This window comes from Clarias gariepinus, chromosome 10 (genome assembly GCF_024256425.1).
Source record: "Clarias gariepinus isolate MV-2021 ecotype Netherlands chromosome 10, CGAR_prim_01v2, whole genome shotgun sequence".
Lineage (NCBI taxonomy): Eukaryota > Metazoa > Chordata > Actinopteri > Siluriformes > Clariidae > Clarias > Clarias gariepinus.
The window spans coordinates 26,829,216-26,939,136 of NC_071109.1; the positions used below are offsets into that span (position 1 = coordinate 26,829,216).

The 109,921-nt window shown below is 39.5% G+C and overlaps 4 protein-coding genes across 9 annotated transcripts; all 4 read left to right on the forward strand.

Moving 5' to 3' along the window:
• Positions 1 to 398: 398 nt before the first annotated feature.
• cplx3a (complexin 3a) lies at positions 399 to 3,465 on the forward strand. Of its 2 annotated transcripts, none has more exons than XM_053506291.1 (3): positions 399 to 773; positions 2,472 to 2,559; positions 2,691 to 3,465. In XM_053506291.1, the coding sequence occupies exons 1-3, from the start codon at positions 616 to 618 to the stop codon at positions 2,913 to 2,915; spliced, it is 471 nt and encodes a 156-aa protein (XP_053362266.1). In that variant the 5' UTR covers positions 399 to 615; the 3' UTR covers positions 2,916 to 3,465. The 2 variants fall into 2 exon arrangements, with proteins under 2 accessions (XP_053362266.1, XP_053362267.1); XM_053506292.1 differs by lacking the exon at positions 399 to 773 and adding an exon at positions 2,112 to 2,315.
• Positions 3,466 to 4,896: 1,431 nt separating this feature from the next.
• Positions 4,897 to 10,827, forward strand: adal (adenosine deaminase-like). Its single transcript, XM_053505012.1, has 10 exons — positions 4,897 to 5,066; positions 6,648 to 6,778; positions 8,542 to 8,602; positions 8,680 to 8,767; positions 8,850 to 8,931; positions 9,011 to 9,137; positions 9,487 to 9,567; positions 9,655 to 9,793; positions 9,891 to 9,991; positions 10,258 to 10,827. Exons 1-10 carry the CDS (start codon positions 5,022 to 5,024, stop codon positions 10,450 to 10,452), a joined length of 1,050 nt encoding a protein of 349 aa, XP_053360987.1. The 5' UTR covers positions 4,897 to 5,021; the 3' UTR covers positions 10,453 to 10,827.
• A 3,624-nt stretch (positions 10,828 to 14,451) lies between these two features.
• Positions 14,452 to 81,297, forward strand: si:ch211-269c21.2 (carbohydrate sulfotransferase 8). 3 transcript variants are annotated; one of them, XM_053505227.1, is made up of 5 exons: positions 14,452 to 14,524; positions 45,683 to 45,873; positions 76,702 to 76,733; positions 77,762 to 78,223; positions 78,330 to 81,297. In XM_053505227.1, exons 2-5 carry the CDS (start codon positions 45,714 to 45,716, stop codon positions 78,924 to 78,926), a joined length of 1,251 nt encoding a protein of 416 aa, XP_053361202.1. In that variant the 5' UTR covers positions 14,452 to 14,524; positions 45,683 to 45,713; the 3' UTR covers positions 78,927 to 81,297. The 3 variants fall into 3 exon arrangements, with proteins under 3 accessions (XP_053361202.1, XP_053361205.1, XP_053361204.1); XM_053505230.1 differs by lacking the exon at positions 14,452 to 14,524 and adding an exon at positions 24,418 to 24,458; XM_053505229.1 differs by lacking the exon at positions 14,452 to 14,524 and adding an exon at positions 27,160 to 27,245.
• A 7,101-nt stretch (positions 81,298 to 88,398) lies between these two features.
• Positions 88,399 to 107,329, forward strand: kctd15a (potassium channel tetramerization domain containing 15a). 3 transcript variants are annotated; one of them, XM_053506230.1, is made up of 5 exons: positions 88,399 to 88,447; positions 91,363 to 91,538; positions 93,812 to 93,956; positions 100,336 to 100,641; positions 106,665 to 107,329. In XM_053506230.1, the coding sequence occupies exons 2-5, from the start codon at positions 91,375 to 91,377 to the stop codon at positions 106,821 to 106,823; spliced, it is 774 nt and encodes a 257-aa protein (XP_053362205.1). In that variant the 5' UTR covers positions 88,399 to 88,447; positions 91,363 to 91,374; the 3' UTR covers positions 106,824 to 107,329. The 3 variants fall into 3 exon arrangements, with proteins under 3 accessions (XP_053362205.1, XP_053362203.1, XP_053362204.1); XM_053506228.1 differs by lacking the exon at positions 88,399 to 88,447 and adding an exon at positions 88,572 to 88,907; XM_053506229.1 differs by lacking the exon at positions 88,399 to 88,447 and adding an exon at positions 89,353 to 89,402.
• Positions 107,330 to 109,921: the final 2,592 nt, after the last annotated feature.

The window sequence follows — 109,921 nt, forward strand, 5'->3', positions numbered from 1 at the left end:
TTTGACAGATTTGTGAAAAGCAATCTGTTCATTTTGAAATATCAGTCGCTCCACTCACTGAATGTTCAGCGGGCTTTTACACCTTCATTTACAAGAAATTCCATCACAAGTCCAGGTTTGACATGAACGTCCCTCATATGTCCTGAACCTGTATGTGACTCTCTTCAAGGTTTGGTATAGTTACTCTATATCGTCATATCATCAGTTTGTAAAAAAAAAATGTTAACTGATATCTTTCCACTTGCCTCAGATAAGTAATCATAAGGAAATTTTATGCTCTTATGTTCTGTTGTGTATAGCATATAAATAGAAGAACAGAAACAGTAGAGTTTTATATAGAAAGAGAGAGAGAGAGAGCAGGAAACAGACAGGACAGGATAGATTTATATAAAGAGAGAGAGAGGGAAAGGCAGAGACAGAGAGTCCACGGTCACGTGTGCTGAGACGGAGCTGTCCATGAGAAGCTGCCTTTCAGGAGCAGGAACCTTTCTGAAAGCTCCACACAGATGGACACTTGATTTTCAGTTGGATTTAGAAATACTGATTGTTCTTTCAATTCTGTTTTCATTTGTGTGAAGAGTTTGTGAAGGTTTTGTGTTGAGAAGACGGGGAGCGATGGCCTTCATGGTGAAACACATGATCGGGGGACAGCTGAAGGATCTGACCGGGGGTCTGGCAGAAGAGAAGGCTGAAGGGGAGAAGTCCGAGGCGGCGGCTAAGGGCATGACACAGGAGGAGTTCGAGGAGTATCAGCAGCAGCTGGCTGAGGAAAAGTAAGTTTTAAGTAAAGTTTTAATGCTAAAGTTATTGATGATCAAAGTGGCCGCGGGATAAAAATATCGAATAAAAGTTGCGCAACACATTAAAACAACCTCTGTACAAATATTTGAGTTTATATTTGAGTGCGGTATTTAGTTTTCCGGCCATATAAAAATAGCCTCCTCACCTCTTCCTCATGTAATTACAGACGGTATTAGGTTTTAAGTTTCAGACCAGTGTACTGTACCTTCGATCAATAACACCACAGTGACCTAGAACATATTTGTCCTGGGCAGAATCTCGAACAGTTTTCTCTTCGACAGGCTGAATACCACAAACATTTAAATAGTTTTTATTATTTCTCCACATCCGAATATTTTTTCTGTCGTGTGATTTTCTGGATGGAATTGTGCTACACTTAGAGCATGAAGAGCTGATGAATTTGTACAGCGATCAATGACATTCATTCGTTTATCTCCAGCCAACACACCGTCCTGGTCAAGGTCGCGGGGAATCCGGAGGTTATCTCAGGAACTGTGGCGGACTCCACAGATGGGACACCAGTCTATTGCATATTCACAATTGTGGCACGGGATGGATGGATGGTGGAATGATGGAAGGAAGGATGAAAGGAAGCAACAAAAGTATGAACAAAAGAAGGAAGAGAGGATGAAAAGAATAAAGAAAGGAAAGGAGGAAGAAAGAAAGGAAAGCAGGGAGGAACAAATGAACAGATGAATGAAAAAGGAAGAAACAAGAAAATGACCAAAGGAAGAAGGGAAGGAAGAAAAGATGCAAAGGAAGGAACAAATAAAGAAATCAACAAAGGAATGATGGAAGTGCAACATTAAGCAACAAAATATTAAGAAAGGAACAAATAAATGAATGAAAGAAAGAAGATAGGAAGAAAGAAAGGAACAAAGGAAGGAAGAAAATATGAAAAAAGAAGGAACAAATAAGGGAATAAAAGAAAGAAGGAAAGAAAAAAGACAGAAGAAGCAAACAAATAATCAAAGAAAGGAGGGAAAGAAGGAAGGAAAAAAGAAAAGATGGAAAGGAAGGAAGGAACAAATAAAGAAATCAACAAAAGGAAGGATGAAAAAAAGGAATAAATGGAAACAAAGGAAAGAAGTGAGGATGGAAAAAGGACAACAGGAAAGAAAGAAAAAAGAAAGGAGAATAGGAAGGAACAAATAAACAGATGAATGAAAAAAGAAAGGAAGAAAGAAAAGAAGGAAGGAAGGAACAAACAAGGCAACAAAAGACGGAAGGAGGATTAGAAGGATAAAGGGAGGAATGAACAAATGAACGAAGGAAGGAACGATGGAAAAAATGATTTATTTACAAATAAATAAAGGAAAAAAGACCAGAAAAGAAGAAAGGAATGAAATAAAGAAAAGCAGAACAAAAGTATGCATGGAAAAGAAAATGCACAAAAAAAAGGAAGGAAAGAAAAATAAGGAGGCTCTAATTGAAGAGAGAGAATGTGAAAGTGAGGAAAAAGAGAAATGGCGGAGAGGTGGAGCGAGCCCTAGAGTGTGTTCTTGTGTTGCTGTGTGAGTTTTAACTTTAAGACATTAGGCTAAAGATGTCGGATTTGCAGTCAATGAGACTTTTAGAGTTCGTTAATATTTTTTTTTTACTGTACCACCCTGAGACACGTCAGCTCATTACAATACTACACACCCATCCTGTGTCTCATGTTCCCTCAGGATCGAGCGAGAAGCCGGCTTTGCCCAGAAGAAAGCGGAGAGAGCTACAGTCCGGACACACTTCAGGGAAAAATACAGGCTTCCCAAGGTAAGCAGAACATATCTCAGATATCCTACAACACCCTTAGCGTGTCTCTCGTCACACAGTATCTGTATTGTACATGATGGGGATCAGAGTTTCCTGGGCCTACATGCATGCTTGTTTTTATCTCACCCTAGAGTGAGCTGGATGAAACACAGATCGAGGCAGCAGGCAAGAATGTGGAGCTGCCCTCGGAGCTGGCCAAGATGATCGCAGAGGACAACCAAGAGGAAGAGCACAAACAGTCTGTCCTGGGTCAGCTCAGCAGCTTACAGGACGTTGATATCGACCAGCTGAAGGACAGAGCGCAGGCCACATTCGGGGACCTGAAAGAGTCAGCAGAAAAATGTGAAGTCATGTGATCGAGCTCGTATACGCAGTAAACCTCAGGATGAGAGCTCGTCTGAGATATTTATATTAGCTCTTATAATAACAATAATAATAATCACTTATTTAAGCACATTCCCTAGACTTAGTCTATGCAAATATCCCATACAATATTAATAAATGTTATTTACCAAGGGACATTTGGGTATAATTGGTAAAGTATTCGTTCACGTAGGGTAAATATTGGTAAAGTAGGACGCTTAGAATCTTTGAGTAGTTGAACATTACTGATCAGAAGGTTTTTTCAGATCATCTGTGACATGTAAAAGGATAAACGTTTAAAGCTGTTTATGTATGAGGTCATCTATGTGGGCGTGACCCAGCCAACTTCAAAAGCAGCACTACAGGAAACAATGGTACAGTAAGTGAAATGATGCAACACTTTGAAGTAAATAATGTTACGAGTATATAAAGTTAAAGTTTGATTTATACATATGAACGGATGTTTGTGATTTGTATCTGAAAGTAAATAAAAAAAGGAATTTTATTATTTTTTATTAAAATAATTTTTGTTAAAGATACATTTTCTTCAATGCCACTTTACCAGTTGCATTGGGACAAGGTGTTATTGTTAAAGTGGGACAGCAAATAAAAGAGTCCTGCACGCTTCAAAACTTGATTTGATTTTGTCTTTTGTCCATATATTGTGTCAATAGGTCATTTTGATATTTCTTGAATAAAGTATACTTAGATAAAGAATTGTTAATATATTTTTGTTGCCTACATCACCAGGACAAAAAACCTTTAATACTCACCTTAACCAGCCTACTGGATATGAGACACAGTATTAATCAAATATGTTCAGATCATATTCAGGGTGAAGTATTTTACCTTTGCTTTAAGTCAAACAAGGTCCTGACATCTCTTCAAACACTTCCACATGTTTGGGCCATTAAAGGAGTTCCTGAGAGGCCAGTGCTTCGGAAGTGAAGCAGCCAGTTTGATCCTGGCTCTGACGTACTGAAAGCACTATTGAAACACTGGAAGTGCATTAGTGTGGCAGAGGGTTATATAGATAAATAAAAGAAGGTTTTATTCTCATAACTGTTCTTTTATTCTGCATAATAAAACTTGGACACTTTATATTTTTGGGGTATAAATAAAATTTCATCCAGTTAAGTGTGTAAGTAAAAGTTTATTTCAGGGATCAAGACAAAACATTGACAAAACAAAACAAAACAATTAAGTTAATTCATTCATTCATTCATTTATTCATAAAACAATTGACCAAAATGAATACTTTCTAAGTATCCTCTAAAAAGATTTAACATTTGGTCAATAGAGGTTTTAAGAGAGATCATTTTATCTGTGTTCGTTATTGTAGCATTGTAGTTTTAAAATCACATAAGACTTCCCAAGCTTTCTGAAATCATATGATATTATACGTGCCATTATGATTATAGTAAAAAGTGAGAGACTTTGTGGTTAGCACTGTCTCACCTTTCACCTTTGTGGTTAGCACTGTCTCACCCTTATCAGGGTTTGATACCCCCTGTGCATGAAGTTGACATGTTCTTCCCATGCTTGGTGGGCTCCCTCCAGGTTATCTGGTTTTCTCCCAGTCTAAAGACATGCAGACTAGGCTAATTTGTTTAGTGTGTGTGTGTGTGTCTATGCGGCATGTGTGTTTGTGCGTGCCCTGCCTCATGTCCTAGATCTCCTGGGATAGCTTCCAGGCCTATCCCCCTGCAATACATCATAAAGTGGTATAGAAAATGAATAAATGAATGAATAAAAAGGGACAGAGACCACAAGATGTACCAGTAACTCTACCACTTTACCAACGTTCACCCTTTTTTAAACAGCCAGGATGTAGGTGCATTACCGCCCCCTGCTGGAGGTTGTTGACATCAAAGTGTTTTATTGTATCAGCAGAGCGCATATAAAGGCCGGAACTAACTGGGCAAGGCTGTGTGTATTTGGGAACAATAATAGTGTCGCACTTTTTTGTGCAACTAGAAAAACGGCTCGTGTAAATTGTTTACAAAAAGTATTTAGCGTACAGAGTTCTGCCTCGGATATTAAAAATAAATAAATAAATATATCATTAATATAGATATTTATATAAAACTATTATATTAATGGATAACGAAGCTGATTTGTTTTATCGACAGATACCTAAAGTGGTAAGTAGACTAATGAAAAGATGGGGTTCGTAATTAAAAACTAGTAATCCGCAAAATATTTGCTGAGCGGCCACTTCATTAGGTACACCTTGTTAGTCCGGTTATCCCACCAGAACTCCTTCATTATTCTTGGCATGTTTTATTAAGGTGCTTTAAACATTGCTTAGAGATTTTGGTCCACATTGACACACTTGCTGCAAATTAGTCCATGATGCTAAGCTCCCGTTGGGTTGACCGAGCTGGGCGGTGGACTGGACCTGTTCGGTGGATTGGACTGGTGCTGCTAAACACTGGGTCGCGTGAAAAAGCTTTCAATTGGGGTGGCGATTTATACCTGCAGTATACCTTTTAGACACACGGGGGAGCTAGTTACTTTTCTGCCATTGTCTCGGTTTCTGTAATAATTCCGCATTCTGCTGTTACAGTGCAAGAAAATAATATAATCAGATAGTCTGTGTCCGCTTATAAATTTCAATACTTTCGGATGCAGGAGACTGGCCTTGCCTTTTTTTTTTATGCAGCAGATTTTATTCAGATGTTCCTGTTTCCATTAAAATCCTACTCAAGTTGCAGCGTGTCGCCACTAGATGGCGACATTTACTCATTTTCAATTAAATCCTATTCAATAAAATTTTATTTACATAGTGGTTTTAATAAAGCTTTACAGAATCAAAAGTAAAATAGTGAAATTAGTATGAAACGTGAAAAAATATCTATAAATCAGACTCGTCAGATTGTCCGTGATGAGTAAGCGAGGGCAACGATGGCAATAAAAAACATCCCTGCGATGGCATTAGGAAGAGACCTTGAGAGGAACCAGACACAACAGGCGGCTAGACGGTATAACGGGAGAGGTGTTTAAGTTAAAATTATATACTTAGAGATTAGTAGATAATTTCAGGAGCAGTTTGTTAAAATATGGTGAAGAGTCCGTTTCTTTATCCTCATCAATGTAAAAAAATATTGAGATCACCAAAACGTAATATTATTCCTATATTTTACACATGAATATACAAACCATTAATACAAGGCAGGATATAACCATGCTTACTTTAAATTCTGACCCTACGATTTCCCTGAATTTCTCAGCAGAAATCAAGATTCATCAGACCAGGCGAAGTTTTTTCTGATCTTCTCTTGTCCAATTTTGGTGAGCCTATGTGAATTGTAGCTTCAGTTTCCTGTTCTTACAGTAGCTGACAGGAGTGGCACCCGGTGTGGTCTTCAGCTGCTTGAGTCCAGCTGCCTCGAGGTTCGACGTGTTGTGCGCTCAGAGATGCTCTTCAGAGATGTTTAAAGATGACTTTCTATCAGCTGGAACCGCTCTGGCATTTTCCCAACAAGGAAATATCTGCTCATTGGATATTTCCTCTTCTTCAGACAATTCTCTGTAAAAACAAATGTAGACAAAAAGTAGACCAGCAATAAATCAGCCGTTTCGGAAATACTCAGACCAGCATGTATATAAATGTCTGATATATATATTTATTAATTTTTTATAACCCTTATCATTTTTATAGCAGAAGCTTCATCAGCGTTTCAGATGGATATTATTAGAATTACTCATATTTTTGTGTACAGGAGCTCCATGCACATCTTAACGGCTCTGTCAGCTTTGCGACGATGGAGAAACTCATCGCCAGGAAGCCACATCTGAACATCGAGTCCAGCAGGACGGCCATCCACAATGGACAGCGCCGCACGCTGGCTGAGTGTGTCTTTACTGAGTAGTGTCATTAAACAGTCTGCATGTAGTGAACTTATCGCATAGCTTAGTAATCCTGTTCATGCGCTTATAAAAATTGAAAATTGTGAATAATTCCTTTTCCTTATGAATCATAGAACAAGGCAGATTTGCTTACAGAAGCTGCAACATACACACCCATATGTTTACACACCCATGTTTTCTAGATGAAAATATAAAGCATCTGTAAGAAATGACTCCAATGAATAGAAAATGAATTGTTTGTCTAAGACAACAATCATCGACGAGCAACACAATAAACAAGAAAAATTGAAAAAGAAAAAAAGAGAACCAAAAAGAAGAAGTCAAACTTTTCTCACGATTCTCTCAGTATTGTGAAAAGGTTATGTATAGTGAGAAAAAATACAAGGGATGCTCAAGTCAAATGGGACTTTTGATTACGCAGAATAATAAAAGAACAGTTTATTTCTCGGTATAATCTCCTGTTACACCAGCGTTTTACTAGTGATTGGATACCATAAAGGTAGAAACTTTTTTCAGTACACCAGAGTCATGCTTCATATCTGAAACGCTGGCCTCCCAGGAACTCCTTTATTGCCCCAAACATGTGGAAATGGCTTGGAGTGAGGTCAGGACTGCACGGGGGATGTGGCAATAACTCCCAGCTTTACAGAGTTCCTGTAATGTTTAAGTGGTGCTGGTGAATGATTGTGTGTAGAGTTCCCACAGACTGATGCACCTTTTCCGGGAGCTTTCCGGAAGCGTCACGTTTCGATTCTTAAAGATCAGGCGTTCCACTCACGGGGACAACTGCAGTGGACATATGGTCTTTCATAGATAGATAGATGGATAGATAGATAGATGTACTTTATTCATCCTCTGAAATGACTGCATTACAACAGCAGCTTACACAAACCGTAGCAGAGGGGAAAAAATTATGTAATTATGTAATTGTAACATATAAATTAATACAATATTGCAGATGATGCTACATAGAAAAGCAGTATGTATGTATGTGTGTGCATAAAGTGACAGTAAATAATAGGATATGTGTATACTGTAAGTTATTATTATCATCATTTGTTACATAGAGGTGAGTCATCATACAGCGTGATGTGATGACGGACGGTAGGAATGGTTTCCCGAACCGCACTTTGTGACAGCGAAGTTGAATCAGTCTGTTGGAGAATGAACTCCGCTGCCTCCGTATGGGATCGTGTAGTGGGTGGGATGAATTCTCCATAATTGACAGGAGTTTGTTCAGTGACCTGTTGTCCTTCACTGTCTCCAACCTGTCCAGTTTGTGTCCAATGATGTATTCAGCCTTGCGGATGATTTTATTGATCTTGCCTGCATGGCTGGCACTGATGCTGCTCCCCCAGCAGACCACAGCACTGCAAAGGGCACTCGCCACAACAGTTTGTTACAACGTTCAATTGCAGCTAGGAATCTCATCTCCATAGTGTCATTAGTCACAAGAAATTGATCAGAAGTCCTGGTTTGACTTGAACGCCTCTTGTAATTTGTCTACATGCTTTTAAAAGTGCGTATTTATACTTCTTTGTATGAGGTGTAGGAACAGAGATGGATGTGGTGCAGGTCTATATATATCTTGTCTTATCTTTCCTCTCGTTAGTCTATTGCGTTATGTCCTGATTAGTTGTGGTTCCATGAACTTTCTGTATGTCTGTAGAATCTGCAAAAATCTGTTGATGTTTACGATCACTGATTTGACTTGCGTTGTTCCTTTAAAAAAAAACAAACAAACAGATGCTTCCAGGTTTTTAAACTGATTCATCAACTTGTTGATTCCGATGAAGACATTTTGATGGTAAGTTGATGTCGATTTTGACCTTCAGTGTCAAACCCATGATGCCATGTTTAAAAGAATGGATTATTGTTGAACAGGTTGCCAAAGCTGTCATTGAAGAGTTTGCTGCAGATGGGGTGAAGTACTTGGAACTGCGCAGCACTCCACGTGAAGAACCCAAAACAGGTGCTTGTTTGCATCGCCACCATTTGGATGGATGTCCCCTATTGTTAAATATTTCATGACGAATTTTGCATTTTTGATCAAGGTCTGTGTAAAAGAAGATACATCGAGACAGTCCTTGAAGCCATCCGTCAGTGTAAGCAAGAAGAAGTGGACATAGATGTCAGGTCTGTATGTCCCACCTAAACAATTTTTGTGAGGAGGATCCCCTCTGAGTTTCTGCCCACTGACGTTTCTGTTGAACAGGTTTCTCGTGGCCGTGGACCGCAGGAATGGCCCAGAGGTTGCTATGGAGACGGTGAAACTAGCCGAGGACTTCATGTTGTCCAGTGATGGTGTGGTGGTGGGACTGGACTTGAGCGGTGACCCCACAGTTAGTACAGCTGCCTGATTGGTTGGATTTAAATCCAGATCGGATCAGGCGTTTGCTGAACGTAGAAACTAAAGCACACAGAATGATTAAATACATCAAAAGTGGTCTGCCTTTATGCTTTTCACGGGTCACATTTTCTTAAATTTCTTGCCTGCTCTGAGTGACGCTGTAGTGTTACAACTATTAGCTTCACTAATGGCTTTGAATTGCATTACCATTATTATGTAAAAGGGTCTTAAGGCTTAAATCTAATTTGCCTTAACCTGCAGATTAAATATTTATGTGCATTTTTTACTGAGTTCTATGAGCTATCTGTGTGTGTGTGTGTGTGTGTGTTGGTAAACAAAAGGTAGGGCATGGGAAAGACCTTCTTCCTGCTCTTCAGAGGGCGAGGAACTGTGGGCTCAAGCTGGCACTGCATATGTCAGAGGTTTGTTCATATAACCACTAAGCCTTTATGTATTATATATTATGGACCCCAGCCATATAACAGTAATATTTATCCATGTTGTTTTAGATTCCTTCTCAGAAGGAAGAATCGGAGCTGCTGTTGCATTTGCCTCCAGACAGAATTGGCCATGGAACATTTTTACACCCTGATGCAGGAGGTTCAGATAGCCTTGTGGATAAAGTTTGTAAGCTTAACATCCCTTTAGGTGAGTAATATTGATTTAGGATCTCAGCTTATTGTCCTTACTTTGCATTTAAACACAGTATGATCCAACTTCCACTTTTTTTTTTTTTCTTTTCCAGAGTTGTGCCTAACCTCGAATGTCAAAGGTCAGACAGTGCCTTCATATGACAAGCATCATTTCCAGTACTGGTATGAGCGCCAGCACCCATGTGTGCTCTGTGTAAGTGTTGTTTCTCATATCATACATTATATCTGGAATAATTTCTGGAATTTCCTTCGGGATCAATAAAGTATTTATTTATCTATATCATACCATATATCATATTGTATCATACAGTATATCATATCATATATAATATCATATATAATACCAAATCATATATCATATGTCATATAGCATTTATAATATCGTATCATGGTGACTCGTGTTGTATGATTTATAAAACCACAACTTAATCATCCTCGTTTTGCTGTTTCTCCATGCAGACGGATGATAAGGGGGTGTTTTGCACCGATCTCTCTCAGGAGTACCAATTAACCGCGTCTACCTTCGGCCTCAGTCAGGAGGCTGTGTGGTGTCTTTCCCAGCAGGCAATTCAGTGCAGTTTTGCCCAAGAGGCTCTAAAGCAGAGGCTAGAGAAAAGGTGGGCTGAGCTAAGACCTAGCATCCTTCTCCCATGAGGGTGATTCTTAGTATCAGTCTGTTGTCTCATTTTAGTTTTTTTTTTTTTAGTTTTTTTTTTAAGCTTGTTTTTAATTCATGATGCTCGAGACATCAGCAGTTCAATCCAAGATGACATTTATTGCTTCAGTGATGAGGTTCCTGCCCAAATACCCAGGATGTTCTAATTAATTTATATCAACTCTGATTTTCAGTGTTATCCCAATGAAAATGTTCACTTTGTACTGTACCACTGAATAATAGACCGTATTGTTTTAAGCCCTTTGCTGACTCTCTCTTTCTTGCTCTCACCCACACAAACACCTGCTATCTCTGTTATCATAGCAATGTAATTACCTGCAAAATACAGAAGACTTTTTGTATTAAATTACTTAAATATGCAAGTGTGTGTGTGTGTATGTGTGTGTGTGTGTATATATATATATATTGTATATATTGTATATATTGCACCTGTCACATATATATGGTGCAAATGTTGTGAAGAAGGGAATGTTGGTGAATAACAATCCTGGCTGAGCTGGGTCAGAGCCTCTGCACTTGTTCCTGTAAACATTCAGCAAGTCGAATGCCTGATCCTTGAAAAATGAAAACTGATGCATAACTTGTCACCAACTTGCAGAAGAGATGCATCTGTTTTTTTGCACTGTACACACAATTATTCATAACTCAGCTCAGAGATATTACCATTAAAGGAGTTCCTGGAAGGCCAGCAAGACTTAATACAAGAGCTAGACTTTTTCTTTAAGATTTCTTTAAGTCTAAGACTAAACTAATGTCTAGATCTTTGGAAGCTAAATATGAGTATATGTGGGGTGATGCACAGTACTGTATGAGAAAAATAATTAAACAATAGTGGTGGTTGTGTTTTTCTGAAGTTACCAGCAGGGGGGCAGAAGCGCGACTAAAATTATATATATATTTTCAGAACAAACAAAATCCTCACCTGAATTGGTTCGCAACCCCCGACCAAATGCTATTGTGTTGCATTATTGTTATAATTTTTTTTAAACATCCTTTTTGCTTATACCTTTTTAATCAGCTAATTAAAACCATCTCCTATAATCAATGTGGTTGTAAACACAAAGAAAAAATATTTTGATGTTATGTTTATGGCCTTTATCAGATGCCCTTATCCAGAGCGACTTACATTTTTATCTCATTATACATGTGAGCAGTTGAACGTTAAGGGCCTTAAGGGCTCGACAGGGACATCCTGGTGGTTGTGGCAATGTTGGATGTTGACATGTCTGGGCGTAGTTACTGCATGACCTGGGTTGTTAAAAGAAATGGAACCAGCTATTTTGTTATTCATTAACTGAAGATCAATAAGGTCTTTGATAATCATTACTGAGATGGATTCAGATCCCTGGAATAAAGAACAGTTATAGGTATGAACTGATGCTCTTAACTAAACTCCTTATGTGACCCTTTTAAAATGGCCAAGATGTCTCATTAACCTGTTCTGTAAATTTAAGACAGGATTTAGGCTCTGCAGGTCTATACGGTTTACGAACAGTGATATTTAAAGCTGTTGAGGTGTGTGTGTGCGTATGGTTGTGTATGTGTGTTTTTACTTTCATGTTTCATGTGGCATTTCACCTGTTTGCATCTAAACCTGTATTGATTTTTCTCCCTGTCAGTCTCTTTTTAGCTGGAGGCAAAACAGCTCAAAATCCGCAGCTGCCTTTAGTCATTGGAGCCTGCTATGCCCTCTTTTATCACTCCAGTGTCCAGGGCTTCAAAGAGCTGGCTGTGTTATCACACCGTTAAAGAGCATTCCCATGACTCATGATGGGTAAAGATATGTTTACTCGCTGTTAAAAATACTTAGCATCAAATATCATGTAAGTTCCCACTGTTTACTGGAACATGCTGCTAACTCAATGTGTGTTTGCAGTCATCTGATACACCGCAGATATTTGTGTCAAAGCTACTAGTACACCCTCTGACGCAGGGGCAAGCTGGTTTACTAGGTTTATTGCATTTTTGTAAAGATCTTACATCTACATCATCTAAGCATTTGGCAGACGCCCTTATCCAGAGTGACTTTCATTTTTTTTATCTCATTATACATCTGAGCAGTTGAGGGTTGAGAGCCTTGTTAAAGGGCACAACAGTGGCAACTTGGTGGTTGTGGGGTTTAAACCTGGGATCTTCCGAACCGTAGTCCAATGCCTTAACCACTGAGCTAGAGTCCACTGAGCTGAGTCCAGTGCCTTAACCACTGAGCTAGATCTTCAGTTATAATCAACTACATGGCAAACACTAACAACTTTCGGCATGTTACAAATTTACATATTACAAATCCGTTTACAGTTATGTTATAGGACGTTCCTGTCACAAGTTGGTTCCTGTTTTCACTTTATGTACAGCAGCCACAAACAGGTTTTCCAGTGTTTTTGCTATATATAGTACTTTCTCATGGTTCACCAAGACCCACCCATTTTCAGAGCGCACCAAGAAGACTAACAAAAGTTCTTTTTTCCTATCGGAAAACTAACACACACACACACACACACACACACAAGGACAAAGAATTATTCTGCAATCTTCATGTTCCTGAAGCCTATGATCTGAAAAGTGCACAAATGTTGTCATTCATCATGACCTAAAACGATGCTCAAAAAGCAAAAATAAAAGCTTAATGAGAATGGTAATAAGATTATTTTTATACTCGCACTGTTTGAACCCTTCCAGCTGTTTGTTTTAATTTGATCTTTAAAGATTTCATGAAATTGTAATGCATGCACACATTTAACTTTATCTTGCAAAAAAAAAGAAAAAAAAAATCAACTTTATTGGTAAAAGTAAAAATCTAACACACCTTTTCAAAATGTGTCTCTGTAACACATTCTTGAAACAAAATACTGTTAGTTTGAGCCTCTATCCAGAACAAAGGCTACTGTACTCGCTGTAACCTGAGCAGCCGTCTGTACACAAAAGGTCAGGGGTCGGCAACCTTAAACACACAAACAGCCATTTGGACCCGTTTCCCACAGAAATGAAAAACCCTTTTGGCATCTAAAATGATAAAAGATAACACTGTATATATCATACATATACATATTTTTTTTACCTTTATGCTATATACTATATAAACTATAGTGTGTTGCATTAATGAAATCAATAAACTGCTACAGAGAAAATGAAATTTTATTTCTGTATGCAACAAAAACATTTTGAACTCCGAGTTGAAGGTTACTTTCTAATAAAATAACTCAATGTCTATGTGAGTCCTCCTCGTATTTATGGGATAAAAACAGAATTTAAGTTATCCACCTGCAGCAAACCAAAAATGAATAAAACCGGGACTCGAAAAGCTCAAGGAATCACCTGCCGGCAAGTGTCACACATCAGCATAGTTGTGATGCATATTTCAAAACAACAAAAATTTAAACACGTTAGATTTTAATGTTACAAGATCACTATAAGCTTTAAATTTGTAATTACATTAAAAAATACATTTACATTTAATACTTATTATTTATTTTCCAGAGCTGCGGCAGAGGGATGAAAGAGCCACACGAGGCCCCGGAGCCGCGGGTTGCCGACTGTCTGATTTAGGGTGACTGGTGGTGTTTCTGAATGAAAGTTAAGAAATCACAGGAAAAGAACAGTTCACATGACACGCATGAGCTGCAAGACGAGATAAATACACCCACGTCACACGCACGGTACAGTGAGTCATAAATCAGTTCTCAGACAGTCAGGTCCTTAAGGTTTGACAGATAGAAAATCTGATCAGTCGGAAGACTCTCAGTTACTTGCTGAACTGTTGGTGAGAACTTGATCTGGTGTATGGGTATGTAGATGTACTGCAAATGTCACATGCCTGTAATTTTAGTGCAAATAAGTAGCAATTGCAGTACAGTTCACATACCCTCGCTTTATGCTGGAAACTCCGGTACGGCCTGAACTTTAACATATAATGTGCAACTGGCACCCAGTCAAACCTGCTTAGCCAGCCAGAGACAGCGCTGTTTGCTCAATTCAAAGGAGACGAGTAAACACATGGCCTGAGACGCTGAAGTGGTGTTCTTATCTCTGGAAGAAAAGACAGTCATCATCCAGGTACGTGTCGATTTTTCAACACGCTTCTTCAAATGCTGAAATCTACAGTACAGTGGTGTAGGTGGTGAATTTTCCTATATATATATATATATATATATATATATATATATATATATATATATATAAGAAAAATGGGTTGTAAAGATTAACAAACTTTCTGATTAAAATTCTGTAGATTTTGAATCCAGATTTAAAAAAAAAAAAACTAAACAAGCAAACTCAGAAACATACTCAAAACAAATTTGTGATGCCTGTAAATTCTACATGTTATTAATTTATTCTGTAAATAGTTAATATCAAGCTTGATTCTTCACTTTAGCATCCAAGGTATGCCACATTAAAACTTGCCACACCAACCAACATTCCCTTTCAATTACCGAAATTAAAGAGAGAGAAAATAGATTTGGGAGTGAAGGCTGCCTCGTGAATTCTGTGGTACAATAGAAGAGCTACCAAAGTTCAAACCGCTGAAAAAAGTTAATGCAGGTTCTGATAGAAAGGTGTCACACAATGCAGCAGTTTCTTGCATAAGGGGCTATGCAGCTGTAAACTGGTCAATGCTGATCCATGTCCTACGTACAATAAACTCTAAGCAATAGAAGAAGGTGGCCTGGGCCCGTATTCACAAAGCTTCTTAGAATTCTCTCAGAGAATTCCTATCTTAGCTTAAAAAGTCCTAGCTGGGAGTCCTAAGCTAAAAGTGATTTAGGAGTAAGGAAAGTACAAAAACCTTTATCTTACTGAGGAGGTGAGGTTGACCCCGTCGCTAGGGATGATGCAGAAATTTAAGGACTGTGATTAGTTGATAAAAAAAATAACCTCTGACCTCTGTGAAGGACTTCAAATTTTTTTAAATAGAATACATGATAATAGGACAGACAGTGAAATTATAATGTTTGTATATAAAGAAATTGTACATTCATGGCTACAGACTACTTTATGCAAAGTTTATGTTATGGACTTAATATTTTAAAGAGAATTTAACAGCCAAACGTTAAAAATGTGTCAACTTTTTAAGCAACCAATTTTGATGCAGTAGTTACTATATTTAAGTTTTTACATTTATTGTTCATACTGATTTTATTACTTGTAATCCATTTTAGATTGATGGAGCAAAATGGCTCAGCTTTTACCAATTTACATGATTACAAGACAGTCTATTTAAGTTGCACTTTTGGATGGTCTGTAGTCAACAATCCAAGAGAGATAAAAGGAAGTAAAACAACAACAAAAAAACCCAAATTAAATTCATTTTTATCTTTTCTAAGATTTAGTCCTAAATTTAAAGGGAAATTCTAAGAAAATGTCATAATCCTAAGAAGTTTCTTAGAATTCCAACACTAGGAGCAACTTGTAGGCTTAAGAAGCTTTGTAAACATGGGCCCAGGTATAATTAATCACATTCGTTACATCATGTAAATGACCAGGTGTGTGTGTTGTTTACTTGGAGAGGAGATGGCACCCGGATGCACAATAAGAAAAAGGAGAGTCAGCGGAGACAGTGTGATGCTCTAGGCAATGTTCCGCTGAGAAACCTCCGGTCTCGGCCTTCAGTTGGTTGTTGTTTTGTTACCTACAGTACCACCTACCTAAACATTGTTCCTGACGAAGTACCCCAAAGATCCAATCGCTTGCATGCAGATCCACCTTTAACTATTATAATAATTGTTTCCTGTATAACTTTAATCAATATACAGTGTGTATACAGAGTGTTTTTAGTGGAACCTTTGTATGGAGGAAGAGTTACTTTACCCAAAGGTACAATGTCAATGCAGACTTTAACACATAATTTAAACCTAATTACGTTTGGCAGAACTCTTGTATAATTAAAACTCAACTAACATACTCACATAGTATTGATAATAAAGTGCATGTCGCCATTTATATCAATGAAACAAACTAAAAGGCTTCCTTTTCACTATGGTTATGATTTGAAATGTTGCCATAAAGGACTTTATAACATTCATAACATGTGCAGTAATGACATCCTGGTGTGAGGGTGGCTCTAGTGTGAGAGTATCGGGTACAGAAAAGCGTCTCAGAGCTTTTTATGTAACACACCTGCTTTGCAACTCAACTTTGTATGGATGCAAATAAACTCTACAGGTCATTTACCACGGTGCACAGTGTGCTCATCGACTTCTAAGCCTTCATGGGTGTCTGCTTCTGACCTCAGAGCTGCTGTTTCTCAACTCAGCAGTGACACTGAGATCTTAACACGTTTAGTTTTTACATATTTTTTTAAGTTGAACAGATAGGTACTGTAAGTGTGTGTCAGGTGCAATGCTGGTCGGAGTCTCACACATTTGCTTTTATATAACAAGGTTAAGGTGTTGGAGGACTCCGGGTGGTAATTGCAGAGAGAAAACAGCTGATGCAATCGTGTGCTGTGGATAGGCCACTCTAACACTGCATTCGTGGTGTGAGCATGTGCATGTCATTTCTTTTAGTACCCATTAATCTAACTGGTGATGTGCAGCTGGTGATGTCCTGACTGTGTGTGGGAGGCGATGGACATGTTTTCTCTTTCATGCAAAATGATCACATTTAAATTTAAATGTCTACATGACATTTCTGAGATGTGATTAAATTATATCATTAGCGTTTTTCTTTTGTATTTTTCTACTTCATTAGCTATCACTTTGTTTTTCTTAATTCTAACAAGATTGTAAGATTAACAGTGGCCTGTTTGACGAAATCTTCTGTGTGAGTGATCCATTCCACACATTCATAAAATACAGACAGACTGGCATAAGTTGGTCTTATTAGCGTGCATTTTCAGCTCACAACCAGTGTTCCCACTATACAATGGATAAATCTAACAATTTTGTAAACTAAGTTGCGAAAATTGACTTTGTTTCATCACACTTTTGACTTGTTTTGACTTTGTTTCATCACACTTTTGACTTGTTTTGACTTGTTTCATCACACTTTCTTTTTTGGCAAGCTTCTAATTTCATAACTGTGATGCATAAATCAACTGCTGATCCTTTTCTCTCCGGGCATTGCACTATTCAAGGAGCTAAAATATTCATCACTAGTGTGTATGATGCCTTAAAAAGATGTTACCTTGTGCAGTGCGTGCTGTACATTTCCAAAACAGAAGAGACTTTAATCCTAATAGGACCAGCTTATGTGAGCAGCTTTGATTTATTCTCTTGGTAGTCGAATACATCCGTTGTGACGGACCTTGAGGTTACACTCTAAGCTAGAATAATTATAAGCTGATGGAGAAATTGACAAACTGTCAAGAAGCTGAAGGCTTGCGTTCCCTGACAGGACTGTTGCACGCGAGGGCAGTGACGCTCATGGCAACATTGAGTTATTTACTCTGAGGGTGATCGAGGGAATGGACAGCAAACAGCTATTAGCTAAGTTACCCTTCCACACGATTCAAATCATGTTATAAAATGTCACTTTCGACATTTTTTATTTTAAACAGGTTTAAAATGAAACAATCAAGATGTGGTTGGAATTTCGACTTTCAGCTTTGTAGGGATAGTTCTGGTTTTTCAAGTCTTTGAAAATTTCGATGCATGTAAGTACATTACCATCATTCTTGGTCGTTATGAATACCTGCTCTGCAAATAAGCTTTAAAGTTTGTCACCTGGAATGCAAATACACATAACAAACAACTGGCTTGTTTGATGAAAAGTAATTTTAAACTTACAGGGTGAAATTGTTTTTTAATTAATACTAATAAATACACTGTAACTTTGGATTTGATGGACAGTTCTGGTCTTTTTCATCATTATTTCTGGAAAAAATTCAAAGTCTGACAGTGTGTCTAAGAGAAAGAGGCCAAAAAAAAAAAAAATCCTATTAGACTAAGGACTGGCAAAGTTTCATTCAATTCTGTTCAGCCAGTTTTGCATGATGCTGTGACAAAATCAGCTGGACAGACATACAGACTTTTCTGAGACTGGTTTCTGATTCTTCAGTGTATGTAAGATATCATTGAAAGAGTGAGTTCTGGCCAATGTACAGACAAAACCTTTATTTTATTCATGTAGCTGCACCGCCAAGCTCAGCAACATCAGAATGTGAGGAGCGCTATACAAGACAACTAAAGTTGTCTTTATCGAGGATTAGGTGTATCAGAAGTCTACAATCATTCAAATTAAAAAATGTTAACGTGGCTTAACTAAAGATGTAAAGATCTAATCTAATCATTTTGATTCATACACATTCAAATTTCATACAAACGTCCATAATTTCTTTCGATTGTTTAAAGCTGATTTCTGCGACAATGACAATTGTTAAAAGCGCTATACAAATAAAATTGAATTGAATTGAATTAAACCACTGGTAACACCCAATTCCGGTCATTCCACTCCAACCATGCAAAACATTAATCACCTCCCATTATATTTAAGACATGCATGATTAGTGAAAGGGCTGTGCTCTTAGCAAGCACTGTGTCAGTTCAGATCTCCACAATGCATATGGCATTAGAAGTGTCAGCACCTTCCATGATGGAGACAGATGCCACCTGCCAGCTGGAGATATGCAGCGGGTGGTGTCTGCGCTCCCTCTGGGTTCGACTGAGTGACAGCTGTCAGCTGTAGTGTGTGTATCTGCACTCCAGTGACGGTCTCTGCTTGGCACCAGGACTTACTGATGCAGCACATGCAGTCATTATTTTGAAGAACAAAACATTTCCATACAGAATGTTACTTTGGAGATTGCAGGAGAAATGGCTAGAATAGGGAATTTCTGACTTTCTTCTATTAGCAACTTACCCAGGGATGAGCCACATAATCTAAGAGTGATAATAAACTGATTTTTAAAATTGCACTTTTATTTAATAAAGAAAAAACAGCAGTACAATCATTTATATGAAGAAGCTTTCTGTAAAAAGATGCTCCAGTGTCAGAGAAGACACTTTTAGTTTTACAAGAAAAAAGCTAACTAATATAAGTTAAAAGTATAAAATCTTAATTGAAAAACAAAATTTAATTTCAGGGAAATTATTGTTTAAAAAGAAAAAACACCCCCAGGACCTGCTGTTCTACAGCAATAATTAGGATGGGAACAAAAGCTCAAGCCTTTTTTTTTTGTTTTAGTTTTAATGATTATAGCATACAGCTCAAGGAAATCAAATCCAGTATTTCAAAATAATTTAATATTTTCCAAGATCATAAAAAAAGTCTGACAAAGAAATTCTGACAAATTATGTTAATTTATGAACATACAATAATCAATCAGGAGTCCAGCATGACATGAAGTAGATCAGCCAAAGGCATGCAGTATCTGTGCATGGTGGCTCTTGATACGCGGACTCAAGCCTCACTCTGTTCCTAATGAAGCACTCCTTAAATTGGCTTTTCTTGACTATCTTCTTAAGGTCATTCTTGTTGATTATGCACCTTTTCCTTCCACAACGTTTCCCTCTGTGACCAGCTTTCATCCTTGTGGAGAGTGTCGATGATTGTCTTCTGGACAACTGTCAAATCAGCAGTTTTCCCCGTGCATGCACTGAACTAGATGCACAGTGTTTATACCGTATGAAATTAAATACTGTAATATTTTGAGATACTGTATATTTACTGTAAGCCGTAACTTTAACAAAAAAAGGCTTGATATGTTTCACTCTATTTTTTAGGAAATCTAAAAAAAATATATGAATTTCACTATTTAAATGATATTCTAAAATATTAAATACTTTAATACTTGAGATATGCAATGTGTTTGGGAGAATGGCTTGGAGAACTTGCATCATGATTCTTTCATATGGCTGATCTAATACAATGCAATTTCTCTAAAGGAAAAACATGTAAATTTTTATTTGAGGAAACATTGGAAACTATAATCTATGATTGGCTCATATTTTAATGTATGATGGAGTTCTCCATGACTCCAGATGAGAACAGGTTGTGAAAAGTTGCTCATCTGCTCCATGTTGTGGGACTGCAGGAGGGGGTGTGCTTTGTGAGCAGCATGGGAGATCAGGTCTCTAGTGAGGAATGTAACCTGTGTCTGAGTCGGAGTCACCTTGAGAACTGAAACTAGGGAATAAATCCTAACAGATGGTCCTTTTGAGACCTTTACATGAGCATACACTCAAATCTAGTAACCAATAAAAGAAGTTGATGTCTGTGTGACGTAAAAACCTTCATCTCTACTGAATACTATGTAATCATGGCGCCCCAAAGGAGAAGGTGTGTCCAATAACATTATGTAGTTATAATGATTTTCTGAGTATTACTCTGAGGACTTAAGTGTCGAGAGAGAGAGAGAGAGAGAGAGAGAGAGAGTCTTAGCAAACAATGTGCTGTTTAAACTGAACACATAAACACTTCTTCAGTGACAGTGTGTTCATGTGTTCAAGCATTGTTAAGCACCAGGAGGTTGTGATCTATGACATGGGCTACTGCAAACACCTCACTGAGATGCTTTTGATTGTGTGCCGCAGCATGCGGTTCAGACCACCAGCAGAGCGCGATGTTGTTTGCTGCACACTAGGAGGATCTTGTGATATGCCATTCTTAACATGTCCCTCTCTCTTTCTTTCTCTCTCTCTCTGTCTCTCTGAAAAGAAGCCTCCCAGCAGCAGATCTATGCTCACAACCCTGCTCAGTGAGAGCATGCTTTCTTTTCATTATTTTGGTTCATTCAAGGTTTGCTTTTAGCTCTTATAATGGTGGAGATAGATTACAAAAAGATGAGATTAAAGACGATTCAATTTACAGTTTTACTCTTACCTTAATTATAATTATTTACTCATGATGTGTTTAGTGGTTGGTGTTTACTCATGCTGCCTATTAAATATAATAGTGCCTTCAACCACATTTAGATTTGATTACTGCACACAATGTGGTGGCCAGTTCATGTGTGAAAATGCTCCCTTGTGCTCCCAGAGCCAATCTTTCACCATTTGAGTCCTGGGATATGTCTGTGCCTGCTATTAGGGGAGAAAGAAAGTCCATAGATGTGATAATCTGGTCATTCAGTACATTTAGGTCGTCAGCAGACTTCAGTTTATTGCCACATAACGGTGCTGAGTTTAGACTTGACCAACTGAAGCAACCCCAGATCATAACACTCCTCCCAGAGATATAATAATAGATAGATAACCATTGCTAAGCCTGGACCTGACCAACTGATGCGCCCATTACTCTGGATTAGGGTCTCGACTCATTGGACCAAAGTCTAACCTTTATGCTAACCTTTAAACTATAAAATAACAGGTGGATCTAAATGTTTTTAGCTTCTGTTTTAAGCTTTGCTTCTATCTAAAAACTAATTTTAATAAAACAGGATTCTTTCAATATTTTTTAGAATCAATTGTTTGCTTTGTTGTAATGGTACTGTTGAAAATACTAGATGCATTTTGATGGTATTTGAGATGTTTTCAGGTTTTGCAGTAGGAAAATCTACAGTTCACTGCTGATTGAAGTGAGTGTGTGATGGAAGAAAAAAAGACACAGGGGATCCAGAACTGAGCTCACGCTTCTCATGGAGTGTCTAGAATCTTTGAATTGGTTTTATATCCTATAAACTGTGCTTTTGATGCATGTAGTTCTTTTGTTCAATGCCTACAGTTTTAATATATGAAATTGTACTAAACTACCAGATAATAATAATAATAATAATAATGCTTTATAAGGTTCATAAACAAAGAAAAGCCAATAAATCCAGGTTCACTGACTCCCCTTTTTTGTGTCAGAGGAAAACTGATGTGAGCACTCGAGGGACAGTGCAAGAGCATGAATCACAAAATCAGTCAATACTTGTTCATTTTGTTCCTGCCTCGACTTTAAACAAGTGTTTTTTCTTCTTTCACAATAAATACTGTGAAACAAAAGAGTAAATTCTTAATTCTGATTAGCCAGAATATTTTTAAAGTCAATGCCAATCTCAGGGATTTATTAATCCTCTTCTTCTTATGGGTATTAACTTTGATATATATATATATATATATATATATATATATATATATATATATATATATATATATATAGCAATGAGAGTTTTTTTCTATTTCATTTTTTAAGTGCTTTGTCTTGCTCAGTGTCAGAGTGAATCCAAGACTTATCACAGAGACACTGAGTTCAAGGAAAGAGAACTCATCCTGGATAGGATGTCAGGACACTGGATCATTTACACCTAGGGGCAATTTCCCACAGCCAGTCCACCTTCTGGAATGTTTTTAGCCAGTGGGAAGAAACATTTGGCCAGAATGCTGAGAAAACCTACAAAACATATGTGGTGTGGTAAATCTATACTTGGATATTCCTATATCTGTTTTTTTAGAAGTAGTCCAGAAACTATTTGTGAATTCTTAGAATAAAGAACAATTGCAGTTTAGAATTTTGCCGTAACATGTCAATCATGGCAGATGGACAATTTGTAAAACATACAGTAAGTGGCAATGACCCTCCAGGTTCTGGGTCCGATTCCTGGGTCAGGTCTATGTGCATGGAGATTGCATGTTCTCCTTGTGCTTGGTGGGTTTACTTTGGGTACTCCGGTTTCCTTCCACAGTCCAAAGACATGCAGACTAGGTTAAATGGCGTTCCCAATTAGCGTTCCCAAACACACACAATGAGGCTAGATTTGAACCCTCAACAGGGTGAGGCAACAGAGCTAGCCACTAAGTCACCGTACCGCAAGTTTGGGGTCTTATGTATTGCTGGTAAAATACTTTAATAACTTTAAAGCTTTGATAACTTTCTTTTTTTTTTAAGAAAAAGTGGATTTATGCTAAAATAGAAATCTCATAAGCCGTGCATTTTCTATTCTTTGTCTCTGCAGAGATCCATGTCTCTAAAGATCCTGACTGATCTACAGAGTGACTGGAGCGAGGGCTTAATCTGTATTCTTGGATAAATCCTTGTTAACCTTGTGGAATTACATAGGCATGCTTACCAGATTCTGCCAAGGGCATTAGAGTGCACTTTGTCTTAGTAATTTTATATCCACTTCTGCATCTGAACTTGTTAAATATTTTAAGCCACTGAGAGATGGAGAATGATATCTTTCATAAGTGCAACAAGAAGGAGGAAATTGGAAGATGGGAGGAGTGATTTGAGGAGGTGAGTTTGTCGTATTGTGTTGTTCGAGCTAATGGCTTTAGGGAAAGTACAAAAACAAGAGGCGACAGTGGTCACCCCTGTGTTGCGTCTCTTTACTGAGCTCAAATGCATGGGATTGACATTATGATTATTGTTACCACAGAGCAGAGAGATTAGTTCCACTTTCAGTATGAGGATAAAATATGACCTGAACTCAAATCTATAATATGGCTATTTATTGGAGTTGTATAGATTTTTATTGTAAAACAAAACACATTAGGGCACAATAAGATGAAATCATTTATAAGCCTACTTGGTTAGGAGTTTTATGTGAGCTTTTAAACAGGCTTATAAGTTTAAGAACACAATAATAAATATAATACTTTTAAAAAAATGTGCCACTCCCAAACACCACCACCAAAGTATGTAACATTTTAACAAAAAAATCTTTTTCACAAATTTGTGACATTAAGAAGGGTATGAATATTGTATGAATCAGAAATGTAACAAGGGTATATAATGTGGCACCAGTGCACCAGAGTAATCTGCAAAGGTCAGTAAATTTTTTCTTATACTTGCACACAATTGATTAATTTATTCTTCCTAAATATAAGCATATAGTACATGAGGGGCATTCAAGTCAAACTGGAACAGAGATACTGTATGAGACTAAAAACCTTCTTTATCTCATTTTTCTATCTCAGTCGTTCCCAACAAGTTTTCCCTGCCTGATCACACCCATTTCAAATCAGGAAAGAAACCTAATTAGCTGATTAGTTAGGTCAGGTGTGCAGGGAGCTGAGAATGCACTTAAATGTGCAGGGACAGAGCCGGGAACTACTGCTGTATATAATTCCTTATGCACTAATCAAATGCACTCATCCCAGCATTTCACTAGTGTTTGCGAACCATAAAGGTAGAAAGGTTACTCAGTACGCCTGAGCCATGCTCAGATTGCCCACTCTATGTCTGAAAAACTGGCCTCCCAGGAACTCCTTTATGAACAGCACAAATACATGGAAATGGCTAAGATTGAGGTCAGGACTGTATGGTGTGTATGTGGCAATTATTCCTCAAGTTGTCTTACTTGTTTTACTGGCTAAATGTTCACGGAAATGACTGCATGGGCTCCGAACTACCTCAGGTGGGATCATCATTCACAGACATACAGCTTTTTTTTAAACGTTTGCCCCATTCAGATGTTTTGCTGCGGCTATGAGTCTTCATCTTCATTTACAAACACCTCAAGAAAGAATCCTAACGGTAAAAAAAATTCTGATTATTTCAGTTCAAAAGGTAAAACCTCAACTCCCACTGGTAGAATCAAAGTTTTATTCCTTAACCATAGTTCCTGCTGATTTTTGGTGGCCTTAATCAGCATGCTGTTTGGCTCCCCTGCATTTCCATCGGCTGCCCTGGTGACTCTGAGGCGCTAAGCGAATATTTCTACTGCTTATAGCTAGAAATGGCCTGCTCATAACCACATAACGTTTCTCTCGCTAGTGAATTTGAATAATGTGCTTAGACGAATAACTGAATAATTTGTTAGCACTTAAGGGATTTTAAATATGCTGTTCACTTTTTCGGTTGCGGTGTGAAGCTCACCACCCGAGTACCTCATTATAATTTAATCTCCGAGCCAGAAATCTGCTGGGGTGCTCCTCATTAATGTGTTAGTTTCATTTGGAGGATGACGGTCTACTTGACAGTCAAATTATTTTGTATGCACATGTTAAGCTTTTTTGATATACTCTGTTTTTTGGTAAGTACTAACTGCAATCTGCTGTTTTAGTGTATGCTTCAAAATTGTGATTGAAAGTCTTGTTTTTATACAATGTAGGATGCAATTTTATATAATTTGCTTTCAATCATTTGCTATCTCTGTATTCATGACTAGGTTTGCATGGATACTTAGGGGTTTTCTTGATTCACTTTTACTGACTGAGTAAACGGTTTATACTGTAGGTATTTCTGCATGGAGAGAGACTAAAACGGGCAGCATGGTGCAACAGTGTGTAGCAGCTCCAGAGTTCCAAGTTCGATCCTCAGCTTGCGTTACTCTTCATGGTGTGAATGGGTGTTTAAATATTGCCCTTTGATGGACTGATGCCCCTTCCTGGGAGTCTTCCTGCCTTATATACACAGCTCCTAGACTCCAAATACATCATGACTGTGACCAGGGGTAGTGCTTACTGAACGTGAGTGACAGATGAGGATAAAATGTCCAATGTGTAAATATTGTGCTGGAAATTGCTTAATGGTTTTAAAAGATTAGGCACCTTCAGTCCAATCTATATCTGGAGTTTAAGTGTGCCTTCCCCTTTTCTTCCTTTATTTTTTTCTTCTTTCTTTAATTAATTTCTCCATCTATTAATCCATCCATCCAATCCGTCCATCCATTCATTCATCCACTCACTCGCCAGTCCATCCATTTATTTATCCAAAGATACATACTTTTATCAATAATTTAACCAATCTATCATACATTTATCCATCCATCATCCATCCATTCATTTATTTATTTATTCATCATCCCTGCATTATTTATTTATTCATCCATCCATCTATTTATTATTTCTCTATTCCTTCATTCTTCCACCTTCCATTCATCCATCCATCCATTCTAGATTTGATCCCACCCATCCATCAATCCATTCTAGATTGTATTCTTCCATCCATTCATTTATTTTAGATTTTATTCTTTCATCCATCCATTTATTTTAGATTTTATTCTCCCATACATCCATTCTAGATTTTATACTCCCATCCATCCATTCATTCATACATCCATGCTTACCTTAATTTCTTTCTTTTGCTCTACCCCTTTCCTTTTACGTTCATGTAGGACTGACAAGCTCTTGCATAAGTATTCACCCCCTTCGATGTCAAATACATTTGTAACTGATATAAAATATATCCTATGAATTTACACAAAATAGCCATAATATCGAAGTGGTGGTAATTTACAAAGAACAACCTTTACAATATTGAATAAGTATTCACCCCTGTGAAACCTAGCTGTGACAATAGATAATGTGGAGAGGTTTATGGTGTATGAATAATGATAGTTCTTTATATAGTCAGAGATTAATTCTGATGAATTGTCTTTAGTTTGTCCCAGTAGTGAAAAGTGAGGGTCCCTAAACAGCTTGTGCACTAAAGCCGGATGTGTTCAGCTGGAACCCAGAGGAATCCCCAGCTGATGTATGCAGCTTGTTTAACGCTCGGGTTGAGTTCAGTTTCCTGAAAATTTCTTTTGGGTTTGATGAAACAGTAATAAGAGTTTCTGTTTTTTTTATTTTTTTAGTTTTTTTTTTAACAGTTGTAATTAAAACCGAGGCACAGCGGCGTTAACTAGCAGCGCACACTTGGCGCAGGTTCTCGGTGTGTCGGTGCTTTCTTTGGGAGCAGGAGCTGTTGCTTGGCAGTGCGCGCGCAGCGTCTCGAGGGAGCGCAGGAATAGAAGCGGGCATGCGCCGACGCGCGCGCTGCGCTTCATCTGTACACGAGCGCAGCGTCACGCAGATACCGAGCTCCTCGCGCACACCTGGCACGCGACTCAAGTTGAAAAGACAAAACGGGTTCCGTGTTCGCGCGCGCTCCAGTTCTTCTTCTTTTTTTTTTTCGTCCCTTCGAGCTTGAGTTCTGATGTGGCGGAGTTACAGAGCAGGAGGACTTTCTGAGCACAATGAAGACAGTTAAGGTCAGTGTTGGATTTTTGCTTTTTTTATACTCTGTTAACTCAATCTAAACATGATGCAAATTAAGAAGGAACATCACGTTGTTAGGATATGTGAGCAAATCTCACACCAGCCTGTGTGTGTGTGTTGTTTTTTTAATACTAATTAGTAAAGCAGTGACTTTTTGCATCCTGTCCCAGATCATTCCCATCACTCATGCACTGATTCCCAGACAGGCAAAGCACATTACATAATATCATCTCCCAGTTCTCTCCGGAGACAGACTAAAGATTTCCTCAGCTATTCCTCCTGCTGTCAGAGATCTGCGAGATCGTCTCTCGGATAGCTTTGAATTATTTCTCACCAGGCTATAAATAGTACAAGTCTGCTTGTCCTCCCACCCAGCCAATCGGAAATGCATGCAAGACTAAAGAACAGAGCTTAGTGGAGCAGGGCTCTTTCCCCAAAAAAAAAAAGAATCAAAGCAGCACTTCATTACTTCATTGATCTCATTAACACTGCCTTGACTGTCTGGCTTTGGCTTCCTGTGGCACTGATGATGCCAGTGCAATGACTGTACTTGCTTCTGCATTCAGGAATGACAAATTAACAGGTACCAGATTCAGTTTCCCAGATGTTCAGTTTCCAGTGTCCACTGCAAGTGACACTAATCGTAACCACATCCAGAAAGATCCTTTTAATTGACCAGATCAAGATTTTTCCTAAGCAGCTGAATGATTAATAATAAGGCTCCATTCAAAAAGTTTTTTTTTTTTTTTTTTTTTGCAATGACATGCATGCTCAATGAAAATTATAACTGACTTGTTATTAGAAGTTACTGACAGCATGGCATTTAGAAAAAGCCACAGTAGCCTTCAGAGACCGGTGTCTGGCCAATCAGACAATGGAAAGGCTATCCGTCTCCCTCTTTTAATGGGGGAAAGGGCACCTTTTAATTATTCATCTGTGATGTCAAACTATTCCTCAAAGGCTGTTATTCAGAGTGCAGCCGGTGAATTATGAATGACAGAGGAACAGCTTCTTCGCTGCACATGAAGGTTCAGTTTCTCTGGTTGGTTAGTGCTCCACTAGCTGTTATGTAAAAGCTCTTCCAATGTCTGAAAGTGATTTTGACTTCTGCTGCTGCAGCATTCATAATGCCTTCCTTTAATTCTAAGGGAACTAGACCTGTGGGAGTTCTCGTACAGTTTTAGCACCATGCTAATGGTTGTTTGCTGTGTGCAGAGCTGGTTTGCTTTAAAACAAGCGATTAACAATGCCCGATGGTGTAGGACACAATCAAGGTTTAATTTTTTTTGTTTGTTTTTTTTTATGCAAAAGTATTCATACCATGACTTTGTCACGGGTGGCTTTGGATTTGAACGCTTATCCTGTTGCCTTACTGAGGAAAGAATTTGAATGTGCAAACTTCCACACCCTTAATATTTTTTAACTGCCAGAAACATAATACTGCTGTGACCAGTAGTCATGTGATTTTTTTTTTTTTTTTTTTTTCCTATTTAACATGAACAAAAGGAATGAGCTAGGAGTGGTTAAAAGAAGTATGTTAACTTTAGATAAGTAAATTCATAAGTAGACTGTACATTTCTGGGTTTGCCTTTCGTTTACAATAAACGCTATTGTATTTTTAAATTTTTATTACTTCTGTTGAAACTTTAATAGCTATGTAGAGCTTCTAAGGCACACTAAGGAAATTTCAACACAAAACAGTTTACAATAATGCACTAATCACCGTGAATATTGTTTGCATGGCATCTTACTGGCTTCTTTGGCAGATTAGCAAAGCTTTTTGTGTGCTCACCAAAGGCAGCGGTAATCTACGCTCCTTCCTTGCAATCTTCATTTTTCTTTATTAGGATAACATGAAAACATGATTATTCAGTAGGTTTTTAAAAACAAACTTCTTGCAGTTTAGGAACTGGGGGAAAAAAATGGTTGCACCACACACACACACCATATGAATAAAATGTCAAACCTAATTTGCAAATGGTTTAGAATATCACTTTGTTGAAATCTCTTTTTTGTAAGTGTACATACAGCCATACATGGCATGGTGGATAAAGGTGATGCAAAGTATAATAATCAACCATAACATTAACACCCCAGCCGGTAAACTGAACGACATTGGTCACCAACTAGAACCTCAGCACGCAGGTGACAGAATCATGTGAACCTAAGCCTCATGCATGTTAGCAGGGACCTAAGGCTAGCCTGTCCAATCTGATCCCACAGAAAAGCCAGTGCAGCACAGATCAGCAAAAACATCAATGCTGGTGACAACAGAAAGGCACCAGAATTCTCAGGACACTGTAGACTCCCACACACAGCTGCCAGCGGGCAAAGGTCCTTAATAACTTTTGGTCAAGTGTTTGATCATGTTTTATAATCATTTATGATAAGTCTTACCGCCTTACACACTTACAGCTTCAAGCAAGCGCGCGCACACACACAAACTCCTTTAGAGTATCTGGCACACACTGTGACAAGCCCACACAATATTTCTGACTGCATTTGTCAGACTTCCTGTGTGCATGAACGTCAAGGACGGTGGTAGGCAGCCAGCAGAGAAAGCAACAGGATGAATACTCACGCTGTATGATTAATAAGGCCCTACGAGAACGAAAGGTTTGACATTCAGTAAGCTGCTCAGTGCTTTGCACCGTAGGATGCCAGACTGGAGTAGAGAGCAGAGCCATGGGGGGGGCAGGGGTCACTGGGACAGTTAGAGCCGCTCCGAGCTCTCGTTTAATGATCATCAGGCTGAACAGCTGCTTCGGAAGGAGCCCTGGCCAGCGTTAGTGTGTGATTGATTTCCCTCAGGAGACTGCACACCTCACGTGTAAGGGGAGGTCAACATATGGCACTAAGCCAGTGTCTAATAGTGTGCGTGTGTATGAGAGAGAGAGAAAACGCATGAGCTTCTGCGGACGGTGTCACGAGGGAATGGAATTCTGAATGCATGCAAACGTACATATTGACCCGACGAGGTGAAGGTCAGGCTGTTCGAGTTGCATGTGTGTGTTTTCTGCTTCGGCAGAATGCCCAGGCTTTTCTGCAAGGCTGAATATTTCATAACATGACGATCTGAAGAGGTGCGTTGATTAGTCTGGTTAATTTGAAATCTAGTGACAAGTTTGACAAGTTTCACTGCAGCTTGCATGCAATCCAGACTCGGCTCAGCTGTATAAAACGAACCAAACATGGCATGAGAGCATTTTTTTTCCTTTTGTCTTTAAATATAAGCTGATCCACAAGCCGCAACCTGAACTGAACTTAAGGGCAGAGCTAAAGCAACGGAGGAAATATCGCCTGTTCTAGAAAACTCAAGTGATGAACGTAAAGAGAAAATAAAAACTTTGATGTGACGGACAAAATGTTGCCTTTTATAATTATTTCATGAGTACCGGCTCTGTGCTCCCGATACAAGCGAGATTGTTTAACTGCGCTGGGGGAAAAAAGATGTCTTAGCAAGTAAACTATTGGCTAATATTTCCTCATATCAATAATAATGTTTTAGATCAATATTTTTTTATAACACTGTTTGAAGAAACTGGCTAATTTCAAGCTTATTTTATTGACTAGGTTGAGATTTTCTCAGCAAGGCTCTTTGGTTGTTGGTGATTATAGTGCAGATGATCTGGGTATTATGGGGAAAAGGGTGGGGTTGTGCTGGCGGGATAACACAGGTGTTTTGCATACTAATTTACATACTAAAACTATTCAAGGGCACCTTGTATAGTTAAAGGTTAAGAATTCTTAGTTTTCTCAATAGGATTAAGGCAAACGGTGGTTTGGTTCTCATAAAAGGTCAACCAAATAATCCTTAGAGATGTAGAATTTAACATAAAAAAATTGAATACATACAGGTTTTTTTTTTTTTAAGAGAATATAGAAATTGGTATTTTTTTACATCTTACTTTGTAAGCATTTATTCATCCTCAGATAAGTGATTTATTCCAGATCGGGTTCATGATGGAACACTGGGCATGAAGTCGTCAATCCGGCTACCAGTATTGTTAGGTGGGACGAAACCAACGGGGAGGACATGCAAAACTGCAGGCAGGTGATGTGCGTAACCTGATCTCAGGATCAAATCACGAGGCCATCTATGTGGTAGATAAGATATAAAACACGTTCTAAAGATGAGTGCATGATGATGGGATGATTGAGACACATGCACACCATTTAATCTTTTTTTTTTTTAATATCAACTGCATTAAAAAATCTTTTTTGGTCATGCATAATTTAAATCTTTTGCATTTTTAATCACGCATATTCGCAGTAATCTGAGTCATTCGTCTATGCAATTAGTTTAATGGAAAATGATGTTGATTTTTAAATCCTTTATCCTCACAGTAAATGTCATACTTATACAGGCTTAAAAAAATCAAAGCACAGGTCTGACGTGTACAAGCATCAATATTAAAGCTAAGACACAGAGGGAGAGCTATGGGTCATGTCAGGGCCACTTTCTTCACTTCCAAGCAATGTCTTATTCAAGGTGAAGAAATCAATATGAAACACAATCAAATTAGCATTAGGGCTGTGTACTGCTGGAGAGCATTGCCAGTTTTGATCTGGTCATTTAGATGCAGGAGCATTGCTCTGGATAAATCTACCGCTTTGATAAAAAAAAAAAAAAAAAAAAAAAACATTAGCGTAAACTGTTTCACTATCTAACCTTTTTTTATTTATTATAAAAAAAAAAAAAAAAATAATAAAAAAAAAATAAATATATATATATATATATATATATATATATATATATATATATATATATATATATATATTTTAAATAAGGTAAATACATCATGATAGTAAAATGTATTTTTCCAGTACATCATCTTAAATACTGCGACTACACTAATAGACCAGTAACATTCATTCACATGCATTTATACAATCAGCCAATCAGGTGGCAGCAAAGTGATTTGCTAAAATTATGCAGGGACGGGTCAAGAGCTTTAGGTAAATCTCAAAGTGACTTTGACCGCGACACGGTTGTTAGTGCCAGATCGGCTGGTTAGAGTTTTTTTTACAAGCTGCTGACCTGCAGACAGTTTAAACACAGAAAACAGGTGCAGAAAAAAAGCAAAAAAGAGAAAAGAGTAGTTCTACTTCTCTCATCGAAACTGAATTTCCACCTGCAGAACTGCCACTCATTCGAATCCTTCATGTCCTCTTTTTGTCCATGTGGGTTTTCTTTCGGTTATCTCAGCTCTTCCATCTCCGATAAACCTGCTGGTCCTGTAGGTGGATTAACAGCTCTAATGACTCCTACATGTGAGTGAGTGTGTGAGTAAGAGTGAGCATGGTCCCCTACGATGGAGTAGTCATCCATTCAGGTTGTATTGAATATATTAAATACAACATTGATTGACAAATATTATATCCACTGTAACTCTGAACAGGATGAGGAAGTTACTAAAGATAAATAACTGAATAAACGAATGAGTAAACGAACCGTCAAACACACCAGGACATTTTAGTTAATACAGTCGGCAAATAACCATTTCTGAAATAAATTCAGCGACTTTGCATAATGTGCATCCTGTAATACAAATTCTATGTGGTACCCACTTGGAAATTTTTTCTCCCCGAATTCATTGTAATTTGATAGACTTTTTACATTCCTGTTAATTTTTATAGAGACGTTAAGCTGAGTTTGAAGGGAAGAGAAGAAAAAAAAATTTAAGGGTAGAGAATAAAAATGATTCATCATCAGCATGAGATAATATACTACTAATATAAAAGTACTACTTTAACATGCAATAGTATTTTTGAATATTTTATTGACAGCCTACTGTACGTTAACTGTTTGCCATGTTCACATTACAAGACTTATCACGGAATGCTGATTTTAGTTTTTTTTTTAGTTACTGTGGATTGGATTTGCATGTCATGACTGTTTGCATTCATAATTACAAGTGACTTTTACAGTATGTGGACGCACCTGACCTCTGAAACATTACATATGACCCATATGGGTTCAAACATCATATTTGTGCAACCACTCATTCTTTGATTTAAAATCATCAATGGATGCGATTTTGGCAAAAAATTAAAATGTGCTTGGGATTTTGCTCTGGAGGACAGCAAGCAGATAGTCATCTGTATTTGTTGAGTTCCAGAAGAAGGAAGAAAGCCAGGTGGCTTGTTTTAGCTGTTTTGGCAGCTGTGGCTAGAACTGCAATGAAATTCCTGCGCTTCCAGTGCTGAGGAACAGCAGTGAGTGCTTTATGTGTGCACAGAGACAAAAAAAGTTTTGTGAATTCCTATCTGAATGTTCTTATTCAAGTTGCATGACAGATATATACACAGCTATCTGATCTATTATATATGTGAAAGTTACTCGGATCCTTTCTGAAAAACATCAGGTTTTTCACAGCCCTAAAAAAATCTGATCTACATTAGGGTAAAAAAAACAAACAGATTTAAGTCACTTTCAAGCTTGTTTTGTGAACATCGCCATAATGTTGAATTTGTTATATAACCTTATTTTTAAAAGTTTGCATGGTTTAAACAAAGAACAAGTAGTGGCTGCATTGTTAAGCAAAATCTGACTTTTAATCGCATCACTTTTTTCTGTCACGTGATCAGTAAAGCAAAAGTGAATTAAATATGTTTAATGGATTTTTGGAGAAGTTGAAGCCAAAAAGATGCATTTATCTTTGTTTTTGCCATTGCAGTCATGCCACTGGTTAATGACGCAAAACATTTTATGAAACGGGACATGATTATGAAACACAATTTGGATTTTACATACTAACATCATTGTGCCAAATTGATCTAAATATATTAACTTTATTATATAACACCATATAATTAGCATAGCTAAGTCAGATATTGTTAGCACTGTGGTGAAGTTTATAATGCGACCTCCTATTTAACATTTCAATCAATGCATCTTTTACTCGTATTTCTCATGCTCCAATTACTTTCACGGGTTTTGCTGCATATGGGAGCCATGATGCACTTATGGTAATATTTAAATAGAAAATCAAGCAGAGAAATTCGTTAGAACCCGCCATGAGCGATTTGGGTACAAGAGACATCAGATGTGCTCTGTGTGTGTGTGGGAAGCTTTGTCTGGTTCTGTCCACTATTACTGTAATGTTATGACGAGCTGGGATAGACTCCAGGCCCCCTGTGACCATGAATACAGGATAAAGTGGTATAGACGATGAGTAAGTGAGTGATTTATAAGTCTTTTAGTTTTCATCTTATTCAAATTTAAAAAACGTCCCGACTTTTCTGAAATTCCGGTTGTCCTTGATCTAACTGCCGTGACTTGCTGACAAAGCATGTGTTTGCTATTTTTTTTTTTTTTTGACAAAACTCAGGGAGATGGAGTTATAGAAAATCATGCAAAATTCACACTGATATACTCAAAATACAAAATATGACAAAATATTTTGGGATTAATGGTTCTGACTCAAACAAAACACAGGCAAAAAAAAAAGAATTCCTATCAGTTGGCAATGCATCTTGCTTTATTTGGAGAAAAAAAAACTTTTCCCAAAAGTACAGAAATGGAGTTTTCATTTTGCGGTCAAACTGTTTGCTTTAACTTGTATTCACTCTACACACTTCCCTGTGGTTTGGCATGAGTGTGAGAATTAGCTTTCACCGTTAGCTTTTCACACTATAACCTGAACCACAGACACCTTTTTTTTTTTATTAATTAGTTTTTTTGAATTCTGCACAGAATATTGTCTTGGATTAGTTTAAAAGATGCTGATTCGTGCCTTCATATCCTGTTTCATGCCAAACATTCAGCGCACATTATACTGTATTCCTACATCCTGTATCATCACTTGCAAAGCACCACATCTCCTGGCTTGCCTTTTCTCTCTGACCTTCTACAGTCGTATCCGTGCTCTGACCTTCAGGTCCACCAACACTGTTGCACTGGTGGTGCCAAAAACCAGACTGACATCACTGTGACTTCTATAAACCCTCTAAAGCCGCACACAACGACCTTTGTGACTGCTCTTCTTTCATGCTTTTTAAAGGTCGGCTTAGGTCACGGCTTACCGTACAACAGACGAGCATACACACTATACGAACAGAGTGCAAATTTGAATCCCACAGATGACACATCTGTCCATGGCTGGGAGTCACAAGAGAAAATTGGGTCTGCTCTCTGGCTGGAATGGATTACTCGCACTCATTTGTAAATCATGGCCACGCTACCCTATCATCGGCTCAGTGAGCTTATGCATGAGGAAGAGGGCAGAGTGGCTGATGCTGCCCTATGATGTAGCATGAACAGCAGTTTACAAACATGCTGGCTTCAAATCTATCGGAGGAAGCATGACTGATGGTTGTAGTTGTTATTCGTGATTTTAGTGCATTCGGATTATACGGTATAAACTTACATTTAGCAGACACCCTTATCCAGAGCGACTTACATTTTTATCTCATTATACATTTGAGCAGTTTTAGGGTTAAGGGCCTTCCTCAAGGGCCCAACAGGGTGCTCGTGGGATTTGAACCTGGGATCTTCCGAAACATGGTTCAATGCTTTAACCACTGAGCTACCCCTCTAAGCTTTACAGAGAGACTGAACAGTTGGAGTTGTACATGCATCAGCAAGCTAATCAAAGATAATGTGATAGGAATCTGTAGAAGCTATATTTCGACAGAACAGCAATAGCAATAATTTCTTTTGCAAGGACAGTTCATGTCAAATCGAGGATTGTGATGAAATGTCTCATGAATGAAAGCATAAAATTGATTGACATTTACAGAAGACATCAAGCGCAGCATGATGATGAGACTGGTACCCACAGTAAAACTTTTGAATGGTGCGACTGTTTTAAAGAGGGCCGTACATCTGTGAATGACGATCCCAGTCGAGCTGGCTTGGAGCCCACTGCAGCTGTTCGTATGAACATTTAGCAGGTGGAACTCCTTATACTTGAAAATTGATGGATAACTTGTGACCAACACATAATCATTTATGAACCTCACTTACACATTGCACAGGAACTTTTGCTGCAAGTTATTGCCACATCTATTTCCACATGTTTGGGCCATGTAAGGAGTTCCTGGGAGGCCAGTGCCTTGGACGTGAAGCAGGCGGTCCGATTGTGGAAATGGAATCTAAGCACTGGTGAAACACTGGGATGAGTGCATTATCAGAAGTCCCAGTTTGACTTGAACGACCCCTCCTACATTTGGAGCTCAGTCCTAATATTGGTAGTTAAAATCAGTAAGTTACTAAAACAGACTTTTAGAAATGTTTTTTTTTCAAGAATTAATTGAACTAGATTTGAAGAAATACACCTACTGCACACTAGTTTTAGAAATTCCTTATGCTACTTTATCCGCTCTCTGATAACCATATGCAAAATCATTGGCACTGAGCACACATATTTTATTCCATAATTAAAGCAAATGAAATCTATTTGTCTGAGAAAATCAAGTATATTGAATTTATTCTGAGCATATTTAAACACCCAAACCTGTGATGTGGTTTCAAATTCCATTATTAAATTTCCACTCGGCGAGCAGCATAATTAGTTATGGCAGGGACAGACCACAGCACACTCACTGAATTATATTCTCATTATCATTAATATGGGCAGATTTTTGATTACATTGCAGAAGCGTTGTCTATCCAAGAATTAGACGATGGAGCAAGAAAGATCACCGAGTGCACTTGCGGTGAGCCACGCGCCAGCTTGGGGAATAAGAATAATGGCCCAAGATGTGATGAGCGTATTCATTTTATTACGATGAGCCTGACAAGAAAGTGACAAGAGGGTGTCACATGCATGCGGTGTTATTTTTATTTTTTTTCCTCCATATAATAATGTATTATGCATTGCTTTTAGCGTTTATCATCGAGGACGGGTGTCAGAATGAAACCATCGCATGACTAGTGGCTGTTTCTGCACTGCAGTCCCTTGTGTCTGGGTCATCACCTAGGTCCCCGCCTCTATTCCTACCGTCCACAACTTCATTAGACAGACCCCCCCGCCCCCCCTCCACTTCCCCTAAGATCACTGGATCGTACATTACATCCATCAGACGTCTGTCGAGTTATCTGGGAATCAGCTTCTGCTTCAAACTAGAAAAAGACATTAGCCAACTACAGGGGACACGAGGATCAACTCTGGAATCACTTTTTAATTCTTGTGTCTGAAAGCTTTGCCGGTTCACAACAATCGTTCAAAGTATATTCAACTAAGTGGTCGATAACCTAAAATAAAAAAAAAAACGATAAAGGGTACATCACTATTTCTGATAAATATTAATTAAATAAAATTTAAACAAATACGTCATCATCAGTGTCCCTGAGATGACCAGCAGCCGATACGCTTCCCTGTCTCACAGTTGTTTCTTGTCGAATGACTTCAGCTCCATTATTTTAAAAGCTTTACAGACACTAAAATCCCACTGTCTCACAGGTCAGGGAGCAGCGATGACGCCAGCCTGCGGGTAATGAGGGAAGTGGTCAGGGCCAGAAGAAAGCAATCAAGTCAAGATAAAGAAATGGATAGTGAGGAGATATGAGCAGGTGTGCTGGTTTTTTTATTATATTTTTTTTACTCAGAGCTGTTGGTAAAGAAAACGGCAGCGTCTCTCCGGTGACCTGGAAAAAAGCACAACTGCATGCATCAAGCAAACAATTTTGGTGGTTGCCTTTGGGACTAATGTGGCCCATCTGGTAAAGAACGTGGTGAATGGAGGTGGAGAAATAGGGAGTAATGATGTTTTAAAATGGATTATATCGAATTCAGCATGTCCTTATGAGCACTTGCATCTAGGATTTGTTCTTTCTCATAATCCTACTGAGCTGGTGTTCCATGCTGAAATAGTGCTGAAAATTCAACATTATATAAGGGATAAAATGATGGAATAACATGATGTTATAGGAAAATAATCAATAACAGGGTGATGTGATGCAGCCTGGTGTGCGAAGGTATCACTACGTTAAAAGTGGAATATTTTCTACTAAGAGAACTTATTTATTTAATAAAGGGATTTATTGCCCTTATACTACAGCAATTTTCCAATTACTGATTAATTCATTAAATATTAATTCCTTATTGAATGGTGGGTCATGCTATAACCAGTTATAGGTACATTTTAATTTCTTCTTCCCCTTATGGTATGGTAAGGTGGTAAGTGGCATCTTGGTGGTTAAACCCCTCTGAAATTAGGCCAACATGGAAGTTTCAGGGTCCACCCAATGAAAATAAGTTTTAAAGAAACAACAACAAAACTGAGAAACTGTCTATTAAAACGCACTGAATCTGGAGACTCCTTCCATAAATGTTTAATAAGCATCTCCTTATAGAAAGCATCACCACATTAATAATTCATCATACAATCACTACAGTCAGAGCTTCTGTTATAGAAAATTCCGCATGTGACTAATCAGATTGAACCGATTTTATTTTAATAAATGGATTCTTAAAGAGAGCATGGGAAGTGTAAAGGCAGGAGTCGCTGATTAGCTATAAGAAGTAGACGTGGTGCTATCAGGGTGATTGAACACAATTCATGGCTAGCAGTTCTGATTTCTCATCATTTGCCCGATTTGGCTGCTTGCCGTTTAAAAAAGGGAAAGCCACTTGCTTTAAAATGTTACATAAACATGGCATTTTATAGCTCTGTAGTGTTCAGTGAGGTTAAAATGTATTTATTTATCTGCTATACCGCTAATCATGTACAGGGTCTATCCCAGGAGACTTTGGGCACGAGCCAAGGAACACCCTAGACAGGGTGGAAATCCATTACAAGGTGCACATACACACTACGGGAAATTTGGGAACCTAAGTAACCTAATCTTTGGAGTGTGGGGGAAAACCAGAGGAAACCCAGCAAGCACGAGGAGAACATGCAAATCCCATACACATAGACCCTAGGTGGGGAAACGAACCCTCGACCCTGGAGGTACGAGGCCACAGCGCTATCCACTACGCCACTGCGCTGCCAGTGATTCAAATGCACTGATTAAATATTCTCTCTTGCATATTTTTCTCTGTTATAAACGCAGGGTTTTTGTTGTGATTATGTCGCCCACAGTTTTTTTGAGATGCTGCTGAGTTGTTGCTAAGCTTTGTCATCATTATGTGCTACTTGGTATTCATGGGATTATAATAATTATGATATCACGAAAAGAGTTTGCAGGTAACGCAGTGTGCATGTGGGGGTCATGTGGACAATGTAGGATCCAGATCCTAATGGTGCTGAGTGACATTCCCAGTACTGGCTACATTATGTACTGTATTTTTTATATATATATATATATATATATATATACACTTTAGTTACATGGAGGTTTTTGTGTGTCCTGACACGTGAACATACCTTGACCCATTTCCATCTCTTATTATTTCTAAAGCCTTTTTCTAACACTTAGATAATGACATAAAAACAGACATTATGACAGATGTCATGAAATTTGACGCCTTGTTCCAGTGGCACCGGACATTTTAATGAAAGTCATGTCATCATTACAGATAATTATTATCATCAGCTATTGGATGCCATGACAGCTTATGTCACATGCTCACTTTTGCTACGTGAGCTCTCTTTGAAAACTGTCATATGTAACTGATAGATTTGTTAGAAGGAAGCAAAACATAAACACATTTATGTCTTTTGATCACCTAAAAGTAGCCATCATATAATCGAGACCTACACACAAATCAGACACCTTCATGTGTTTGATTTTTTTTTTTAACACTTTGTTAACGTATAAGTGTGAACAAATGTCCCAACAAGCTCTTATAGTATTTTCATAGTTTTATCATGATAGAAATCGTGACTTGAGAAATACCACTATGATGTCATTTTGTCAAATCTTAACATTTTTAAGAAACTATAGGAAATGATCTTTGATTTAATTCCATTCAATAGATCTAATGTTTTTTTGTCTGATTTGTCTCGAACGGTTTTATTTCTTACAGGTTTAAGTGATTAAAAAAAAGTATTTATAAACATTACAATGTAGTATAAGTCTAAATGGTGCAGTGGTAAAGTGCTCGCCCTATCATCGGAAGATCGCAAGTTTGATTCGCGGGTGATGCTGTAACCTCTCGCAGCTGGAGGTCTAGAGAGAGCTGATTGGCCAAGCTCTCTCAGAGGGGGGGGATGCGGTCAGCTGGCGTCATGTGGTTCGGAGGAAACACGTGATAGACTTCGGCCTTCCTGACTGAGTGGTAATAGTAGCCTTAATGTGGGAGCACATACACACCCATACACAGTATGATATGCAGTGAAATGCTTATACAACTGCCCTTGACATAAAATTTGAAAAGGAAAATAGAGTATTCAAATAACGAAATGAGGAAATTATTCCGATATAAAATACTACAATAATTTACGAAAAACTGCAGCATCAGTGAAAGATAACATTGCATATAATGTATGAAGGTGAGTCAAAAATTATCTGCACTCCGGTTATGTCAAAACTTTTTTGTTGAAGGTCTCCCCAGACACTGCTGCGCAGGTGTGAACGTGTTACATCATTTAATTTGTAACTGCGGTGTGAGCGAAAAATGGATGACTTGTGAATTGCACGAAAGAATAGTAGCGTGCAGTGATTTTTTTTTTTTTTTTTTTTTTGGTGGTCTGAGGGCGTACCTGGTGAAAATATTTATCGAAGACTTGACGTGTTTGGACATCTGGCAAAGTTGATTCACTTTTGATGAAAAAATTAAGACTGCGGTACATTCGTGGTGTGCAGTTTATCCCAAAAGATTTTTTTTATGAGGGAATACGAAAGCTTCCTGACAGATGGACAAAATGTAATGAAAAGCAAGGAGACTGTCAGATTTTTAACTCACCCTCATATATTCCTGATTTCCCTATATTATGATGGAAATTCTTGTGTGTAGGCCTACTTATTTTAAACCGCAGCAACATTTAAAAGGAACAACTCTAGCCATGAATTAGAAAAGAATTTGATTGTTTTAAAACTGACATCACCCCTGTACACACCTCGAAAATAACCACCAGCGCCAATGGATATGCCAGGTCTATCACTGTCAAAAAGTCAAAACTTTGTGAAGATGCCCTCATTTTTACAATTATAGCATGTCTTCGAAAAGCATACAACACTCAGTAGCAACCCTGTAATTCATCTAATCACACCATTGTATTCCTAATGCCAAACCTGAGAAAACAACACAAGTGCACCTTATAAAAAACTGCACATATTATAGAGGTCTGATTGTGCAATTGCTGCATTTTTAAATGGCATTAAGCAGAAAAGGGAAAAGGTAAACTTTGACTGATTTTGAATAGCGTTGTAAAGAAACATCTTTGTGGGTTTAAAACAGTATTGGCTCAGAGGTTCGAGCGCTGCTCTTTTGATTAGGAGCTGGAGAGTTTCAGTTCTGTTACCACAAAACTGTCTCTGTTGGGCTCCTATCTCCAAAAATTGCTTTGGACAAAGAGATCTGCTAAATGAAAAGCTTTCTTTGCAATATTTGGAATTGTTTTTGTGATCTCTTTTGTGAAATTACCACTCAGTATTGGAATTGCTGCTCATTTGATTTGGATTGGTACCCTGGCTGTAATGCAATTCTGATATCTTTGTGTATTCATTTAGAGCGAAAAAAAATCCCCCGGTACTGTATTTTTGTGTCTGCAAAGCATAGGCGAGACACCGGGATCCCCATCCGTCATTGTCTCACTTTTCCTCTATCCACAATTCCTCATGGAAATTTAACCAAACTGTCTTTATGTCTCGCTCTCTCTCGTTACTCTATTTTTTTTTTTTTTTGGGAGGAGGGGGGGATTTTTTTTCCAGATTTTCTCCCTAATTTAGTCGTGTCCAATTCCTCCCCGTCAGTAGGGGGCTAAGGGTCACTAGGGGGCTCCCACATTAAGCTACTACTACCAGCTGAGATGGCCGAAGACCATCACGGTTTCCTCTGAACCACGTGACGCCGGCCGACCACATCTTTTCGAACTGCTCGCTCATGCACCGTTTGGTGGCGTTTCGGAGGACAGCGCTATCCGCTCCTTCCGCGTGCGTGAGCTCACAGACGCCCCTCGATTAGCTGTAGAGCCGTGATTAATGTGGGAGCACTAAGTACCTTTCATATCCCTCCCTTCTGAGAGAGGGCTCGGCCAATCAGCTCTCTCAAGAGATTACTGCAACACCCGGGAATCGAACCAGTAATCTGATTGCTATTTTAAGGCAGAATCTGATGTGTATATACTGTAGTAGAAGACGGTTGATAGCAGACCAGAATTTTTTCACAGAGAAGCAGAAAAAGCAGCTGTCCTGTAAATGGGGAGAGCTGGCTGGTAGGACCAAATTAGCCAGAAAATTCCATTCATCCATCTATGGTACAGTATGCGCCAAAATACAGTACTGAAACTCGCGCATCTCGGATGCACATATGCATTTGCAGACGGCGCAACTTTTAGTCGGCCATTTAAGTAATCAGTTGTTGTTGTTGGTCTTTCGGCTGCTCCCGGCAAGGGGTCGCTACAGCGGAATACCCAGTCGGCACTACAACTTGGCACAGGTTTTACGCTGGATGCCCTTCCTGACGCAACCCTCCCATTTTATCTAGGCTTGGGACCAGCACTACATCCAGTGGCTGGGGTTTGGGCACTGGCTGGGAATCGAACCCAGGCCTTCTGCATGGCAGCAGTTAGTGTGTCTGTGTGAAAGTCGTTCTACAAGTCCCGCCCCCGATAACCTGCCCCCCTTCGTTATTCCTGCTGTTATACCCCTATCTCACCAATGCGGTTTGACTCCGCCTTGAACTGCGCCTTCCATTACGCGCCTGCATTACGCGAGCAAATCGTCTCCTTTTTCAGGAGTCTGCAGCAACTTTCGTTCCAGGAATCTGCGTGAACGATACAGTATGGTGTCACGAGGCGGTCACACACTTCAAACACTTACATTAAACATATACACACTGAGACGGTGGGGTATATGACATTCCAGAAAGTTCACTTGGCAATATAATGAAGCTGAAATGCCGTGATGCTGCTAGGTAGCACAGGCTCTGTGGAACAGCACAGCTTAAGGGCAGGGCAGACCCAGGATGAGATGGGGAGCAATTATTTTTTCTTCTTGCCTTTGAACCGGGTAACAAATGTACAATAAATAAAAAAATTACTGCTTTTTGTAGTTGATCAGTTTGGTTCAGTGTTACACACACATCCTATCCCTGAGTAATGATGGCGAGAGAGCACATGAGCATGTTACAGTACGTATGCATGAAAGACCGGTGTGCAGCATTAATTAGGTCACTCCCCCCCCCCCCCCCCATACTCCTTTTAAACCCCACCCCCACCCGCTACACAGGCTTTAAGCAGAATTTTGTCATAGAGACCATATGATTTTTTTTTTTTATTTTTTTGGTAAAGATTATTTTTTAAACATGTTTATTCAACTTACTAATAAAAATTATTATTTTTTGGAAAAGATTCTGCCCTGTGCACATGTACAGAGCATTTGCTTCATGAATTAGGGAGTGCTGGCTCTATACTTCCCTTGTGACATTTAAATTAGTTTTGTGACATACAATATGATTATCATTTTATTTTTAGCTCAGTAAAGCACTGTTCCGATCAAGCTACTAGAGCGGAAAAAAAAGATTGTGAGCCTTCATTTTAGAAATGAATGCTGTCTCTGTCCTGAGTTTCATGTTAGCACGCAGCCAAAACACGGTATTGGTGCTAAAAAGGGCCTCACCTACTGTAGATGAAAAAGTGAATTTTCAGATTTTTTATAATATAATATTTTTCAAAATACTTAATGCTTCTTATCACTTGATCAATGCTTAGTTTTTTGTAAATATGCATGCACATACATTTTTTTATCAGCTTTAAAAAACACATTAAATACAATTTTATGCCCTTATACAGTATGTGGTGACTTTTTCCAATTCAGATCTTTCAATGATCTTAATTGTCATTTAGATTAAACTTATATAAAAAGATACACTTTTTCAGGTTTATATTATTATTATTATTATTATTATTATAAATTGCAAAATTAAGATATTGCAACATGAATTTGACATGGTTATGGACACTACAGATTTTTTGCTTTTTTAGCTTTTACCAAAAACAATCTTTCTCATGCAAAGCACTTAGGTAGGCCTGGAACTACAAAAAGGAATTTTAACTTAATAAAATATAGTTTTTGATGATTTATGGCCACATAACTTAAGGTGTGTGTCTAATTTGGAGCATTTAAACAAAACCACTGTTAGTTATTTTGGGGGGGGGGGGTCCTCAAAAATTCTAAATATTGCACAGAATGCAACATTTTACAAATGCTTCTAGAATCATCCACCAACGATATATGAAATATGAATAATTAGCTATTTTAATCAAAATTGTTTGAGGTGAGACAATATAAAATGGAAAAATGCCCATTTTGGGGCATGTATAAAATCATCTCTCCAAAACAGCTGAAACTACAATACCAACTTGAAATTTTTAGGGAAACCCGATTGCTCACTTTCATGTTGCATAGACTTCAGAAGTAGCTTCTTTGACACACACAATTTACAGTGTGTGTGTATATATATATATATATATATGTGTGTGTGTGTGTGTTTTGGCTGACAACATTTTTGTAATGTCATGAGAGATCCCAGTCTGGTTGTCCACCTCTAGTCTCAACCAGATCCCATGTGAAACTCTACCACAAGCTAAGAGAAGAAATATGCCACCTGTATCTGTATTCAGTTACATCCCTGCTTGGGGATGTGTTTCAGTGCCAAACGCTTAGATACTATATAAGTTCATGAATTAAGGTTGACGTTTTAAGTCTATTTTTGATGGTGCCTGTACGTCTGTGAATGCTGGTCCCAGACAAGGTGGCTTGGAGCACGGTGCGATGGTTCTTGTGAAGTTTCAGGGAGAGAAACGCCTGACCTTGACTTAAACTGACGGATAATTTGTTGCCAACTTGCAGAAGAGACACATCCGTCCGTGTGAACTGGACACACAAGCGTCCACCAGCGCCACTTGCACATTACAGGAACTCGGCTGGTCACATCCTCCATACAGTCCTGACTTCACTTCCACATGTTTGAGCCATTAAAGGAATTCCTGTGAGGCCGGTCTTTTAGACATGAAGGCCGCAATCCGATCATGACTTTTTGGGTTGCTTGTGTCAGCTGACCATTTTAGGATTTCTGAATCTGGGGTTTAGGGACAGAAAAAAAGAAGAGGAGCCTAGCAAAATATGGCTCATTGTCTATTTTTATAGGGAGGCTCTTTATTTAGAGCATGCATTGTTTTGTGTACTCTTGATGATAATGAATTGTTTTGGAGATTATTTATTCACATCTCCGGAGAGTTCATAGTAAAAACTAATCCATTATACCATGTGTGCCATGCTGAGTCGCTTTACTTTAAATTTTATACACCGCTGCGTTTTTTTTTTCTCAATGAAAGCATTGTGTGTGTTTGTCTCTGTGTGTTTGTACTGTAGGCTCGAGACTTAGGGCCGTACTCAGTAGGCCATGGAGTGTAAGGTGATAGACCGAGGCAGGAGGTGTCTGCGCCTGGCCACCATGAGGCTGCCGTACATGTTCTTGTTCCTGCTGCTGTTCAGCGCCGGAGGTCTGCTGCTCCTGCTGCACCTACAGTACCTCACAGAGACGATTCATGAACAGGCTCCAGGTTTGTCCAACTTTCAGCGAGCATTAATTTATACAGTATGCTATACTAAGCAGAATGTCATTTTCTTGCTTTGCCTCTCTAAGTAATGAGTTCCTCATCACTGCTTATTGCGCAGGTGACTCCCAGTGCAGTAACACCATATGCTGCTTTTTGCAAACCGGTCCCTAATAATTAAATTAAACCGAACTAAATCCATAGCTCATCCTGTGTAGTGTCAGAACTTACGGTAACATCTTGATCAACTTAATGTTTAGCAGCGTGTATCATTATATAGCATGTCTAGCGGGCCATATCACATGACGTCTTTCCTGCTGGGCCGTTAGAAGCAGAGCTTGGTTTTCAGCGTTTCCACGCTGAGCAGGCAGTAACTGCAAGTGGAGCGCTATGAGAAAATATTATTACTCTACTTTTGAGCTGCACATGGGAGTCATACACACGCATTTATGTAAGGATGTCTTTTCTTTGCTCCTTTATCTCTCTTTCTTATTCTCAAAAATTTGGGTCAGTGCTAAGGCTTTACAAAAAAAGCCAAACCATCTACAATTGTGTACTTTCAAAAAGTAATGAAAAAAGGAAACAAGTTTCTTCTTCTAATCATTAGGTAGAAGCTTGAACGTTCTTCTGCTCAGCCTATTTGCTGTTGAAGCAAAGTTTGACGTGTTATACATTCTGAGATGCTTTTCTGCTCACCGTAGGTGTAAGGAATGGGTATTTGGTTGATGACAGTCTTTCCAGTCATCTTGAACTTTTCAATTATCAGCCCAAACTGAAAAGTCTTCAAGCTAAAATGCAATATGCAGGATTCCACACCGTTTATTCCATGTTCCACTGTATGCTGATGTTCACCCGCAGCATCCTGTAAGGAAATCAAACATGAAAAAAGTCATTTTTTAAATGTGCAATATTGCTGCATTTCTTTCCTCGAAATTGGCAACTTTAATTTGTATGAATTGTAAAAGCAGCTCCGTATAATTAAATCTAAAGGAGCATTGTTCCGACTGTTAGAGAAAAGCTAGACCAGTGATGAGAGAATCAAATCAATTACTATTGACCGAACCCGTGTAAGCACTCAGTGGAAGGGAACTAAAGAAACAACTCGATAATGTCCGGAGGGCTTCTCCTCCATCCGTGTGGTTTCGTATTGTCTAAAGTTTCAACTTGTTCTCCCAAGGATCAATGCTTCCATGATCACAGGAATGTTCTCGGTTTGTTTCAGATCATAAAGCCTGATCATAGATGGGTCGTGTACTGTAGATCGACATAAACCCTAATACAGTTGCTGTGTAGGTTATATAAGTGGCGTTGAATGATCGAACAGATCGGTTTCAAAAATTTTGAGTTGAGCTCATTGCTGCGATGAAGTAAATAGACTTCCATAGTTTCATGATGAATTGTATATACCTTAACAAACTACTGTTTGTTTCCTGCTTTTTATGTTGGACTACACTCATCTTTATGCATGCCTGATAGTGAAAAAGACGTTCCTCATTTTAAAGGAGGCTATTTATTTTGAGGGTGGACTGTCCAAGAGAAAAGACCACTTTCTACTATTACCTGACAAGTTTTTGGCTTCATGAAAAATTAAAAAAAAGAAATCACGATTTAGATTCATCCATGCGTACATGCAATCTCATTTCTGAACGACGGCGATTCACATGCATGTATCTCCCAGCATTCAGATCACGCTGCATTCACGTTTGTATTTGCTTGACAACAAGCAGGCCGGAAATTAGTGAACGATTCTGTCATTCTCTCAACTCAATCACTCCTTTGATTCCACTTATTATTCTTATTCACGGTGCGTCAATCAATAACTATTCCAGCCAATCAGAATTGGGGGGGGGGGCAGACCTGTTTCTGATTGCCTCCCTTTGATGGTCTCTGAATATAATTTTTTTTCTCTTTATATAATACTTTATCATCACATGCATTTTTTTATATTATTATTTTTTTATCAGCATAAGGTAAATGTCTCACCACATTACAAACTAATAATGATATAAACTGATGCATGTGATGATGAAGTACTTGAATTGGCTGCACAGGTGATATTTATTACAGTAGTTTTTTGTGGTTATTGTTAACATTAATTTAATTAACTAATTAACATTAACTAATATTTATTTGATTATTTATACAGATTTATTAAGTTATTTACTTTAAGGCTTCTAAAACAAGAAAAAAGCAACTTTTTCAGTTGTTTTCAAATCTCTCATTCCACACCTATTTCTATCTTCACCTACTATCAATTTGTCGCTCTTAAAACTGCCAAAGAATGTCTAAGTAAGTAATGTATTAATAATAACGATCGAACACATTTTGGTGCATACATTTTATTACTAAACTATAAGAGTCTTTTTCCTTCTTGTACTGTACAGTATGTGTGTGTATGTATAGCCTGGGTCTTTGAGCCAAAGTATTTCAAACTGTATTCAGTCATTTTTAGCTTTGATTAAATGACACATGGTGGCCAGGTCATGTGTGAAAATGATGCCTCAGGCTCCCAGGACCTTTCCTTCACAATTTACGTCATGGAATATGCCTGTGTTGTCAGGGAAGAAAAACTCCAGTTTTGCAGTAACCTGGTGATTCAGTACATTCAGGTCGTCAGCTGACTTCATTTTATTGCCACAAAGCATAGCTGAGTCTAGACCTGACCAACTGAAGTAACCCTAAATCATAATATTGTCTCTAGAGGCTTGTACAGTGGTCGCTATGCATGATGGGTGCATCGCTTCATGTGCTTTCCTTCTTACCCTGAGGCACTAATTACTAAGATTAACTACACCAGAATAGGGTCAGTCTTAACTCATCAGACCACATGACCTTTTTTGACTGTTCTAAAGTCTAGAATCTTTATACTCCCTATCAAACTTTTTGTTCTTATTAACCACTTAGCTGTTTAGTCCTAATTATTTGTGCATGGAAATGCTCTTACTTTCTCTATTGAATATACAGTAGCTATGGTTTTACTGTTGATTGTTTATTCATTTTTTTTTTTTTAAATAATTATTAAGTCTTTAAGTGATCTCCATTCATGATTTTTTTCTACTACATTTCTTCCACGGTTTCAGTGTTGGGTGTAACGATGTAACGATTTTGATGTAACGAGTAATCTAACGCGTTAGGTCCGCCATTTAAGTACTCAGTTATTTAGTTATATTTTTAAAAATTAAATCCGTTATTCAGACAACTTATAAAATCCGTGAGCCAGACACTGTGAGCCGCTGCGAGTGACCGCCCAAAGTTCTGCAAGGTCTGTGAGCTTCTGCGAGGACTGACCTGCGGAAAGACAATGAGTGGCACAAATGAGTGTGTATAGACTGAGCACAACCTCTTATCTGTTAGTGGTCATTAATGCAACAGGACAAAGTGTACCATTAGCAGACATGCATTGTAGCCTGTCTAAAGCTGCCTCATAACTAGTCTTATAACTAAATCATTAACCATTAAAATATTGGAAAATAATGGACATCTTATGGATTGTGGGTTTGCTGTTGGGTTTAGTATACCGTACTTAGATTCTACTGTCCCTTTCTATATCTGAGGCACAGAAACAGAGCAGGTAAAAATCACGTTTTTTTTTTTTTACCTGTCCAGTTTTGGGGAATTTATGTCTACTACAGCCTTAGATTCCTGTCCTCGATGACAGAAGTGCAACACCATGTGGTTTTCTGCTGTCGTTAGCCCATTTGTCATTGCCTCATGAGACCACACTGAGGACATCATATTTTCTAACAATTACATTGCGTGTATGTCCTCGTAAGATCCTTATATAAGGATGTTTGCCTTTGCTAAACTGCTTAGTGTTTGAAAGCCACTGAACAACTTATTAGGTGTCAATAAAAAAAACAATCGTAAGAAAATTGGACTCTTAGAGATTGGGGCTCAGAAGGTTTATGTGTGCACAGCACTTTAAAATATGTTATGAATTCTCTTTTCGTGTAATGTGAAAAACAAAAAGAATCAATTATCAGAACTATTATCCGGGAACCGCTGGAAATATTACACATAGGGAATTTACCTGCTCATAAGCGTCTCGCTTTATTTTGGATGGATCACGAATGCCCCGCCCCATAAAATGTCGCCTTAAGTACTGAAGTTTAGCCAGATGTTTGCCTCGGCATAAACGTGATTCTACTGTAAGTTAATGAACCAAAAACCAGCTTAGTTACTCGCACATCCTGGAGCCGCTTGAAACTCATTTAAAGTTAACATATTTTTAAGATAAGATGAATTCTGAATTAAGGTTAAGTGAGGTTTAATGTATATTTAATAAATATTTTACTTCATTTACATGTCTTACTAAATGTTTTGATTGTTTTTATGTGCAAAAATATAATTTTAGTGTTAATATTAGTAATATTGGTAATATTTTTGCGTGGCTGGAACAGATTATCTGCATTTGGATTACTTGCTATAGGAAAACGCATTTTGCAATATGAATTTTTGTCTCAAGTACTCGCCACCGGATTGGATTAAATTTGTATGCCGAGATACCTGTGATAAAATATATTACTTAGAATACATTCCTAAAAGGTTTTTTTTGGTAAGTTAGTGCTTTAACTAAATTAACTGTATTTGGTGTGATTTATATTTATAAATAATAATTGTATTACATAAGAGAGGTTAAATAAATGGGTACAAATATAATAAGCGTACATACATCCTGAACATGCTACGGCAGACACATTTGGTAGTTTGTGCTCATTTTCAGGCATTATTAGACTGCATTCTGTGCAAAATACTTCAGCGTTATGTACACACCAAGTGCTGTTCTACAGTACGGCTCATTCATATGCCTATGCAAAAACTACAGCTACGTGCATATTCGTTACCCTGTCTAATTTTGCTATTTTATACAAAATCACTTACAGTAAAATTATTTATTGGACACGAATTGAAGTTCTGTGAAATGCGAGTAGAGGAACATGGGTCTATGTGAAATTCATCAGACCGCTGCGAATGCAGTGAAATGTGAATTAATTAACAGAAAAATAGCCTAATTTCCTCAAGCTCCTTCTGAAGAATAGTTCTGTGTATAACTTATGTCATCATTTCAGCCTGTGATTAATGATGTAACCAGAATAAAGTAATTTTCTTCAATGGCTTATCTGTTGTTAAAGGATGTGCATCATATAATCTGACACTCAAGCCAATATTTTATTGAGATAATAAATAATAAATATCATCTTATACAGTGTGACTATGTTCAATGTTAATGTTAAAAAATAACTGCTTTAAGTACACAATATACAGTAGGCCAAAAGTATTGGAACAAAAAAGGAAAATCAGTGTTTTAATGATCTCAAATTTTTTTAAATGAGGCCAATTAAGATTATAAGAATATTTTGATATTTTCTGCGATGTAATTACTATACTACAATCAATACTTAGTATGACATCCTTCATTCTTCTAAACCAGATTGATCCGGCTGGGCGTAGAGTCAAAAAGTCACTCAATCCATGTGTGCCTGATTGCTTCAGTTCAGTTCAATTTTATTTTATTTGTATAGCACTTTTATCAATTGACATTGTCGTGTAATGTGAACGTGTATAAATCAAAATGATAAGACTGTCCCTGATGAGCAAGACGACGGCGACAGTGGCAAGGAAAGACTCCGAGATGGTAATAGGAAGAAACTAGGGATGCACTGAAATTTCGGCCGCCGAAAATTTTCGGCCGAAATAGCATTATCGGTTTCAGCCGAAACGTAAGAAAGCGCCGAAAATAAAAGCCGAAATTGTCGCCACACCTCTCCCATCCTCCCGTCTCGTTCGCGCTGTCATTACGCATCAAACACGTAGTATGTCGGCGGTTTGGAAGCACTTCAAAGTTTCAGATGAGGACAGCAAAGTTGCAATATGTTACAGAAAGAAATTTTATTTAGTTTTGTTATTGTTAAACAGCCTTATTACTGTTATTTATTATCAATAAAAGTTTGATTGCTTAATTAATTTGTAGTTTTTTTAATACAAACAAAAAGAAAATATTTTAAACATGTTTTTTAATGAAGCCATTTTCGGTTTCGGTATCGGTTTTCGGCCAAGTGCATCCAAAAATTTCGGTTTCGTTTTCGGCCCAGAATTTTCATTTCGGTGCATCCCTAGAAGAAACCTTGAGAGGAACCAGAGTCAACAGGGAACCCATTCTCATTTGTGTGAAGCGGTAGTCTCTACTGTGTGAGCCGTGTGAAAGTTCAGTATAACAGAAGATGTGTTTAAGTTAAAACGGAGTCCAGTTCGTTCTTGGAGGCTCGGGTAGACTGTAAGAAACTCCAGTTCTGAACTATCGAGCGACTGAAGTCACAAGTCCACAGAGAACAGCTGTCTGCATCAGCCGAGGACAGGACCGTCTTTGTGGAAAGTGGAACCGTCCCCAGTCCAACCAGAAGCAGGACACCAGGACGAGTCAGACGCTATGATCAATAGTGTCAAAAGCTGCACTCAGGTCGAGTAACACAAGTATAGTGACGCAACCCTGATCAGAGGCCAATAGGAGGTCATTTACTACTTTAACAAGTGCTGTCTCTGTGCTGTGATGACGCCTAAATCAGTTTAGGATGTAATATACAGGTTGAAGATTTTGAAGAAGAGATGAGTGAAATTAGTTTCCTCTCTTTAAAGGGAGTTAAGTATTCTAGGTTCTGATGTGGTGTGGTTAGTTTATCATCTGTATCAATTAAATTATCTGGGTTCAAAGCATAGATTTTTTTACCTAATATTTATATTTTTGTTATTGAAAAAGTTCATGAAGTCATCACTACGTATGTTGTTGTTTCTAGTTAATTTAGCTACGATATTAAATAGAAATTTAGGATTATTTTATTTATTTTCTATAAGAGTTGAGAGATCCAATGATCTAGCATCACAAAGAGCTTTTCTATAGTTCAGGATGCTCTCCTTCCGTTTTATTTGGAATATTAACAATTTAGTTTGACGCCATTTGCGTTCTAATTTCCGAGCGGTTTGTTTTAAAGTGCGTGTGTAGTCATTATACTAAGGAGCGAGTTTCTTATCTCTAATCATTTTCCTTTTAACTGGAGCTACATTATCTAAGGTATAACGAAATGTTGACTCTAAATATTCAGTCGCCTGATCGAGTTCTGTGGAGTCAGATGGCGATCCAATCAAAGTTGATAACTCTGGGAGATTATTGATAACAGGCCAGCTTCTCCCTTAAAGGTCCTCCAACTGTCTATATGTGGTAGTTGATGTGAATGTACATTTAAAGTGGTAGCACGGCGCTGTGCGTACATTATTACTATGAGACACTTTAATCGAGACAAGACAGTGATCTGAGATAGCTCCAGACAGTGGAATTGTAGTTATATTTCTTATAATAATATTAAATCTAAAGTGTGACCTGCTTTATGAGTGGGTCCTACTACACGCTGATTTACTCCTACTGAATCCAGTATGGACATAAACGCTGTTCTTAGAGGGTTCCTCTGGATTCTCAAAATTAATATGAAAGTCTCCAGCAATTAACACTTTGTCTACATAAACAACAGGGTTTGAGAGCTTCCTAAAAATTATTCACAGAGGAAGTCTTCTTGACTGGTACTGACTACTTCACCACTGTGACCTGGGGTTTAGGTCTGGAGATGACCCAAAGACTGAAAACTGTGGTCACGTATGCAGTTTTTCACTATTTTTTTTCAGTTAATTAGCACGGCTCTTCAGCCTTGGACTAATTAGTGAAACACCATTTTAGTGCACAGGGAGAACTATAATACCCTACATGACATATGTTGTTTTTGTTTGCATATACACAATTAGAATAGACATTGAATGTCAGGCATACCATTTTGCATACAGTATGATTTTGTCAGCTCCACAAAACGTGATGTGAATTAGCCGTGTTGCTAATGATAGAGGCAGTGTACTGTAGGTTTATAATTTCTTGCAGAATCAGGCTAATTTTTTATTTACGACATAAAAAAAAAGGCCTGTTTTAGGATCTCGGTGAAGGAAATGTTCAGACCAACTATGTGCTTAATGCTGTTTGTCGAATAGGATACTAAAAAAAGGAATATCACAGCTGGTGCTGGAGCAGTACTAGGAGCAGCAAATTGCCCAGGAAAAGCAATATATTGTTTGGGTAAAAAAAAAAATCATTAATCTGGTATCGGTTGAGAGCAGAACATGTGCTACTTCAACATTTAAGCTAAATCACTCTCACTCATCGTCTATATTGCTTTATCCTGTGGACTGGGTTGCAGGTGGCCTGGAGAAGACTTGGGGCACGAGGCGGGGTCATCCTGGACGGGGTGCCAATCCATTGCAGCGCACACTACAGGCAATATGAGAACACAAGTTAGCCTACACTGCATGTCTTCGGACTGCAGGAGGAAACCAGAGTACCCGGAGGAAACCCACCAAGCACATGCAAACTCCTTCCACAGAGATCCCGAGGTGGGAATGGAACCCGGAACCTAGAGATGCATGGCCTTAGTGCTAATTATCAAGCCACTGTGCGGCCTATGCTAAATCAATAGATAAAAAAAAAAAACTTAAGCATATTGTTGGATCACTATATGGAATAAAAAAGACAAGGATTTATCCCAGAGAAGTTTTGATTATAGCTTTAAATTCTCCAAGGAACCCCACGGTGCCTGCTGTAAAGCAGGGGACAGATGTGCCACGCCCGTGAGCTCAGTAATTAACAGACAGGGAATGATTTATCAGCTCTCCAGGAGAGGCTCCCAGTCAGATACTGCACTATTACAATGAGATTATCTGACTAGAGTGATACCAATTGGTCCCGGCAAAAGTGCTTGTGCAGCTCTTAGGATGAGCTCTCAAATTCTAAACCGAGCTCAGTCTGCGTGTAGCATATTGTACTCAGTGGGAGAAAGAGAGCTACATTATCTCAAGCTTCTCCAGCAGCCTCCCCTCTTAATTTAATTGCCGTGGAGCTCACTTTACGCACTGCATAAACCACAGGCAGGAACGATTTTATGTCTGCGAAAAGATTCATGCCAGTGATGCAAATAACAAGTCTGCGTTCCTTTATTTATCTTTATCCTGGTCAGGGTCAAACATGGTATCCGGGAATACCAGGTGGGAGGCGAGGATACTTTCTGGGTGGGGAACATGTCCACACACACACAACATCTTTAGCAGAGTATTAATGAGACGAAGACAAACAATACACCCTCAAACATACCTTGAAGTCGTTTATGTAAATATGTGATGTCATTGTAGTATGCCATAGAATTAGAATTTCCTTCACTGGAACTAAGCAACCAAACCCTGTTCCAGCATGACTGCGTCCTCGTACACAAATAAAGAGACATGTGTAGGGACTGGAACAAATTTCCCATAGTGATGCTCCAAAATCTAGTGGAAAGCGTTTCAGAAGAGTGAAGGTTATTATAACAGTAAAGTGGAAATCTGGAATAAATTGGTTATATCCTGTAAACATATCACGTGTTGCTTTAGTTTGAGTCTCATCTATTAAAAATGGATCCATTTCCTGCCATCCTCCAAGGACGATGTTTAAAACCGTACCCCATACCCTATCCTCATCAATACATTGACGAGCGGTTAAATTAGTAGCTGACTGACGAGCATCAGCGATCAATACATGATCGGTTCCCCTCCCAAAGCCACTTCTGATCCAATATGATTCAGGGTCAGAAACAGCAGCTACGTTAAGAACTGTGATTATTTCGTGCATATTGAGTGCCTCTTAATTAAGCCGAGACGAAACCTGCAAGATCCATTCTATCACAGCAAAGCATTTCAGCCTCAAGCTGCCCCGAAGTGTGACGCTGTAGATTACACTGACGTCCCTAGGGTTCCAAACCCAGAGGAAGAAGGCAAAGTGTATGGGGGGAAAAATACACTATTCAAGTCAACACTCCAGCTGAAAGATGTTAAAATGTAAAACCAGGATTTGATTCAAGGTCAGGCGGGCTGGGTCACGAAAGAAAGAAGAAAGATCGATCAATAAGAATACAAAATCTGAAGCTACAGTATAATAGAGTGAAAAGTTTTCCATTACAGCTGCAGGATGGTACGTTTATAGACTGCTTGGAAGAAAATAATGAAAGTTAATAATGTTTATTACGAGGGCTATGGGGTGAGTTTTGCAAAGAAATTAGATGTCATGAATTATACCACAGTTCTTTTAAATACGCGATTTTCATTGTCTGAGGGTGTTGATTAGTTTTCTCAAACTCATCTACACCTCTGTTCTGCCAGTACTGTGGGTGTTTTACAGTTTAATACATTATTATTTCTACTGTCTCAGCTCATTCACAGTGCAGCAGACTCTCAACATAAACAAGTAATAAAGAAACATTTAAAGCAGTGTTATTTAACAAAGAAAAATCTTTTTGTTATCATTTATATAGTGAAACGTTCTGTAAAGAGGTGCTTGTTAAAGGAGTCTCCAGTGTCGGCACTTTTTCTGCAGGGGATTTAGCATTTTCTAGTTCCATAGGAGAATAGCAAATTATGCAGGATCTTTTTTTGGGCTTGTTACCGTCCATAAAAATCAAGAGGAAAAAGTGACTGTTTATATGAGGAGTGTTCAAGTCAAACCGGGACTTTTAATTGATTCATATCAGTGTTTGGATACCATCAAGATGGTACCATCTCAGTATGCCGGAAGTTCACATCTAAAACACTGGCCCTCCCAGGAACTCCCATTTGCCCCTTCTCACCAGAAGGCTTTCTGTTTTTGCAAGTCGCTGCACGTCCTCATACTGCCCACCGCACCACTTGCACATTACAGAAACTCAGCATAGAGTTACTGCCACGCCACCTGTAGAGTCCTGATGTCATTCCAAGCCATTTCCACATGTTTGGGCCTTTAAATGAGATCCTAGGAGGCTGGTGTTTTAAACGTGGAGCTGCTAGACTGATCATGGCTCTGGTGTACAGAGAAAACTCTCTACCAAGCACCAGAGGTGGGCAAAGTACACACATCCTGTACTTGAGTAAATGTAAAGATTCCCTGGGGAAAATATTACTGAAGTAAATGTGAAAGTTCTTCATTTAGAAGTAGACTTGAGGAAAAGTAAAAAAGAATTCACCTGCAAATTTACTTACGGTAAGTATCTCGCAAAACAAGCACCGCGTCTCATTTAAAAAATGTAGTTAAGTTGGGGTACAGATATTTCTTGGATGATATAGTGGAGAAAACGTAAAAAGTATCTATTAATAAATCATGTGAACTCAAGTGAAGTACAGGTGAAGGATTCAGTTACAAAGTAAATGTACTCGGTTACGTTCCACCTCTTCCAAGCACTAGTGAAACCCTGGGATAAGTGCATTAGTGAATCAGGAGATAATGTAGAGAAATAAAGGATCTTATAAAGGAAATAAAACCATTTAAGAAGTACTTAATTGGAAAACAATCTCCTTTTGGGCTGGAAACATTAACTGCCTCTTCGCATCAGGCATTGTCTTTAATTAGATTTTCCTGTAACCGGTAACAGCACATCCTGTTGTGTTTTATCACGCCATAGACTAGTCATGCTTACCAGTACATAGTTGTTCTTTTAACTTCAGCAGGATTTGCATTTTTGACAGAAGCCTTTGAAGTTGTGAAATGATGGACTGGGTGATTTTGTCGCGCAGTAGTGTGGAGGTGTATGTACTCGTATATACACTTGTAAATGTATGACGAGGATTTCGGAGGATTTGTAAAGAAAAACACAGTCCTGTTTTAAATTACCCGTACTGCAATAGAGGGATTTGTGAACCCACACAGCAGTGGGTGGGGATCTTCAGAACAAACTAATCCAAGGCCAAGCAGCAGCTGTCTGTTAAAAAACTAATCGCGTGACCACTCTGAGTCACTCGTCTCCGTTTCCTTTTATTTGTGTCTTAAGTGGTTCGAACAATGTCGCCACTCCTTCTCGGCTAAAAGGTTCGTGGCACGTGGCAAAGTATGCCATTTCTTTCTTTCTTTTATGTTTTAGGAAATCTAATATTTTTTTTACATTGAGATTGTTATGCTGATGCATAACATCAATTCTTTTAAAAAATAAAATAAAATTAAGACTGATGATGAGAGATCCGGTCTCTCTCTCTCTCTCTCTTTCAGCATCAAGAACAAGTAAAGGTTATCACACTCCCTTTAGACATGGCCTTGACTTTGTGTCCAGCTTTTTTTTTTCCATCACACGTGCCATAATTGATTCCTATTCAAGGCCACCTCCTTCCCACCCACTGCTGCACACAGCCGAGGTCTTACAGTACAAACTGCACAGTCTATGACACAATGAGGCCAGCGGCTACTCTTCATACACCCCACACTCCTATTTTAGTGTGTTAAAGTGTGTGACAGTCTGTGTTCCTAGACCAGTGGTTTTCATACGCTTACAGAACCTCTACAACTCTCACGATAAGGGACCAGTTTCCTTTATAAAATAAAATTCACAGATCCTCTCTGGACTTCCAGTTATTATTTAGAGTTGGACTCAGTATTGTAAATTAATTGTTTAAATAAATTGCATTAATGAGATGTGTATCAATTACGCTGGCCTCCCAGGAACTCCTTCATCAGCACAAACATGTGGAAATTGCTTGGAGCAACATCAAGACTGTACTGGGAATGTGCCAATAACTCCCAGCCAAGTTCCCACAGATACAAATACATCGATTTTCAAGGATTAGGTTTTCCACTTGCTGAATATTCGCAGGACCGGGCTATCCACCTGCAGTGGGGCTATCCACATCGACATTCACGGACATACAGAGTTTTTAAAAAAATGTTTTCATCATTTACAGTAGACGTTTTACTCCTGCTAAGAGTCCCAGTTTGACTTGAATGCACCTTGTAAATATCTGTTTGGTAATTGTGGGTTGAAGAAAGAAAAATTCAATTTGCTTCACTTTGTCCTGTACAATTCATATCAGCTCCAGACATTCAGAGTTGCCGGTTTAATCGTAAAAGCTCTTCTGTAATTAAATGCCAAAATATGATTAAATTTTGATAATTTTCTCCTCCCTTAAAGTTTTGCATTTCTATGATTATGCATAACTGATCTAAGGCGTAAAAGAACATTATGCCAAATTAGGTTCTATCAGCTGTGATTTAGGGATGCGGATGGGTTACACAGAGGGAGACGTCTTTTAAATACTCACTGGCTTGTGGGTTGTGCTGAAAGAATCTTTAGCATTCTGAACCATCAGCAGACAAAACATCCTCCAACACAGCTCACACAGTTCAACCTCAGTTCAAAGCTCACTCTTGTCTCTAAGAGTCTCCAAATCCTGCCTGTTTCAAGTTTTCAGACGAGCATACAAGTACACGGCATGCAGCACGCTGAAATCCCTGCGCATTTTCAGTGCTTTTCAGAATACATGGTACAGTGTACCAATTAAATCATTCATTTGTCACACATTTATCTTAAGCCTTCGCCATTTAAACTAAATGTCACTTAAATGCCATGCGTTACATTCTAGTTGGATGAGTGAGGAAGATTGTTGCTGCCTATAGAGCCCCTAAGTGAAATGAATTTGGGCCGTTCTGAAGAACGGTGGACACTATAACTTTATGTACTATTATACGTCCATCCCCTAAATCCTCACTTTTCATTTGACATTTTAGTCTATTTTTTATTCTGCAAACTACAATAAATGTGCTTACCTTGGTACAAGGCTCGACACACTATCTTAACTGCGTTACCGAGGCATGTGGATAAAAGTTCCTGTTGCTAATGCGTGTGGTGCCAATCAAAGAATTGCCGCAGGTTTCAGAAATGGATGCTTTTCTTTTCTACTTCTACATTATTTTTCTAAGTGTTATAGAATACAGAATATTTTAGAATATTTTTTTTTTCTTAAAATGTTTTTTGGTGCTTTGGAGACATTTAAAGTCATCTACATAGTAAAAGCTCATACGTGTCTTTTCATCATATGGCCAAAAGAAGAACTTAATAATCATGAATGCATTTTGTAAGACAATTCCAAATAGAACGAACCAGAATTTTTTTTTCCCTACACATGCAGGATGGAATGCAGCAAAGCAAACACGATTCAACTCTGATGTATCACTAATTCACCTCTGACGCAATCCTAATAAACTCTTAATGTCACTCTAAACCCTTATTTAATACCATTATATGTATTTCAACATGTAGCAATCCAGATTCTTATCTAATTTAATCTTGAATAAACTCAAATTCAACCCAGACTCAATCCTGTTTCGATTGAGCCCTGTGTATTTAACCCTTAAAGCCCAGATCATTTTAGCAACTTAATTTAACCTTGATTTAATCCTTAGACTGCAAACAAAGTTACTTACAGTCTAAGGTTTTACCCTTATGTGAACTATAACTGTTGTCTCTGCGCCTTTAAATCGCAAGGGGAATCCAGGACTCTATTCTGTCAGCTGTTTTCCAATGTATTGGACTGTGAACTCCATCAGATTATTTACCATCAGAACAGCTTTACAGGACAGTCATTTTCTATTATCGTGCTCCTGGACTGATTGATTGAAACTCATGCTCCCGCACCCCCACACACTTACACATACCATATACCGGACGTTTTATACATTCACTTACACACTGAAAATATTGTATATAGTCGTAAATGTTGGTATCTGGCGTACTTCAGTGTCTATTTTTTGTACAATAGATGGGAGCTACTACTGTGATTTGTTCGTATTTGTATCTGCTAAAAATTCATAACTCAAATGTTTGTGAGTTTGTACATCAATTTATTGCTAACACACAATGTGTTCTCTCCGTTTTTTTTATATATTTTTTTTATAATAGTTCTTTGCTATTGAGTATATTCATTCACCATCAACTATGTTACATACACTGTTCTGGTTTACAGATATGATTTGATTGAAATTATTTGTTCAAACATGATATTAATTAAACTGGCTATGAAAATGAGAACTCGTCAGCGAGGCGAGTCCTACCACAGAAATCATGGGAAAAAGTAAGGAAATTGTTATCTATGTTTCCTAGTAGTGTACATTCCTACATCATTACTGTTTAAATAATCATATGGGACGGCACACGTTATTCATCAGGGTCCACTTTCACTTTCTTCCTCATCAACACAGTTTTAAACTCCGAATGTTTTATGTTAATAGATCAAAAGAGGAGATACCGGTCTTATTGTGGCACTGATCCTGACGTAAATGTGGAGAAGCGGCGAGAAACGGAGCACAAGTGTGATCACAATGTATGCCACGGAACAAAGTGACTTCATCTGATGTTGCTCACTTGGCATGGGGACGAATCATTTTTGAGTTGCAGGATGAAGTTCTGTTAGTAACACAGTTGACAAACTGAGTAGTCAAGCCATCCTTTACCGTGAGGAGAAGAAAACTGTTAATGTTTAAGCTTTGCAACTATCAGATGTGTTACACTGAAGGAAGTTGATAACTTGAACTACAATTTGTTCTATCGAGAAAGAACATCAGTGTTGTGCTTTTTGTCTCATGTGGAACGTCCCGCAAACTACAGAATGACTCCGATATGTCCAGATATACAGTGTATATATATATATATAAATGTCTAAATAGAGAACAAAACCCAATCCTCAGTACTATTACAGTATATTCGTGTTTCTGACCTACTGATTTAAAGTAGTTTTAAATTTATTTACAGACAGAATCAATAAGGGTGGGAACAGATCAGACTGGGTTTAAATCACCTCTCGGACTTGGTAAAACCACAGCAAGACCTCAGACATCTGGCAATGTGGAAAGATTTCTAAAGACCTGCTGTTTGTGTGTGTGTTTGTGTGTGCACGAGCAGTATGTGACTTAAGAGGTCCGTCTCGCTACGAGTTTTTGAGCCGAGGCTGTTTACAGATTCCTCCCAGACACTGCTGTGATATACTGCAGCGAGCCATCACTGGGTGAAATTGATAAATGGATATGGGTGGGTGGCCATAATGGCAATGGTAAGAAATTGGATACTTGGCATTTTCTGGATTTAATTTACTGTAGGGCTCGCATTCAACGAGCATTGCACCACAGCCCACTTTCTCATGACAAGCACCTAATTATTTTAACCCATCCAAGTGCAGACATTACCATGGTGCATGCAGCCGAACAGACGGATTTCTCGCTGTAATATCCAACATGTCTCTATACAAATTTTCAGCTGGATTTACATGGTCTTTTTATTTTTTCACCATTCTGCTGAATTCCAGCACTCTGTATTAAAATGTACAGTACTGAGTGTACTACACCTCGTTTAATCAGTTTGTAACCTTTAGTAAATTATATGACTTTGAATAACACTTTATAATAATTCATTCATTCATTTTGTACAGGAGTTAGAGGGATCCTGGAGTCTATGGAGCCAGGAAACTTGGGTCATGAGACAGGATGCACCCTGGACAGGGTGCCAGTCCATCATAGGGCACACACACACACACTACGGGCAATTTGGGAACGCCAGTTGGCGTAATCTGCATGTCTTTGGGCTGTGGGAGGACACCGGAGTACTCTGAGGAAACCCATCAAGCACGGAGAGAACATGCACCCAAACCCAATGCGAGAATTGAACCCTTGATCCTCATGCCAAACGCATGTAACAATTTCTTTGTCACCCTTACTGAATAATCCGTCTTAATGAACAGATTTTAAAAAGGTTTTCATTGCAGCATTCCTCTCAGCGTGACCCAAATCTGTGTCATATATCAGCAGCGCTGCAGTTTTGTGGCAGTAATGACCTCATGAGTCATAATGAGTCATCTACTTACTCCCATACTTATTGGGTTTTATTATGAGCTGGACTTTAAGAGAAGCCTATATGAGTGGAGATTAATTGATTTGTTAAGTTTAACAAAATCAATGCAACTTTACCTATAGTCTGTCTGTCTGTCTTTTTTTCGGTCTGTTTTCCGAAGTTTTATATGAGATGCACACGCACACAACTAAAACTAAATATTGACGTTTTGCTGGTGGTACAAAAAAGTGTGGTGGGGGGCCTTTTTTTTTTAAAGCAGAGATTTTCAGCAAACTTCCATCTAAAAACATAAAAAAAAAACATACATACAAAAGAACTGAATCTACCATGAAGCATTCTTCTTCCCTTTCTCAGCTTTTGTATGGGAAACAAGGTCACTGCGGTGCACGCACATCTCTGATTTACATTACAACGATGTCCGTTACGACATCATCCGCTCAATAATACGTTTTTTCCTTTTCGAATCTTTGCAAAAAAAAAAAAAAAAAACATCTTACAATAGAAATTGTTCTGTAAATCACAGTCATACATGATTGCCTGCATGCTTTTAGACTGTGCCTTTGTTTGTGGGCACTTGTTAGATTTAATTCAGTAATTATTTGCTGGCCTGCCAGGCGGCACAGTGGCGTTCTGTTTAGCGCTGTGGCCTCGCACCTCCAGGGTCGAGAGTTCGAGTCCCACCTCCGGTCTGTCTGCGTAGAGTGTGTGTGTTCTAAATTCCCTGTAGTGCGTGCTTGTGTGCTTTGTGGTGGATTGGCAGCCTGTCCTGGGTTACACGATCATGTCTCCTGGGATAGGCTTTCTGTGACCATGTACTGTACAGGATAAGTGCTATAGAAAATGAACAAGTGAGAGAGTGACTACTTACCCATCTGGCAACCTCATTTTCTGGCCTGTGTGCTGCTCCTCCTTCACTATAATACGTACGTTCAGAGTGTGTGGATGTGTTGGTGTGATTTTTTTTTTTTTTTTTTGCTTCCCTCCATTGGGCTTTTATTACTATCTGGCTAAAATGAATGCTTGCATCAAAACTGCAGGCATAATCCTATCCAAAACTCAGTCATGATTGGGGGGAAAAAAACACTATAATCTTAATTTCTTTCTGAAATGTGCCTGTAGCCAAAAAGTATGTTTGGAAAAAAATTGAGCACAGACAGGGAGTGCAAGAATTACATCTGTGTGCCTGGTTTCCCTCTTAAAATTGGGTACCAGTTACTGGTTATAATTTTTCAGTCCTGCTCATGAGCTACATCGGAGCTTTCATACTTTCATGTGAAATATGTGCGACCCCCCCAAAAATGCACCCTGTACGAATGCCACAGTGTGTCACGTCCTCCATGGAAATGAGATGAGCCGTGCTGCATTCATTAACATCTACGATCTGTAAGCCTTTTTTATGAGCTTCGAGCATAACCACGAGCCTACTGTAGTATTTGTGTTTAATTCTGAGTTAGACATATTAACAGTCCAGACTTATGATTTAACTGAACATAAATGAGCATGTGATATTTGCAGCTTTGTTTTTCACCACTGTCAAGATATGTGCACAAATCCAAACTAACATTTATTGAAGCAAATCCTGCACTTTATAGTAAAAAAAACTTTGTCCATACCAATTACAAACAGATTTGTGCACAGCATGCTTAAAATATCCGTGTGCAAAAAAAAACACTAATCAGCCACAATATTAAAACCATTAACATAAAACCACCTAGTTTTAGTTTCCCCTTGTGCCCCCAGGGTGGCCCTGGCCCCTTAGGGTATACAGTAATTGCTGTTCAGTTCACCTGACGTTAGCGGTGACGTTACTGTTATGGCTGAACAGTGTCAACACTAATAAAAGAGGCTGTTTTTAGTCTCTTGCTGTTTAGATACACAGACAAAAGATTGCCTCATGGCATTGTATAGTATCTTTTCACTTCCTTTAGAAAGCCGTACATCACTGATTTCGATTTCTTTTCTTCTCTTTATATAAAACTGTTCTTGAACTCTTTGCACATCTTGTTTTTTTTGGGTCAGGGGGTGCTATTCCAGTCGAGTGCCCACAAACGAAATAACTGGAGACCCATAAAGAGTCCAGTTAAAAGAACAATTTTAGGACTCTTATACAGAACTACAATTCCTTGCAGAGTATTTGTCCTATTGTGAAATTGGAGAACTGGAAGGAATTGTACACATTGCTTGCTCGTGTTTTTATGAGGAAGATGTGAAGGTCAGGGTGCTTCATGTGGTGCAAGGTTGTTGTTTTTTTTAAAAAAACGCAGCTTTTAGTGATACTGTTTTGTTTGTTTTTTTGGCTTGAGATTTCTCATTCTCGCTTGTGCTCTGAATGAACCCCACTTTGTAGGCTGATTTCTGATTCTCTTTGGAAGAATAACGCTTTCTCTTTAGCAAAATATCACTTCCTGCACCTGTGTGTGCAAATCTATTCGCCTTAATAAAAAGATTTCAGTTCAGATGACGAAAGAGTTTTTTGCGCGAGCAAAAGACTTTCAATGTCAAAGCAGCCATGTCGAATACAGAAAAGCTTGGCAGGGCAAAGTGCTCTATTACCCTAGGATCCTGCACAAGATCGATAAAGGTAGATCGGCACACGTTTCGGCTCCACTTGTAAACACGGAGAAGCGCTCAGATCCTCTCGCCCATGCACACAGCACTTGCACTGTCTTGTTTGTGGGCTGACCTGGATTTTCATTTAGAAAGTAATCTATTTTCATTACATCTTGGGATGAATCTACACAAACAGGAGGTGGAACACAGCAACCTCATCATCCTTTAGGAAGAAGGTCGTGTCAAGCGTCAGGGAAACTATATCCGAGCTTATTACTGGAGTTAAAAGAAGTGATGGCTTTTAGATTGTTTGTTCAGCCTTAATATTAGCCAGCGCACATCATGTCCTCCGAGGATCTGCGACAAACTGCAGGTGACCTTTTGCTTTACTCCAGAATGATATTCGAAGGGAATCTCTAGAATCATTTGTTTCCACTATTGCATTTTCCATCAATACTGTGCATGGAGAGAGAGATGAGGAGCTTTATTATGTGGCGGCGTAAACAGCATCAGCGCGTGAGATATACAGCATATTTTCACACAGTTCAGAGCCTCTGGCACGCAGTAGCTCACACGCTTTGAATCTCTTCATCTCAGCCAGTGCATGAGAATCAGGCCGAGCTCTCAGTGGCGTCCCATGAGGGGACCTACTTCCAGCTGCTTGTGACTCAGCAATGAATCATGCACACAGCTCTGTGGTGGGATAAGACTCAGGTAAGCACAATAACTAGCCGAGCAGAGAACTATTCATATGCGCTATTGTGTGGAGTCACGGCGTATTCACATGCCGCATCTTCTGGGTCGTCTTAATCAAAGCAAATGGAACAGGAACGTGAAGAGAAACGTTGACGGGTTTATAGCTGCAGACGGTTGGCAATGAAGACGGCCTTTTTAAAAAGTACCTTCCCGTAATTCTTTGATACGGTATATTGTTTACATAGTCAGAATAGTTCACGTGGTATCTAAGGTATGCACGGTATGATAAGGTAGGCTGTGGAATGCGACGGAAATGTTTTACACACCAGTCTTGCGTGATATCACCATGAGGAAGTGTCAAATCCAGAATTCATAGATCACACTACAAAAACATTTACAGATACACCTCTAGTGCAAGAAGAGCCTCCCATCCCATGGTGACATGGGTCCTTTAAAGTTTTTAATGCCCACAAGCCGTGCAACAACCTGACAAACTGGCACTTTCAGTCTTAACTGCCTCAGAACACAAGAGCAATGCGTCTTTCGGGCACTCGGCAAGCCTATAACATTGCAAAAATGTGCAACCATCATTCCCACATTTCACTTCGCAAGCTAGGAGAGAGTGTTAGTACAGCAATACAGCCTCCTTCAAAGAAATCACCATCAAAGACCAAATCCACTGATTTAAACTTATATTACTGATGTTTTTGATGTAGATCAAGCCATATCATTGGTCTTAAACTTACCCATAAAGAGCCAATATCGCTGAAGGGTTTTCCTTCCATCAAAGCAGCAGCCAACCTAATTCCTTTGGCTCAATCAATATGAGTCAAATCTTTGATAATGACATTCTGGAAAAGATTAGAGTTGCCTGTTTTATATGATCATTAAAGGTATGCTGGAAAAAAAATGTGGACTATAGTAAATGTTAGACTAAAGTAAAACTCAGACTTCAACTTCATCTTTACACATACAGTACAATTCACAAGATCTTTTTTTCCCAGTGTATATGATGTTTATCTGTACAGTAAGGGAACAGGCAGACAACTAGAAATTGAATGCATCCTTTAGAACAGCAGTCACTCGCTTGTGGGCTACTGTATATAGCAATTGCTTTTCCTAATTGCTGTTCTATAACAGTCCACACAGCAACAGGAAAGCACTCGGACCCAGTCCTGGATGCACTGGATGCATGTGTCTTTCAGGACATTGGCTTTCCACTCTTGTTTAATTTCGCAAGCAGTCTCACTGCACAAGGGTGGCCAAAGAGGAGCGCTTCATGTACCTATTAACTACACCCCGTTTGCCCTTCTTTGCCATCCAAGCAATCCCTTGCTTGTTACGTGACCTCTTTTGTTGCACGGTACTATTTTATAACTACGGCTTCATCCTGCAGCTGCTTCCCAAAGGAGATGTCCGCGGATATTTCTGGCAGGGTCACTAGTTGTCTCAGTGACATTGTAGTGGATGTAGTGTGGATTCTGACTGTCAGTTAAGGGCATTATCAGAATACATCTGTGATATTAAAGTTTGGGGATTGTGCATATAACTGTAGTCAGTTTCCTTAGGTCTGTGAGCTCCCACTATTCTTAGCTGTCACATGTACTGTAAGCTGCCGCCCTAGATGCGGTGTTTGGACAGATTCAGGATGACACTGAGCAACGCCCCTTATGTACCCTAACCACTACAAACCAGTGGTACTCTGTAAGCCTTTGGTTTGCGTTGGAGATCACATATCAGGACAGTTCATCCAAACTGCTCTGGAAACAACAGCTCTGGATACAAATGGCTGAGACACTTTTCCCACTTACTCAGTACACACAGAAGAACTACTATACATGAACGTTTGTCCGATACTTTCTGAGGCCTAGCCCCATCTGTTCCTTTTTTTTTTTCTCTCCAGCCAGGTATACCCCTTGATGAGCAAAAACCTGCATCAGATCCAATCCTGTTTAATCCATTTAGGTCCAGCTAGCCAGCACACATCTTGCCAACAAGTCTCGCCACAGTAGAGCAGGAACTCACCCACTGGGTGACTTAATGGCTTGGCATTGTGATGCATTTTGATGAATATCCATCACAACATTCAAGAAGATAATTGTGGAGTTGAATGGTTCAACAGAATGTTAAAGAAGAGCATCTTTTGCACTTCCAGGAAGGAAGATAAGGGAGATGGGTGCAATAGTACGTACACAACAAATCTAAAGGGGGTTCACGTTTCTGAGTGTGTGATGCCTTTACAACCAGAAAGCCAAAAAAAAGTTTCATAGGGTTAATGGTGGCCTCAAGTGAAACCAGGGCCATTTGAGAGCTGTTACAGTACATTGCTCCTGCTGATGTAACAATGGACAAGGAAGCTCCACCTCCATACAGTACAGGAATTTTGGGTTTTCAAAACATTATGTTGACGTAAACTTGGCTACATTATAGACATTGGCGCATCGTTGATATTAGGTTGTATTTGAACCTTTGAATCACTTTGATTAGGCTTTTCAGGACAACAATAGGGCTCCTGCTGAGAATGGAGATTTTTGCAGGTCATAAGCCTACCTTCCAAAAGCTTTTTTGTAAAAAATAAATAAATAAATAAATAAATGATGATAGATTAATAAAGTGTTCCATACTGTACATATAAAAGGTCATTAAAGACCCAGCAGATGAGATACACATACAGTTCCTTTTTATAACCGTTTTTAACACACAAACATACACAGAATCCAACGTGAGTAAGTAGGTACACTCAAGAACCATTCCACAAGGTATCTGAATGATATTCACGTAGCATTTCTTCCTGTTGATACTCAGGGGTAATGGACTCAATATCCTTTCTTGATTGTTTGTCTTGGTCTAGACTTTTTTTGCTCCAGTGAAACTGCTAAGATCTGCATGATATAAATCCAGATGTGCATATGACTGACAAAACAGGACATGCACATTGAGCATGAGCTAGGTAACAGGTGTTTACTCCTCATTAAACATATTATCGGCAGCACAGTGGTGTAGTGGTTAGCACTGCCACCTTGCACCTCCAGGGGCCGGGTTGAATTCCCGGCACGGGGGCTGCGTGCATGGAGTTTGCATGTCCTCCCCAAGCTTAGTGAGTTTCCTCCGGGTACTCCGGTTTCCTCCTACAGTCCAGAGACATGTAGATTAGGCTAACTGGCGTTCCCAAATGACCTGGGGTCTGTGAAAGTGTCCGTGATATGATCATCAACCCTCTGATTATAGAGAGTTCCTAAACATCGAGGTAAGTAGAGAGAGGTGCATGCTAATGAAGTTAATGAAGAGTTGGAGAGCATGCGGGCTCGCCGTGGGTGTGTAGGGGGCAGAGTCTGAGGCAGACTGATGAGGAAACATACACTTTCTGACTTTCAGCTCAGCAGCACGCAACAGACGGCGGCGGCATCAGGGGGTCTGCTAACACAACAGGAGTAAACAAGTGAAGTGCCTGACAATAAATGAGGAGACAGACTCTAAATAAAAGCCCAGCCTGCTGCAGACGTTTAAACTCCCAAAGCGTACTTTAAAGGGATTTTTTTCCCCTTTAAGTGTGATGGTAGGTGTTTTATTTCGAATTGAGTTGTATAGCTTGGATTCTGGTCAGGAGAAAATCCTTGAGGTAGTTTACTGTCTATCCGTCCTTGCATCCATCCATCCATCCAGTTTGTCCAATCCCTACTGTCCATCCTAAATCGCTCTTCCCCAGTCCAATGGCTTGTTTACTGACGCAGAATCAGAAACCTTTTGTCAATATATAATTACTTTTCTTTTCACTGTTGACTTTTGTGTGTTGGGATATTTACTTTTCTTCCTTCGTCTGTCTGCCGGATATAAATATTGATGCCTGAGATCAGATAAAGTCAGAGAGGAAGTGGGGAACACAGGAACTCGTCTGCTGGACGCTCCACATAAACGGATTAGCTTCACGAAAGTCTGGTGAGGGAAGGATTGTTTATAGCTTTAACACTTAAGTATGATGAGCTTATTCTAGGCATTAAAACAGACTGTGGGAAAAAAAATGAGCAAGTTCTGGCTTTATGTAGCTGTAGTCTCTATTGTGTCATGGTTATGTCTCTGGTGATGAAGCATCGCAGTTGTAAAGTGCCTTAGGTAAAAAGAAAGAAAGTCATTGGGATATGGTTTATTGTAAACACGCCGTCTTTAGTTCGTGTCTGCATTTTTGCTTTTTAAAGCGTTTAAATGTGAGATGGCTGCGTTTTTCTTATGCGGCATTTTCAGGTTTTTGTGGCCATCTATAGTATAGTATATTGCGTTCTTCTCAGTCTAGATTCTGAATCAAGCAATGGACAGTTTGAACCAAATGAACTGTTCTGCGTTTATGCAAACATTACATAAAAGTTTCCTTTCGTGAAAGTTCAAAGGAAGTAGAACTTTTTCTTTCTCCAGTTGTTGGACGAGTGAAGTAAAACAGTAGTGGGCGTACCGGTGGTAACGGTGTCCTGAGTCTGCTGGTCCACTGAAAAAAATAATGAATGAAAAACTGAACTGTACTGTAAGTTGCTTTCCCCAGGTGCCCAAGATAGCCATTTGTCCACCCTCGCAGACAATATAATATAATATAATATAATAACATAAAGATGTTTCAGCTGGGGGATTTAAATCTCAAGACCTTTTTGGGACAAGTAGGTGGGTCCACCACATACGTAGGATTGGAGCATACTGTACATGGATCCTCGTTCCGATAAGGCAAAAACAAACGTCCGTGCGAACAAACAATGGTAACACATGACACTGCACAATTAATCAGATAAAATTCAACATCACAACTGCAAAAAGCTATAATTGATTACAAAAACCGAACACATAGTCAGTAATGTATCAATAAGTTAATTATTTGTTTGTTTGTTTTTTCCTAAAAAGACATTCTCATATGAGGGCAATTGTCGCATTGTTTAATGTGAAAACTTTTAAATACAAAATGATGCATTTAATAGTTAAATATTGCAGTTCAAGCCGCAATATGTAATCATGATGTGAGTTTTAACAATGTTAATGTGTCCTTTATGAAAAAATGCCATTTTAATATATTAAAGTTATGGCAGATTTGCATTATTTTTCTAAAATACAAGAGATGTTCAAGCTGAACCCGGGACTTGTGCTTGAATTTCTTGTTGATATCATTTACAGAAGACTTCAAAGAAAGTACGGTGATGAGGCTCTTAGCCACAGTAAAACAACTCGTCTGGAAGTTATACTGTAGCTTATCCCCTGTCCAGCCTGGACCTCGCTCCAAGCCATTTCTACTCATGGGTTCCTGGGAGGCCAGTGTTTCAGGTAGTCAAATCATGGCTCTGGCACACTGATACTGAGAAACCTTTCTACCTTAATGGTACTCTAGTTAGTGGCACCACCAAAAAATCCTGGTTTGACTTGAACATCTTTCGTATAAAAACGCTCTAGCTTATTTCTTAATATACAATTCCACGATTGTTGAGATAACACCATTTTTGAATGTTTCCTAGAGCCTCCTTTTTTAGAGCTACCTGACACACACACACCACGGAGCAACACTTTCTGAAACACATTATTGGATCCAGGGACATGAAAATCAGCCCCCATAGTGACACACACACACACACACACACACTTACCGGCGAGTCTGAGACACTGAAACTGGCAGTCGACGCTAAGATTAGGCTCTGGCTTCGTCGCAGGAGCTATCGCAGTATGGTGTGTGTGAACTAATCCCTGACACCATCTGCTTCGCTTTGGTAATTACGAGTGCAATTAGCCACCGATACCACATATGACCTTATATTGATTTAACATTTTGCCGTTCATTAAATCTCGATCATGTGCATGAACTGGATAATGTTCTGTCTCACCTTATTACTCAGTGAGTAAGTCTGCTTGTTTTGGTGAGAGCTTCATTCTTCTCTTGTCAAGACTGGAATGTAAATCAGCCGTGCCACAATGACAGGTTTTTGTACTCATGAATACAACTCTGAAAGTGTCTGTGTCCTACTTTGACTTACGCACACCTGTCAGCTTAGGTACTGATAGATGATAACTGCTAAATTTAACCACAGTGGTGTTTTTAGCAGCCCGTGGCTTGATGCGTAATATGTTCCTGTTTCTTTAGCACCTCTACAATGTGATTATGAGAGTTACACATTCCACTCTTTTTACATTTATTTTTAGCTGCCCTTCAGATTTCACTTCTTGGCTTGTTAACTAACAAGAGAGGAACCCAATGACCCAACGTGGTCTGGTGAGGTTCTAACCCATCTACCTGAACAACTGATGTGTTGCATGTTCTGAAATGATTTTCAGCTTACCGTGGATGTGAAGAGTGGTTATTTAAGTGACTGTATCCTTTATGGCAGCCAATTTGAAAGTTTTTCTAGCACCAAAACCCATGCTTGTCCATCCATCGTCTATACCACCTCCTTTGTGGGGTCACGGGGCGCCTGGAGCCTATTCCTGGGAACTCAGGACACAATGCTGGATGGGTTGCCAATCACACACCTGATCATACACAACAGACAATTTCCAAAATAGTGTCTTTGGACTGTGGCATAGAGGCCAACAACCACGCCACAGTAAAAGATTATTGCTTTGTCCATTTCTTGACCAAAAAATTCATGATTGGCTCACAATCTTAACCGTTTGAGCCATCACTACCCCTTGTTGTTGCCCTTAAACTGGACGGTGAATATCTGAACAATACAATGCGATTTCAAATATCTAAAGCGGTAGCTTTATGTTCTCCAACGTAAAAAAGAGGAGTTTGCAGTTTCATTCGTAACACTTGTCTTGTATGAAAGGATAATGAGGGAATGATTGTTTACAGCTTATATAATGTAATAGTACAACTATAGAATAATCCTCTAATAATAAAACTAGTACTTGTTGGCTGGTTGCTGTGGTATAGGAGGAATAAAACACGTAATTTCATTGGCAAACAGGCAACATCTGTCTCGGTAGAGTAACTCTTCACATCTGGCCACATCACACTTTGCTTTTGTTGATTATTTGCCTATAACAGCATGCCCCCATTATTATTATTATTTCAAATTCACCTGTAGTAACCTATGGGAAGGCCCATACTCAAGTTCTTCCACAGGACTCACTTCTTCCACACAACATGCTTCGTTATCCTGAAGGCTATAGGGAGGGTTGTGTAGAGCGCTGCATGCGGTGCTCCATCTTTGCCAGCACCCACTGTGCTGACGTGCTCTTCTCCAGCTCTGAGTCATGTCGTTTATTTTGCCTGTCTGTGCCATGACTCTGATCTAATAGACCTGAGAGATGTGCCAGGACCTGTAGGGAGGAGAGCTCGCTGACGACATTCAGCCTTTTAACACCGATCATCCATACGTCTCCTTTCCGCTTTCCTTTTCCTTCGCTTGAACGTGCCGGTTTAGCATTGAAGAATATTTTCACCGTGCTGTTGTCAAGTCACTACACACAACCCCTTTTTTTTTTTACTTTTCAAGCTCCCATAATGTAACAGTTATGATTTAGGTTTCAGTTGCAGGTTGCAGTTATTACTGTAGGTACTGATTGTGCAGTTGTGTTTGTAGATTGTACCACTTTGGCACATCAAGTCAGCAGATATGGCACTTATACGGCTTTCTACTTTCTTTATGAGCCTTAAGCTGAGCTCCATGTGGGCACAAATATTATGCTGAAACCTGGGCACATCAGCAGGGTGCCACATCTATGAATAAAGGAGAGGAGTTGTAATGAATATGTTGTGGAAGCTGTTTTGAAATTCAAAATCTTTTTGAACACTAATACATTGTCGAAGTGCCAGCTTCATGCAGGTGCGTACTGTATATAATTACAGGGTATAGAAGGACAAATGCAGTGATCTAATTAGAAAAATCATGAGCTTGTAATAAGGCAGGAAAAACTGGCACTTCAGTTTACGATTTAGAGACAACAGTTATGACGAGGGGCGTTCAAGTCAATCCAGGACTTTGAATTGTGCAGGATAACAGGACACAGTTATGAGAGTGTGAAAACTCACTTTATTTCTTCCATAAAATCCCCTGCTACACTAATACACTTATCCCAGGGGTTCACTAATGCTTGAAAATTTTCTTAGTACACTGGAGCCATGATCAGACTGCCAGCTTTATGCCTGAATCGCTGGCCTCCCAGGAACTCTGTTAACTTCCAAACATGTGCAAAGTGGCTTTGAGCCAGTTCAGGGCTATACTGTACGGCGGATGTCCAGCTGAGTTCCTTAAATGTGCAAGTGGTGATTGTGAATGACTATAAGACAAAAGCTGGAGACAAATTTTTAAGGGTCACTTAAGGCGTTCCATTCGCTGAATGTTCACGAGAACGACTACAATGGGATTTGAGCCATCTTGGCCAGGAACGTCATGTATTCGCAATATCAATGTTCTATTGGAGCTAAGAGTCCCTTTATCCTGGTCACGGGGGGCCTTGAGCCTATCCCAGGAGGCCTAGGCCATGAGAAGTGGTATACCCTGGACAGTGTGCTAATCCATCACAGCCAGGTTTGATTCCCATCTCTGTGTGCCATCAGTTTGCATGTTCTCCCGTGGATGGTGGGTTTCCTCCAGGTACTCTGGTTTCCTCCCACAGTCCAAAAACCTGACAACAACCTACAATATTCTTCAATGCTAATCCGAACCTACAATCGAACCCGGACCCTGGAGGTACAAGGCGACGGTGCTAACCACTACACCGCTGTGCCGCCTGCCTTCATTCATAAGAAGGTTAATCGCAAGTCCCGGTTTGACTTGAACACCTAGTATATTTTATGGATTATTTGCCTAGGAATATTGACATATCATAATCATAATCATTTACTCAATAATACTTTCACTGTGACGACAACATGATCTGTGTGACTTCTTGTTCAATGTTCAAGCACTCAATATGTGTGTAATCAATTTTGATTTTTTTTTGTCAACTCCAATAATAAAGTAACATCTGTGCAACCCAATACACTGCCTTCTTATTCTGCTAAAAGGATGTGCATTTATCTCTAGCTAAGTCAGATAGCTTAACGCACTTGGAGATCAGAACTGATTAACCGCTTTAACCGAGCTAACAGATGCTAGTGTCACTCTGATCTTTTAAAGCTGACTTCCCCTAAGGCATTGAATTCAGGGTTCATTATTAGATTAGACTAATTAGTCTAATTAGGTTATAAAACTCCATCTCATTCAAATTAGCTGATCTTAAATTTAAAATACTTTTTGGAAACTGGGCCTTGATCAGCTTGATCTGTGCTTTAGACATGAAAGCAGGTAGTTTTTCAGAGAAATAAAAATATTAACACCAAGAGTGACGTCTATTGTGAGTACAGACTAAACAGATGAAGATTTTTCTACTCATCGACCGCTAAGTTTTGGTGAACCTGTGCTTACTGCGACTTCAGACTTCAGACCAGTTCCTTGATGAGAGGAGAAGAACCTGATGTGGTCCTCTGCTGTGGTAGCCCGTCCAGGTTAAGGTTTGATGTCTTGCGTGCTTTGAAATGCTTTTCTGCTCATCGTAGTTGTAAAGTCTAGTTAGTTGAGTTAGCGTAGCCGTAATGTTTGGTCGAATCAGTCTGCGTTTCTCCTGACCCTATTCTTTAGAGACTGTAGTCCCGTTGTGATATTCTATATGGTGGTGTAGTGGTTAGCACTTTTGCCTTGCACCTCCAGGGTCTTAGTTCCATTCCTGACCAGGCTCGATTCCCGTCTCTGTGTGCATGGAGTTTGCATGTTCTCCCTGTGCTTGGTGGGTTTCCTCCCACAGTCCAAAGATAAGTAGGATTGGTGTTCCCTGAAAAAACTGCCCATAGTGTGTGTGTGTGTGTGCCTTGTGATGGTTTGGCACCCTGTCCAGGGAGTACCCCGCCTCGTGCCCTAAGTCTCCTGGGATAGGCTCCAGGCCCCCCATGATCCCGAATACAGGATACAGCGGTATAGAAGATGAGTGAGATGTTCAACATTAAGCTCTTGATTTTAAGCTCTACCTGCCTGATTTTATGGATTTGAGTAACTAAACTGCTGTATGCCTTTATTTTTTTTCCCCAGACATGTTTCCTGAATATTTAAACAGTGCATTGTTATTGTTCACAAAAGTCTGTTGAAACCCAGAAGATCAGAAGCAGTCTGATGTTAATATGAACTAAAGAGTAGTTTGCTAATTAGATCGTGTTTCCTCAGTAGTCTATTCAACTTCATGATCATTATACTGTATATGATTGTTAGAGAGATGAGAGAGCGTGAGAGACAGAGAGGAGCGAGCTATGATTCGACACCTGGTCTAAACTCGTGCGTGTATCACGTCCTGGTCTGATTCCTGCTTTACGCTGGCGAGAGGCAGTGCTGCTAGTGAAGAGTAGCTGGGGAGAAGTCTGAGACGTCAATAATTTGCACACTCGACACTAGTGAGATATCACATTTTTAGACACGCCAGTCTAAAAATGTCTAAAGTGGCAGATTTTTGTTTTGTGTGTGTAATCCCTGACTGCCTCTAACTAACAGGTCCATCATTTTCACAGGGCTTGGAATTTATAGTTGTTGTTTTTCCTTATGACAACTTCTTCTTCTTCTTCCACACACCTATGTGTTTTGCATATAGTAACCTTGGTGTTAATGATGTTCCTGACGCTGCTGAGTTGCCATCTGGATGCTGCAGTGAGCAGTGGCACAAACATTAGTGCAGGCTGTGGGAGTCGGCCTCCCTCTGCCGCCGTCTTCCATACACTCCATCTCCTTAACCTTTTACCTCACTGTATGTCTAGGAGATGAAGCGAAGCAAATGAGAGAGAGAGAGAGTTGGTATTCTTCAAGAGCAGTGTGTTCAGGTGCTCGTTACTGCTTTAAGCTTGAGTGTTTTGGTCGCTGTGAGAAAAGATACCACATTAAAACATTGCTGTGTTTCTGCCCTCGTGTAGGTGGAAAGCACAGACACCGACAGCAGCAGCCGGTAAGTAATTCAAAGTTATTATTATTATATATATTTTTTGTAAATTAAATCTCAGATAATCGTATCATTTTACTTAAGTGTCCTGGTTCTGGAAAGTTAACACCATAACTAAAAATTGCACAAGACTGCCACCTTGTGGTTGCAATTCAACAGAGCAGCCAGTCAAGGACAAATTAAAGGGGGAAAAAAACAAAGTTGTCTCTCTTTAAAAATTTGTCTAACTGATAAACTTTATCCTGTAATGCACGGGTGTTAAACCTTATCCAGAAATGGCCGGTGTGTGTGCTTTCATTTCAATCATGCAGAAGCCACATCTAATTCCACCTGTTCATTTAGCCAGAATTGACTTTCAGTGAATGAGAATGAAAACCTGCACCCATTTCGGGGTTCCTGGAGAAGATTTGTCCCTCTTGCTATACAGCATCTATATCCTGATGGGAGTGGTCTCTTCCAGGATGAGCCCGCCCCCTCCCTTGATGGCTTGATTAGGATAAAAATAATGTAAAGATTTAGAAATGCTTCACCTACCAGATCTCACTCCTGATATTGACAGATTGGTGACTCGTGGTGGTCTAACGTCTCATTAATGCAATATGTTGTCCTATATACTGTATACTGTATAATGCAATACTGTATGTGTTTCCTTTCATTTGTCACCAGACCAATTTCAGTGGCAGGTCAATAAGGTAATGGACCTCTTTGACACATACTGCTATGTATGTGCAGTATGCAGATCAGTTTTTCCACATCAAAAACATAGTATGACCCGTCACACAAAACAATCAGATTCGGTCAGTACATCCGATACAGGCCACTTTTTCTTCCTGCAGTGTGAATGTAACCTTTCTGTTCGTAAGATGTCTGTTCATCTGTTCGTCTGTTCCAATCCACCCTCTACATCTGAAATCAAGACAGTTATGATGGAGTAACCATTAAACAAGTGATTGTTTCAGTGACAGCTCTATTACTCATAGCACACCATGTATTCTCTTGTCTTATCTATAATTAAATCTTCATTTCCTTTGCAGGATCAGTGCCCTTATTGTCCAGACAATAACACACGCACCCCTAGTTCAAGAGATGTCCAAAAGCTCAGTCGTGTTGACCCCGTAAACGTCTGGAATCCACGCTTTCCTGTCGCTCAGGACAAAGGCGCCGTGCCTCAAATCACCAAGAACTATCGCAAACTCCTGAAGAGCTCGGCCCTGCTTCAGCAGCTCAACAGCACCTCTGCTGGCCAGGCTTTCAATAACTACCAAAGGTTGACCCAAATACAGCAGTCCCGCCGTGAGCTGCTGAGACAAGTGTGTGCCAAATACAGGAGCTTCACCAGGACCATAAGCCGCATGCAGGTGTCTCGCATCTATGTAGAGGATACACACAAGCTCCTGTACTGCGAGGTGCCCAAAGCAGGCTGTTCCAACTGGAAGCGTGTGCTGATGGTGCTGCAGGGCCAGGCGTCTTCCACAGCTGAGCTCCGGCATGATCAGGTGCATTGTGGGAACGATCTAAAGCAACATTGCCAAGTTCTGTTTTAGCGTTGAACTGGAATACAGTATTTCATACTAATGTATTTCATGTCTTTTTTTTGAGCAGGTGCACTATGAGAACCACCTAAAGCGACTGGATTCTTTTACTTACGCACAGATCATCCATCGCTTGAAAACCTACACCAAAGTGCTCTTCCTGAGGGAGCCCCTCGAGAGGCTTGTCTCAGCTTTTCGGGACAAGTTTGAAAGCCCGAACTCGTACTACCACCCTGTGTTCGGGAAGCCCATCATCACCAAGTACCGCGCTAACGCCTCAAGGTCGGCCCTGCTCACCGGAGAGGGTGTGACCTTTAAAGAGTTCATCCAGTACCTGCTTGATGTTCGGCGTCCTGTGGGGATGGACATCCACTGGGAGCGCGTGGTGCAGCTGTGCAGCCCCTGCCTTATAGACTACAACTTCATCGGCAAGTTTGAGACACTCGAAGAGGAAGCCAATTTCCTCCTCCGGCAAATCGGAGCGCCCGCCAACCTGACCTTCCCCAGTTTTAAAGACAGGAACCCGAATGCAGCCAGGACGTCCTCGCGCATTACGCAGGAGTATTTTTCTCGGCTGAGTTTAAGCGAGAGACAGAAAACGTATGACTTTTTCTATATGGATTATTTAATGTTTAACTATTCAAAGCCATTCTCAGATTTACACTGAGGAGTTTGTGAATGTATAGACTGGAATTCTTTCAGTCATGGGTCTGTTATGTGTTACTTCATCCTATTTCCTTTCTTTATTTAATTCTTCATGTCATTTATGTAAACTGGTTTGTGCAAGCCTCCACTGCTTGACTCACTTGTGTGGGAATGAGGCCAGGAAATACACCCAGGAAATACACCCTGAATGGAACAACAGTCTATCTCAGGGCATGAGCAGGGGTATTATGAAGGAATAAAACATGATGTGGTGCGCTGTTAGAGAAAAACGATTTATTATTGTGTGATGGTGTAAAGTGACCCAGTGCAATCTCTCTTCTTTTTTTTTTTTTTTTTTTTAACAGCACATCCTGGTGTGTTTTATTCCTCTTATACCACATGATGTGTGATGCCTGTTATTGTTTACATTAGAGCAGCTATGAACCTGGGTTACCCCCTCACCTAGCCTCTCTTTTTCTTTCTAAGACTTTTCCATGACAGAAAACCATCTTACCTTAAGAGCACTAACCCTGACTAAATTCCTCACTCCTGAAGGGTAAATAATTGTCTCCTTACAGAAAAATTTTGTTATTGTCATATAATAACAATATTTTATTATCATTAGTAGGCTTGTGCGATATAATGATTTATTCGTCTTTACATGATATAACACTGCCAAGATTCCGAGTGACATTTACTCTAATTATACTACAGGCCGGCCAACCTTTATATACAACCTGCATTTCAATGATTTGTGCAGACATTTGGAGCTCTCACTATCAGCGCCTGGAAAAAAAAAATCCATCAGTCTCTGTTCAGTCTACATAACATGAGACAAGTATATATCCATCTTCAATTAGCTATGTTAATCAGGCATGTAACGATAAAACTATACATTATAAATACAGGAGGTGTTCAAGTCAAACCGGGACTTATGATGAAATTTCTGGTGAATGAAGGTGTAAAAAGCAACCAACCTTTACAGAAGACTCCAAGCACAGTACGGAGACAAGATTCTTAGTTCAGAGACAAAATTTCTGAATAGTGTTTGTAAATGAGGGCCGAGGTGACTTGGAGCCCACTGCAGTCGTTTCCATAAACATTCAGCGAATGGAACGCCTGATTTTGAAATTGACGGATAACTTGTCACACATGTTTGGGAGTTCCTGGGAAGCCAGCGTTTCAGCTGTTTCAGTGTTTCTAAAGAAGGCATCGTGATCATGGCTGAGAAAAATTTCAAAGCAGATGCTTGTATCCAAGCGCTAGTGAAATCCCGGGATAAGTCCATTAGTGTAGCAGGGGATTATATATAGAGAAATAAAACCTGTTTTTGCTCTCGTATCTGTGTTCTGTTATTCTGCACACTGAAAAAAGTCTCGGTTTAACTTGAACACACCTCACAGAAAAAATTGATTACATTTATAAAGTGTTGAATCCAACAATTAAGATCAATAGAAAGTGAATGAAGAAGTTTATCAATAATGTTAAAGCTGTCTGAACTTACCCTAACCCTGAAATAATGGAAATAAATAAATAGGGACAAATCAATATCGCACAAGCATGACTGTCTTTTTAGGCCTAGATTATATGAGCATCCACAGTAACAGTCCCTGTGAATACAATGTGGCTACAATGGAGAGTATTAGAAGAAGAGTATTAATTATACTCAGAGCTTCTGTTATAGAAATGAATCATTTCATGAGCAATGACCAATCAGAATGGGGAATTTAACAGAGCTATGGTATGTGCTATAACTACGGATTAGTCTATAGTTTCTTAGACTCTAAATGAAGTAATACAGAAGAAATTCATTTTGCCTGTAAGAACTAAATTTGAATATGATCATCCACTTCACCTTTACTGTAGTTTCATTTTTTTTTTTATTTATTCGATTAGTTTTTGTGTCATAATGCCACCAGGAGCGTAAACACACACTGTTATTGGGCCACTGATGAGTGATGTTTGGAGTCCATGATGTCAGATGTCTGATGTGGTTCGGTGTTCTGTACAGCCCATAAAACACAGTGTAGCATGCCTTTAGCCTTACAGCATACTGCCGGTCAGCACATATCTTCATTTATACTTGTTGGGTATCTTTAAATACATATAATAATGTATTAAAAAAAAGTATGTACCTCAAAAAGTTATGACAGTGGTCTTAATTTTAAAGTCGAATGTATAATATCTATGTGCCATTGCCTTTTTTACTGTTGACGATATGTATTCTGATTAAACTATTTAAATAATTATGGGGAAAGGGTGGATTACATTTTGAACTGAATAAACTGGTTTTAAGATGGTGTAATGATGGGAATGATTCTTTGACTTCTGTTATATATTGTGATTGATTCATGGTTCTTATATCACATGTACGGGGGAACCGCTTTGTAAGTATTCCGTTTTTTTTATTATTTTAATTACTATTTTATTTATAGCCTGAGGTCATTTGATGACGTTCTTTAAAATTTTAAATGTACAACTGTATATTTCTCACAATTAAGAAAAATTGTGAAAGCTTCTATTGTAATGCTATTGTTTCTCCACATTTGCATTACATTTTTTGCTTCACTTCCTCCCCTTCTTGTGCTACAATAGCCTGTCCCCTCACCCCTTGCCTTGGGCATGCAGGGCACTTTCACCCTGCACCCTCTTATTACCTCTCTCTCTCTATCTGAGGGACAGCCTCAGGCTCTGACATCTCAGATTGCTGCACTCAAAGGGCACATCAAATCAGCTGCTGTTTGTCATCAAGGTTACAGAACAAAGAAATGTACAACTGTTCTATTTCTTAGAAACATAAAAAAAAAAACAGATGTGATGCTCCATATCTGGTGTTTGCAGTTAATCACCAATAAAGAGGGTAGAATTCTGATGATGTCACCCAACTGTACCGAGAACTGGAAATAAACAGAAATGTGGAGACTGACAGGACATTGTGGAAGACGTAACTAAGCATCTCTTGTATGTGTAGATTATATTTATTAGAACTTATTTGTTCTGATCAAGCACTATATTAAGAACACCTGTACACATGCTCACTTATGTGGTTATGCAATCAGCCAATCATGTGGCAGCATCGCAATGCACAAATTTTGATAGATATAGTTCAAGAGCTGCAGTTAATGTTCACATCAAGCATGTGAATATGGTGAAGTGTGATCTCAGAGGCTTTAACAGTGTAGTGTTTATTGGGGCCAGACAGGCTGGTTTAAGTGTTTCAGAAACTGCTGATCTCCTGGGATTTTCACCCACAACGTGGAATGATCTGAAAAACAAAAACCATCCAATAGAGAGGCAGGTCTGTGGGACACAGCTTGTTGTTGAGGGAGATCAGAGAAGGGCAGCAAGACTGGCTTAAAATGACAGGAGAGCTACAGTAATACTCTTAACAACGCAGAGAAGGAACACTTTAACCTCTGAATCAGATCAGCTACAACAGCAGGAGAATGTGTCGGGTTCCACTCCTGTCAACCAAGCACAGAAATCAGAGGCTCCCTGAACCTGGCAGCTGAGAACTGGAAACAGCCCAGGTAATGTTTAAACAATCTTCACATGTGCAATTTCGAGGAATATCATTTAGCATTAGAGCCTTGCACTTCTAGTGTTTGATTATGTGTGCCTTGGGTCTATTTTCATGGACTTTGCATATTCTCCCTGTATTTGTTGGGTTTCCTCCGTGTACTCCGGTTTCCTCCCACAGTCCAAAGACATGCATATTGGAGAAAATAGCATTTCCAAATTGCCTATAGAGTGTGAATGAGTGTGTGTATGTACAATACCGGTCATAAGTTTGGAATCACCTTCTAACTCCATGGTCGTTCCTGATTTTTATTTCATTCTACCATGTAAAACAAAATGTACAATAATGTCTTTTGATCAGTTGATATTGAGATGCAGCTGCTACTTATAATCTGTAAACCCTTCATAAAAGCTCTGATCTGAGGTGCTGTTTGTTAAATGCTGATTTCTGATGCTGGTAGATGCAGCAGAGGTAAGTTTTGGTCTTGCTTTCCTAGGAAGGTCTTCGTGAGAGGCAGTTTCACTATGGTGCTTAATGGGTTTTGCAAATGCACTTGATAATACTGTTCTTGCAAGAACTATTACAGAAAGGCTGATCCCTGTGTCCTTAAATAACAACTGACTCTTAAATAACAACTGACTATGTTGTTCATAGTTTTAAAATCTCTATTGTTCATTGCTGTAGAATGTAGGAAATAAATGACTAAATAAAAACAAAGAAATTTGCAAGTGATCGCAAACTTTTGAGCAGTAGTGTGTGTCCTGCATTGGATTGGCCTACCCGGTCCAGGGTGTACCCCATTCACCTTGTGCCCCAAGTCTCCTGGGATAGACCCCAGGCCCCATGTGACCTTGTGTACAGGATAAAGCTCTAAAGACGATAAGCGTGTAAGGAAATTAGCAGGAAAGATTATTCTAGAAATGATAGACCTGAGCTGACCCACACCAAAAGAGTCAGAGAAATCAGTTTAATAACTTACCCCATGCATGTTAGTGCATTTTCCAACCTCCAGATTTAAATAAATAAATAAATAAAATACCTCAAATGCAACACTTTGCATTTGCATTCAAAATTAGGCTATGTTCCAAATTATTTGGACTGAATGATATTGCCAACTGATTCCTTTTATTTTCACCTCACCGTTGGCTGAAATTAGTAAAGTGTATTGATGTGGGCTGATGAGTATATTATTATCAAACTTTTTGAGAAACCACAGTAAAATGGAGAAAAAAGGGTAGGGAGGCCAATCCATGACAGGACACAGGGAGGCACGCACACACACATTTTATATATATATATATATATATATATATACATACACTCACCTAAAGGATTATTAGGAACACCATACTAATACGGTGTTTGACCCCCTTTCGCCTTCAGAACTGCCTTAATTCTACGTGGCATTGATTCAACAAGGTGCTGAAAGCATTCTTTAGAAATGTTAGCCCATATTGCTAGGATAGCATCTTGCAGTTGATGGAGATTTGTGGGATGCACATCCAGGGCACGAAGCTCCCGTTCCACCACATCCCAAAGATGCTCTATTGGGTTGAGATCTGGTGACTGTGGGGACCATTTTAGTACAGTGAACTCATTGTCATGTTCAAGAAACCAATTTGAAATGATTCGAGCTTTGTGACATGGTGCATTATCCTCCTGGAAGTAGCCATCAGAGGATGGGTACATGGTGGTCATAAAGGGATGGACATGGTCAGAAACGATGCTCAGGTAGCCCGTGGCATTTAAACGATGATTAAATCACCTTTCTTTCCCATTCTGACATTCAGTTTGGAGTTCAGGAGATTGTCTTGACCAGGACCACACCCCTACATGCTTTGAAGCAACTGCCATGTGATTGGTTGATTAGATAATTACATTAATGAGAAATTGAACAGGTGTTCCTAATAATCCTTTAGGTGAGTGTATACACTATAAGCAATATGAAGAGAGAACATTTAAACTCCAAACTTCATCCCTGGACGTTTAATGTAACAGTGCTAACTACAGATTGACTTTGGCCCATAATTGATATTATAAGATATTATATTTCACTATAATCCTCATTAGCACACGTATGTACTTCCGGGACGACTCTGGCCAGCCTGAGGTACTTCCGGAACAGGTGCATGTTGAATGTAAACGATACAATTTAAATGTGTAATACTGATAACATCCAGCAGATGGCCCCTCTTGTTTCTTTTCTTGTATGTGATCATTAATATGATACTAAACAGACAATATTTACTTTGTTAATGGGATAAATGTCTGTTCCTGAACTCGTGCTTTAAATCAAATTTAGTTATTTAAAGTTATGTTAATAAAATGAAATGTCATTTTTAATATTACTTATTTTACAAGAATAAACTCATATTTGGAACATATTTGAAATTCATGTTTACATATTTATGCTTAAAAAGTGTGATAATGTGTATGTGGAGCATGCAACCTAGTTTTCTCCCAGGTTTACGAAGATCTCTTGCAACAGTTATGGCGCTCCAAAATCTCAGCAAGAGAGAGGGATGGTGTTTTTTTTTTTTTTTTTTTTTCCTCCAGGCATTTTCCATGAAGTTGAATGAAAGCTGCAACATGGGGCCACAGATAGTGTTATATCCACACAGAGGCTGTGTTACTGGGATGCACATCATTTGGATAACCCGTTTATTCTCATCTCTTTCTCACATCCCCCGTAAATGAAGGAAATTAAGTGCGGGCGCTCGAGGCGACATCCTAAGCTATTTAAATCTTTAAATTTACATCTTCCTCCTGCCTCAAGTAATTGAACTAACTCCGGGCTTGCTGCTTTAATTGAGCAAAAATATCTTGTCTTCCTGCTGCTTTGCTCTGACGAGGGAAACTAATTTCAGCCAACGGCGAGGGGGGAAAAAGAATCAGTTGGCAATATCGTTCAGTCCAAATAATTTGAAACATAGCCTAATTTTGAATGCAAATGCAAAGTGTTGCATTTGCTGTATTTTTTTTTTTAAATCTGGAGATTGGAAAATGCACTAACAAGCTATAAATTAAAAAAAATATGCATGGGGTACACTATTAAACTGATCTCTCTGACTCTTTTGGTGTGAGTCAGCTCAAGTCTATCATTTCTAGAATAATCTTTCCTGCAAATTTCCTCACTCACTCATCTCCTATAGTGCCTTATCCTGTATACAGGGTCGCTGGGGCCCTGGGGTCTATCCCAGGAGACTTAGAGCACAAGGCGGGGTACACCTAGGACAGAGTAGGCCAATCCATTGCAGAACACACACACGATCATTCGCACACTATGGGGAATTTGGGAATGCCAGTTAGCCTAATCTGCATGTCTTTGGAAAGCGAAGTACACGGAGGAAACCCACCAAGAACATGCAAACTCCATACACAAAGACCAGAGAAAGGTGGGATTTGAGCCAGGACCCTGAAGGTGCAAGGCAACAGTGCTAACCACTAAACCACCGTGTCGCCCATGACTAAATGGTGCTACATAAGTATATTAGGCCCTATAGCCTAATGCTATCCCAACATGCATTAACAGCTTCCTATAATGATGATGCCATAAGTACACATTCCCTTTATATTGAAATAATTTTATCTCAAAGTTGTATTTATTTATTTGTTGTTAGAAAGTGCTGGGGTGGGAGCTAATGTGGCTTAGTGAGTATCACTGTTGTCTTACACCTCCAGGGTTTCCGGCTCGGTCCTGAGCTCGGGTTACTGCCTGTGAAGGTGTGCATGTTCGCCCTGTGGTTCCGGTTCTCTGGTTTCCACCCAATAGGTTGATTAGCAAAATTAAACTGCCCCTAGTGTAAATGATTGTGTGCATGATGCCCATGTGAGGCGTTCAGGGCTGTTCATATCCAGTCCTGGAGGGTGAGTGTCCAGCAATTATCAGATTAGTTGAATCAAGTTTGTTTGTGCAGAAAAAAATCCCCAAATTGTTTTGGACACTGGCCCTCCAGGAATGTATTTGAAGAGCCCTGCTGTACTGGGAAAAGTGGGCGCGAGACAGGAATACACTCCCAGGATACACTCTGGATGTCACCACATGCCAAAGTGCTTACTGAATATGCAGTATACTTCATTCATTCACTCATTCATTCTCCATACTGCTTATCCTGTGTAGGGTTGCAGGGCGCCTAGGGCCTATCCCAGTGTACAAGGCAAAAGAAACCCTAGATATCACAAACCCACTCACACTATGGACAATCTGAAAACATCAACCAGCCAGTGCATGTGTTGGTTTATAGTTTGCTAGCAGTAGTAGTAGTTGATGGGCTTTAATATAATCAGTCATATAACTTTTTTCTCAAAAGCCCACGTACATGTCTGCCTGTCTTTCTGTATGCCACAACTTATTAATACAAAGAAATACAATTTTGTAAGGTTGAGTATCTTACCTCTTGTTTATGCTATGTTGTTCTGTCAACCAACTACACTCCCTGTTTAAAGTAGATTATTAAATCTACACATTATTTTTCATAACATTACTTTTACTCAACATTTTGATTTTATCGCATAAAACCTCACCTCAGACTGCTGCGGATATGTTTGCTCTCACGAGTGGCGATTCATATGAATGCTTTTTATAACTGGTTTTAAACTTCACGCAAGAAGATTAATCAGAATTAATCTGTCCATATGTCTTCTGAAGGTTCAGTTTTGGTGTACTTGCCTTTTTTGGAGTAGTCCATGCTGTGTCGCGCATTTGTTTCTGTTTTGTGAGGATTTGGGTGCCTTATATGTGCATTACAGTCATTTCTGTGTCTTCCACATACTTTATGGTTTACAGTTGTAGTTGGTCTTTCGGCTGCTCCCAGCAAGGGGTCACCACAGTGGAATATCCAGTCCGCACTACAACTTGGCAAAGGTTTTATGCCGGATGCCCTTCCTGACACAACCATTCCATTTTATCTGGGCTTGGGACCGGCACTTGGGACATCCAGTGGCTGGGGGGGTTTGGCCACTGGCTGGGAATCAAACCCGGGCCTTCCGCATTGCAGGCAAAACACCTACCACTAAGCCACCAGTGCCCCCGCTTTATGGTTTTTACCATATTTACAGTATTTACATTAAATTATTGTGCTAATTGGTTTTGTTGAATGAAATGTGTATCCGCACCCATTTCGAGGGCTATATTCGTTCTAAAGAGCGCTGGCTGCTGTGACGTAATCTGGCACAAAACTGCTCATAACGTTCCTTCTGCTCAACGTTTATATTTTATTCATGGCGCAGATTTAACTAATTTAAGGCAAATACAGAAGAACTGGCAAAGTTCCATTCAATTCTGAAGCTGTTTGAAGCTGATCCCAGGAGACTTAGGGCACAAGGTGGGGTACACCCTGGACGTGTTAGCCCAATCCATCACAGGGCATACACACATACACACACACTATTGGAAATTTGGTAATGCAAATTGGTCTTATGTCTTATGGACTGTGGGAGGAGACCGAGGGACCCGGAGGAAACCCACCAGACACCAAGCGCATGCAAACTCCATGCACATGTTGGACTCGAACCTGGTCCCTGGAGGTGTAAGGTGACAGTGCTAAGCATTAAGTCTGTATAAGCAGGATGTTATGTGAGATGGTCACTGGAAGGCGCCACTTTACCACTCTGGAATAAATCCTTAACACCAGGTTGAGTTCAAGCACACTTTTGTCTTTTATGTGTAATCTAAAGTCTGCTGAACTTCCACTGCGGGCTGAACCTGCTATTCGGGCTGGACCTGTCTGCCTCCCTCGGGAGAAAACTCTCTCTCTCTCTCTCTCTCCGAACACATGCCATTAAAGTCGGTCGCGTCCATCCAGCCGCGCGCTATAATTGAAATGGCGCGCGTGGCCGGAAGCGCTGATCCGCGCGCTGATCCGCGTCACTCCGGTCTGAACGCACAGAACAGGAGAGATGCAGAGCCACGGGATCGAATTCTAATGAGGGGGGAAAGCTTCATTTCTAATACATCCATCATCACCATGATCACTAATCATGATTAATTTACTCTAAATAATCATCTCAGGTGACATTATACTGTAAGTAAACATCTCAACCGTTATATCTCTCTATCTATTTCTCTTTCGCTCTCTCACACACACACACGGAGGACTGTGCGCGCGCATGCACACACTATTTGTTGGGACAGAAATGGATAAAATAATTTGAAATAAATCAGAGCGCGCGCGAGTGCGCGAGAGAGCGCGAGCGCGCGCAGGATGAGATGGCGATGTGGTGAGGCGGGCAGAGAGGAGCTGATTGGACATCTAATCCTGTTCCCCCCGGGGCCGTTTGCAGAGCCCCGAGCCAGAATTCCTGTTCAGCTCTCCTCCGCTGTTATTCGGGAAGGATCTCTGGCTTCAGTGCATGCACTCTGCTCTCTCTCTCACACACACACACTCCAACCAAATCCGTAAAGAAGAAGAAAAAGCAAGAAACAAACCAAGACCGATCTGATGTTTTAAAGCGAGCGACTCCGACTGAGCCATGACTTCCAAGGTAAGCACTCGCGTCTCTCCCCATGGACCTCACTCACTCACATCTTCTATACCGCTATGCGCACAGAGAAGGGAATCGAACCCGCATCCTAGAGGTGCAAGGCGACAGTGCTAACCACTACACCAATGGACCTGATTTTTTTTTTTTTTTTTTGGTGGAAACTCTTTTTAGCTATCCTCTCTCTGCGTGTTAAGCGACTTTTAAAGCCACAGCGACCTCACACACACACACACACACACTGATCACGCCGCTGGGCTGCCTGCGTTCTCTCTCTCCTTTTTTTTTTTTTGCATGAAGATCCGAATCGGATGAAATCTTGAACTGTTTCCGAAAGTTATTTCTATAGGAGTAGAGATCTCCTCGAGCGCACACACGCGAGCGCGCGCGCACACCGACACACACACACACACACAGACACACTCAGACGCGCGCGGAGAGAGAGAGAGAGAGAGTTCCTGATCAGATTGCATCGGACATCCTAAAATGTTTGAAACGGTAATCTTTTTACCATTCCTATTCTTTCATGTTTATACATTAATGATACTTTGTGTCATATTTCTTTTTTCCATCGCCATGTCGTGTTCAGGATCTCTTCTGGCCTCACTCCCTAGTGCACTACGTAGGGTCGGGGTGCCAGTATTGCCTAGTTTAAATAGTGCACTGATATACTGAGTACTGATGGATTTATAATGGGATTAAATACAGAGCAGCAAAGGAAGGAGAACTTGCTTACTATATATGTGCCAAAAGGTATGCCTTGTACAGTAAGCTGCATTGTGCTTTATTTTATATTTTATATCCTATTGAGTGCTGTGATACTTTAATAGTATGCTACAAGATGCTGAATCATTTATTCATTTATTTTGCTGTCTTCCCAAACTGGAGTAGCCTATAAATATCATAAAAAATGTAAAACAGCAGCCATATATATATATATATATATATATATATATATATATATATATATATATATATATATCTTGTTATCATGAGGGGAAAAGGTTACTTGGGGATCTGTACAAATTTCTTTGAGTCACAATATCTCAAAAAATCTTTTATCAGCACTTAAAGAACCTACAATTCCATTGATCAGAGTAATCAGACAGAGAGTTTACCCTACCTGTCAGAATAACCTGCTGTACCCCTGACCCAGCATCAGATCTTTCACAATCCGAATCCCTTCCACTTTTTGTGTTTGTGCCTCTTATTGAAGTTTAAACCCCCAGATGAAAATGACTGAACCTGGCTTAGCTAAAGCATTGCGCCATGAGCAAAGCAGCCTTTACCCATCTGCTTAACATTTTCAGGCAGCTTATACTGTATAACAGTGTTCTTTAAATCCACAGTGGCAGTTTAGATTTCTGAAATTCTACAGCTGTAGAGTAAATGTCAGATGTGTTTCCAAAAAAAGGCAGAAACCCAATTCAGCCATGTTGAATGAACATCCACTGTACTGAATTCACGCTGTGTGTTAATGAAGACCTACAGCGTTCACTCCAATGCTGATTTGCTTCCAGCTGAACCGCTATCGTTATTTGTAGGGAGGCAGTGATCGTACATTTCCCGTTTTCAATCTGAGTTGTGAGCATGGGCTGATGATATCTGATACTGATCCAGTTTTGTGATGTGAAACATCAGAGGCATGAGGGTAACAGGATTTAAGATGGATTATTTTCCCTGTTCAATGCAACAACATCTGTACTGTATTAAACAGCATTTAATAAAATACATATACTACTCCAGAGTTTCAGGCTGGTAAAACCGATGCTCAGTCCTGGATTGGTGGATCACAAAATACTTTTGCTCTGATTTGTGTCTGATTTTTCAGACGTTCTGGCATTAACACTAACACTATTTAAATTCTATAAATTCTGATCATCACCACAATAAGTTGTATACCAGCGCTTCTACGCCAATAAGAAAGCGTCTTAATTTAACATTTTGAAAAAAAATCTATATAAAATGTGTTCTTGAATGCTTGCTTTTCCACCATCCATCACCTAAAGATGCCAATATATTAACCTTCAAAGCAAACCGCTGGATGTCATCAAACCTTTCATGCCTCACACTCACACCCACTACCTTTAATTAGGAGTTTACACTTTCTCTATGTTCCCTGAAGGTAGACACCTACAGTACGATCTATCCCTCTCTGTCTCTCTCCCGCTCTCGTGTTTGTTAATAAGCCTCATCCTTTCCTCCCCTCCGGTTCTAGGGGGAGAAAAAAACGCAATGCAAATTCTCTTAATTAGAGTTGTGCTACTAATTCTTGCACGAAATGTGGATGTAAAAGAGTGCTCATAGATGTTGACAGACCTAAAGAATGTGTTGTTGTTTTTTTTTTGCTCAGGGAGTAAGGGAAGGGGGAGAGGTCTGACTCGGAGCAGCAGTGCTGCAGGTGTGCGTGGTGTGCTGTGTGCACTGCTGAGAGCGTGTTGTGTGTTCTGTTCCGCAGGAGGGAAGAAGCATGTCTCGCCTGTCTTTGACCCGCTCTCCGGTATCTCCTCTGGCTGCTCAGGGCATCCCTCTTCCTGCTCAGCTGACTAAAGCCAACGCCCCCGTCCATATCGATGTAGGAGGACACATGTACACCAGCAGCTTGGCTACACTCACAAAGTACCCGGACTCAAGGTAGGAAGCTTTTATATTCTTTTATATAGGAAGTAAGTTTAAACTTAGAGCAAACATGATGCTCAAACTTGCCATTTCAGATGCTTTTTAGAGGTTTAGCTATAAATCAATATGATTTTTATTGTTCTTAATGGAATACTCCTGAAGATTTGGACCTCATATCTACTTACGGCATCTAATATATGTGTGTGTAGGACTTGACATAACAAACACATTCTCCTGTGGTGCTGTGGCAGGTAACTCCTGCCCCACAGCTCCAGGATCTGCACAGGTTGGGTTTCCTCATGGTCATGTCCATATGGGTTTCCTCATGGTTCCTTGGTTTCCTCCCAACCCCCCAAAAAACAAGCTAATACAGTAGGTGGATGGCTAATATAAAAATAATAATTTAGCACCAAACGATATGTGTGTTGGTCGCCCTGCAGTGCACTGGGAACACATCCAGGGTGTATTCCTGTTTGGCACACAGTGTTAGAGGGATTAGATCTGGATCAGGATGACCAGGATAAAGCACTTACTGAGGACGAACGAATGTGCAAATCAGCAAACATATCATTTATCATTTGTTAAGTTGTTAAGATAAATCAGACCTTAAATAAATCATGGAATTGTATTACATTTTACAAAAGAGCAAGAAGTGTAAAGAGTAAATCTTTAAACGTAACATTTTTTAAAAATGCCCTGTCCATCAGCTCCACATGATTATCCATATGATTGACCAGAATGAGTTGTACATAATACTGTACATCTGGGTAAGAATTCATGAAAACATGCACAAAACATACTTTTTTTTAATAGGGAATTTTTTTGTTTTTAAACAGGTTTGTTTTGGTTCTTTTTTTCATTACAGGGAAACATATAAAAAAAAATCTCAATCACATACTGTATAGACCACAGATTTACTAAATAGACACTGGGTTCTAATCCTCTCGTCTTCCTTTAATAACAGCGGAGCACAATTAATGCTTATTTAATACCAAATGAGCCATATTAAAGAGCTTTTTCGACAGAATTTCAGATGCGCTGTTGCAAGAACAGTGCTGAGGGTTGAAGATTGGAGTGTTGTCGAGCGAAGACTTCATGATCCATTGCAGTTTTGCCATAAACACAAGCAGCAGCAGCAGCGTGCAGGAGGATCAGAAATACTTCTCTAAAATTCCACCCCCTCGTTCGCATCCTCTGTATATTTGTCTCAGGATCTGCCCTCCCCCTGTCTACCAGAGCTATTAGCAGAAATGCTGAACTCACTGGGACAAAAATCACTATTCCGTACAAAAGCTGATGTGTGTTTAATGATGTCAAAACTATGTCATTTAGACACAAATTAACAAGTGGAGGAAACTGTCCTGACTGTAATCCGTCATGAGAGGAAAGCTGATGCCACGTCACGGCATCAGTGCGTCGCATCGATCACAAAGGAAATAGATGCTGCAGTGTAACTGTACAAGGTTACCAGGTACAGTATACTGTAGATGATAAGGAGCGGCCTTGCCACTTGTGGTGCTGTGAAATTCCTACCTGCTGCATCTCAACCTCAATCCTCAGAGGTCCTGTTGATAATTTACTCCCCCATGAGAGGCGGGTGGAAAAAGAGCACCACCTGTTAGAAAAAAAGAGAGTACAAGGAGACAGGGAGAAAGAATGAGAGAGAGAGAGAGAGAGAGAGAGCAAAGCACACTCTCACATCTGCTCAGCTTAACACATGCCATGGCCTTCTCTGATTTAATAATGTAGATAGAGAGACAGGGAGGAGGAGGAGAACAGCATAGGGGAAGCGGGGGGAAAGCAGGCAGCATTTTAATTGCTTTTTAGAGAAAAAAAAAAAGAAAAAGAAACGGAGATGAAAAACTAAGATTGCCTGAAGCTATATGGTGAAATTCTAACTGGGGGAACTGCAAGACCATATGAGAAAAGAAGCACCGCAGGCACAAAAGGGGGAATTGGTTTTCTTATTAAGTGTTTTGCATCAGTTTCCAGAATGGGAGGGTGGAGGAGAGAGAGAGAGAGAGAGAGAGAGAGAACATGAAATGAAATGGGAACATCTTTGCAATGACAAGATTTAAGTTGATTTAACACAAGTGCAGAAATAGCATAAGACATGAAACCAAATGTTCGACCTCATTCTTCAAACCAGGTTAAATAATAAATCTGCATTATTCTCACTGCATTTCAAATTGTCATATTGTTCCAGTTGTGTTAAAGGATTGTGATTATTAGGCATCCTCTGCGTCAGGGTTGAATCTGTGATCTGTTTATTGTCCTGTCGTCATCAGAATCAGTCGGCTGTTTAATGGCACAGAGCCCATCGTCCTGGACAGTCTGAAACAGCACTACTTTATCGACCGGGACGGGGAGATTTTCCGTTACATTCTCAGCTACCTCCGCACCAGCAAACTGCTTCTTCCTGAAGACTTCAAGGTAAATTTGTTCCCCAGGAATTGGAAGAGAATGCTCATTCATTTCATGGTCTAGAGGATATCTATCTATCTATCTATCTATCTATCTATCTATCTATCTATCTGCTTAGTTAGATTTTTAATTCGAAGTTTATAAAATACAGTACAACACTGAGATGTTTGTTGTAAATAAAATATTAATAAATTAATAAATAAAAAAAACTAAATAAAAATAGCAAAATAATGACATAAAAACATGTACAAGATGTAAATGATAAAAATCAAAATAAAACAAGAATAAGAAAATGAAATAATTTTAATATAAATTAAAACATACAGACAAAACATCTTGGCGTCATCTTGACATTCTTTTCAGGAAAACCTAAAAATTCCAAAGTTTTACCTTAAAAAAAACCCCTAGGTTTGTCGAAAAGTTAAAGTGTGCTAACTGATCTAAGTGTTTCTACTTTTTAAATATATATTTTTACATGACTATACAGATAGTGTTCCACAAAAATCACAGATTTCTAATGTAAAAACAGACTTTCTGAATACTTGTACTGTAATGTAATGGTGTGGAATTCTGGAAACTTCTTGAAAACTAGCTATTAGCACTAAGCTAGCTGGCTATTCAACTGTAATGTTAGTGATTAAACAAATCACTTATTTTGGTGTCTTTTAGCAGATTTAGTGGTAAATATAATTCAGGTTAAAGGACGAATCAGAATCAGATCTATATATGACAAGCTACACTAGTTTACTTACTTAGCTCATGTTAGCTAGCTCGATGTGGTGCTAATGTAGCCTATATTTGGGCAGGTTTGACTACCGCTTAATAGATTACTGAGAATATGATTAATCAGGATAAAGAAATCTCAAAAGTGTCCACCTGTAAGTAATCCAGGCTGTTTTCATAATTGTTTGCTAGCTGCTAGCTGTTTGAATAGAGAGGATTCTGCGTTTCCAATGTGCATATATTTATGAATAATTAAAGTTGTTACTAGACCTTTGAACTATATGAATTTATATGAAAGAATTTTGAAAGGAGACATGAAGATTGCATGTTCTCCCTGTGCTTGGTGGGTTTCCTCCAGGTACTCCAGTTTCCTCCTACAGTCCAAAGAGACGCAGGCTTATTGGCGTTTCCAAATTGGCCATAGTGTGTAAATGAACAATTTTGCTAAGTGTGTGCAAGCCCTGCGATGGATTGGCACGCCGCTCAGGGTGTACCCCGCCTTGTGCCCTAAGTCTCCTGGGATAGGGTCCAGGCCCCCTGCAAACCTGTATACAGGATAAAGCGGTATAGACGTTCAGTATGTGAGCGACAGTTAACTGGGCAGCCAAGCTTTAGGTTTAGCATAACATCTAGTAAACAACATAAATCAGACCGGAAAGAATTGCGTACTGAAAATTCAGCACAACCATAAAAAAAGTGTTCTTCCCTGAGTGGCAGCTCAAATAATAAAACACATCCTTATCATTAAGACTAGTCTGTACAATCTCCTTCCAAACCCCAACTCCGTCTGGATGTAGTAAGAAGATGCATAGACAGCAGCTAGAGCTCAAATCATTACATCTCATTACAGTCAAACCTCACAGTTCAGCGATCACGCTCGTCACCCTGTGCAAGCTTGGAAATATACAAACAGTGACTGAATTGATCATCGTTTGCAGCCCCATCGAAACCCTGTAGGGTTTAACTGTGTCAGACACGTGACTCTGACACACTGGGTTCAAAAGATCAATCTGTTTGCCTTCACAGCGTATCCAAATTGCAGCGTCTCGCTCATCAACTCATTCACTCTTTGAAAATGTTGGCAAATTTACGACAGCGCGAGCTGTACTGTAATTCATTGCCTGTGTGAGGAACTTGTTACTTCAGATATACACTGAGCCGCTTGTCCCTCGAGGGGAATTTTGTAAAGTGTCAAACACAATTCTGACGATTTCTGCTAATGGAAATGCAATTCACTGTGCTTTTATCAATTTCTTTGTCTAGTACCGTCTTCAAAGCGCAGAAGCTATCGCAAGGAGCTATTCAGCCGTCTTTCTTTTATAGTTCTTCGTACTTACTGGATTAGGTTTTCAGAACGTTGCCTTGTAGAAGTCTCGACATCGCTAACCCTCGCTACAGACCAAGGATGAATAACACCTTAAGACTTATGTTTCCCTTTGAATTACTTCAAGCCTTAAGGCCTGAAGTCTTAGCATGCATGCTGACGGGGGAGAAAGAAAGAGAGAGAGAGAGAAAGAGAGAGAGTGAGAGAGAAATCGGCAGACGGGGTGGGGCATGGGGCAAGCAAAAGCAGCTTCTTTTTGTGTGCATATTAAAGGTATGGAGTCTTAGACGCTGGCTGCTATTGTTCACTGCGGCATAGCCTGCAGGAAAATAAGTAGTTCATCCAGGGTGGAGATGAAGAGCAAACTTTTTAGAGATGTAGGGAGGGAAGAGATCAGTGTTACACAAGCAGTTCAACTGGAAACAGATCGCAGAACATAATGGCAAAGGGACAGATAGAGAGAGAGAAGACGAGGGTGTTATCTACCTTCAGCTGTGTTATCTGCCTTAGTACTGGTGTGTCTTTATAGTTGTCAGGTCAATGGGAATTATTAAGCTAACACCAAAGAGGGGAAATTTTAGCAGGAAAATCCTGGTGTTAAAATGAGGTCTCTTTCTTATTAGATCAGAGAATAATTATTTAAATATCCTAAAAATAGGATTTAGCCTTTTTTTTTTTTAACATGCATTGGAATATGCATTAGCCATATCTCAAGAACTGGACGTGATATTTTAATAAATTTGTTATCAAGCTGAAGCTAATTAAACCAGCAATCTGCAAAAATGTGACTTAATACCTGATTCGATGTGATTGTCAAGTAAAACTATGTTTTTCTAAACATTCAGTAATTCTCCCAAGGTTTTTCATCATATTTCATATATGCTGTATGGGGTGATGTTGGAAAGATAATTCACATGGTTACATAAAAAAATATCAGTCTTTGTTTTTTTTTCGTAATGTGTGAAAACAAGTAAAGTTCCAGTACTTTAAAATCTGTTTACCTCCAACAGTGAAAAGGGAGCAAATTTCATTTAAAGATTTCTTTCTGGCTGCTGCACAGGAGAACTGCAGACATTTTCACAGCCGGTATCTGATTACAAAGTGGAATTATTTTGCTTATGTCTGTTTTGCTATCCAACAACTCGATCAAATCCCAACTTTCACTCTGTGAGGAAATCACCCTTAGCTAGCATGAGTTTTAGGCATCATGCAGAGTAACTGTTTTTACCACTTCATTAAACGGGCTTCTTATCCAATATTTTGAGGTTGCAAATTGCTGTAAGATTTTTTTAAAAAAAAAAGCATATTTAAAAGATTCTATATTGTTTTGGTTTTAATTGTTTTTTTATTTTATTTTTTAAGGTGTTAAAATATGTCATCATCGTATGGCTTTTTTGGATGAATTCAGCTTATGAGAATAAGTAAACCAGTTCAGTAAGCACATCCATATTGGAAAAATGACAGGTTTTTCACTTAACACTTTTATTATATTATTTATTATTATTTAAAATAAAGCCCCAATACATATGAATCTGTCTGTGCATTGCAAAAATAAACCCGACCCATTTGGCTTGGAAAACACTGCTATTGACACTGACAAGTCAAATGAATCTGGCAGCCTCACTGAGTCGGTCAAGACGTTTAGTGTGGTAGTTATTTAGTAGTTAAGTGCTGGTTGATTTTAATAAGAATACTTGCTTTTATTTTTGTTGAATTTCTACAAACGGACTTTGGTTAGCTTTGCTTGTACAGTACTTGTATCATTGCTTTTTATTTCTGTTGTATTCACAAGTCTATTGTTAAATGAGTGAGTTTTTGTCTACGTTGTTTGAAGGCTAGAAGTGAGTGGCAGTGCCATCTGGTCTGATGGAAAATGGTAGGGGTAAGAGAGTTAGGGTGAAGAGGCTTCGGGGCACCAAGACCCTGAGGACAATACAGCCAATCTGTGCTTCCAAACCAGAGAGCATGTGTGTGTGAACCAGAGTATGAGCAATTGTACAGACCTACACGGCTTTGTGAGTTAGAACAAGTCTGTTGTTTCAATTAGTGGTTATAAAATCACTGATAGCACTATTATCATTTTGATTATCCAGTGAGGAACCTGTGGCTTTCTAGCCAGTAGACGCCATTTGTAGGTCGGACAGCATTGACTGGAACCATGATTCTTCTCAGGTTTATTCTTATGGTCATATATTTAACATAATCCTACACAGAGAATGCCATAGGAAATGTTATTATGGTATGTACTATAGTGTATAGTATAGAGCTATCATAATATACCATTGCATTACCATAGTACTTTAGACATTACCATGGTAGAAGCCATAAGACATTATAGAGAACCAGGGTAGGTACTATGGCCCTTTCAGGGGGCCACTACCATGGTAGTACAGTACTATGGCGTGTACAACAATACTTTGGTGACTACCATGATACGTGAGTTCAGCAGGTATCCAATATGGTATATTTGAAACTACTGGTTTGGTATAGTACAGGCTGTATTATATTTTTAAATGTAATAGTAAGAGTTTCAATAATACAATGGTATTTAATTAATGTTACATGCAATGGAACCATATTATTTAAATATTAACATTATGGTACATGAACATGTGAAACATATTTCTGACAGTATCCTGCTATGTAAACCATTTACCACAGTGTGATACATGTACTACTGTATATCAGCAAATAGGTACCATGGTACTGTTGAAAATACTCTGGTATTATAAACCACGATACAGGTACCATTATACCTCCATTGTATTTTATTTTTAAAGTGTGCAATACTGTACAAGACACAGTCATGTCCAAAAGTCAGTACCCCGTCTTCTTGAATCTTGAATCTTTAATTCTTTATGTTTTGTGTATAACCATAACAAAATCATCTGATCGTAGTAGATCTTACTATTAGGCAAAGACAACATATTACTTTTTTTTTTTTTTACCATGGTATTATTTGTTTAACAAGAATGAAACCAAAAAGAAAAAAAAACTTGTGGGCAATACTAAATACCCCCTTTACTGCTTGCACAAGATTTATGAGGGTAAGTTGCAGCCAGGTGCTGATAATTGACCATCAGCAGATGTGCAAACCACTATAAAAGCTGGGTTTTTGGCAATTTGCTGGTGTGGAGCTTTCAGGTGTGTATTAACGCAATGCCAAGAGGAAAAGACTTTTAAGCAATGGTTTTAGAGAAGCAATTGTTGCAGCAGATCAATCTGGAAAGGGTTATAAAACCATTTCCAAGCAAGTTGGAACTCAACATTCTAGAATGAGAAAAACAACTTATGAGTGGAAAGCATTCGAGACAGTTACCCCTTCTTCCCAGGATGTCCCAGTACTTTCAAAGTCAGACCATAGAATATTTGGAAAAATACAGATAAGTTCGATCTTAGACTTTAAAGGCCTTGAGCATATTAAATGTTAAAGTCTATGAGAGCACAATTAGAAGAAGACTGAACAAGTGTGTTTGGAAAGGTTGCCATGAGAAAGTCTCTTCTGTCTAAACGAATATAGGGGCATGACTGAGGTTTTGCAAAAAAAAAAAAAAAAAAAAAGCACAAGACTTCTGGAACTATGGACAGATAAGACCAAAGAGTTGTTTGGCCTTAATGCTCAGCTGCACGTTTGGAGAAAACCAGGCAGCATTTCAGCAGAAAGACCTTATCACCATTGTCAAGCACACAGATGGAGGGGTGATGAGTTGGGCGTGTTTTGTAACTATAAGTCAACCATGAACTCCTCTGTATGCCAGAGTACTCCAGTGACAAATGTGAGGCCTTCTGTCTGACGGCTAAAGCTTGGTTGTAATTGGGTCATGCAACAGGACAATGATCCAAAGTATACCAGTTAATCTAGATCAGAATGGCTAAAAAATAAAAGAATCAAGGTTTTGAAATGGCCGGGTCAAAGTCCAGACCTCAAACCATTTAAAATGCTGTGACCTTAAGAGAGGTGTATTTAATCTAATGTCCAAATAGGTTAATGAACTGAAGTAAGGGTGTAACGGAGAATGGGCTCGACCAGCAATTGAATCTTGGGGGTATTTGCCCATTTATTCGGAGATATTTCTCTCATCCAAATTACAAATTATAATTTATCTTAACAATCTGTCTTTTCTAAATTATCTTCTGTTAATTCTGCCAGAATGATTTGTAAGTTGATATTTATGCTAACTAAAACTGAATGTTTTTTTTTTCTTGCTAGAGCAGCACCTCCACAGATTTGCTATTACAAGCACCTTTTTGATGTTAGCATACATCCCATAATCCATACACATGACTGTACATTGCCTGTATCCATCCTAAAATCTGCTTTCCTCTCTGTGGTTCACGTAGGAGTTCCAGCTGTTGTACGAGGAGGCACGTTATTACCAACTGAGCCCCATGGTAAAGGAGCTGGAGCGCTGGAAGCAGGAGCGAGAGCAGAGGCGGGGAGCTCAGCCCTGTGAATGTCTGGTGGTGCGTGTGACCCCTGACCTCGGCGAGAGGATCGCCCTGAGTGGAGACAAAGCACTCATCGAAGAGATCTTCCCCGAGACGGGCGATGTCATGTGCAACTCTGTCAATGCCGGTTGGAATCAGGACCCCACGCACGTTATACGCTTTCCACTGAACGGATACTGCAGACTCAATTCTGTCCAGGTAGAGCCACGTGTTTTATCCTATTTATTTTTTTTTTCACATGAAAAATTCTGAAGAGTTGTGTTATTTCCCTGCTATAGCAAAACTGATTTAAAGCACAAGAGATTTTGAATTGGCAGAAGACTTCAGTAAGGTGGCGTAGAGCCAGGGATGGTTTCTGTTTTTAGAAATACATATTTAAAAGTCTTTCTTGCAGTTTAGATTTGATGATCATAAGCAGTGTGATTTAGTCTTAGTCTTGTGTGTTTCTTGTACGTTAATGCGATGACTGACTCGGATTTGAAAAATCTTTTGCGGCTCATGTAAATAGTTCACAAACAAATACACAGCGGCTACCATGACCTATCTCTAATCAGCTATTATACAAGTGGTAATACTATGATGTCAGTTTCAAAAATAACTTCTTATGGTAGATTTCTAACATGCTTCAAAATGATGATCCCCTTTCGAGCTAAATTCCTAAAAGGGGTCATCCCTATATTCCCCGGATCCTATTGTCTCTTTATTTATATGGCGAATACTAGGAGCATGACAAACGGTCCTATGTTCCCAGAGCCAGATGTTTTCTAGTTCTACGGTCCTATGCTCTCAGGGTCCTGTGTTCCCAGGGTCCTGCCTTTCCCAGTCTATATAGACTGATTAGCCCCACTTTCTGTCCATCCGCCTAATACTGAGTACATGCCCCCCTTTTTGCCACCGACACAGCGATCCACTGTGTGTCTTAACACCTTTATGTCGGAACCAGCATCAACCTCTTCCTCAATTTGCGCTACAGTGGCTCTTTTTTTGGATTGGACAACACAGGCCAGCCTTCACTCCCCATGTCCACTGATCAGTCTTTGTCAAAACAAGGCCCTGTACCCAGTTCACTGGTTTTCCTTCCTTGGATCACATTTGGTATGTCCTCATCACTGCATCCCACATCACTGCATTGCTCTGAACCAGTTGTCTAGCTAATCAGTGTAACACATAATGGAAACCTAAAAAGGTGTTGCTCAGCTCTCTATTAGTTTCTAGAGACCTCCAAAACCACACAAAATGATAACTAATTGCTTTATGTTTAAAAAGTTTTAAAGCCTGCTTCTAATGAAATAAACTGGATAATTTCCAGGAAATATTATAACTTAAAGAAAAATAAAAGGAACTAGGGAACATAGAACCCTGGGAGCATACTGTAGGTACGCTCTCCCTGAAAGTGTTAGCGTTATATTGTGCATCCTAAAGCGCCTCAATTTGATAAACCATCGTTCTCTCACGTCGGCTACACCAGAACACCATAAGATAAAATATTGGGCTTTATACTGCGTAAAGACTTTAAAAGAAGACCATTTGAGCAAAATGACGAATTCGAACATTACCCATAAAGCTAGCTATATATTTAGCGTTACTTGCTGCAAACCAAGCACCAGCTCCTAGCTAGCTGCCTTCCTGGTTGGCAAAATAAGGGTCTTGCTTTATGATTTAGCCTACAGATACAATGCATAATTATTTCTTTATTAGATTCTTTCCTCCACCTATTATAGCTCTGTGTTCTCTTTCTGTTTTCTCCCTCTTTCTTCCCTTCCAGATATGTAACTCCTCTTCATTTTGAAAAGCTTGGGTGTTAGCTAGCGACATGGCACCACTTCATTTGTTGTTTTGTGAAATTGTGTTCGATCACGTTGCAAAACGACTAACTAAGTAAAACAAGATAACTAGCACTAACTAGCATTAACTATTATCCGCCAGAATGCTTGCAATACTTTTAACAAATCACACAAATCAAGTGAGTCAGACTGAGACATGAGTGTCAGACAGGAAAGAACAGATATAAGAAGTGAAGGTTGAACTTGCAGGTGTTGACAAAGGTGTAGATGCACAGCTGCGAAGGTGTAGTTCTGCCCCACGAGATGTTATTTCATCCCCCATAGGGACCGGCAATACAGCAGATTTTATTTTCAACCCAATCCCAAGATAAACCGTAACATCCTGTATACTGGATGTCTACAAAGTCACAATCACACAATCATTAACCAACACCACTTGCACATCACAATAAAAAACTAAGAGTTATTGCCACATCCCCCATACAGTCCTGACCTCACTCGAAGGCATTTCCTCATGTTTGGGTCTCCGATTAAAGGAGTGCCTGGGAGGCCAGAGTTTAAGACTCGAAGTGGACAGTCTGATCACAGCTCCAGATAGAACTTTCTACCTTGATGGTATTCAAGCACTAGTGAACTACTGGGAGAAGTGCATTGGATTATATAGAGATATAAATCGAGTTTTTACTCTCGTAACTGTGTTGTTATTCCGTGCAATCAAAAGTCCTGGTTTGACTTGAACACACAGTATGTATTCTTCTTTTCGGATACATTTTTAAAAGAAACTTCAGTATCAGCTCGTCTATTCCTAATCCCCTGCATTCACCGGTTCATGAAATGCTTCTACTTTTTTTGTGCATGCGCGCGCGCACACACACACACACACACAGTAATGTAGGGCACCTCTAATGTAGGTATATAGAGAGCCGCAAATGAGTGGAGAAATCTAGGGGAAAATGATATGCATAATTTATTTTTAACTCATCCTCAAGACAAATCCCTTCTTTCTTAAAAAGCGCTCCAGCGTATGTGCCTGCAGCGCTTTAAACACACATATTACATTTTTAATACCTACTTTGGTTTCTTTAAACAACCTAAACTGGTTTACACTCCTTTTTACACATGCTTAATTGACTTACAGTATAACTAATCGCTGCATCTGCTAACACCATTTTCCCGCCTTTGCACAACCCGACTAATTGTATCATGCTAGAGGTGCAGATCTTTTTTTTCCTTGCCTAGCCACATGTCAGGCACTCGGAAGCCCGAGCACTTCTGGGTGAGACGGATGGGACAAAAGACAGAGAGACAAGAATACAGTCAGAAAGACAGATGGATTGAGATACAGAGAGAGACGGAGTTCTGTATGGAAGAAAAGATAGCAGAATGGGGGCGGGGTGCTGCGGGGGGTGTTGTTGACTTGCCTTTATTTCAAGAGCAGAAGTAGTGACAAGTGCAAGACGACATCTGTGTGAAAGAGAGAGCGCTAGTGTCCGAGAGTAAGTTAGAGGTAGTGATGGATCTGGATTCTCGATCGGAGGTTCTGGGGGTTGAGCCCCGTCACCACCGGGTCTCCACCAGGTCCTTGGGCAAGACCTGTCACCCTTTGCCCCATACAGCCCAGTTACTGCATGCAGTATCAGTTCCTAACTCAGATGGGAATGGAAGGGTTGTGACAGGAAGTGCATCTGGCATAACACCCGTGTCAGATCTTGCCAATCAAATGATTCAATGTTGTGACTCCTAGGATAAAGGGACAAAATCTAAGGAAAAACAAATCAATAGACAAAGTCAGAAAGAAAGAAAAAGAGAGACATACAGAAAAGTTATATATATATATATAGAGAGAGAGAGTCAGAGACAGGGTTCGAGAGAAAGAGAATCAAAGGGTCCGATAGACAGAGAAAGAAAGAGAGAGACAGAGTTAGTCAAAGAGCCTGAGACAATCAGAGAGTCATAGCTGTGATGAATTTCACGTTTCAGTCTGTAATGTTGTGTTTTTTAGTCTTCACATTATCCCTTGTATTAACATCAGTGTTGCAGCCATGCATTCATTAAGTGCTGTTTTTCATTCAGCCGGAGAATCCAGTAGTAAAGTGGCATGCGCTTGTTGCATCACCTGTTCTTCTCTACCTGAGGAACAGATGAGATGAATTCATTTCCCCTGTAATACTAACTGAAATTCAGCCAGAGGTTTCCAGAGTGTGGATAAGGGTGGACATTTTACTCAAGGCCCCATGATTCGACTGAGTGTTATTATTATTATTTTTTTTCCGTTGGAAGAACTTTTATCTGGCTCGCTTGCCTTGAGGCGGAACTTTCATTTTCATGTGAAGCACACTTGAAAGAAGTGGAGGAGTAAGTGAATACTCCAGACTGCATGTGTTGAATTTCAAAAAAAAAAAAATATCTACAAGTACTGCGGCAGATAAAACATGTCAGTGATCTGTGGACGAGTGAGTGACGGGGGTTTTTGCAGAAAACTCGCTCGCCTGTGGATCTCCACACTGCCGTGTGTGTGTGTGTGTGTGTTTTGGGGTTGCAGGAAAAGATGAGGGTGATTTGGTTTTGGTTGTCAGGGGGGTGGTGTATGTGTGGAACAGTTCGCTTTTGACTCCTCATCAAACTCCAGTAAACAGCTCCGGGGAGAGTCTGATCGCTCTCTCATCTTCACTGGACTATCTGAAGAGGAAAATGTTGCAGGCAAATAAAAGTATAAAGATAAAATATAGATAAAATGTTATAAATAAGGAATAAAATAAAATACATGCTGGCATGTAGTCTGAGTAGTAGTAGGAAAATATTTAAGGACAAGCTTGTGTGATGCGTCCTGTAACTCCAGTCACAGCATCTACCAGTGTGTTTTATTCCTCTTATACCACAGCAATCTACTGCTCCATGAATAACCTGCTAGTTACTGTATATGCATTTATAGCTTAACTAGCGCAAAAAAAGCTTTAATTTGATCAGTGATATTATTTCAGGTTAAAGCGCACATACTGTACATGTCTGCCTGTCTTTCTGCACGACAGAACTCTCTGTCTAACTTAGCTAATGCTAAGTTGTACTTCTTTCGTCGTCAGTACGTTCGGTAATCGGAAAGTGAATCACACATGGGAAATCGACAAAGTAGAAAAAGTAGTATCATTTCAGCATTAGAGATGTAACATACAACAATCTATATTATAATACTATTATAACCACCCGCCTAATATTGAGTTGGTTCCCCATTTGCCACCATAACAGTCATGCACTGTGTGTTCTGACCCAATTCTTTCAGTAATATAATTGACTTTTCCTCAATCTGAGCTACAGTCACTCTACCCGATCGGACTCCACAGGCCAGCCTTTGCTCCCAACTGGCATCAGTAAGCCTTGGCCACCCATGACCCTGTTGCCAGTTCACTGGTTTTCCTTCCACGGATTACTTTTGGTATGTCCTGACCACTGCAGACCAGGAATCGTTTACAAAAGATGCAGGTTTGGAGTTACTCTGACCCAGTCGTCTAGCCATCTAGCCTTCCCACACAGTAGCTACAGTTGGCACCTTGAAATGAAAAATGAGTGGGATATATTGTATTAGGCAGCAAATGAACCTTTTTTTCCTCCCTAAAGTCGATGTGTTGGAAGCAGAAAAAATGGGCGAGCTTATGGATTTGTGGGACTTTGTCAAGGGCCAAATTGTGCAGGCTATACAACCGATTCGGAGCAACTCCAAAACTGCAACTCTTGTGAGATGTTCCCAGGATGCAATGTTCAGGATATACCAAAAGTGGTCCAAGGAAGGAAAAACAGGGAACTGGCAACAGGGCCTTGTTTTGGCAAAGGCTCATTAATAGACATGGGGAGTGAAGGCTGACCCGTGTAGTCCGATCCAATAAAAGAGCTACTGTAGATCAAATTGAGGAAGAGGTTAATGCAGGGGAAGACAGGACCCTGACAACATAGGGACGGAAGAACTAGAAAACATATGCCTCTGGGAACAAAGGAACCTTTGCCATCTGACATCTTAGTATTACCACTTGCATAAAACCTCATCGAATTAGAGATTAGATAGGTCCCGATACATAGGCAGATCCCCTTGCATTCCCCTGCCTTGGACCCTCAAAGTCCCTAGAATCCGCTCTGGGGTCAATCACACATTCCCGCTTCTCTATTTTCTGTAAAAGATCATTAATCCAAGTGGGAGTGGAGATCTGACAGAAGAGCTACTGTAGCGTAATTTTTTGTAAAGTTTAATGCTGGTTGCAGTAGAAAGGTGTCAGAGCACACAGCGCGGGACTGTTTTGGTGGCAAAACAGGGGACCCCCTCCATACTAAGCGGGTGGTAATAATGTTATTGCTGCTCAGTGTGTATTTGATTAAAATGTTCAGGAGAGCATGAAATTTAGTAAATAAATAACAATCCTGTTTGACGGTAACCGCTTTGTTTTTGCTCAGGTACTGGAGAGATTATTCCAGAAAGGCTTCACCATGGTGGCGTCGTGCGGCGGAGGAGTGGACTCGTCCCAGTTCAGCGAGTACATCCTGAGTCGGGAAGACAGACGTTGTCAGACCATCCACACACCAATCCGGATAAAACAGGAGCCGCTGGACTAGTCCAAAGTCTCCACGAGCCCTGCGAAAGATCAGCTGTGGACTATGAGGAGGAGCTGAATGAGGCTCACTAGACTGTCGAGGAGCCCATCATGCTGGGCTGGAACTCTATACACACACACACATCCAAAAACACGAAAGACATCTGACTGAACACCAGAGGCACATATTTAAAAAGTCAAGATTGCATTCTGTATAATTTGGTCTTCCACTCGCGTTAACACTGTTGGTATGGTGTTCGGTCATCACCTTGTTTGTGTTTTTTTGCACTCTAACCCGCATTGCAGTTTTTTCAGCGTGGAACCTGAACATCTCATGCTCCAGTCTTCTGTAAAGCTGATCCTTGCATGTTCTTGTTATCGTTTTCTGAGAGCAGATGTTTTTTTTCAGATGGTTGTGGGTCTGGTTGGGCTGGCTGGTTGAGATCATGAGCCCAACTTCAATTCAATATCCATCCAAGGCATACGTGTACTGAGGCATCCAATCCAAGTTCATGTCTTCGAGTTGGGAGAGGGTCTGAGAGTGGGATGGCTGCGTTAATAATAAATAGGCTACGTTTACATCACAAACCACATTGTTCAATTCCAGATCGAATTTGCATGCAGAGACAGTTCATAATTACAAGTGACCCTAATGTGGCCATGTCCATCATCTGAAACGGCGCCTGGGTTAAAACACCTCATGAGTTATTTTACCACCACCCATTCAGTTTAAACAAAGGAGGTGATTTTAGCAAGTATGCATGGCATTTAGCTCTCGAGGATGGCAATCAGTTAGTTGTTGAGGTCCGGAAGAAGGAAGAAAGCCAAACTCCTTGCATTAGATACCCAGTGCTGAGTGATATGAGTGAGCCCATTTGCATGATCCGATCCGAGTTCTCATTTAAGTCCCAAGCACAAGATACACAAGTGACTCAGATTCGATCTGAAAAACATCAGATTTGTGCGTTCAGACAGCCCTTAAAATCAGAACTATGTCAAAAAAAACAACAACTGAATTCAATTCCCTTCAGGCTGGTAATGTGAACGAGCCTATGAACATTACTCGTAGTAGCACATGATAGTATTACAACATTTTAATTATCCATAGAGAAATCGGCATTTTGTAATTCTACAAGGGTGAGTCAAAAATCATCCGCACTCTGGCTGTGGAATTTGTTTTTAAGAACTTCTAGAGAAGTAATCTCCTTTGCCCATCTGCCAATAAGTTTTCATGTTCCCACATAAAAGTTTTATGGTGAGCTTCGAGCAATGAATATGCCACTGTCCTCACTTCTTCATCAAAAGTGAATCTTCTTCCTTGTAGGGCTGCTTTCAGGGGAACAAACGTGAAAGTCTGATAGAGCAGGATCAGGACTATAGGGAGTTGGCTTTAACACCTCAAAACAAAGTTTTCGTTGAGCATCGACAGCGTGGGCAGAAATGTGCAGATGTGCATTGTCAAGCAAGATCCGAAATGTAGGCTTCAGGTCTTCAATAATCGTCTCACTGTACCGAGCACTGTTGATTGGTGAAGGATTTTCCTGAAAGTGATGGTGCAGCATCCATTTTTACTCGCACCACAGATACGAATAAACTGATGCAACAAGTTCACTCCTGCACGGCAGTGACTGGGGAGACAGTAGCCTTGAACGAAAAGCGCTAATAACATGCTAATAACAGCAGTGTTAATATAACCGTAACCGATTTTTGACTCTCCCTTGTATCCTGCTGCACTAGACTTCTTAGAGCATACACATACACAAGCGTTGTTTTCCTACGTCTAGCTAAGAAAAGGTTAAGACCTAATTATTAATGATCAGATTAGTCAGTTGTGCTAAAACATTACCGATGCCCGTACCTGCTCTAGCTACAATAATGACAGCGGTACATTTTGATCACGCTGCTCTGAATTTGTCAGCCTCAGATGCCCTCTCTTACTTATGAATAATCAAAACGAACATGAACAACATGCTGTTTGGCAAGACAACAGTCAAAGCCCCTCTGGGGACACACTCGCCTCTACATTCTCCCAGAATCTCTCCTGATGCGGGCGGGTTAACTTTGTTCGCTAAATGAATGCGCGTCTCCGAGGCGGCGGTTTTTTATACCGTCAGGATTTCTAGCTCTACCGCGAGAGTACAGGGATTAGTGTTGTGCTCAAGGCTTCTTCAGGGCTCCGGAGAAAAACCAGGGGTCAGAGAGAAGACGACCTACTCTTCTGAACACCCCCCAGGAGCCGAGGTCACTTTCCCACAATCCATTTAGTCAGCCAATCCTCCGCAGGCCAAAAAAAAGCCCAGTCACGATGTGGGGGAAGAATAAACAAGAAAGGTTACTCATGTGCCAGGAAAACACCGGATGATGCTTAATGCGTTGTAAAAGTACTCGTTTAACAGGCCGAGCGGTTTTCAGGACGCCCTCTATACAAGCGGATGGCGGTGGGGCAAAGGTCGCAGAGATGCCAACGCACTCCACACGATCACACGCCGAGCGTTAGCGTAGTGTACTGCTGAGACCGGGGAGCTTGTTACGATTTGTTATCCTTTAAATTGTTCTGTGTGGGATGTTTTGGCGGCTTGATGAGGCCCTTCAGCGAAGACGAGAAACTCGTACACTTTTTAACCACAGCCTCAGAAGCAGAGCTCAGATCTCAGATCTCTCACACTCGGACACACACTCCAGTGCGTGAAAACAAAACTCTATTTAAATAAATGCTGTTCTAATCGATGTTGTGTCAAAATGTATAATTACAGTAAGGTGCAAATTTATGTACATTATTTAAATAAAATTCTTTTTTTTTGTTAACAGATCATCATCGCTGTGGTCTTCCTTATGCTTTTATAATAAGTATTGTGGAAGAATTTATGGACGTAGACAATGTAAATAAATTTAACATCAATCTATTAGGAAAAAGTCGCATTTACATGCATTCAATTTTTGCTTACTATTACTATGCTTATAATTTTCCCTATTTTTGGTTTCCTATTTTTTTTTTTCTGTTTTCCTCACGAAGAACATTCAAGCGTTCCCATTAGGTGAAAACTGTCAGATATTCCTTTCCACACACACACACAGACACAGATACACACACACAGACACAGACTCCTGAAAATGTGCTTG

What these genes read in the sequence shown, in the direction of transcription:
- cplx3a (XM_053506291.1), top strand. Translation starts at nt 616, where the DNA reads ATGGCCTTCATGGTGAAACACATGATCGGGGGACAGCTGAAGGATCTG. An exon ending in CAGCAGCTGGCTGAGGAAAA is followed by an intron (nt 774 to 2,471) that starts GTAAGTTTTAAG and finishes ATGTTCCCTCAG; the next exon opens with GATCGAGCGAGAAGCCGGCT. An exon ending in AAAAATACAGGCTTCCCAAG is followed by an intron (nt 2,560 to 2,690) that starts GTAAGCAGAACA and finishes ATCTCACCCTAG; the next exon opens with AGTGAGCTGGATGAAACACA.
- adal (XM_053505012.1), top strand. Translation starts at nt 5,022, where the DNA reads ATGGATAACGAAGCTGATTTGTTTTATCGACAGATACCTAAAGTG. An exon ending in CCGATGAAGACATTTTGATG is followed by an intron (nt 8,603 to 8,679) that starts GTAAGTTGATGT and finishes ATTGTTGAACAG; the next exon opens with GTTGCCAAAGCTGTCATTGA. An exon ending in ACGTGAAGAACCCAAAACAG is followed by an intron (nt 8,768 to 8,849) that starts GTGCTTGTTTGC and finishes TTTTTGATCAAG; the next exon opens with GTCTGTGTAAAAGAAGATAC.
- si:ch211-269c21.2 (XM_053505227.1), top strand. Translation starts at nt 45,714, where the DNA reads ATGGAGTGTAAGGTGATAGACCGAGGCAGGAGGTGTCTGCGCCTGGCC. An exon ending in GACACCGACAGCAGCAGCCG is followed by an intron (nt 76,734 to 77,761) that starts GTAAGTAATTCA and finishes TTTCCTTTGCAG; the next exon opens with GATCAGTGCCCTTATTGTCC. An exon ending in CTGAGCTCCGGCATGATCAG is followed by an intron (nt 78,224 to 78,329) that starts GTGCATTGTGGG and finishes TTTTTTGAGCAG; the next exon opens with GTGCACTATGAGAACCACCT.
- kctd15a (XM_053506228.1), top strand. An exon ending in ACAAAGTACCCGGACTCAAG is followed by an intron (nt 91,539 to 93,811) that starts GTAGGAAGCTTT and finishes TGTCGTCATCAG; the next exon opens with AATCAGTCGGCTGTTTAATG. An exon ending in TTCTTCCTGAAGACTTCAAG is followed by an intron (nt 93,957 to 100,335) that starts GTAAATTTGTTC and finishes TGGTTCACGTAG; the next exon opens with GAGTTCCAGCTGTTGTACGA.